The sequence below is a fragment of the Cyprinodon tularosa genome, unplaced genomic scaffold (genome assembly GCF_016077235.1).
Source record: "Cyprinodon tularosa strain WSP-4 unplaced genomic scaffold, ASM1607723v1 ctg1028, whole genome shotgun sequence".
Lineage (NCBI taxonomy): Eukaryota > Metazoa > Chordata > Actinopteri > Cyprinodontiformes > Cyprinodontidae > Cyprinodon > Cyprinodon tularosa.
In genome coordinates this window covers 1-144,179 of record NW_024037814.1, presented here as the reverse complement: position 1 = coordinate 144,179, position 144,179 = coordinate 1, and the positions used below count along the sequence as shown (strand labels likewise).

Sequence of the window (144,179 nt, the reverse complement as noted above, 5' to 3'; positions counted from 1 at the left end):
AGCACTAATTGCAATTTCCTTAACAAATCTCTGCCTAATAGATTAACTGGACAGTCTGGGCTTAACAAATCAGCTTCCACCGTGAATTTGTCTTCATCAGTGACCAATTGTTTTTCAGAAATGCGCCGAACCACCATTCTCCCATCAGCAGAGAATACAGTGATTTATTTTGATCCTGGTTTAATCTGAGGTATTGTATTTTTCACAACAGATTTATCGGCCCCGGTGTCACACAGGAATTTTACTTTTACCCCTTGAATGTTTAAATGCCAGTATGGTTTTTCTGATGTGTTTAAAAAAGAAAAGAAAATTTGCTGTAGGTCCAGGACCTCCACTGGGTCCACAATTAACTGCAATTTTTGCTGGTGCACATGACTGCTGGCATCAGTGCTGGTCATAACATTGGTGACGGGGAGGGTCACTCTGCGGGGGTCTGGACATTCTCGAGCAAAGTGGCCCTCCTTATCACAATTGTAGCACCTATTTTGCTTTCTACGTGACCCCTTGTTTTTCCCCTGTGACCACCGGCCTCTCCCTTGAGCCCAATTATGGTCCAAACTACACTTCACAGCTGTTTCTGTGTTTTAGCTTGCACAATCCACTTATTTAATCCCTCTAATTTTTTTTATTCCCTGTATGTACCTTGCATGACTAAAATAATTTTCTTGTGGGTTATTAATTTTTAATTTTTTTGGTTCCGAACGTAATAATTTTGGAGACCCTGCAGGCGCATTAAGGAAGGCTGTCAACTGGAACAATGCTGCAGTCACCGCTCTAGTGATATCCCCCCCACGCTTGTGCAGATTTAAGCTGTCTCCCTCTAAACTGTGTTTCATTATCTTTTGGACACACAAACAACTTAAAAGACCCACTAACATAACTTTAAGGGCAGAAACACATGTTGGGTTTTAATCCAGAGAAATGTGAGTTTAAAAGATTAAGAGGAAATAATCAACATAGAGACAGGGTTTTGTAATGACGTCAGCGTCTGCAGAAGCGGAGAGAAGGTGTTGGCTCCGAAACCAGCACCTTCTCACACAGATCCCTTCATGGCAAAGCCTTTTATTAACAGTTTACAACATCATAAGGCGGGCCTAAAACAGAAAACCCAGTAATGATTATCTGGGAGGATGCAGGTAATAAGATAGTGTGAATTGACCAACTGGCTGGATGGAAGTCACACAACCATGTGACTCTGCCTCATGACCTACTGGAGGTCATAAAAGTTTATGACCCTTCTGGTTGAATCACAGGATACAAATGTAGCATCTTCTTTCTTTCAATGTTTCATATGTCCACACAATAATTTTATAATTATCACTCTAACAACACATTACATTAAAACCGGACAAACACAACATTAGATCTATTTATTTAATTTTTAATAATAACATATCTACTTTGTGCATGTATTATATCAGCAACTTGCCATTTGGAGCTCATTTATTTATTTATATATTTATTTATTTATGTATTTATTTATATATATTTATTCATTTATCTATTTTTTCACTAGTGCTTGTTTTTAGCCAGCACATAACATTTCTACATTGATCTACTTCTACACACCATCTATTTCAAACTTTTACTTCCACTTCTACAAGTATTTTAAGTTACTTGGATCAATCTGACACAAACTTTTCATCCCCTTTATGATCTTCTCTATACTCTTTCCTGAACCCATCCTTTTTAATTATTTTACCTCCCTGGCTCACTTTAGTTCTATTATTTTATCATTTAGTTCTTCTTATTTTATCTTGGAATAGAGGCGTCCCTCGAACCCATTTTTTTTTTCAAACTATATATTCAAGTATTTATTTTTGGTTGGATCCTGCGCTTCTACAAACTTCTAATCGTAGATTTTAAATAACCCCTAAATTTATTTTGACCTTTTCCCATTTTAAAGAATTTAGTCCAGTACAAACACCTAGGGTATTCTAAGCACTGGATGTTTATTCAGCAGGACAGCACCCGAAAACTGTTGTGGTAATTTATGCTTCTACCTTTTCAGGTGAGAAATTCTTGCCTCTGCATCCACAAGAGTTGTGCTGTATTAACCCCTGCTGTTTTAGCATGAAACAACAGAACCTTAAAGGTTCGATTTTTTCCTGACACACTCTCACACAGTCACACACACCTATTCTAAGGCCTATTATATTTTTTATTTTAACCAACATAGACAAAAAACACCTATTGTGTACACTTTGGAGTCTCCAACTCCAGGCCCTTGCACGCACCAGATACCCAGATGCTGTATCTGTCAAATATCCCTGCTGCGGCAGCTGCAAACCTTACTATCTCGAGAACAACACAGTCTCACACTCTAACACACAGAATACCCAGATGCCATATCCGTCAAAAAAATTGGTCTCATCAAATAATCTTGCGACTACAGCTGTAACTTAAATGGTCCTAGACCAACTTTTGATCAAAAGCTTTAGGCCTACCCTTTGTCGTGTAGAATCAGTTCCTCTAGAGCCGTCACTAAGATGCCCAGGGCAGGGTTGGACCAAACTGGCCCCGTCCGGCGAAGGGAGGACGGCTGTCGACAGATTCTTGGCCTTGGTCCCACACGGTCCTGGACAATTGGATCTTGACTCCCGGCTTTCGGCACCAAAATGTCGGGTTCATAAATAGGTTTTTTCTTAAGAAGAACTGAAATACAGACTTATCGATACAATTCCTGCAGGAAGAAGAGACAGTTGAACCCCAGACTCAAACGTACTGTCTCCCACTGGACCTCCTCTGCAGAGCGTTTATTAACAGAACATGACGCATGGTAACAAACAGAGTATTGTTCTGACAGACTGCTCCATCAGAATGACAAGGCAGGATGGTCTCCTGACTGAATCATGAGACAGGAGTGGAGCATCCCCTCGCAAAAATGTTTAAGCACACATTAATTTTATAATCATCATTAAATAAACCTAGCAGAAACCTCCAACAGAACCAGGCTCAGTGTGAGGCCATCTGCTGAGGCCGACTGGGGTTCCAGAACACAGAAGCAGAGATACAAAAAGCAGCTGTAAAAGGCGGCCCCATCCAGGAAACACACAGCCAGGCAGACGAGCTCAGAGCCAGCTCCCATGTCAGAGGACAAAGAGAGCACATCCAGTTAGTCACAGTCAGAGAAACAGGACTACACTGGAAAACAGGCCAAACTCCAACATCTAGAAACAAAGGTGTTGATGGCAGCAGCACAGCTGATATTTCTCTCATGGATGAAAAAAAAGCAGAGAGAGTAGAACTAACAGATTCTGCAGAGTGGGAGAATAGAGATAGAATGAAGCAGAATGATGAAAAAGGGGTCCCTATGTCCTCCAGCAGTCTAAGCCTATAGCAGCAGAACTATAGAGATAGATCAGGATAACCTGAGCCACTCTAACTAGAAGCTTTATCAAAAAGGAAAGTTTTAAGCCTAGCCTTAAAAGTAGACAGGGTGTCTGCCTCACGGACTAAAACTGGTAGTTGGTTCCACAGGAGAGGAGCCTAATAGCTAAAAGATCTGCCTCCCATTCTACTTTTAGAAGTTCTAGGAACCACTAGTAAACCTGCAGATTGAGAGCGAAGCGCTCTGTTAGGAACATAAGGAACAATCAGATCTCTGATATTAGATGGAGCTTGGCCATTTAAGGCTTTATATGTGAGGATTTAACAGGAAGCCAATGAAGAGAAGCCAGGATAAGAGAGATATGATCTCTCTTTTTCATTTCCAGCCTTGAAGTAACAAATGCATGGACTAGTTTCTCAGCATCACCCCTGGACAGGAGATTTCTAATCTTTGCAATATTCCTCAGATGAAAGAGGGAAATGCTAGAAACCTCTTTGATCTGGGATTTAAATGACAGGTCCTGATCAAAAATAACACCAACATTTTTTACTTTATTATCTAAAATCATATATAGCATACAGCAGTAATAAAGTTATTGCTGCAAAAACATTGCAATACATTGATCCTGCTGAAAAGGCAGGATTTTTCTCTCTAGTTTCTTTGTACTTCTCTATGTCAAAGGCTGAGGAAGCATGAATTTTATCCATTCCTGGAGCCACACCTGACAATCTGAAACATTATGTAGACAAACCAGTCTAACCCTAAACCTCAGCAACTAACTTTGGTTGTAAATAGACTAATTGAAGCTCGACAGTCTAACATGGATTAATTTAACTTCTTTCCTCCAGTCTCTGAGGAATATTTGTTCAGTCGGAAAATCCTAAAAAAAAAAAAAATATATATATATATATATATATATATATATATATATATATATATATATATATATATATATATATATATATATATATATATATATTTATGAATTCAGATATATAAACTGATTAAATACATGAAGTTAAACAGCTATTTAAGAGGAAGAACATTTCATATCTGTTGTTTCTAATTACGATTGCAGATTATAGACATATCGGAGCAGGATCCAGCTCACAGTTCATTAGAAGTCACATGATAACAGGTTCCACCTGTTCCAGGGTGAAGACTAAAAGAAGAATTCAGACTCTTCCTCATTCTCTCTGAAGCTCAGTGCTGTAAATTTTTTCCCGACCATCATTGAAAGGTAAGATCTCTGCAGCAAAAAGCTGAAGTAATATAGATACTACAGACAGATAATTTAGAAAATATTAAACTGATAAAAAGGTAATGTTTCTGTGAGAAATCTGTTATTTTACAATTATTTTTGTTTCTTTATCCTCAAATGTTTGGACAGATAAAAAATGTAACAGTTTTTTTTAACAATTTGTCTAACAAATAAGGATATGAAAACAAAGCTAAAGTTTCTGAATATAACTGAGTCTAAACTGATAAGCCAATATTTCAGAAAAAAAAAGTCTCTTAGCATGAAACCAACCAGCCCTGTGGTCGACAGACTTAATGTAAAAACAATTCCTGCTTTAGAATTAACACTAACAATTTGAAAAAAGATTTTGTGAACTACACATGGTTCTGATATTCCGTCCTTCATGTACTGCGACAAATATTCACAGATTAAAATGTTAGCAGTGATTTCTAATCTATAGTAAAATAGATTAATCCAATGAGTTATAGTAAAGGACCAGAGGTCGGTAATGATTGGGAGTAAATAGTCAGAGCTCTGAGATGAGGCGTGTAATATGTTCTTATATTTGCTTTAGTGATTTTAAATCTACTGATAAATTACTTAGAGACTGCTGTGTCTGTTCTATGTTTGAATGTCATCTTGTGGAAAGTGAAAATTCATGTTTTTTTATCTGCTTTGACTCTGATTTCAGCTTGAGGCGTTACCATGGCAATATAGTGAGTATGACTGAAGTAAATGATTTTTTTTTAAATACAGAGAAATTTTGATATTGAATCCATATCTACAAAAATACTAAAGATGTAGAGGTCAAATCTACACTTTATGCCACTGAAGGTGACAGAATGAACACTGTGATTGATACTCATCTGATGAACTAAAGTCTGACTGCCAGCTGAACTTTTTATCCATTTATTAGGGTTTCAGCTATGCTATGTTATTAGGAGAACAGCTATGCAGTCTTTACTCTCTTCTGTGGGAACTCTAGTTCTAGTTATTTTTAAAAAATCTTGTTCTACATCTCTACTAAAAGGTGAAAGAGCCAGATTACACCGGGAGGGAAGAGTGACATAGAATCCTGACAGAGAAACAAGAGCATCTCAAATAAGAAATTACAAAAAAAAACAAAAAAAAAACACAAAAATGTGGAAAAACAGCATTACTGCAATTTAAAACACAATCAGGTTGAACAAATAGTAATAGTAGATTTTTATCATTAAAACCTTTCTAAACACTTGAAGGCCTATAATTACCGTGTGGCGGCAGAGCTAGAAATAGACTAATGGGCAAAGCTTTATCAGGGGTTTATACTTATAAACTGAAATATTTCTTCTCTAACCTGATAGATGACTCTTTTAAAATCGGGAAAATGTCTGACCTTCTACGAAAGAAATTAACAGAAAACCTTGTGTCATGTTAGCCTTGTTGTGAACACCTGCAATAGTGACCATTGTCACTACCAGACCTGTACTGGTAGCACAATCTTTACCATCAGCTCATTTGCACAACCAGATATACATCCTGGTCGCCATCCATTTTAATTAGTAAAAAATACCTAAATTGCATTTTTTTCCTCTTTAAAAATAGCAAGCGTACTAAACAATGTGTTAAAGGTTAATAATGTATTTCCTGAGAAAATAAATACATTAAAATTGTTGGTTTTTATCACTTGTCTGTACTGGAAATGGGATCCTATGCTACTTCTGGGGGCTAACTTTTTCAGCCTTGGATTTATATACATGGATATAAACAGTGTTGGGAAAGTTCTCTTTCTACGTGAAATAGTTCAAAGTTCAGTTCACACATTTTAAAATGAACTAGTTCAGTTCATAGTTCATACCGTAAAAATTCAAAAAATATCCACTGGACTTGGTTTTCAAGATTTGAAGACGTTTCGCCACCTGCCAGGAAGCTTTCTCAATTCAAATGTTTGGATCCGCAGTGAGTTTGAGTCTTATATAGACAACGCCTTGTATCGCTTGGAAACAAGCAATGGTAACCGATGAATGGGTCGTTAGTTCCATCGTTAGCCTGTAATATCTGAACCTGTCTATGATTCTAGGGGTCGGTCGTTAAAGGGGGGATTGCCATTAAGGGGGGGGGTTGTCTCCTGTAATACCATTCCGTAAAAATTCAAAAAATATCCACTGGACTTGGTTTTCAAGATTTGAAGACGTTTCGCCACCTCTCGAGGAAGCTTTCTCAATTCAAATAATAGTTCATAGTTCATAATTCCAAATTTTTAACTAAGTTCACAGTTAGAAAAAATGAACTTGTTCATAGTTGTTTTTTTTTTTCATATATTGCTCAATTACACCATAGCCTACTGTAGAACCACAGACAGCAATTATTTTATCAGTTGTAACTCTGAAACTGTGCGTCAGATTTCATCTTCATATCCAGTTTTGAATCCTTATCCAACCAGGGTTTACATTAGCATTGAGGGGACAGCATTTCCCCATTGTTGCTTTAATGCTTTGTTGCTGTCCATTCACTTCACACTAGTAGCAGCTGCAGCTTTCACCCCTACAGTATATTCTCAAAAACATCAGGAAAAAATGTGCTGCTTGAATGGTCTTTTTTATGAGGAATTATTAAAAGAAAAACAGGAAAGTAGTCTTTAAGGTGCAAATGTTTTTTTTTTTATTTTAATATTTTTTCCATTTGAAATTTCATTTCAATACATACTAAAAAGAAATCCTGGAATCCTGGAAAATTATACCAGGCAGGTTTAAGTGCGTATTTTTTCACTGAAAGCCGGCGGGCAAAGTTTGCAGAGAAATGTAAGATTGTTGCCATCATCCTCACCGACCACCTGGTCATAAACCTGTTTTAAGTGATCATACTGCTGCTTTGTCGCCTCCACGGTCGCCTCCATGCTGCTGTGGCTTCCACGCTGCACTTTGTTTTGATGACGCACGCGGCTGTAGGCTACGACACTGGTAGCTGGTGTTGCCAGATTGGGTGTTTTTCCCGCTACATATTAAGGCCTGTTTACGGTGTGATTTAGCCGGGGTTTCGCCTGGAGGACTCTATAGAAATCTGGCAACCTATTGAACGGAGCTGAACTGAGAGAGCGTGCCGTTCACAGACACCAGAATGAACGAGTTCACAATAACGTTCACCAGGCAATAATGCAGTACGTTCAGTTCACGTTCGCCCAAAATATGAACGAGTTCATGAACTTTCGTTCAATGAACGCGTTCAGGCACAACACTGGATATAAATGGATTTATATCCATGAATCTAGTCTTTTGAGTTTTGTTTTTTTATTCTTTCATATTAACCTTATGGTATAAAGTGTGTAATCTAAAAGAAACAACTGAAATAAAGATAAATATGGTTTTATTCATATTTTGCCAGACTACTCTGACCACGATGATGATGTCTGTTGTTGTGAAACTTTAATATACTTATTGCATATATTGTTAATGATATATTGTTTATGAACACACGCCCTACAGGCTGTGTGTTAGAATAATACTCAAATCATGGTCAAACTGTCATAAAGCTCAGAACAGAAGGACGCAGTAGTCAAGGCAGGACAGACAGTGGGATGATTCAAAGGGTTTATTAAAAAATACACAACCAGACCTGCAGTGGCAAAGCCCATCACTGCAAACTCTTGTGGGAAAAAGACAGGTAAGTGACCATGATAATCTGACAGAAAAGGATTATCTATGTGAGTCACTTAACTGGTTTGACAGGTCAGTCAACCTCCAAAGAACGCAGTAGGATCCAGCCGCAGGGCTGCCAATTAGATGCAGTTTGCTCCGCCAAGAGTGAACCAGATGCTGCAGTCCCAGAGGGAAATCATAAGTCTGAGCCAGGTCAGGGAAACGGATCAGAAAAGGAAGGCTTAGAGGTCCAGTGGTCCGAAGCCCGATCAGGGATTCCTTTTTTAACAGGAACAGGCTGGCCAAGGGTTCCAGGAGTCCATAGAGAGCTCAGGCAATGTTCAGATGGGAAAAGACAATGAGCCAAGACATAGTAGCATTTTTTTGTGATTTAAGAAAAGAAATAAATACTTTTAGTATCATGATTACATTATTTATGGCGACCTAGATGAATATCTGCTTGCACATGTGCAAATGAGCCGTAGGTATGGCTCATACTGAGTAGCTTTAAGTAACTTCACCATAAACTATACCATTTAAAAAACAACCGGGCTAGACGGACGCTGATGGCGTTTCTGAGCATCTGTGCTAGTTTGCTGTGGAAATCTACCAAATCAAATTGATTTAAAGTCCTTTAAAAACTAAAGAAGCACTACCATGAGTGTGATTAGTGATTCCTGCTATGTACATGGATACTAATGTAAGCTTACCTTAATATAGACAAACTTCCATCTATCCATTTTCTGTGATGCTTATTCCTGCTGATGTCACGAGGGGTGCTGGTGCCTATCTCCAGCTGTCTATTGGCAAGGAGCAGGGGTACACCCTGGACAGGTCACCAGTCTATCGCAAGGCAATATAAGCAAACTTCTACATTAAAATATTTGGAACCCTTTCCAATATTTATCTATTGACTCGCATTGTCATGATTTATTAACTTGTTTTAAAAGTAATGTTTAAACTTATTGAAGAACAATGCAGACAGCTAGATCATTGCAGTCCACCCCAGATGGATGTTTGAGGTTTACTCTGTCTTTGTCTTCTCTCACCGTGCATTGTTTGAAGCACCTGAGTAAACTTACCGATGTTAGGAAAACAATCACGGCATCTCTTTTGAAGGCACTGGGCTGTTTCAAATAAAAAACAATGAAAATGTGATTACAAAATAACATTTTAATTTAATTAGATTCAGTCCCAATTAAAATAAATGTAAACAGGTTATTTGTGTGATATAGGCCATTTGTCCTTGAAACAGAAAGGATCCAAGAACATAAACTTTAACACGATTTAATCAATGCCTAGCAGGGAAAAAGTAAATAATTTTAAAGCACTGCAGCTGATTTCATTATGGCATCAAAAAAATGAAGATAAGCCCTGAAAATGTGTTATGGTGGTTCTTATACCTCAGTGATATCAGAAAACTGTATTGGTGTCTATCTGATAGGGTGGGTCATTAGTCTGTGTCAAATCTCTAATCCTAATTCTTTCAGTTCAGTTAATTGATATAGCGCCTGCATTTCAAGGTACTTTACAGAGACAATTCAACCAGATCATACCATCAGACTGATTTAAAGTTTTTTTTTTTTTATCAAAGTCAAACCAGCTGATTGTATCAAGTCATTGAAACAAAAGCAATCCCTCACACCAAGCATGCTTGAGGCGACAGTGGAAAGTAATGGTCCCTTTTAACAGGAAGAAACCTGTAACAGAACCAGGCTCAGTGTGAAAGGCCATCTGCTGAGGCCGCTTGGAGTTCAAGCAGACAGAATAAGACATTGAAAAAGAAGCAGAGATACAAAAGGCAACTGCCATATGTCAGTACAAGGACCAAAGTATGAAGATGAGAATGTGTGGGACTACTCACATTTTGAACAAAGCCAATAATGTCTAAGATAGCATTAAAGGCTATCATCTTCCATGTCAACGTGGATGTTAAAATCGCCGACTATGATGACCCGTTCAGTATTAAAAATAAATAAGATAGGAACTCTGAAAACTTATCTAAAAATTCAGAGTAAAGTCCTGGTGGATGATACAAAGTTACAAAAAGAAGAGCTTTTGTTACCTTGTTGTTTGGATGAGGGAAACTAATGGTTAAATATTCAAAAGACTTGTAATTATTAACTAACTTGGCATTCTTATGCCTCCTTACTCCTCTTCCATTGTTGTAGAAGTGTTTCACTTGGTCATCATGCTTTGACGTTCAGTTGCATTGTTTACTATAAGAGTATCTTCACTGGTCTGCCAAAAAATCAGGCAGCTACAACTAAACACGGTGTTCTTGCTATTGTTCTCACTAACACTAGAAAAATGGACCCTGGTTTTAAAGTCCTGAAACCTAATTGGCTACCTGGACTCAAATAATTCTTTGAACAAAAACACAGAAAGAACACTTTGGTTACTCAGAGGGAAAAAAGATAATTCCACAGACGGCCACTGGGTTTTTGGCCAGGAGTTGTTTCATAATCAAAATCTCAATGCAAACTATTTTTAGACATTTCTGACATTCATTTCCAGGCGATTGTTTTAATTATAGTAAGAATTAAAAAAAAGCTAGCAAGGAAAACAAATATAGAGGGAGGGGTAACCTAGTTGTTATGCCCCCCCGGGTGCGGCAAGCTACTTACAGCTTTTGTGGATTTACATACAGAAACTATTTTCACCAGAATGTAGAAAAGGTTCAATAACAAACAAATATCATAATTACTATTATTTAAAGCACTTCTGGATATTTTTTAAACTTGATTCCTTGCCAATACAAAAAGTCTTTAAGAATTGGCTGCTTTATCAAATGACTAATTATGAATTTTTTTTTACCCCTTCGACAGCAATATGATGCCACCATTCAAATTTATGGCTGTCATCTCGAACAGCTCTCTGGTCAGCTCTGGACCTCCTGCTGTCCATCGGCTGAAAACGAGAACCAGCAGATTTGAAGCTTGGACCAGAGTCACTATTGGGGAGAAAAGGTGGAACAAACCCAATAAGACCATCCTTTTAGTAGGTGAGGCAGGAAAAGGAAACCCTTCTCTGATCAACGCTCTACTGAACTTTAGCATGGGAGTGGGATTTGGGGATGAAGTCTGGTTCCAGATTGTAGAGGAGGAGGAAGAGCAAAGTCAGTCAGAGAGTCAGAACTCAGATGTGGTCGTCTATCAGATCTTTGGGTTTGAAGATCAAACTCTGCCGTTCTCTCTGACCATCATCGATACTCCTGGATATGGAGACGACAGAGGGATCCTACATGATGATGAAGTCAGTCAGACGTTACTAAGCTTGTTTCAGTCAGAGGATGGAGTTCCTGACCTTCATGCAGTGGGTCTGGTGATGAAGGTGACTGATCATCTAGTCAGTGATCGACTGCAGTACATCTTTAATTCAGTGGTTTCTCTGTTTGGACCAGAAAACACCGTAGCTCTGATCACACACTCTGATGGAATGCCTCCACACGAGGTCCTTAAAGCTCTAGAGAAGGCAAACATTGAATGTTCGAAGGATAACAGTGGTGAGCCAAGTTAACTTTACGTTCAATAACCAACAGAAGATACAAAGAATTCCAAAAAATTGTTTTGGGTTGCAAACAGCATGGAGAATAGCGGAGACTGGTAGTCTTTCATTCGCAAGGTTTCTGAGAACCACCCAGCCTAAAAAACTGACCTCTACATTTGAAGTGTTGGTAGAAAGGGCCAGATTGGCAGCCTGTGTCCACAACCTGCAAGACAGAATCAGGTTCACCGAATTAAAACGAAGAGATATTCGTCTTATTTTGGAAGAGCTGAAGAAACACACAGAAGAAAGGAAAACTGAGCAGCTCACTGTTACAGTTCCTGAAGCCTTCAAAGACACAGAACCAATCAGAGCAGGACCATCTGCAGCCGTCTGCTGTGCTGTCTGTGAGGAGAACTGTCACTATCCCGGATGTAAAATGGGCTTAAGTCCAATACAGTGTGAAGTCATGAAAGATGGAAACTGTACTTCATGCACCAACAAGTGTCCCGCATCGTATCATGTCAAAGACAACCAGAAATATGTGATCAGAACCAGAAAAGTCCAACTCTCTGAAATAACAGTAGCACAAAAGCAAGAGCAGAATCAGGGAACGATTCAAAACTTGATGAAACTTTCTGAAAATCTTTCTAAACAAATGGACCAACTGTTAGTTGAGAAATTCCAGTTGCTGGACCAAGCCTACCAACACGTGGTCAGGCTGCATCAGATCAGATCAGTTCACTCTGGATCCACTCATGTTCTACTGGACTTCCTAATCAAGAAGATGAAGGAGAAAGGAGACCAAGAAAAACTGAAGAAACTGGAGGAGATGAGCAACAGGATGGATGACCGAACCAGAGCGGCGCTGATGGAAAAGTAAGTCCTGGTCCCAGAAAGTGTTTCCATGCGTTTGGTTGAATAAATGTTAATGTTCACATAGTTAAATCCAGACATTTGAAATCACATGAGGCTCATTTTAAAAGGGTGAATTTTCCCTTCCTGTAGTTTAAAGTAAACGTTGCCTGTCGTTCCGAAGTGTAAACTGTTTTATCAACCTCACAAACATAAGGATAGAGCTGTCTATAGTTTCAGGTGTATTATTAGAGAAAGCTGTTCTTGTATTATAATGTAAAAATAAAAGCATGATACAGAACAAGGCTTAGGGAACAGGTTCCATCCAAGCCTGACTAGTTTGTTCCGGTTTATTTGTGAACATGAATGGAGACTGGCTAACAGATTCAATGACAAGAGTTCCCAGTCAATCTTTCCGGCGGGATTTTCACCCAGTTCGCTAAATAATCTAGCCTGGGTCCCATTCCGAACTTAGTCACGCCCACAAGGTTTGAGGTCTGGAAGTACGGTCTGGCATTGCTCAATAGTAGCGCGAGTATTATCGCCCACTCTCTGGCGATCCAATCAAATTGTCAGGGCGGGCTTTATACGATGATGGACAGATGATCAACAGTAACGTAATCAACCACGTCACCAAAGCGCGCTTGGGTGACAACAACAATGGCTGCCGCTGGAGAGTTGAGGTGAGTAGATTCTGCTATTAGGTCTGTTCTAGAAGATATCGACAGCAAATTAATTTTAAAAGAGGAACAGAGAAACGCGATCAAGGCTCATCTTCTTATTCTAGGCGTGCAACTGCACGCTTTGATTTTTGTTGACAACAACTATGCGTCGCTTAACATACGTCACGCACTCCGTTGCTCTTATTGGTTGTAGGTCTATACAATTGAGTGCAGAGGCATTTTTTTTCCTGGTTCGTTCGAAACACGCCCCATAATCACAGCTCTATGGAGCAGCATCAGACTCATATTCTGACTAGAATTGAGTAGGACTACGTCAGGCTATAAATAATCTTCCAGTTTGCAGATTTTAATGCTCGTTACTTAAGCAGCATGTTTGTGATCTTTGTGTGAGGTGTACTCTGGAGTTAGATGAAATGAGGGGAGTTTCACTCTCCCCAGAGGTTTTCCGTCCGGTTTGGTGGTAGGTCTAGCAGGAAAATCTGACCCTGATACACAATTATATACATTCCAAAACAACATTTTTTAGCACTTGTATAAGTTTTATATAAATTATGAAATTTTGTAGCAATCTCTCAGACCCAATATAACACGGAGAGCTTCAACATGTGAAGTAGAGCCATGTTTACTTGGTCCAAAACCCAAATATTGTTGGAGTGCATACAATAAACAATAAAAACTGAGAATAAATATATAAAATACATCTGCTTAGCTTTGTTTGAGAGAGAACATAAATACATTACATAGATTGCACAAATCTTAAACTAATACAACTCTAAACACAACAAATACTGACCGTACAAAAACTAGCAAAAGTTTTTTCCAACTGTTCTTTCTCTGGTTAGTAATGTAACAGCTTGTTATGGACTAGACTACAACATATCTTATTGGCCATCAATTGTTGCAACACAAAATCAACACATGAATGTAGAATAGACAAGTTTATGAACAAAAATCATTCAGCTCCAAGTCCAACATAGTCCGGTTTAAAAGTCTTTACTAAAAAGACGACTTGATGTTTGCACATCTCTCAGTTTTGCCTGTTTAGCGCTTTTGTCGCTACTTCTAGCAACAATTTTGTACCCACCTAGTGCCTTTATTACCTAGCTGTAAATTTCACACCTTTTTCAGTGTTAATGGACACTTTGGGAATATAAAAGCACGGCACTCTGTCTTGTGAAAGACGATTATAAGTCTGCCTCTCTGTCTCATCATGCAGAGCAAGCTGCCTGCCCTGCAGCAGAGAGTAAACTCTAATCAAGGTTTCAAATGAAACGTGCCTATGCAAAGCTGCTGCTAATCCAGCCCTAGGTTGCAAAATTAATCATGAAAATTATTTTTAACTAACAGTTTTCTCACATAAAATAACAGCATTTTCAATCTACAGCCTGTCATGATTTTATCAAGAGCTCGGACCCACATGCAGAGAAATGAATACAGAGAGACAAGGGAAAAAACAGGTTTATTGAGGTTTGCAGACTCACGTTTCCAGAAAAGTGGTTGACTCTTTGACTCCTGTCGGTGTGGGGTGTTCCAGTGTTTGTCTCATTTGATGGAGGGTGGACAGGGTTAACCCAGAATGCGGTTGTTTGTAGGAGAACGGAGAAACCACTCAGCCACTCAGATCTCCTGCGGTACTTGAACGGACTGTTGTGCAGATGAATCCCCTGCTCAGTGTGAAACTCAAAGGTTTCCTCGGGGAAAAGTAGATCCAAACCTCCAGTTTGAATCCCCAGCTCAGTTTGAGGCTCAGTTGATCCTTCCAGGGAGAGAAGGTCCAAAACATCCAGTTTGCAGGATGACTTCCTGCCAAGAGGCAAAGACAAAAATAGCAAGATTAAAACTCAGGTTGATAAAAACTCAGTTTGACTAGAGTACCCAAAACTGGCAAACACTCTGGCGTCAAGGTAGTGGCAGTCAGCAGCTTAAGAGCGCTCCGTTAATGAGGTTACCCTTTGCAGGTGTGTGAGGAGGAGAATCAGAACCAGGTGCCACCTCGTGGAGGAAGGAAGACAAACACACAAAAACACAGACCACACAGACAGGAGTCCTAACACAGCCTCATTCTCTCCCCTTCTGCTCCTCCAGTCTCCGTGTGTCTTTGCACTGTTGCTACTTTCTTCTTCGTGTTTTTAATAGTGCGTTTATGTCACCCATTGTTATGGAGTGTGGAACTACGTAGCTGAAGTATATGTAATTTTCTTCATTTGTTTTTGTAAAATTAACTATAAAACTCTTCAAATCCCCTTGTTTCTCCCTTCCTGCTGTCCTATCTCTCTGCGCTGGTTTGACAGACAGCCGAAAAATAGAAAAAAAAAGATTGTAGGGATTCAGAATATCCTGTGGCCAAAATTATGTGATGACATCATCCAGTGCCTTCTGGCCTCTTTTACGACAGGCAATGGCAACTTTTCTTGCTGAAGAGTTGTTAAATTAAAACTACGTTTTAGTCACTTATAACAGCAAATATAGCAAAGCCGCTGTTTACAATTGAACACAGAAGCATCAGAAGCATCTGTGCACACTTTACTGGACGCGTTTCTGGAGAATCAAAGACGCACTTGAGGCGAGACTGACCTTAATGTGTGGAAGCGAAGCAGGAGGAGCTTTTTTGTTGCTCAGAATGCTTAATGCTACGTTTACACCAAATGCAGCAACAACAGCTAAAACGCGTCAGGTGCTTCATTTTTGATGCATTTTTCATAGATAACTTCAGTTATCTTCAGTTACACCAGTTACATAAAGCGGAAAAAAACAGTTGTTTTTTAAGATTAACCAATACTTATGAACAAATCTTGCCTGAAACACAATGTGAACAATAACAATCAGCTCAATTCCACAAATGCTCGGCGCTGCGTTCCACCATCTTGGATCCACACCCTCCTTCTGTCACCACAATAACACAACAAATTACTCCTCAATGTCCAAAATTATTATCATGGTTCATGCCCCAACAGTATTTTAAAATAAATCTAGAAAATAGTGGAGCTTTAGTCTGCTTTTTTCTTTACAAAAATCCAGGATTAAAACAGAAAAGGACATAATTTGAGAAGATTAAACCAGCTTCTAATCGAATATCATTAGGAAAAAAGGGACGTCCTTTTTTCAGTAAATAACAATAACCTGAGGAGCATCTGAACTTTTTCTCTGCAGGAGGAGATGCATCACATCAGACCACGAGGAGCTCATCTCAGACAGTTTCCCCATCCATCCAGGACCTCCTGCTGTCTACCAGCTGAGAGCAAAGAAAGAGAAGATCGGAACGGTGACAAGATTTAGTTTTGGTCAGAAAGATGCAACAAAGCCAAATAAAACAATCTTACTTGTAGGTGAAACAGGAGCAGGAAAGTCGACCCTGATCGATGTTCTGCTGAACTACAGCATGCAGGTGAAGTTTGAGGATGAAGTCTGGTTTCAGATCACTGGGCAGAAAGAGAGTCGCTCTGAAAGCCAAACGTCAGATGTGATCGTCTATCAGATCTACGAAGGTGACGCTCTGCCGTTCTCCCTGACCGTCATTGATACTCCGGGGTTTGGAAATAGCAGAGGTATCGAACATGATGTCACCATAAGAAAGAGGTTATTGGACCTGTTTCAGTCAAAGGATGAAATCCATGAGCTTCATGCTGTTGGTCTGGTGGTGAAGGCAAGTGAGAACCGACTAAGCGACCGTCTGACATACATCTATGACTCGGTGATGTCTCTCTTTGGAAAAGACTTGGAGAAAAAGATTGTAGCTCTGATCACACACTCAGATGGAACATCTCCTGAAAACGTCATTCAGGTCCTGGAAGCTACAAACACCAAATGTGCCAAAGATGAGCAGAAGCAGCCGCTCCACTTCCTGCTGGATTCTAAGCAAACCTCAGCGAGAGGCACAGCAGAGAGAGCAGCGGCTCTGAAATATTCCTGGGACTTATCCTGCAAACACACCGACCGTCTGATCCAGTTCCTAACAAGAGCCAAACCTCAGCCTCTGGCAATGACCAACGAGGTTCTGAATGAGCGGATCAAACTGACAGCCAGCATCCAGAACCTGCAGGACAGAATCCAGCTGATGGAGCAGAAACAGACAGAAATCAGACAGACTAAGGAAGCCCTGAAGGGCCATGAAGAAGAGATGAGGAGGAACATGGAGTTTACCATAGATGTAGATGAGGTCTATCAAGGTCAATATTATTTTGATGGTGGGATGTGGGGGGTGTTTTTTTACAACGCAGCTGTCTCCTGTTTATCGTGTGAGAGAACCTGTCACTATCCGTGCACCATGGCCTGGTCTCCTCACACCTGTGACGTCATGAAATACAGCCGCTGCAACGTTTGTAATTGTAATGTTTCATCTCATGTAAAGCAAGCGTGGAGATATGAGCGCAGAACCAGGAAAGTGCAGAAAACCCTGGAAGATGTGAAGAGGAGATATGAAACCAGCAAAGCAGAATTTATGAAGAAGTCGAGTCTTTTAGAAAGTCTTGAGAAGGAGAGCAGAACGCTGTCAGCAGAGAAGTTCCAGCTGATGGACGAAGCCTATTTCCATGTGGTCAGACTGGAGCAGATCGCCCTGCAAGACGACTCCCTTTCATCTCTGGTCCTCTTGGACTTCCTGACTGACCAGATAAGGGAGAAGAGCGACGCACGGAAGGTCCAGAAACTGCTGGAGATGAGCAGAAGAATGAAGGGAAGCAGGAGAAGATCTGGGCTGAAATACATGGCTGCTACTTTACCAGTTGGAGAAAAGAAGACGGAAACATTTTGGGTTCAATAAAAGGAGACAAAGAATCTAAAGTTTTTACTGTCCCTGAACACCTCACAGCTTCGCTGTTCCTCCTGCTGGACACCACAGATATAAAGGTGATCTAGTGACAGCAATGTTTTTAACAGAGTTAGACGTCTAGCATATAGAAGATCTCTGGGGAGGGGTTGACGTCTGGAAACATGTTGCAGCGTTTATTCTATTTAAACTGATTTAGTGTATCTGAACTAAAAGATAAAGGATTTATATGATTTTATTTTTCATTCTCAATGTTTAATCTTTTTTTTTTTACCCTAATCAATCATTAAGACAGACAATTTCTTTACTTAATAACTTTAAACATTGTTTTTTTTCTCCAATCTGATGCAGTTTTCTTCCAATAATAAAATCTGAACTTTATCATTTGGGCCAGAATGTCTTTGATTGACTTCATTAAACCATTATTTTAAGCAGGTGCAGAAACCTGAAGCCAGTCTTGGATCTCCTTATTCTGTTATCATCCATTGTCTCCAGACAGACGTTTAACCCGGTAGATTTAATATAAATCAAGCATCTCATGCAGGGCTCCAAACTTTCTGCTCTGCTCGGTTCATCTTAAAGGTGCAGACTGGATCAACACAGCAGAGTGGAAAAGGTGCAACAGAGGCTGAGTTTAAAAGATATTGATAAAGCAGGAGCATATTTATAATAACAGCCTGAATAAAAGGGGGGAAAACATTTATACATTACAATTTATTTAGATTTAGATGGTTTTATCTACTCAGTGGAGCAGTGGGTAGCACTGCAGCCTTGGAGCAAGAAGGTTCCAGGTTCAATTCCCAGCTCGAATCTTTTTGCATGGAGTTAGCATGTTCTCCCTGAGCATGCGTGGGTTCTCTCTGGGTACTCCGGCTTCCACCTAAAGTCCAAAAACATGACTGAGGTTAATTAGCTTCTCTAAATCAATAATAAATAAATAAAAAACACGGAGAAGCAGCATTTAGTTCCTATGCTCCACTTATCTGGAACAAACTTCCAGAAAACTGTAAAAGTGCGGAAAGCCTGAGTTCCTTTAAATCAAGACTAAAAACACATTTGTTTAGGATTGCCTTCCACTGTTCTAGTTAAACAGTTCAACAAAAACATGTTTTCTTTAATCCAACTGTTTTTAATATTCTTTTTTTTGTTTCTGCATTTTTTTTTTTTTTTTTTTTTTTTTTTCCTACCTGCTTTGATTCTGTTTTATCTTCCTGTATTTTAATCATGTAAAGCACTTTGCATTGTCTTTGTACTGAATTGTGCTATACAAAAAAATTTGCCTTGCCTTTGCCTAAATCCTCCTTAGGTGTGAATTAATGGTTGTTTATCCTGTTTGTCTCTGTGTTGCCCTGCGATGGACTGGAGACCTGTCCAGGGTCTCCAGTCCATCGCCCATTGACCAGCACCCATCGCCACCCCACTTGGGATAAGCGTGATGGAAGTTTAATGGATGGATTTATCTAATATATCATTAGACCCAGAATCATTCCAGTAGGATTTGCAAAACATAATTTCCATAAAATGAAAAATATCCTGGGATGATACATCATGATAAAAATAGATGAATAAATGGATCTAGGCTCACTGGTTGCTGTGATAAAGCAGGTATTTCAGAAGTTCATCCAGTTTCTCTTCAGGGTCCGAGCTATTCTTATTAAAAACATCACAGACCCTCATTGGAGCAGCTGATGACTCAAAGCTGCAGCGTCCCCTGTCTCCTCCAGCTCCTCCAGCTCAGCAGCTTTTTCTATGAAGAGTTTCTGCTGCTTAATTGATCAACTGTTTCTGGGTCAATACTTGTAGTTCCAGTCTTTAAGGTTTCAGACCTGTAGAGGGTGCACAGACCTCCAGTCCATCACAGGACAGAACAGAGACACAATCAGAGAGAAAAGCTGCGGCGGTGATGCTGCCCCAAAGCCTGCGGCTCTGTTTTTACAATTACAGCTGCAGGGGAAAGAAAAAGGGGTGGAGAAAAAAAAGGAGAGGCGGAAATGAACAAGTTATCAAAAATAAGAAGCAAACTAACAATTAGTAAATAATAAAGCCTAAAGGGTGGAAACACGAGCAGAAGAAACATAAGATGCAAAAATTAATGGCTCAAGACTTAGATTTACACTTAGGCAAATTTTATTTTCATTTTGTATACAAAGTGTCTACAAAATGAAATCTTGTTTTGACATGGTGCAAGAAAACGCATTAATATGGTCAGTTTGATGCAGAGACTAACGTGATTTAGAGTTTTCTCAACAGTTTAGCATTCTGATTGAGGTGGGGAAGAAGCTGTTGCAGAACCTGCTGGGATGAAATGTCTTTAATGGAGGGAAGAGGAGCCCCCATGATCCTCTCTGCTGTTCTCACCTTCTTCCAGTCTGAGGCGCTGCAGCCTCCACACCACACAGTGAGACAGCTGCTCAGAACGCTCTCTATGGTGCTTCTGGAGAAGGTGGGGAGGATGAGAATCAGTTAAGAGAAATCGGTTGGCTGATAAAATAGTTGAATTAGAAGATATATATGAGTTAATAAAAATAAAAAGCAAACTAAAATAATGAGAAAATTACATAAAGGTGAATAAAAATGTTTTAATTATATTTGGGTGGTCAAAAAATAAGGCAGAAAACTAAAGAGGTCAGGATAATAAAAACAGAAAGGAAAAACTGAGACTAACAAATATTCTTTGTTTAAATTAACTATGAGAATAAAAGTGCAAAGATAAAAATAGAGCAGTCAAAATAAAATATATATATAGAATGAGCTTAAAATAATGTATGTTCTTTTAAGTATATCTCTAGTTTTTTTTATTAGTTTGTTGCATTTAAGCACAGGCGTAACTTTCTGAAGGACTTGTGTGGAAATGTCCCCACCAATAATTTTAAAACATTTTGGCTCTTGACAATATGGTGGAAAATTATCTAAATTCGATTCTGTCGCTTTTGAAGGAGGTTAATCACTGATGTAGCTGAAAGGAGAAACATCCATCAATCAATCCACATTTTTCTGGATGAATGAATTAAACTGAAATTGTGTTTATATTAGGGAGGCATGATATATTGCTGTTGGCATCAGAATCGGCTGTTATTCATCCTTTCTTATACATTAATGTCTAACTACCCTAACTATGGAAAGCGTTTGTGTCGACTAACTGTAGGTCCATCAGCCCCCACCCTTAAAGTGTCCCCATCACCTTTCATCACAAAGTTACACCCTTGATTTAAAGGCTCATTTATTTACATTTCAAGCCATTATTTCAAGATTAATATTAATGAGTCATTTTTTATGGATCTTTAATTATGGCAGAATTGATCCTCCACAGTTTAATAGATCCTCAGCTCTGAGGCTGCAGCTGCTTAGTTTAGACTTTTTACTAAATATAGAGGATTCTTCCTGCTGAGCATTACATGTTTGGAGTCCAAGTAGTTCTGCTCTCTAATTGAAAATGTTTGCTGTTGGTTTTTGGCCAGAAAACAAAATCCTCCACAAATAAATAAATTTATTTTATAAACAAATAATAAAGTAATGTTAGTAAATCCACCACTAGAAATATGGGAGGGGTTTTATTGCTTCCTGTTTTCTGTCTGAGCATCCAACCAGAGCAAAGAGCATCTGGTCTCCATGGTAACGGCGGGTGGTGTGTGACGCAGAGCAGCGTCGGAGCGGAGCTGGAGACAAACTGGTTAAACTGGGAGAATTGGATCGAGACAGCCGGTAAGTCTGAGAGGCTGTTTTCAGGCAGCAAGTTTGTTGTTTTCGTTCTTTGTTTGTGTGTTTTTGTGTCCGCGCGGCGGCTGCTGCTTCCTGTTTTACTGTTTTTCAGGCTTCAGAGCAGGACTTCAAAATAAAAGCACAGAGCAAAGATGTGGGTTGAACCAAAGAGATTCGGTTCTAAATAGATTATTTTACTTCAGTCCCTAAAATCATCCACTGGTTCCTGAGTCCAACAGACATAACCTGCTTTCTACAGCAGATGAAGGATCAGCTTCTGGTTCTTTTCATTCAGTCCAAAGATTCTCTTTACCTGTAACTTTACCTGATCAGCATATGGGAGAGGAAAAGCTCACCCTGAAAGAACATAAGAATCCCTGCAAAACTAGGATCCAGATGGCTTTAAAGATGAGAGCGTCTGCATGAAAATATGAAGAATTAAAATAAAACATCATAGAAAGTTTATTGTTTGGAAAATTAAATGCTCATTTAAATGACCAGAACACAATAATGACTGAGTTGTGGTTGTTTTTAATCTGCTTAATTTACTGTCGTCCCTAGATATTCAGTATAAATAGCTGCAGCTGTCAGATTAATGTGAAAATGAATTTAATTAAATATTTTTAAAATTAATTTGTAAAAAAAAATAAATAAATAAATTTCTCCTGGAAACTAGAACAGATGCAGTCAGTTCCTTGTTTTCACCAGCAGGTGGAGCTGTTCTCTAAATATTGCAGATCAGCAGCGACTGCAGCTGCTGTCAATCAGGACTAAATGTTTCCGGAACCAGCAGATAAACTGGGTTCATGGGAGCTTTGGGTCTGAATCAGTTAAATCGGTAAAAATACCAACAGAAATTATAACTTTGATTCTTTTTTCAAAATATATCCCAAAAAAGTAAAAAAATAAATAAACTGGAAAAGCTTCCTGGATGATTAGCAAAACGTCTTCAAACTTAGAAACAAAGTCACTTTTTTGGTATGACTATGACCTGGATGAATCTTCACCAGCGTACTTGCAAAATATAAATTTTCTCCTGGTCAGAATTGTCATTAATTTTTGCTTCATGAACAACAAAAATAGTCTGATCCGATTTATTTTAAAGCTCTTTGTGATTCAGAGAACCACCATCAGAATCAGCTGTTCCTTTCACTCCTCCATTTATTCTGATTTAATGTTTAATTATTTCTGAAGCTCCAATCATTAGGATTGATGGTTAGAAGAAGATGATGGAACAGAACCAGAACCAGAACCACCTACATTTCTCTGGTTTTACTGCTGTAGGAAAAATTCTAATAATGATTAATTTATAACATCGAGTTGTTTAGTATCGGATCCCTCCATCAGCCTCAGATTAGTTCTGTCTCTTCCAGAACCTCCTTTCCTTCAGGTGGTCGTTCTGAAGTTCTGCTGTCAGAACCAACCAGCTGGTCGGTGTGTTTCAGGTCAGCCATGGCAGGAACATCGAGACACGACAGAGAGATGGCTGTGAAGGCCAAGAAGCAGCTGTCTGATTGTTCTGATCCGGTGGAGAGACTCCGGCTGCAGTGTCTGACCCGCGGCTCATCAGGGATCAAAGGTCTGGGCAGGTAAGCTCCGCCCACTGACCCATTCACTCACCTGGAAACTGACAACTTTTACCTGAAGATGACCTGAAGTACTCCAAAGGATCAGACGAGTATTCCCTGTAATACCTAGAGTGTATTTACTGGTACTTTACTAGCTGTAGTATCAAGAGTATATATACTAGTACTTTACTACCTGTAGTAATAATAATACCCGTGTATTCTGTAGTACCTGTGTATTCTGTAGTACCCGTGTATTGCATGGTTAGTCTCTCATAGCTCTGCTGACTCTCTGCTGCTGCAGGATGTTGTTGTTTTTTTCTTGCTGTTGCTGTTTGTGGTTTTCAGCCACTGAGTTCAGGTAGTACTATAGTACTCAGATCCTGTTGCTTATCAGGTCAGCATTTAACTGCAGAACCCTGTGGGTTCTAGTTACGGTATATGAAGCTTAAAGCAGCATCACAGATGAGAAGTAAAACCACAAACAGTAATAATGCCTCCATATCTTTACGTATGCATGATAGAAGAGGAGATAAAATAAAAAGCTCTTTATTACTTCCTGCTTTTAGAGGAAATGTTACTCTGGTACCTTTAGCTGGAACTCAGGGGGACATTTAACTGTTTCGGTGAACAAATCCCAAAAGTTCTGCATCCTGAAGGCCACCAGGAAGAGCCTGGTTCCTTCCAGCAGGGGGCGCTGTCCATGGTTGCTCGTCTTTTATGAGATGGTCAGCTCTCCTTAAACAGCATGATAATGGAGAGTCTGGTTAATGATTGGTTCTGGTAGAAGCTGATGTAACCCAGATGAAGTTCCTCCATCAGAACCATCTGGAGAACAAGCAGTTTTCTGTTGAACTGTCATCAGCTACCAGCTGAACAGGAGAAAATGATCCAGTATCTATGGAGGATCATCACATATGAGCAGTGGAGGTGAGCAGTGTTCTAGTGAGTAAAATGGTCCAAACACGGTTCTTGTTTTCTTCATCAGAACCTTTAAAATCATGGACGACAACGAGAACCGCCTCCTGGACTTCAAGGAGTTCCTGAAGGGTTTGAACGACTACGGTCTGCTGATCGAGAAGGACGAGGCCAGCGCCCTGTTCCAGCTCTTTGACCGGGACGGGAACGGAACCATCGACTTTGACGAGTTCCTCATCACTCTGAGGGTAAACTGGTACCAACCATAAATACAAATATACAAATATTGCTAAACTTAAAGAATTGATGTGATTCTTGTTTTATTGGTCTCCTGTTATTAGTTTTTAAACTTGGACCTTTGAGCCACATGTTCCAGACTGCTTGGTAAAACCCAGTTTCTGTTGCTGAACCTCAGAACCAACTGGTTCCCCTGGTTTAGTTCTAAAATGTCCAACAGAAACCTGTGTTGAGTTGATAATAGTTGAACTTTATTGATCTCATGTTGGAGAAAGTTAACCCTGCATTCAACCCATCCCGTTGGGGAGCAGTGGGCTGCCATTGTGCGGCGCCTGGGGAGCAGTGTGAGGTTAAGGTTCTTGCTCAGGGATCTTGAGTGGCAGTCTGTGGGAGTGGGACTAATTTGCTCCGCATATCCATCTGGAAACCTTCCGTTGAAGTAATTTTGGGAAGGGGCGAAAATACTGGTTAGCTGATTGGCCTATGTTGGTGATAGACGGGCCAAATAAACCAATCAGATCAACGAATCATATGACGTATTAACAGAGCGACGACGAAAACACAACCACAAGCCAGGCTACTCTTGCTGAAACCAGTGGGGAGAAGAGCAAAAACATCTTTTCCTCTGAGAAAAGCCTCCAGAGCAGTGTTTTGCTCTTCTTTCAGTGAAGAAATACTCTGTAATTCCGATAAAACTTGCTCGATAGCCACGCTAACGCTAGTTTCATCGGCTGAAGCCGCCATGTTCTTTCGACTGAACTGTCGCGCTTCTCAATGCGTCACATCTCAACCCGCCTCAAAGCCAACGCTGATTGGACGTTCGTTTGGTGAACGGCTCCAAACTTTCTTTAACGGAGAGTCTCCAGACTGATCTGCGAGTGAAACCTTGAAGCTGGCGAGATCAGGATGGTCTCACGAGGCTACTAGACCGCCACTCCCAAAGGCTCCTCCCTCTGTTTTCCACAGCCGCCAATGTCCAAAGCCAGGAAGGAGGTGGTCATGCAGGCGTTCCGGAAGCTGGACAGAACCGGAGACGGCGTGGTCACCGTGGACGACCTGAGGGGGGTTTACAACGCCAAGTACCACCCCAAATATCAGAACGGGGAGTGGACGGAGGAGCAGGTGTTCAGGACGTTCCTGGACAGCTTTGATTCACCCTACGACAAAGATGGAAAGGTACGAGACGTCCTCTTTGGATCCGAGATGTTCTGCTGGTTCTGATCGTCTTTAAATGGGTCTGTTTAACTTAGATCTATTTAAGCTTCAAAGTTTCCGGGTGAGAAAGTTCTACCATGTTTCTGTCTCAATTATTTCTCCTCCATCGACACCAGCGTCTACATTAGGAACCACCGGACCAGAACCACAGACAGCTAGTTTAGTTCTGAATCACTAAACTAACTGAGTTAGAAACTGTTGAAGGTTCTGTTTCAGTTCTAATAAACGACTTGACGCCGCCTGGATCGATTCATTCTGTCTTCTCACCTCTGCAGCTGCTTTCATCATCAGGTTCTCAGTCACTTCCTGCAATCATCCTCACGTCAAAGAGCCGTCGACTCCACAACTCAGCTGGTGCCTCAATTTGGTTCCATTATTTTTATCGAGCAAAAACAGACTTTGTAAATTAGAATTGGAAAAAAATTCTATCAAGAAATTAAACTTTGAAAAAGATTTAAATTAAAATAGGTTTTGTGAGAGGCTTTGCTGTTTTCTGAGATTTTTTTGTTTCAAATATAGTTCTTTTATATATTTTAAATGTATTTATTCTTAAAAATCCCATATTTTCAACAAAAATATTTTAAAATAAATTTTTTTAATCCAATTTTTTCTTCAGATTTATTATTTGTTGTTTTTTAAAGTATCTATTTATTTAGATTGTTTTTTCAAAATTATGTTTTTCAGATTTCATTCTCTTCACTTTAAATTCAATCCTAAAGCTTTCTCTTGACCAATAAAAATGTCGCTAACGTCCAGCGGACCAATAGAAATGCATCTTCACTCCGTACTCCAGACAAAAGCCCGCCCCCAGAAATGAAAAAACCGTCATCTGGAAAACGCAATTCGAAAAGAATGCAGTTTATGAAATTGAACCTCTTTAAAAACTCCAAATATAAAATCTGTTAATCGAATTTTGAGAAAATAAAATTAAAAATGATAAATTATGAAAAAAGGCATTTCAAAAAGAAAATTAAAATAAACAAAATCCAAGGAAACAACACAGTTAATCGCTAAACCTTTTATTGATTTAATATTTAATTATAGTTTAATTTCTGGATTGCAGTTTCCTGTATTTTAGTTAACAAAATGTTTTCAATATTTTCATTTTTTTTATTTACATTAAACCGTTTCTTTGCTTGGAACAATAATGTAACAAAATTCACTCCATATAAGGTCATCTTCCTCTGGAGGGACTAATGTGCTGAAAAGAACCAATCAGAGTCCAGAAACGAATCTAGGAGAGAATCCATGGAGAAGCTCCAGATTAGGGTGATGGCGAGGAGTTCCTCCCCAAACAAAGATAATTCAAGTATCTGAGGAGATCTCCAGGAGCTGCTCTGTCATCAGACAGCAGCTCTGATTGGCTGAGAGCTCAGTGAAGTGGGAAGGGTTAGGATTTCATTGGTTACTGAGAAGCTTGCAGGACATTTTTAATATCTGCAATAAAAACATAAATGCTGCTCTATGTTTATAGTGAGATTTGTTTCAGGAAAAAGGGGAAATATTTGATTGGTTGAATGAAAATCGTTTTAGATCTGCTTGGGGTGTGAATAGTTTTAGGTATTTCTGGTGGAATTGGGTTGTAAGAGTTAATGTTACTGAGCAGGAAATAAAAAAAGGCCAGAATGAGGAAAAAACAGGAACCTTTTGAAGGGTTTAAGCCTGATGTTGTTTTCCAGAAGTGACCCAATCTAGACGGAAAATCTCTATGCTTCTTTAATAAACTGCAGCTGATAGAAGCTCGCATGTTGAAGGTTTCTTGTTTGTTTTGCAGGTTTTATTTAAAGGATAAAATCCAGTCTGAAGGTCGGCATGTAAAACAGGACAGACAGAAAATCAGGAATAAATCTGTGACCAAAAACAAATCAATAAAAATCATTGATTCAGTTTTAGATTTTAATTTAGTTTGTTGGTTTATTTCTACACAGCAGAAGACAGAAACCTCTCAGATATTAATTGTCTCCTGTGTTTCCTGTCATCAGTCACGTTGACTCAGATCAAAAATTATAACCAGATGCCGTTTCAGCAACAGGTCCGATATTGATGGTAGATTTTAGAAACCAGAACCTACGTTAGTATGCCAGTAAGATCTGAGTCACCATGAGCAGTACCGCATGGACGGGTCCTCAGACCAGGGAGGACAATCTCTCCTCAGATGGTCCAGTTCTAGCTCTGAGAACATCTGATAGAACCTGGTTCTGGTTCTGATGGCCCACTGTAAGATGTCATTTCCTGAACCAACAGGTGACCAAGGAGGAGTTTGTCAACTACTACAGTGGCGTCAGCGCCTCCATCGACAGCGACGCCTACTTCATCCTGATGATGAGGAACGCCTGGAAGCTCTGACAGCGACCTTGATGCCAGCGGACCGGAACCAGCTCAGAACCACCTGATGATCAGAGGCTATCCTCTGGATCTGAAGCTCTGCTGGAACTTCTAGCTGCTGATTTCTATAGAAACCACGAGACCTTCAGTTGATAGATTAACTTTATTGTGCATAAACAGGTAAAATGGTTAAATAAAGGTTTGAACAGGATGTACAGAACTTTAATAGAACTTTATACAAACGGAGCAGAACCAAGCAGCCGCAGCTCAAGCGTACATTCTAGTCTGGTTGATCCTGAGGTTTTGGTCGGGTCCGATTTTACAGCAGCAGCATTGTGTGTTTTGAGTTTCCATGACGGCAATCCGACCACAATCAGAACAGGTAACCATAGCAACAGAAAGTCCCCCAGCAGGTTACTCAGCGCATTCAGATGTGAGGCGTTTCAGCGCTGCAGGACAAACGAGACTCTGCAGCAGCAGGAGGTTCGGTTCTGAGAGTCCAAGTGCAGACGGGTTCGGATCAGAGCAGCTTTTAAAGAACATCTTCTGGTTCCAGAACCGGAACCAGAAGAAAAACCAAGAGGAGATCTGACATGAAGACAGACCCAGAAGGTTCAGGAGGAAGAAAAAGGGCCAAGGTTTAAACCAACATGCTGGTTTCCATGGAAACAGCAACATTTACAGATTTGGTGAACTTTACCGACCAACAGCAGGATGGAACCAGTTTCATTCTGGACTCCTGGAGATGAACGGAACCGGATCTTCTGGTCAGCTAAACCCAGAAAGTCCTATTTGCAGAGTTCTCCATAGACTTCTACAAGAAGATTCTGGTAGGATCAGGACTTTCTCTGGTCCTGGTTCCTTAGATAAATGTTCTAGAAAGTTTATTTTCAGAGATCCATTTGGACTTTCTGGTCTCAGTTCCCCCACTGCCTGATGGGATCATTGGACACTGATTTGACGGGTCAGTTAGGAGGTTCTAAACTTCTGGTTCCTCTGGTTTGGTTGGAGGTTCTAGACAGATAAAGTCTAGAAGTTGTAGTGAGAAGGAAACATGGTTCCTTCTGTGTTCCTGCTGACTGATTCTGGTGATCGGACCTGATGTTTGGGTTCTGAGGCTGTTGTTTAGATAGCAGAACATATCAGAACCCGGTGATTCTTGGGTCGTTTTCTCTGGATGAACTTTTTATTTTTAACATTTTACTGACTTCAGAGGAACCTTTGACGTTCTTTTCAAAGGTTCCTCTGAATGTTTTTAGGGTCCGTTTCTGTGTGTACAGAACTTCATGAAAGTTCTCCAGAACTAAAGGAGACTTTCAAATATCTTTCTGGTTCCAATGACATAAAAGGAACCTTCTGGTTCTGTCTTTGGTTCTTTAATGTCACTGAGGTTCTTCAGCATCCATGTTCACCAGGTTTGAACCCAGAAAGTTCAGCAGAACCTTCCTGTCTGGAATCAGCATCATGGAGAGTCCAAAGAAAAGCAGAACCTTCTACATCCTCCTAGATGTTCAACGTCCAGAACCATCAGGAGGGGTTCTACTCCATGTCAGTAAGAGGGTCCTCAAAGAAGGTGTAGATATAAAAACACATATTTAACATGTCAGTAGGTCCGGGTCAGCAGCCAGAACTAATCCGACCCATTCAGGTTCAGATCAAATAAAAAGAAAATCAATTAATGTATTGACAGAAGGTCCAGAAGGAGTCTGAGGAAATGCTCAGCTCTGATTGGCCAGTTTCAAACATGTGACCTTTTCTTTGATCTGCAGAATCCTGTTAGTGTGAAAAAAAAAAAATAACCAAGAAGGAAGGATGGTTGTTCTCAGGTTCATGGGTTTGGGAACGCTACATGGTTCTCCAGTTTGAACGGACCAAAGGGGTCCAGTCAGAGAGCAGCTCGGGGGGGAAGTTCAGCAGAATATCGTGAGAGGAACATCAGACATGAAGAACATTAGACATTATGAAGAACGTCAGAAATGATGAAGAACGTCAGAAATGATGAAGAACATCAGACATAAAGAACATTAGACATTATAAAGAACATTAGACATTATGAAGAATGTCAGAAATGATGAAGAACATCAGACATGAAGAACATTAGACATTATGAAGAACGTCAGACATTATGAAGAACGTCAGACATTATGAAGAACGTCAGACATTATGAAGAACGTCAGACATTATAAAGAACATTAGACATTATGAAGAACGTCAGAAATGATGAAGAACATCAGACATGAAGAACATTAGACATTATGAAGAACGTCAGACATTATGAAGAACGTCAGACATTATGAAGAACGTCAGACATTATGAAGAACGTCAGACATTATGAAGAACGTCAGAAATGATGAAGAACTTTAGAAATTATGAAGAACGTCAGACATTATGAAGACCATCAGACATTATGAAGAATGTCAGACATTATGAAGAACGTCAGACATTATGAAGACCATCAGACATTATGAAGAACGTCAGACATTAAAAAGAACATTAGACATTATGAAGAACGTCAGACATTATGAAGAATGTCAGACATTATGAAGAACGTCAGACATTATGAAGAACATTAGACATTATGAAGAATGTCAAACATTATGAAGAACGTCAGACATTATGAAGAACGTCAGACATTATGAAGAACGTCAGACATTATGAAGAACGTCAGACATTATGAAGAATGTCAGACATTATGAAGAACGTCAGAAATGATGAAGAACTTTAGAAATTATGAAGAACGTCAGACATTATGAAGACCATCAGACATTATGAAGAACGTCAGACATTATAAAGAACATTAGACATTATGAAGAACGTCAGACATTATAAAGAACATTAGACATTATGAAGAACGTCAGACATTATGAAGAATGTCAGACATTATGAAGAACGTCAGACATTATGAAGAATGTCAAACATTATGAAGAACGTCAGACATTATGAAGAACGTCAGACATTATGAAGAACGTCAGACATTATGAAGAACGTCACACATTATGAAGAACGTCAGACATTATGAAGAATGTCAGACATTATGAAGAACGTCAGACATTATGAAGAACGTCAGACATTATGAAGAACGTCAGACATTATGAAGAACGTCAGAAATGATAAAGAACATCAGACATTATGAAGAATGTCAGACATTATGAAGAATGTCAGACATTATGAAGAACGTCAGACATTATGAAGAACATTAGACATTATGAAGAATGTCAAACATTATGAAGAACGTCAGACATTATGAAGAACGTCAGACATTATGAAGAACGTCAGACATTATGAAGAACGTCAGACATTATGAAGAACGTCAGACATTATGAAGAACGTCAGAAATGATGAAGAACTTTAGAAATTATGAAGAACGTCAGACATTATGAAGACCATCAGACATTATGAAGAACTTTAGAAATTATGAAGAACGTCAGACATTATGAAGACCATCAGACATTATGAAGACCATCAGACATTAAAAAGAACATTAGACATTATGAAGAACGTCAGACATTATGAAGAACTTTAGAAATTATGAAGACCATCAGACATTATGAAGACCATCAGACATTATGAAGAACGTCAGACATTAAAAAGAACATTAGACATTATGAAGAACGTCAGACATTATGAAGAATGTCAGACATTATGAAGAACGTCAGACATTATGAAGAACATTAGACATTATGAAGAACATTAGAAATTATGAAGACCATCAGACATTATGAAGACCATCAGACATTATGAAGAACGTCAGACATTAAAAAGAACATTAGACATTATGAAGAACGTCAGACATTATGAAGAATGTCAGACATTATGAAGAACGTCAGACATTATGAAGAACATTAGACATTATGAAGAATGTCAAACATTATGAAGAACGTCAGACATTATGAAGAACGTCAGACATTATGAAGAACGTCAGACATTATGAAGAACGTCAGACATTATGAAGAATGTCAGACATTATGAAGAACGTCAGAAATGATGAAGAACTTTAGAAATTATGAAGAACGTCAGACATTATGAAGACCATCAGACATTATGAAGAACGTCAGACATTATAAAGAACATTAGACATTATGAAGAACGTCAGACATTATAAAGAACATTAGACATTATGAAGAACGTCAGACATTATGAAGAATGTCAGACATTATGAAGAACGTCAGACATTATGAAGAATGTCAAACATTATGAAGAACGTCAGACATTATGAAGAACGTCAGACATTATGAAGAACGTCAGACATTATGAAGAACGTCACACATTATGAAGAACGTCAGACATTATGAAGAATGTCAGACATTATGAAGAACGTCAGACATTATGAAGAACGTCAGACATTATGAAGAACGTCAGACATTATGAAGAACGTCAGAAATGATAAAGAACATCAGACATTATGAAGAATGTCAGACATTATGAAGAATGTCAGACATTATGAAGAACGTCAGACATTATGAAGAACATTAGACATTATGAAGAATGTCAAACATTATGAAGAACGTCAGACATTATGAAGAACGTCAGACATTATGAAGAACGTCAGACATTATGAAGAACGTCAGACATTATGAAGAACGTCAGACATTATGAAGAATGTCAGACATTATGAAGAACGTCAGACATTATGAAGAACGTCAGACATTATGAAGAACGTCAGAAATGATAAAGAACATCAGACATTATGAAGAATGTCAGACACTGAGGAGCAAATCATCAGATCCAGATAAATGAACAGGCCTGTTGGAAGCTCCTGGGTTAATGAACGTCTGGACATTTCTCTCTCTGATCTTCTCACGTTCCTTAAATCCATGGACCAAGAACTGGTTTTCTTAATGCTTCCAAACATGAAAACCACTGTGGAAGATCTAGGCTGGCGGATTAAAGCTCAAACATAGGGGGGGGGGGGGGGTGAAGGTTAGATATTCTGCGAGGTTCAGGGAACAGCCATCATTAAGTTACAGCTGGTGGTGTTTGGAGGAAGGTCAGAAGAACTTCCTTCTACCAGCTGCTCAGATGTTTCAGTTGGAACAGCTCCCACAAGTTTGATCAGTTCAGTTGCTCCAGCGGTTCTTCTCCTACTTGATCTGATAGAAGCTGGACATGGTGACGTAGGCCTCCTCCGGCTGCTTCAGTCCGTCAGGCTGAAGGTTCCCAGCCTGGTCTTCTTGCTGCGGGACGTTGACGGGGGACGTGCTGTCCCTCGGGAGGCTGTCCTCGCCATCCGAGGAGCTCCTGCTGAGGAGGGCTGAGATCTCCAGCTCCTCGGTGCTGATGCTGGTGGTGCTCCTGCAGTCGGAGCTCTGGGCTGAGCTGGACGGGGACCCACCAGCAGCAGCGGGACCAAGCGACGGCTCTGCCTCCTCAGAAGGGGCCTCCTCCTGCGGGTAGACCTTCAGGGAACTGAAGACCTCAGGGTTCAGGTTCAGCAGCAGGCCCTGGTGAAACATCAGGACATGGTTAGGTGTTCCATAGTTCTCTTCCTTGTGGAGGACCTGATGGTTCCAAGAACTCACTTTGTTGGGTTTGCAGATCTGAATCAGAGTCTGTTTGGGGTGCGGGACGCTTGGCCACATGTAGGTGAAGATTCTTAGGAGGAAACAAAGAAAATTAGTAAGAAAATTGATCCATAACATATGAGACAGAGAACCATGATGCCATACTTGTTCCTCCAGAAGATGATGATCAAGGACAGCAGCACCACGGAGCTGAAGCTCACTACCAGTATGTTCACGGTCGTCTGCCACTGCGGTTCTCCTAAAGGACAGAAGATCATCATCAGTTCCCCTTCAGACTTTGATCAAAACATCTGCTGGACGTTTGGACCAGTTATCTCACCAGGGATCTCGAAGGTGTACACCTCGCTCCATTCGCTCCAGGTTCCCTTCCACCCCCTATTAGGGATCGCTCGCACTCTCACCTCATACTCAGAGTTCTGGCGGAGGTGCTGCATGTCAATAGGCAGGAAGTTCTGGGACGAGATGTTTTGGGTCTGCAGAAAAGAATCCTCTGGAGTTCAGTCATCTACAAACATCTTCAAACTTTTCAACATTGTTCTGATTGAAGTGAAAATTGTGCGACAGTACAATGTTGCTGCCTTTAGTCCACAGGTTGAACTGGAAGAGCTGGTTTTCCAAAGTCAGGTAGTCATTGCTGTAGGGGATCTGCATGAAAACCACGGCCCGGCGGAGCTGCGGCTCAAGGGTCACATTCCAAACCTTCGGACTGAGTGGCTTCACTAAAACAAACAAAAACAACATCCAGATAGTTTATCTATCTTCCCCACCTCTAGTTCAGGTCCAACAATTTTAATTAACTTTATAGTAGCAGCAATTCAAAATGGCCCTTCCCAGTTAAAAGCCAGCTGAATGGCAACAAATCCCCTCCAACTTCCAGCCACCGGCCTTTTCCTGGGCATAGTTTTTAACTGTGACTCCCTCCTTTCACTGATTTACAGGGTCTGACCAGGAGATGATGCTTCTCTTTGGATCTTAATGTCCACAAATCATGACAGAAAGAATATTTTAGATGTTTAAAAGGGAATTGTAGGGGACTAGCCAAGGATCAGCCAGAGAGCCATGAAGGAACTACTACTGTATGTGACCGGCTAACTCTAAACTTTAGCAAACCTGGAGTGATAGATAAGAGATCCATGGGTTTAAGCTCTCCTATCAATTAAAATATGAGAACTTTCTAGAACTTTCTCTGTCTGCAGGTCTACTGGGATTTGAACATCTACAGATTAGAACATCTTGTTTATGAAACATCTCCAGGAAAGTAAGGTTGACTTGAGAAACAGGTCTTATTGGGTTGATCTCCTGCATCGTAAATTATAGTTTGATCAACGCTGATATTTCCAGTGGTGACACTAGTAATTAAAAAGCCCGACCTGATATTTCAAACATATTAAAACTTTCTTTTTGGTCAAAACTCTGAGAGAAAATTGTTATTTTATACTTGAACAAACACAACTTTCACGAAACCTAACAATCTGGTTTCAAAACCCGTCACGCTATGGAGTCGGCACTGCTGAGGGTTTTTAATGACCTTCTTTAAACTTCTGCTCACTGTGGTATTTTAATGTTGGATCTAACTGCTGCCAACTCGACTCGCCTGGAGAGCTTGGTGGGCATCTGTTCTGTTGCTCTGGAGCGGTTCCTGTCATTAGTAGCGCCTCTTTCATGTGGCGTACCTCAAGGCCCCATACTCGCCCCTTTCTCTTTTCTCTCTCTTCACTTCCTCTAGACACATTTCTTTGTAATATGGTGATGACTTTCATTTCTATGCCAATGATAGTCAGATTTATTTTCAACTGAAACAGGAAAGCATGATTCTAGCACTTGCTTTCTGAAATGAAAGCACGGAGTTGGTTGAAGTTTTTCCCGTTTTTTTTTGGCAAAATCAGTGTTTATTTATTGGACCAGGCGATTAATAGCTGATTAATAGATTAATAGATAATCCCCCCCCGGGCAATCAATGATGTCTAGAAGATACAGCCCTTAAATTACATATAACCTTCTGTAAATTAAGTTTTAAGTTGAAAAAGAAAGTTAACAAGTCAAGAAAAAAAAAAGTTAATTGAAAAGTTAAAAAATAAAGTTCAAAAGTTAATAAGCCTACTTAAAAATTATATTTAGGTTTATAAAATAAAAAAGTAAGTGCCAGTATCAGCATTAATGCCTCTGGGTTTATGTTGTACCTAAAAAAATGTGTTTCTTTCACTCTCGGAGTGTTTTTCATGAATTTCTTATAGAAGCACTTTTGTTATTTTTCTTAATATATTTGGGCAAGTTCTTGTTATTACATTGAAATTCATTTTTGCCATCATAATATCCATATTTTTTTTAATTGCTAAAAAGGTCTTCTCCTGGATTCCAATAACACTATTGGCACTGAGTAGCCTATAAAGGATGAACTAACACAATGGAACGTATCACTTCTCTATCTCCGTATTGCTTTCTAGTAGATTTCTAAATTGATTTTAAAGTTCTTTTATTCGTTTTAAAGTGTTTACATGGTCTTTCCCTCAGCGTCTGTCCAACCTGATGTTAATGTCTGCTCCCTGACGCTCCCACATGTCAGCAGATCAGTTATTGCTGGTTTTTCTGAAACCAAGGAGGAAGTTGCAAAGCGAGCGAAAGTTTTCAGTCGCTGTAAATCAGACAGGCTGTGACTCATTCACTGTTTTTAAATATCCTTCTTTAAGAATGACTTTATTTTATTTTTACCATTATTGTCGGCGTACAGCCCTTTGGTCAATGGTGTTGTTTTTAAAGTGCTTTATAAATAAAGTTGTGTTGGAGGTCGGTCCTTAGGTCTTCAGGTTCAAAGAGCTTTTTCTGCTTTTAGAACGGCTAAATAAAACTCCTTTAGAGCAGATTATGCTACCTATCTTTGTCTCATAGGATGCCTTAGAATTCTTTGCCAAAAGGTTTTTGATTTTTTTTTTTTTTACATTTTGAAATACATAAAAAAATACAGAGAACTGAATGATAGATTTTCCTCTACAAGATCTTGATGTCTGAGAAATTAATTTCAATTTCCAACCTCCGGACTAAATAAAGAATTTCTGCCAAAGCTTTTAGGAGCCCCTGAGCCACAAAACTCTGCTCTATTTAATTATTTTATCTCTTCTGACCTGCTTCTCTGTCCCACAGCATGATTCTGCCACCACCATGGCTGACCTGGTGGAGATGCTGCATTCAGGGCCAACAGAGCGTTTTGTATTATATTTAAAGGTATCGGAGTGAAGGGGTTTTTATAGATTCCAATGTGTTGGTCTGAGACAGAAAGTCCAAAAAAGAGCCTAAAGTCTGTGAGGCAGCATGAGCTCCATCACCTGCCACCATGGGGGCCTCTGGGTTATATTTACCTATATCCCGCAGTTTGACTATGGCTGAAACCGTGCCCCCTCCCTTCCTCTTCACGGTCACGTTCACAGACGAAGTGGGAAGCAGTTGTTGTGATGTCACCGTGTCTCCTTTAGCATGGAAGCAACGCCACTTTTTGCCATACCCATAAACTTCTAGGCTGAACAGAGGAGAGAAGTTTGTCAACAGCTGAAGCCAGAAGCTGCAGGTAGGTGTTCACCTGGAGCTGAGATGTTTACCATACGCTCATCTTATGGATGCTTTCTGCCTCCGGTTCCTCGTCTTCCTCATCGCTGCTGCGCCTCAGTAGCTGGCAGGTCAGACTGTTGTTTGTGATGCTGATGTGGGAGACGCAGCTGAGCTGAAGTTCTGTGAGAAAACAGGTTTGATCACGTTGAAGAACAGATGCAGCAGATCTGGGATCAAATAAAGTCCCGATTCATAAATTATACGTTTAGATTTCATTTTCACAGATTAGCTCTTTGATCCACATTTTACTCATCTTTGCCCTCAGATATTTAAACCTGTGGGTGTTTATAAGCAACCCAGCAACTTCCTGTGGCTTCAGCTTCTCAGATCATCATGTTCTAGATTAATTGAAAGCAGAATTTTTTACAACATTTTGTAACCTTCTAGAGTTTGAATTATATTATTGATAATAATAATTATTATTATTAATACTACACTGCAAAAAATGTAAATCTAAGTAAGTCAATTTTTCATAAAACAAGTGCATTTCTTCTTGAATTAGGCAGGTAAGTAAGACTCTTGGCCAATGGAATTAGACAATTTATATTTAAAATAAGAAAAAAAAGACTATAGTCTCTTACTTCAAGCGCAAAATATCTAATTTATCTTTTTTTAAGGGTAAAAATGTTCATTCCATTGGCAGATCATCTTATTTTCCTACTCAAATTTAAGGGTAAATACACTTGTTTAAAGACATTTTTACTAATTTTCAGAACGTTTTTGCAGTGTACACACTGATTACACTGGAAAAAAGTCATTTTTTTTCTTAAAATAAGTGCATTTGTTCTTGGATTGAGGAGGTAAAAGAGACATTTTGCAAATTTAACAAGACTATTTACACTTAAAATAAGAAAACACAATTGCATCGTCTTATTTCAAGTGCATATTATCTAATTAACTTACTTTAAGAGTAAAAATACTAATTCCATTGGCAAGCCATCTCATTTACCTACTGAAATTAAGGATTAATACACTTAATTTAAGGAATTTTTCCTTATTGCTAGATCGTTTTTCTAGTGTAAAAGCAAATATTACTAAGTAAGTACGAGTAAGTACGTTTTTTGTGTATTTCCACTTGATTTGAGAACTTAAGTAAGACGATTTATTATTAAAACAAGATTATTTACATTTAAAAAAGGCAAAATAAAACTTCATTATCAAACACTGAAATGTATTTATCTTATTTTAAAAACTTAAATAATCATCACATCTCATTTATCTGCTGAAAATAAAGTAAAAATGCTTGTTTTAAGGCATTATTTACTGATTTTAAGACATGCCTTTGCATTGTAGTAGTATTACACTTGAAAAAACGATCTAGAAATAAGTAAAACATTATAAAATTAAGTGTATTTACCCTTAATTTGAGTAGGTAAATGAGTAATTTTACTCTTAAAATAAGATAATTAGATAATATGCACTTGAAATAAGACAATGCAATTGTGTTTTCTTATTTTAAGTGTAAATTGTCTTGTTCCATTGGCAATATGTCTCTTTTACCTGCTCAATTCAAGAACAAATGCACTTATTTTAAGAAACAATAACTTATCTAGATTTAGATTTTTTGCAGTGTATTAGTTAATATTATTGCCGCATCATTTCTCTCTGCTTCTGATCAAACATTCAGCCTCTGAAGGATCCAACCTGTTCATCATCCTTCTAACATTAGCTTGATCCGGCGGCACCAAGTTTGCAGCCTCTTCCTACCTTTATTGTCAGTTATTGTCATGGGCGGTTCTAGACAGGGGCCAATGGGGGCCAGTGCCCCTGTAGATCAAGTCCTGGCCCCTGTTATGGCCCCTGTACTGAAGACATAATACTCAAAGAAATTCTAATGACGATATGGGCTGATATGGGCTTTACAAATTCTGTTTTATTAACTGTTTAAAACATAGCATAAGTGGTATTGAGGTAGGATTCCAGTTTTTTTTTATCTGCTAAATGTTTTTTTTTTTCCAAAACAAATGTAAAAAAAAAAAAAATGTTCTACTTTTTACAGCTAATTTTAACAGTTTTTCTTAAATTCTAATTCAAATTTTATAGAAAACTGTAATTTCAACTTAAATTAAGTAAAAAAAAAAAAGTAAAATTCCTAAATTCTGAATATATATTGACCTATTAAGACATTTAGAATTTTAATGAAACCTAACTGAAAAGAAATTTTATTCCATGCAGCTATCTTAATTTATTTGAATCCCTTGGCCTGTTTTTTGTTTTTTTTCATTCTTTTCTGTGCCCCCATGAAAACACGCTGGCCCCTACTGGCCCCCCTGGTACATTTGGTCTAGATCCGCCACTGGTTATTGTCACAAGTACAGAGCAACACTAGAAAAAATCGACATCTAGATAAGTCATTTTTTCTTAAAATAAGTGCATTTGTTCTTGGATGATCGAACGGGTAAAAGAGACATTTTGCCAATGGACCGAGATAATTTAGACTTATAATAAGAAAACAAAATTGGTTTGTCTTATTTCAAGTACATAATATCTAATTATCTTATTTTAAGAGTAAAAATACTAATTCCGTTGGCAAACTACCTCATTTACCTACTCAAATCAAAGGTAAAAACACTTAATTTAAGAAATTTTTACTTATTTCTAGATTGTTTTTCCAGTGAACTAAATGAACTCTGCTTTTAACCCATCCCCTTGCACTGGAAAAACAATCTAAAAAACAAGTAAAATTTTCTTAAATTAAATGTATTTACCCTTAATTTGAGTAGATAAATGAGATAGGATAGTTTGCCAATAGAATGACTATTTTTACTCCTTTATCTGCTGAAAATAAAGGCAAAATACTTGTTTTAAGGTATTATTTACTGATTTTAAGACATGCCTTTGCATTGTAGTAGTATTACACTGCAAAAACGATCTAGAAATAAGTAAAAAAATTCTTAAATTAAGTGTATTCACCCTTAATTTGAGTAGGTAAATGAGTAATTTTACTCTTAAAAAAAGATAATTAGGTAATATGCACTTTATATAACACCATGCAATTGTGTTTTCTTATTTTTAATGTAATTTTTCTTGTTCCATTGGCAAAATGTCTCTTTTACCTCCTCAATCCAAGAAAAAATGCACTTATTTTAAGAAACAATGACTTAGTAAGATTTAAATTTTTCCAGTGTGGGGAGCAGTGGGCTGCCATTATGCAGCGACCGGGGAGCAGAATTCATTTCTTTCTTCATCTAAATTGTTGAAATTTAATTCAAATGAAATAAAAATCCAGTTCTGATCCTTTTATCAAGCTGCAGCCTAAAAGGAGAGTTTAGTCTGTGTTGGGCTGTAATATGAAAGTTCTGGTTTTATGGGTCGATGCCCCCTGTGGCTGCAGCGCCGCGGCTCATTGGTTGTGGTCTGATGTGTTGATTCCTCCTACGCTGTTTTCTTTCTGACGGCTCGACTCTGCAGCACAGCCTTTATGTCTGAACTGAAGGATTCAGAAACGCGTCTGGAACCAAAGCGTCTAAATCCCTGAAGGTTTGGTCCTGCAGCTGGCAGCTCTGCTCATGTCGGCCACCGCTCTCTGGATGGACGTTCTGACTCAGGTTTGAAGCAGAAATGTTGGGCATCAGCACAGAACAACACGTCGCTGAGAGGAAACGGTGATATCATCTCTACAGGAACAAAGCTCCTGACTGAAGCAGGACCTTTCACACCCCCAAGAGCGCGACTCGAGGTGACACCCGATAAAATCTCAACAAAAACCCCTTTGAACATCATTTCATCAGCAGCCTGAAGCTGCTGCTGTGTTACTTTTCTCCACAGGAGGATCTAAACTCATCAGGTCCTTCTAATTATATCAGATCAGCAGCATTATTGTTTGATTTCTCAGTAGTTTAGATAAAAAGGATTCAGCCCAGCTGCGGTTCAGGCGCCCTCACCTATGTCTGAGTCTCCGTCTCCACTCTGAGCTTGACTCCCACAGGCCTGCAGCAGCAGCAGCAGCAGCACGGTGGCCCTCCAGCCTGGCAGCATCTTCTCAGCAGATCTCCATCCAGCTGCAGACAAACTCACCTGTTCTCTGCTCGCTCACAACTAAGCTGCTGCAACAGCTGAGAGCTGCTGTTTTCAGAGGAGGAGGAGGTGGAGGGGGAGGAGTGGCCGCCCTGCAGAGGAAGCAGGGAGGTGTTGTTGGGTTCACTGAGGTTTTTTTTTTTGCTCACAGGATGTTTGTGGATCTGAAAACATCTCGATAAGCAGAAAGAAGACAAATCGGACGGCAGATTATAGCTTTTGTTTCTGAGATGTTTTAAAGCAGCATCAGTCAGAGTCAGGCGACAGGCTGCTGCAGCTCTGATCATCAGCAGCTGGTGGATCATCAGGGGAAGTTCTGTTTGCTGCAGGTAGAAACCAGAAGCTGCTTCTGGTTGTGCAGCTCTTGTTTGGCTGAAACCAGAAACACTGAGGAAGCGAAGCTCAAACATTACAGCTTTCTGCGGATAAATTTAACACGGCTACCAAAGCTTTCTGCTGTCTGTTCACGTATCTGTAATTTAACTTCCTCCTTTCACAAAACACACGTTACACCAGAAGCTGGGTCCTTCTTTAATGACTGCAGCAGGTGTTTGAAAAGACAAGGCCAAGTCAGAGAGACATCAGCTGCTGGTTCTGCCCATCGCCCTGGGAAACGTCATCAGGTCAAACATCTGAACATGGAGGACAGCATCCCGTCCAGGATGGGACGTCCCGGCAGATTCAGAGCAGGAAGAACAGAGGAAGGATCAGAAACCACAAAAAACTCCAACTATCACCAGGCTTCAATTAAAGGAAAAATCTGCTTACATTCAGAATCTAAACTTCTGAAAGTTCTTTAAATGTGAAACTATTCAACATATTCTCATTATCAGTTCGTATGAAATCCTACGAAAAGTTATGCACAGTATTTCGTACGTTTTGGACGTTTTTCCTCGAAAAAACAGATCAGTGCACATGCGCACTAGGTTGCTTGCTGTTTTGTATCTTAGGGTTAGGGTTAATTGTATGTTAAATTCTATGTTATTGAATGGTGCGTAAGATGTGCATGCTCAAGGATATCTTGTCTCGAGGCAAGACGTAAAAATACGACGAAATACGACGAAAAAAACATCCAAAACGTACGAAATTATGGTGCATAACTGATAATGAGAATACACTGAATGATTCCATCCTGTTCAATAAATGATCAGTGTTTTTAATTCAGAGTAATTTTCATGTGAATGTGCTTTACTGGAGGCATCCATGTTTGTCAAAGAACACTACTGCCACCTACTGGTTAGTGACGTCACGGTGCGGTATCGGCTGTTGATCAAGTCCCAGTGCTGTATCTGGTGTTTGTCACAACGCGCTATTATCCAAGTCATCTTGAAAACATTCTTCTTCCAAATGTTGGCTACATATTACGGGTTTTTTCTCTGGCCAGAAGTTCGATGGCAAATCCTCCCTCTTCAAGTTGGCGATCCAACGACCAACCCGTCCGTGGAGGATCAGGAATCAGAAAGGTGGAATAACTCTTTATTTCCACTTTTACCCGATGTATTCCAGCATCCAGCTGCCATGCACGTGGGCATTGTCAGTTTCACTATAGCTCTGGTGAATTTCAATGGTGAAGTCCTCTGGAAATCTTCAATAATTGTTGTTGATTGCAGATGTGTCTAGTAGTTCCCATTGATTTAGCTTGGAAAGCGGGGAGAATGGCGCTAGGCTTACCGTGCCGTGACGTCACTGCTGGAAGATGGCAGGAGGGAGGGGTTACTATATTTGGGCAAAGATGGCCGCTCCCAGACTCAGTGATCACAACGAAAATTAGTTTTTGTTTTTTGCTGATTAACGCTAAAATCAGTAAATCACAGCAAATGTATTAGTTTTAGGTATAAATAATGATCCATTGATTATTCCTTGGGAATTGGTCCCACCTTACCTGATCAGATCAGAAGACCCAGAGAAAACAAAGAGTAGATGGTTGTCGGTTCAAATCTCTTTATTATTCTGTCATAAATACTGATTTGGATTCACACTGCAAAAAATCTAAATCTAGATAAGTCATTGTTTCTTAAAATAAGTGCATTTGTTCTTGAATTGAGGAGGTAAAAGAGACATTTTGCCAATTGAACAAGACAATTTACACATAAATAAGAAAACACAATTGCATTGTCTTATTTCAAGTGCATATTATCTAATTATCTTATTTTAAGAGTAAAATTACTCATTCGATTGGCAAACTACCTCACTTACCTACTGAAATTAAGGGTGAATACACTTAATTTAAGAATTTTTTACTTATTTCTAGATTGTTTTTGCAGTGCAGAACCTAAACGAGTCCCACAGCAGGCAGTCTGGGAGCGCAGCATATGTGAAGATGAAGATGAAGACGATCCCAGTGGCTTCCGGAATCGGTGATCGGGACGAAAATTATTCTTTTTTATTTATTGATTAACGCTACACTGGAAAAAATCCAAATCTAGATAAAAAAAATTTTCTTAAAATAATTTTAATAAGAAAACACAATTGCATTGTCTTATTTAAGTGTATATTATCTAATAATCTTATTTTAAGAGTAGAAATACTCATCCTATTGGCAAACTATCTAACTTACCAAATCAAATTAAGGGTAAATACACTTAATTTAGGAAATTTTAACTTATTTTCTAGATTGTTTTTCCAGAGTAAATTCATGAAATCACTGCAAATGTATTGATTTTAGGTATAGATAATGACCCATTGATCATTCTTTGCAGACCAGATCCTTCTTTAACAGGTTAAAGGTCATGACCCTGAAGCAGTCAGGTGGTTTGAAAAGGTTAAAAGTTTCCTCTAAAACAAAACAGGTATGTATGAAGAACGAGACTTCTGCGACAAAGTCCTCCAGACGAAGTAAAGAAGATCGACCATGATGGACAGAAACATGTTTGGAGCAAAACAGCAGATCAGCATAAAACAGCAGTAGAGCACAGTGGTGGAAGGGTGATGATGTGTGGTTGTTTTTGATTCCCCAGGTGCACCATGACCTCCTCTAAAATGTTCCAGAACCAACCATCTAACACCCAAAGAGGCAGAACTGTGATGGTAGAAACTGAGCCCAGAAGGTTCAACTTAAAGTTTATTCTGATTAGATTTAGTTTGTTGTGCCTCAGACATAAAAAGACTTTCAGATAGATGTGAATTCACACCAAGAATAGCAGAAATCCTCCTGCGGTCCCTGATGTGATAAAATAACTGAGACCACACTGTTGTATTTAAAGAAAACTTTATCTTCTACAACCATCTGCGAGCAGAACCATGCTGAGTCTGTGAGCGCAGGAACCGGGCTCCGAGTCTAACCCTAAAACCACTTCCTGTCTGCTCAAGTGATCTGGTTTGTCTTCTGAAATGAGGCCAGCGTGTACACACTGATCTTATTTACTACCAGCCACAAATATATCGTGTCAGCCGGCGAAAACAGGGCGTCAGACACCTGCTGCATGGTCACATGACCTCTGAGCACCTGCCGATGAAGCCTGTGGCTTCTTCTTCTCTCTGACAGCTTGGAACTCCATCTTCCCGCTGGACGCTGTCCCTCTGGGTTTAGGAGGAGAACCTTTATGTTTCTGTCTCCGTCTGTCGCCTCTTCACCATCAGCTTTTCTCCACTCCGCATGTTGTTTCACGTCAGCCTGCGGCCTCGGCGTGGTTAGCTCTGTTTCCTCTGCTCAGCCCCTGTAACAGCACATAAACGCTCTTAGTGCTTCATGGGGTGCAGCAGGGCATGCTGGGAGAGAAATGCTGCAACAGCAGCTTTGTGCAGGAGCTGCAAGAAGACCAAAGGTGGAGGTGAGCAGAGTTTGATGCTGGATGTTGTTCTGTGGTGGTTTCAGCTCATTCTTTTCAACTCAGTTTATTTCTATAGCGTCAAATTCACAACACGTTATCTCAAGGTTCACCAGATCATACAGTTAGATTGGTTCAACGTTTTCTATCTAAGGAAAACCAGCTGATTGCATCGACTCATTGACTCTTCAGCAATCCCTCACACTAAGCGTGCTTGTAGCGACAGTGGAGAGGAAAAACTCCCTTTGAACAGGAAGAAACCTGGGGAGTGGCGACCTAGTGGTTAGGGCGTAGAGCTTGGATTCCTGAGGTTATGTGTTCGAGCCCCACTCCCACAGACTGCAACTCTGGGTCTCTGAGCAAGACCCTTAACCCCCAATTGCCTCCAGGAGGTTAATTTCTCCAATGTGAGATTAATAAAGTTTAATTATTATTATTATTATTGCATCTCCAGCAATACCAGAACCAGGCTCAGTGGAGACAGAAGCAGACATAGAAAAAATAACATAGATACAAAAGGCAACTGTCAACCAGCTCCACAGGCGGCCCCGTCCAGGAAACACACAGCCAGGCAGACGAGCTCCGAGCCAGCTCCCATGTCAGAGGATGAAGAGAGCACATCCAGTTAGTCACAGTCAGAGAAACAGGACTACACTGGAAAACAGGCCAAGCTCCAACATCTAGAAACAAAGGTGTTGATGGCAGCAGCACAGCTGATATTTCTCTCCAGGATGGAGTCACAGCCAAACAGGAACAGACCAGATGAAGCTACTATGAGAAAAAGCAGAGAGAGCAGAACGTTAGAGATTGAACTAACAGATTCTGCAGAGTGGGAGAATAGAGATAGAATGAAGCAGAATGATGAAAAAGGGTCCCTATGTCCTCCAGCAGTCTAAGCCTATAGCAGCATAACTATAGAGATAGCTCAGGATAACCTGAGCCACTCTAACACTCCTAACACCGTGACTCCAGTGTATGTCCAGCTCCTCTATTCTCCAGCAGCAAGTTCTGCTCCTCAGTCTGTTTTTTTCCTCACCTTTCTTTCTCTATATTTTAGCTTTTTTACCAAATCATACAGTTTTATAGCAGCAGCCAATCAGAATAAATGCTTACAGGTAAGTTACCTTAATATGAATCAGATGAAGCCATAAAGTTTGCAGCATGGAGTGAAAACAGAAGAAAAATATTAAAAGAGTTTATTTCTGGCCCATATGTAATGATCTGGACCAAACTGCCACACGTAATCAGTATTTTTCCCTCTTAAGTGAAAAACCAGGCCTAATTTATTTCATGTGACGAACCTGCAGCTGCTTCCAGGAGCTTAAGTCATGTTTGTAGGTTAGATGACTTTCCACCTGCTTCATGGCACCGTTTCCTCACAGAACAACCCAAAGAAAAAGGGGTTAGAGATAAGCCATAAATGGGTCCCATATGGGCCGCGGTTATTATTAGCATCATGAATTCATGATCTGTGATCATATTAGAGCAGCTGGAGCTTCAGAACAATCAGAAAACAATAAAAAATGTTCTAATGAGACTAATTTCTGCAAAAATCTACCAGAGCAGGTAGGAAATCTAAAAATATGGAAACATTGAAAATTAGAGCGTGTTCTCATATTTATGGCACGTTTCCGAGAAATTTGAATAATTTGACTCAAAGTCCCATCAACCTTAAAGGAAAAGTCGCTCATATTCAGAATTCAAACTTCTGAAAGTTCTTTAAATCTGAAATGATTCCATCCTGTTCAATAAATGATCCGTGTTTTTAATTCAGAGTAATTTTCATGTGAATGTGCTTTACTGGATGCATCCATGTTTGTCAAAGAACACTACTGCCACCTACTGGTCTGTGACGTCACGGTGCGGTATCGGCTGTTGATCAAGTCCCAGTGCTGTATCTGGTGTTTGTCACAACGCGCTATTATCCAAGTCATCTTGAAAACATTCTTCTTCCAAATGTTGGCTACATATTACGGGTTTTTTCTCTGGCCGGAAGTTCGATGGCAAATCCTCCCTCTTCAAGTTGGCGATCCAACGACCAACCCGTCCGTGGAGGATCAGGAATCAGAAAGGTGGAATAACTCTTTTTTTTCACTTTTACCCGATGTATTCCAGCATCCAGCTGCCATGCACGTGGGCATTGTCAGTTTCACTATAGCTCTGGTGAATTTCAATGGTGAAGTCCTCTGGAAATCTTCAATAATTGTTGTTGATTGCAGATGTGTCTAGTAGTTCCCATTGATTTAGCTTGGAAAGCGGGGAGAATGGCGCTAGGCTAACCGCACCGTGACGTCACTGCTGGAAGATGGCAGGAGGGAGGGGCTACTATATTTGGGCAAAAATGGCCGCTCCCAGACTCAGTGATCGCAACGAAAATTATTGTTTTTTTTTTACTGATTAACGCTCAATTCATTAAATCACCACAAACGTATTAGTTTTTGGTATAAATAATGATCCATCGATTATTTCTTGCTCACCGGAGGCAGAACCCCTCGACCCAAATCTGATATTTATCGGGAATCGGTCCCACCTTACCTGATCGGATCAGAAGAACCAGGGAAAACAAGAGTAGATGGTTGTCGGTTCAAATCTCTTTATTATTATTCTGTCATTAATACTGATTTGGTTTCAGAACCTATACGAGTCCCACGGCGGCCAGTCTGGGAGCGCAGCATATGTGATAGAAACTATTATGGGATGGAGATCCAGAACTGGAGATAAAGACGATCCCAGTGGCTTCCGGAATGGGTGATCGTGATGAAAATTATTTCGAATTTTAATGCTAAATTCATGAAACAACTGCAAATGTATTAATTTTAGGTACAGATAATGACCCATTGCTCATTCTCTGCTGACTGGACTCTCCTTTAACAGGTTAAAGGTCATGACCCTGAACCAGTCAGGCGGTTTGTCACTGCAAAAGTTTTAGTTTTAGGTATAAATAATGATCCATTGATAACTGGCAGGCTGCTTATTTGATCCCCGGCTTTCAAACACCTTTGGTAAAACTCTTCACCTTCACTGCCTATTGATGGTCAGAGGGCCTGGCGGCCTTTATGTGCGGCCGCTTGCTTCTCTCAGCGCGCCCCATGGCAGCTGTGGCTACAATGTAGCTCACCACCATCAGTGTGCTAATTACTGAAGGTAGCTCTAGATTCCTCTGACTGAAAAGATGCTACATAAATGGGTAATTCTCTCTTTTACAGCACAGCAATAACCATTTAATAACAAGGTAATAACATAGTAAGTTACGCTTTATTACTAGATAACAAGTAACACTTTATGGAGAATTTTGGTAAGTGCTTTGCTTCAAGTTTTAGGCAGACAAGGTAAAGTCAGACTTTAAAATTTCAAACAGTTATTACCAGGTAACTCATTCATTTCACTGACAGCAGTAAATCAATGTGCTATCATCTAGTGAAATGCAGTCTATTACTTGCAGGGCTGGATGTTAACCATCGCCCGATCGCCCGGGGAAAGTAGTTTTTATTGTCGGGAGAGTACAAAGTGCAATGATCGCAATAAAAAATTATTTATCACTCAAAATTACTTTAAAATCACCGACATTCGCTGAAAACGACCCACAAGCGTTGCCGGCGCCATCTTTGTTGTTTTGTACACATTCTCGCACGATTTTAAAAAGCCACGTCATTTTTCCGCTAGATGGTGTGATTCAGCTCTTGGGGATAGAATTCCGTAGAGCAGCAGCTGGATGATGAATTTAATCTATACTATAATACACGCTAGATTAAAAATGATTAATCAGGGATTAGGAAAATAATAATAATAATTGTATGCGCACGGTGTAAATATTTCCATCATATGGCAGTCTTCTGTACAGTGGTCATACATTAAAAAATGTTTGGAGTGTTGCATTTAAATGTTATAGAGCTAAACTGTCACGTCTTGGTTGGTGATTGTGGACCCAAATGCAGAGGCAGGGAGGCAGAGGTGAGTTCTTGCAGATTTAATCAAAGGAAACAGTTTAACAAAGGCAGGAATCCAAAAATCCAACTAAAAATGTAAAGCAAACCAGAACCATGAAGACATCAGGGGAAACCAAACACAACACTAGAAAAACGATCTAGAAAAAAGTAAAATTTTCTTAAATTAAATGTATTTACCCTTAATTTCAGTAGGTAAATGAGGTCGTTTGCCAATAGAATGACTATTTTTACTCCTAAAATAAGATAATTAGATAATATGCACTTGATATAAGACCATGCAATTGTGTTTTCTTATTTTTAAATGTAAATTGTCTTGTTCCATTGGCAAAATGTCTCTTTTACCTCCTCAAACCAAGAAAAAATGCACTTATTTTAAGAAAAAATGACTTAGTAAGATTTTTTTCCAGTGAAGGAGTCAGGGAGAGATGAGGTATGAAGAAAACAACATGAGAATGTCATGATCTGGCCTGTTTGCTCTCTCTTAATTAGTCATTCCTTTCACCTGTCGTCTTTCCCTCCCTGCCTCATTATAGTTTATTCCTCTCACCTGTTTCCTCTGGTTTATATTCAGTTCAGCCTGAGCATTCAGGGCCAGATCATTGCTTGTCTTTCTGTTAGTCTTTCTGTTCAATTTTTATTTGGTTCATGTCCTGGATCCTAGCAGCCAGTGGAAAGAGGGTTTTAGTTTTTGTCTCGTCTCCTGATCGTCCACTGTTCCTCCCCTGCTGAGTCCTCTGGGTTTTTGGCTCATTATGTGGGGAGGTTCAGTTTTTATCAAAGTAAGCCTGGCTCCAGGGAGGAGACCAGTTTAAAGTCCTGCTTCAAGTTCCGGTTCCTACGTCCTGTCTCGGCTACCATCTTCCACTGAGCCTGCCTGTCTGCACCTGATCCTGTCTGCTCCTGTGCGTGACCAACTGGTCATGCTTCTGGTCCCAGTAAGACTCTGAACCCTCCTGGGAGCCTGTGGATGCCTGGAAGTCTGGATCCTGCCACCTGTTCCTGTTGCTGTCTGTTCTGGATCCCTCACCAGGACCGGCTTCCAGCATGACCTCTGGGACTGCAGCACTGGGGACACTCGTGGTCCGGACTGTTAAACCAGGTAAGTGACCAACCCAGATAATCATATATTAGTTTATCGTGGTCACTTACCTGTGTTTCCTCCCCTAGAGTGTCGGAGATTGAGCGGTGACCCGCCCCCCCGCCTGCAGTGTCCGCGAGCCACAGCTCCGCTTTCGTTTTTGTTTTATTTAATAAACGTTTGAACTTTCCTACCGACTGTCTCTCCTTGAATACTGGGTCCATCTGTTCCCGTTTCCTGACAGAGAAGCTAGCAACGACAAGGAACCAACAAGGAGTGACAGCAGAGGGAGAATATATGTAGCTGACTGAGACAAAGGCAGGGCTAACGAGCTGATAAGGAGCAGGTGTGAGAGGAGACAACGAGGGAGCAAAGGGGAAAGGAACACACACACAAGAGGGCAACAGAGGAAAACAGAAAAACCTGAGAACTAACATAAATCTAGAAACTACAATAAGATAGGAATTAAACCAATAAAACAAGGAGCAAAGTAAACCATGACATAACCAAAACCATGACATAAACATGTTAAATTGGTTAATAAAAATCACCAAAAATCCTTAACGTCAACCCCTGACTTGGCATATAAAAGAAAACCAAACCTACAGCTAGCCAACCTTCCTAACTAAACTCTTATTAATATGTAACTTAAGTTCAGTTTTATAAAGCTTTAGTTACCTGATTATAACTAATGATTTATTTATTATTTATTGCATGCACTGCAAAAACAATCTAGAAATAAGTAAAAATTTCTTAAATTAAGTGTCACCCTTAATTTGAGTAGGTAAATGAGATAGTTTGCCAATAGAATGAGTAATTTTACTTTTAAAATAAGATAATTAGATAATATGCACTTGAAATAAGACAATGAAATAGTGTTTTCTTATATTAAGCGTAAATTGTCTTGTTCCATTGGCAAAATGTTTCTTTTACCTCCTCAATTCAAGAACAAATGCACCTATTTTAGAAAAAATGACTTATAAAGATTTAGATTTTCTGTAGTGTGCAGGTAGTTACTTTAAAATTATATACTTTAATTTTTGGGTAATTACCAAATAAAGTTGTTCTTGTTACCAAGTAATATATGCTATGTTATTAACATGTTATTAAATTGTTATTGGTTACTGTAGAATAAAGCTTTACCCATAAAAACATCCGTTCTTTTTTATTCTCTGTTCTTCTTTGGCATTTATGCAAATGAATTTTATTTTTCTTTTACTTCTACTGTTCAGCACTGTAAAAAAACTGTAAAAAATTAAATAAGCAGTCTGTCCTCATTAAGGTAAATTTATATATTTCTTATTCTTATTTACTGCTGTGTAATTCCTCTGATTTAACCGTAATTTTTTAAAGCAAAAAATTGGTTTTTAAATTTGAGAAGATTTTTCAGTGACGAATGAAGGTAGAAAAATCTCGGAGTTGCCATGGAAACGGGTCAGGACGCCCGGGCTGGTTCCGGGCTACCGTAGAACCCTGCCTGTTCTGTGAAGCGCGCCTGCAGCTCGTTCTGACTGCGGTTCCTGCTGAAGAGAGTCAGTGGGAGGAACGGGGCCGCTGGCTGAGAGGTTGGCGGGGCGACGAGATCTTAAATGCACGTGGGCGGTTGCTGTGGTTACCAAGCTGCTTTCAGTGTTCAGGAAACAAAGTGGAGAAAATCTTGGGATCAGAGGGGGAAAGTATTTCAGTGGAGCCTGCAGGCCCCCGGCTCTGTAGGTCAGGGAGGCAGAGGAGCTTCTAGAAGCTCTTTCTCCACTGAACCAAACCCAGTTTGATGGAACTCTGCTGCTTCTGCTGCAGCTTCCCTAGGATGAGAAGCTCACCGCCGCCCCCGTCAAACCACACGGCTGAGGTTCCTATCTCCGCTCAGCATCGAAAAACATCTTCAGCTGCGGTTTCATGTGTTTGGTTGCCTCCCTCTCAGGTTCTGATGGGAATCTGATGGGCCACCTGTTCACAGAGAAGAAGTTCTTCTGGATCATCCTGGGAGCAGAGAGAGATCATCCGCCTCCTCTAAACCCGAGCAGCTCTCAGCTCCGAGGGAAAGAAGAAATCTGAGCCTGGATGTTTAATGTTTTTAAAGCTCTTCAGGAAGATTTCCCTCTTTGTTCCTAAGAAGACACGCCCACATAAAAAGTGGGAAAGCTTCACATAACATGATTTTGATGACATTGCAAAATACGATCTAAATAAATCAGTGAAAATGTCTTCAAATTGCCTTTAATTTGATGATCTTCCAATGGAAGGAGGATTTTTGCCCTTTAAAATACGAAAATTACATATTCTGCTCTTAAATAACACAATAGAGTTGTTTTTTTCCTCTTATTTAATCAGAAATCATCTTTTACCATAGGCATATGGCTTTCAACCTGCTCAAATGGGAGTTTTTCCTCTCCACTGTCGCTACAAGCATGCTTACTGTGAGGGATTGCTGAAGAGTCAATGAGTCGATGCAATCAGCTGGTTTTCCTTAGATAGAAAACTTTGAATCAATCTGACTGGATGGTCTGGTGAACTGGAAAGTGCCTTAAAAAATGAATGAATCAAATAAGGGATAAAATACTTATTTCAACAAAAATGGGCAAAATTAGCATAAAACTCAGAAGTGAGAAGAATGCAGAGGGAAAAAAGTTATCTAGAAATTAGTAAAGTTTTCTCAAATTATGTGTATTTCCCCTTAATTCAGTAAATTAATAAGATGATCTGCCAATGGAATAAGTATTTTTACTGCTAAAATAAGATAAAATGCTTTTGAAATAAGACAATGCAACTGTTTTTTCTTATTTTAAATGTAAATTCTGTTGCTCCGTTTGTAAAGTGTCTCACTTACCTCCTCAATTTAAGGAAAAAATTATTTATTTTAAGATATAATGACTCCTGATGCCTCCCTGAGGTCCGCAGGCTCACCTGTCCTCTCCCCCTCAACCCCAGCGTGGCTCCGCCCCCTCCCAGCAGGAGGCATCAGCAGTTCGCTCTCTGTGGTTGCAGCCACGGCTCAAATAAAAAGTGACGCATCAACCGACACAAACTCACAGCTGCAGAGAAAACATTTGAGTGGGGAGTTAAATGCAGGTCCTCTGCAGGCCGCAGTTTCGTGTTTCGGTTTCTACATCCCAGACACTTTGCCTGTTTCTGTTTCTCAGGTTACTGTTGATCGAAACATTCCTGCTTCGTTGATTCACTATGATTCATTTTCTTCCAGATAAACGAAAGAATGAGGAAAAACAAGAAACAGCTAAAAAAACAACCTGGACGTCAAACCGTCTCATATGGAGGAAGCTGCTTATTTTAATCATCTTTTTTTCACCTTCTGCCTTTAGAAAATACATCAGCAAGTTCTTAAACATCTACTATGTCCAAGTAAAAAAACAATAAATAAAGGAGCTTGTAGCTTTAGTTCAGGTTGGAATATTTTAGTTGATCTGTGATTGAACACCTACCTACAGCTGAACACACATGGTGACGTTTGCAGACGACGCCACGGTGGTGGGCCTCATCAGAGACGACAACGACCTGGACTACAGAGAGGAGGTGGAGCAGCTGGTGGAGCAGAGATAACAGCCTGATCCTGAAGGTGGAGAAGACCAAGGAGATCATGGTGGACTTCAGGAAGAACCGGCCTAACCACGCTCCACTGCTCATCAACAGCTCAGCTGTAGAGGTGGTCAGCATCACAGACACCCTCACCTGGACTGGAAACACCACCTCACTGGTCCAAAGGGCCCCCATCACCTTCTCCAGAAGCACCATAGAGAGCGTTCTGACCAGCTGTCTCACTGTGTGGTGTGGAGGCTGCAGCGCCTCAGACTGGAAGAAGGTGAGAACAGCAGAGAGGATCATGGGGGCTCCTCTGCCCTCCATTAAAGACATTTCATCCCAGCGCTGCGTGTCCCAAGCTGTGACATCATCAATGCAGGTCCAGCAGATTCTGCAACAGCTTCTTCCCCACCGCCATCAGACCGCTCACTGAGGTGTTTTAAAGTCTAATTTTTCATACGAAACTAAAGGGATAAACACAAATCTGACGTCTGTTCTAGTTAAACAGCTCAACTGAAACATTAGTTTAACTTTTTTATCTTCCAAATGTTTTTCATGTTCTTTTTTCTGCAATTTTTATTTATTTTTTTCCCTACTTGCTTTGATTCTGTTTTATTTTCGTATATTTTAATCATGTAAAGCACTTTGCATTGTCTTTGTACTGAATTGTGCTATATAAATGAATTTCCCTTGCCTTGCAAATCTGACGTGTTGCCAGGCGTATTGACTATAGGTATGCTGGTCTGCAGAGATGGCAAAAGTACTCACTTTCCGTACTTGAGTAAAAGTACAGATACTTGAGTTAAAAAATACTCTGGTAAAAGTGGAAGTACTGATTAAACTTCTTTACTCAAGTAAAAGTAACAAAGTACAGGCTTGTAAATTTACTTAAAGTATAAAAGTAGAAGTAGAAACCACTTTTTTCATGCCGTTGCCTACATTTTAAATGGATGTCTGCCAATAGGACTAGATCTCCGTTGTGTTCATTTGCAATCATCTCGTCGTCCATGCTACTATGCTAACGCCACCGCCACCAAGCTGCAATGATTTGCCGCCAATGAATACCGCCGAATCTGTCCATTCATCTTGTAGCGGTGCGTCAAATGCAACGTAGATTCCCATCCAATTAGATTGAATTTGGTATTGATGACGTGAAAAATAATAACGGTAACTCCATTGAAATGATTCAAAACTAAAGTAACGAGCCAATTTTTTAAAATGTAAGGAGTAGAAAGTACAGATATTTGTGTAAAAATGTAAGGAGTAGAAGTAAAAAGTCGCCATAAAAATGAGTAGTAAAGTAAAGTAAAAATATCAGAAAAATCCACTTGAGTACAGTAACGAAGTATTTGTACTTCCTTACTCTGCTGGTCTGACAGAACACTGCCAAGCCCTCGCCCCCCCAACCCCCCCCCCCCCCCCCCCCCACATTCCACACTCCTTCAGGAAATGGATTCTTATAATCTTATATGTGGCAGAAATGCAGGTTGTACCTTAAATATAGAAATGATCTTGTTTTTCATCTGGGTTCCTCAACTCAGTTATACTTTAACTTTGCACTGCAAAAACTGAGCCAAAATAAGTAGGAAATCCTTGAATCATCTTATTTTATTAATTATTTCTGTCCTGTTAAATAAAAAAAATACACTTATTCCCAGAAAAACCGACTCATTTTCTGCACTTTGAACTTTATAAAGTATTTGTGATTTCCAGACTTTCTCCTTGTAACTCTGGCCCACTCTCCCCACTGGTTGGAGAATAAGCTGGCATGATGACTGGTTGAGGGTTGCTTAAATAGAGGCTGAAGCAGGTGGATCAGATGAAAGGCAATGAAAACTGGGCGGAGCTAGTCGGGTGAACTAAATGATTAACCAAGGCAGTCATCAGCGCCAAGATCATAACGGCCGCACTCAACCATCCCCACATGCCATCCCTTTTATACTGAATATGTAAAATGTCTGCTATATATCAATAATGATGGGATAATACTGCCCTTTCCTACCATGACTATGAAGCTGATCTCAGTGGGAAATTAGTCTCCAACTATGTAGGGGCAGTGCTAGCCATGCTAACTATGTAGGGGCAGTGCTAGCCATGCTAACTCTGTAGGGGCAGTGCTAGCCATGCTAACTCTGTAGGGGCAGTGATAGCCATGCTAACTCTGTAGGGGCAGTGCTAGCCATGCTAACTATGTAGGGGCAGTGCTAGCCATGCTAACTCTGTAGGGGCAGTGATAGCCATGCTAACTATGTAGGGGCAGTGCTAGCCATGCTAACTCTGTAGGGGCAGTGCTAGCCATGCTAACTATGTAGGGGCAGTGCTAGCCATGCTAACTCTGTAGGGGCAGTGCTAGCCATGCTAACTATGTAGGGGCAGTGCTAGCCATGCTAACTATGTAGGGGCAGTGCTAGCCATGCTAACTCTGTAGGGGCAGTGATAGCCATGCTAACTCTGTAGGGGCAGTGATAGCCATGCTAACTCTGTAGGGGCAGTGATAGCCATGCTAACTATGTAGGGGCAGTGATAGCCATGCTAACTATGTAGGGGCAGTGAAGGCCATGCTAACTATGTAGGGGCAGTGATAGCCATGCTAACTATGTAGGGGCAGTGCTAGCCATGCTAACTCTGTAGGGGCAGTGATAGCCATGCTAACTCTGTAGGGGCAGTGCTAGCCATGCTAACTCTGTAGGGGCAGTGATAGCCATGCTAACTCTGTAGGGGCAGTGCTAGCCATGCTAACTATGTAGGGGCAGTGCTAGCCATGCTAACTCTGTAGGGGCAGTGCTAGCCATGCTAACTCTGTAGGGGCAGTGATAGCCATGCTAACTATGTAGGGGCAGTGATAGCCATGCTAACTATGTAGGGGCAGTGCTAGCCATGCTAACTCTGTAGGGGCAGTGCTAGCCATGCTAACTCTGTAGGGGCAGTGATAGCCATGCTAACTATGTAGGGGCAGTGCTAGCCATGCTAACTATGTAGGGGCAGTGCTAGCCATGCTAACTCTGTAGGGGCAGTGATAGCCATGCTAACTCTGTAGGGGCAGTGCTAGCCATGCTAACTATGTAGGGGCAGTGCTAGCCATGCTAACTCTGTAGGGGCAGTGATAGCCATGCTAACTCTGTAGGGGCAGTAATAGCCATGCTAACTATGTAGAGGCAGTGATAGCCATGCTAACTATTTAGGGGCAGTGATAGCCATGCTAACTATGTAGAGGTAGTGATAGCAATGATAACTCTGTAGGGGTAGTGATAGCAATGCTAACTCTGTAGGAGCAGTGATAGCTATGCTAACTATGTAGGGGCAGTGATAGCCATGCTAACTCTGTAGTGGCAGTGATAGCCATGCTAACTATGTAGGAGCAGTGATAGCCATGCTAACTCTGTAGTGGCAGTGATAGCCATGCTAACTATGTAGGAGCAGTGATAGCCATTCTAACTATGTAGGGGCAGTGATAGCCATGCTAACTCTGTAGTGGCAGTGATAGCCATGCTAACTATGTAGGAGCAGTGATAGCCATGCTAACTGTGTAGGAGCAGTGACAGCCATGCTAACTATGTAGTGGCAGTGATAGCCATGTTAACTATGTAGGAGCAGTGATAGCCATGCTAACTGTGTAGGAGCAGTGATAGCCATGCTAACTATGTAGGGGCAGTGACAGCCATGCTAACTGTGTAGGGGTAGTGATAGCTATGCTAACTATGTAGGGGCAGTGATAGCCATGCTAACTCTGTAGGGGCAATGATAGCCATGCTAACTATGTAGGGGCAGTGATAGCCATGCTAACTATGTAGGAGCAGTGATAGCCATGCTAACTGTGTAGGAGCAGTGACAGCCATGCTAACTATGTAGTGGCAGTGCTAGCCATGCTAACTATGTAGGAGCAGTGATAGCCATGCTAACTGTGTAGGAGCAGTGATAGCCATGCTAACTATGTAGGGGCAGTGATAGCCATGCTAACTATGTAGGGGCAGTGACAGCCATGCTAACTGTGTAGGGGCAGTGATAGCTATGCTAACTATGTAGGGGCAGTGATAGCCATGCTAACTATGTAGGGGCAGTGACAGCCATGCTAACTGTGTAGGGGCAGTGATAGCCATGCTAACTGTGTAGGAGCAGTGACAGCCATGCTAACTATGTAGTGGCAGTGCTAGCCATGCTAACTATGTAGGAGCAGTGATAGCCATGCTAACTGTGTAGGAGCAGTGACAGCCATGCTAACTATGTAGGAGCAGTGATAGCCATGCTAACTGTGTAGGAGCAGTGACAGCCATGCTAACTATGTAGTGGCAGTGCTAGCCATGCTAACTATGTAGGAGCAGTGATAGCCATGCTAACTGTGTAGGAGCAGTGATAGCCATGCTAACTATGTAGGGGCAGTGATAGCCATGCTAACTCTGTAGGGGCAGTGACAGCCATGCTAACTGTGTAGGGGCAGTGATAGCTATGCTAACTATGTAGGGGCAGTGATAGCCATGCTAACTATGTAGGGGCAGTGACAGCCATGCTAACTGTGTAGGGGCAGTGATAGCTATGCTAACTATGTAGGGGCAGTGATAGCCATGCCAGGCCAGGGACTGACAGCAGTTCTACTGTAAGGTGTCTTGGTCAGGGTCAGTGACCGGCGTACCTGATTTGTAACAACCAGACCATGCATAGTGCTTTACAGTAGGAGTCATTCAAAATTTCCCCACTTTTCTTGATGGGTCTTTGGCTATTCCCCTTTTAATAATCTAAAACATTCTTTCTGTCATGATTTGTCGACATTAAGATCTAAAGAGAAGCATCATCTCCTGGTCAGAGCCTGTAATTCAGTGAAAGGGTGGAGTCAGAGTAATAAAATATGCAGGAGGGGTTCACTGCAGTGGCTGGAAGTTGGAGGGGATCTTGCTGCCGTTCGGCTGGCTTTTGACTGGGAAGGACCATTTTGAATGACTGCTACTGTAGGTTAGACTACATTAACTAGGCTATGGATGCTTCCAAAAAAGTCCAAAATCAACCCTCTGGACTTTGTTTCCAAGTTTGAAGACGTTTAACTTCCCATCCAGGAAGCTTTTTCAATTCAAAATCTCAGAATTAGCATCGAGTTAGAAGCTTATTATATAGTAGCGCATAAACATCCAAATTGAACCAGAAGAAAAAACTATTTCTTAGGCTACAGTATAAAACCTGGAACCTGAACCCTATTTCTGACCTTTCTAATTGAAAAAGCTTCCTGGATTATAAGTGAAAAGTCTTCAAACTCGGAAACAAAGTCCACTGGATTGTTTTTTTTTTACTTTTTTGGATTGACTGTGACCTGGATGACTGAGGATCTTCGCCAGCATACCGTTATGTATGCTTCCAAAAAAATAAAATCTACTATCCTCCTTTATTTTTTAAAAAGTAGACTACAGATGATAGGTTAAAAAATGTCTACCATGAAGAGATGTTCATAACTTCTATAGTTGCTGCATTAATACCGCAGAATATTGCATTAATTAAGTGAACTAGCAACTAATCAGCGTTTTTTAACCACCATGATGTAATTTTTGAGAGAAATGATTCATCGTCTGACTGGAACATCAGAAGTTTTTTTTATTTTAGTGTGAATGATGATTAAAAAAGTGTTTTAATGAGGAAGAAATCTAAATCTTAACAGAAATCTTCAGAGCTCCATGCGGAGGAAGGTGAAATAAAAGCAGCTTTTGGTGTCGTTTTTCTCTGTGAACTTTTTTATTTTCAGCTGTTTTTGAGGCGGATGATGCTCAGACTCCAGTTGAACAGCTTGTTTTCCTGTAGACTGATTTTGTAAGTCTGTTTGAGCCGAGCGGAGGTGAGAGCGTCTGCAGGCTTCCTTCCCAGAGGCCCAGCGGGCTGCAGGCCTTGCAGGCCGTATAGGAGCAGGCTGAGGCTGCAGGATGTCCCTCACACGCCTATATGAACATGCATACATAGAGATGAGCTCTATTTCTGTCTTTACACCTACACCCATACATGAAACCACAGGGTAAAATCTCCTGGTGCTGAATTTGAGTGAAGCCACACCAAACCAAGGGAGCGTTTGAAGCAGGTTCTACAGCAGCCACATGAATGCTGCTCCTCCTCCTCCTCGTCTTCATCGGGCCGGCTGCAGGCTTCTAACATGCTGCTGATTTTCTGAAGAAAGGTGATGCACGCCGTGCAAGCGGGGTTTGACTTGTTGAGAAATGACTCGTCACCACATCCTCTTCCTTGACTCAGAGTTTAGCTCCATCCTCTGACAACAGCAGGCCGCTCCACCGCCAGATGTCGGTGCGCAGATGTTCCTGCAGGAGCTGCAGCTTTGGTTTCAGGAGGACACAGAGACACCAGTGGCCTGGAGGTGACCATGGGGAACTTTCTGTTGCTGCAGCAGAAACCGACAATCAGGCAGAGATGGAGACAGGGGCCCCCTGCTGGGGGGACACATGATGCACACAGAGACATGTTGTGTCACACTGTCCTGGTGGGGACTTTCCATTGTCCTCCACTCATTTTTATGGCCTAAACCTAACCCACACCCCAAGAAGAGAACGTCTCCACATAGGGACCGGTCGTTGGCCCTCATAAGTACCTTTAAATCCCCCAAATTAAGCCCTTTATATATTATAATTGTACTGTACAATAAAATCTGTTCTTTTTATTTTTATACTCTATTCTAAGGTGCACATTGTGTGACCACTTCTGCTTTAACCTTTAGCTGCTGTAACGCCACAATTTCCCCATTGTGGGACAATAACGGGGTTTTCTATTCTATTCTACTCTAGCTAGCTTACTGGCACAATCTGAAGCCGTTCTATGGGACTGATAACTGGTAATAACGACCATTTATTAGGACGATGACATCTGAAGTGACTGGAAAGCCCCTCAGTATCTACTGTGTAAATTAAGACTGAATCAAACTGAAACCCATGTGATGATGCACAGGTCCTTTCTGTTAGGAAAGTTTTTATTCTTTATCCTCACCTGCAGCCAGATGACATAAATCACCTCAATGAAATGCATTGATCCACTACATGTCAAGAAATAAACCATTATGTTATTGATGTTATTGTGGCCATGTCGTGGCTATGGCAACCTGTTTTTATATGTATTATTTTTACTGAACTTTTTTTTTCCTAAAATCTGATAAATCTTTTTTTTCTTGTCAAAATAACCTCTTCAAACAAACTGAATTTCTTCACATCTAGAATAAACAATCTGGATTTCTATAAATTAATATTCCTACTATTACTGGTCAGCATTTGTATTAAATGTACCTCAGATATCATAAACACATTTTCAGTCAAGCTGATAAATGTCAGAACGGCCACTTAAAATGTGTAAACATGTTTAGATATATAGGCTAAAACGCAATTCTTAACAGTGCAGTTTAGATTTATTTTCTCAATTTCAGTTTCTGCTGGAAAATTTAATTCTGAAAATACATTATTACAGTTTTGACTAGGAAAATACAGTAATTTTGATTAGGAAGAATCTTATTTTAACGATCTAAAAATGGAACAACAGAGAGGAGCGTGCTTTTAATAAATGTCAAAAATGTTCATAGCGGACTTACGCATAGTCAAGCAAAAATCTTCATTTTCCGTCGTCATGTAATTTTGTCTTTTAAACACATTCTCATTTTTTTTTTTCATTTCTGCGTTCAAATCTCTAGTTACATCGGTCTCCGCCAAGTGACGTCAATTGTTTACCTCGGGCGCGGTACACTACGCCTCTTCCACCAAAAATGGCGTCTTAGCAACAAATGTCACGTGACTGGCGGAGACCGATTTTCCTAAATCCGCCCCTGTTTTCAGGCTTATGTTAACTGTAATGACTTATCTTGGACAGGCTGCTATGTAAACGGGCCTTTAGTCCTTCGTTTAGCTATGCGGCGGTTGTTTACACTACGCATTTTCCACCTAAAATGGCGTCTTAGCAACAAATGTCACGTGACTGGCGGAGACCGATTGGCATGAAACAAGAACTTCCTGTTGCCTGTTGTCATGGTTACTCATCGAATCGGTGCTCCACTGATAATGGCTTTTCATACTTGTTACGCACGGGCTTAACTCTGAGCGGTTCTAGTTAAAATTGATCGAACTAATTGATAACCGTTGTGAAACTAAACACTCAGAGTTCCTGACTTTAGGCTAGACCAATTTAGAGTTTAAGATTTGAATCTGAGTTTGTTTAACCTGCTTTGTCAACATGAGAGCAATGCGATTTTCTTAACTAATGACGTAGTGAGAATGTTCTAGTGCCGTACCTAATAAACGGCCCCATGGGGTCCCATGGCAAACAATTATTCTGTTTTGCTGTTTCAGTTTTATCTATACTAATTTGTATATTAATATAGTAACAAAATAATTTTTAAATCAATGAATATTTAATCATGTAGAAATAATTACATTAAAAACATTATGGGGTCAGATTGACACATAGATCAGGAAGAACCAGAGTAAACCAGCATGATGGTGATGATAGAGCACTGGTACACAGATGGAAAACCATTCAGAATATTTGACCTAATTTATTCACTTTTCCCTCTAAAAGCGAGATTCATCCCAGGTATTCGGGTACTTCTGAGGACGGCCTGCAGCCTCCCTCCGACTGCTGCGTCTGCAGAGCAGAACGTTTCCAAACTAAAGAACAACCTGAGATCTTCAGACAGGAAGTGATTATTGGGGTCAGCGTTATCCATCAGGTCTTTATAAGTGATGTCATCAGTGACGTTCAAAAAGGAAAAGACGTGGGAGAACGTAGTTTATGTTTTCAAATAGAGTTTTTACATTTAGTTATAGACATTCAAATGGTTTTAGGAGCTAATTATCCAACTGTACATTTAGTTTCATTTTCTATCTGGTTTCAGGTAACTGAAAAAGTTAACATCAGCATATTATGCTGGTGAACATTCCCACTCATCCAGGTCAGAGTCATTCCAAAAAAGTTTTAAAAAATCAATCCACTGGACCTTGTTTCCAACTTTGAAGACGTTTCTCTTCCCATCCAGGAAGCTTTTTCTATTCAAAATGTCAGGGTGGACCTGTTCGTTCGTTTTCTAAAAAAAAAACAGTTTGTTGGGCTTCTGTATAAAGAACTCAAAGCTATTTCTGACATTTTGAATTAAAAAAGCTTCCTGTTCTGCAATGAGCCTTAAACTCTGAATGGAACATTTCTGGGATATTGGAGCGTTTTAAAAAAGGGTTTCATTAGTCATTAACCACTTTACCCTGCAGCTTAGGTTGACATACTTTTAGAAAACTAATATTAATATGCACAGTTGCGTATTTAAAAATGAATTGTAAATAGTAAAAACTTTAAAAAATATAAGTTTTAATCTTAAATGTAAAATGTGTTTTAGTGGAAGTTTGTTGTCATCATTTCTCTTATTCTCTTAGCAATTCTTAGGGAGTGTTGGCCAAAAACCCTTAACCCCACGCTGCTCTCCGAGCGCCGCACAATGGCAGCCCACTGCTCCCAGAGGGGATGGGTTAAATGCAGAGTTAATTTCTCCAATGTGAGATAAAGTTCAATTATTATTATTGTCTGTCAGCCAATACTCCAATCAAATTTCTAAAAGTAGAATGGGAGGCAGATCTTTTAGTTATCAGGCTCCTCTCCTGTGGAACCAACAACCAGTTTTAGTCCGTGAGGCAGACACCCTGTCTACTTTTAAGGCTAGGCTTAAAACTTTCCTTTTTGATAAAGCTTCTAGTTAGAGTGGCTCAGGTTATCCTGATCTACAGGTGCTGGTCATAAAATTAGAATATCATGAAAAAGTAGATTGATTTCAGTAATTCCATTTAAAAAGTGAAACTTGTATATTATATTCATACATTACATACAAACTCATATATTTCAGATGTTTATTTTGTTTAATTTTGATGATTACAAATGACAACAAATGAAAATCTCAAATTCATCATATCAGAAAATTAGAATATTACTGAAGACCAATAAAAACAAAGGATTTATAGAAATGTTGGCCAACTGAAAAGTATGAACATGAAAAGTATGAGCATGTACAGCACTCAGTATTTAGTTGGGCCTCCTTTGGCCTGTATTACTGCAGCAATGCGGCGTGGCATGGAGTCGATCAGTCTGTGGCACTGCTCAGGTGTTATGATAGCCCAGGTTGCTCTAATAGTGGCTTTTAGCTCTTCTGAATTGTTGGGTCTGGTGTATTGCATCTTCTTCTTCACAATACCCCATAGATTTTCTATGGGGTTAAGGTCAGGAGAGTTTGCTGGCCAATTAAGAACAGGGATACCATGGTCCTTCAACCAGGTACTGGTAGCTTTGGCACTGTGTGCAGGTGCCAAGTCCTGTTGGAAAATGAAATCTGCATCTCCAAAAAGTTGGTCAGCTGCAGGAAGCATGAAGTGCTCTACAACTTCCTGGTATGTGGCTGGGTTGACCCTGGACCTCAGAAAACACAATGGACCAACACCAGCAGATGACATGGCACCCCAAACCATCACTGACTGTGGAAACTTTACACTGGACTTCAAGCAACGTGGATGAAGTGCCTCTCTTCTTTTCCTCCAGACTCTGGGACCTTGATTTCCAAAGGAAATGCAAAATTTACTTTCATCAGAGAACATGACTTTGGACCACTCACCAGCAGTCCAGTCCTGTTTCTCTTTAGCCCAGGCAAGACGCTTCTGACGCTGTCTGTGGTTCAAGAGTGGCTTGACACAAGGAATGCGACAGCAGAAACCCATGTCTTTCATACGTCTGTGTGTGGTGGTTCTTGAAGCACTCACTCCAGCTGCAGTCCACTCTTTGTGAATCTCCCCCACATTTTTGAAGGGGTTTTGTTTCACAATCCTCTCCAGGGTGCGGTTATCTCTCTTGCTTGTACACTTTTTTCGACCACATCTTTTCCTTCCCTTCGCCTCTCTATTAATGTGCTTGGACACTGAGCTCTGTGAACAGCCAGCCTCTTTAGCGATGACCTTTTGTGTCTTGCCCTCCTTGTGCAAGGTGTCGATGGTCGTCTTTTGGACAACTGTCAAGTCAGCAGTCTTCCCCATGATTGTGTAGCCTATAGAACTAGACTGAAAGACCATTTAAAGGCTTTTGCAGGTGGTTTGAGTTAATTAGCTGATTAGAGTGTGGCACCAGGGGCCATCAATTTTGAACCTTTTCACAATATTCTAATTTTCTGATATGATGAATTTGAGATTTTCATTTGTTGTCATTTGTAATCATCAAAATTAAACAAAATAAACATCTGAAATATATGAGTTTGTATGTAATGTATGAATATAATATACAAGTTTCACTTTTTAAATGGAATTACTGAAATCAATCTACTTTTTCATGATATTCTAATTTTATGACCAGCACCTGTATCTCTATAGTTCTGCTGCTATAGGCTTAGACTGCTGGAGGACATAGGGACCCCTTTTTCATCATTCTGCTTCATTCTATCTCTATTCTCCCACTCTGCAGAATCTGTTAGTTCAATCTCTAACTTTATCCCCTCTCTGTATTTTATCTTTTGACACGGTAACTAAGATTATTTGCTTAACTCTTTCTTTTTTAGGGTTGTGAAAAGTTTGAGAAACTGACCCTCTACAAGGACCTTTAACTAGCTGAACTTCAATTAGAGTTTGGTTCATATTTATGGTAATGAGTAGTTTATATATACACGTTACCATGGATACCAGTGACAGTCAATGAGAGGAAAGACTTGATCTTAACCTGTCAATAATTCAGAATCCTTGAACCAAAATGGACTTTTAGCTTTTGGGCTTAAAGAAATGAACATTGATGGATCTGCATCACTCTGTGGGTCAGAATAAAACTTCAGCTTCTCTCATCGGTTCTATCTGAGCTTTAATTTCACTACACCGATTGTTATTGTTCACGGATAGAAGCCGCTCTGATGATCCACGGGTTCTGCTGAGGAAACTGGGCGGCACCTGAGCGACAGGTAAACCACAGACGGTCTCCCACAGCGGGTTACAGCTGCTCCAACTGCCTGCAGGCTGCTGTGGGAATCATCTGGGTTCCTGGTTCACAGAGCTGGGCCAACAGACGGCGTGCTGAGGGTCCAGCTGCTGCGTCTGAGCGGCTCTCAGGTGGTTGGCTGATGTCTGAGTGGAGGAGGAGGAGCTCCACAGGTTTCAAAGGCAGAAAACAAAACAGTTTCCTCTTCATCACAGAAGAAAAAGATGGGGAAAAAAACCATTAAACTAACACTGCATCAAAAAAAAAACTAAAACTAGAAGTTATTAAAATAATCGAGCAGGAATTGATAATGTAAGAAAAAAAAAAACTTAAAATTGAAAAACTGTAAAGAAAAGGAAACAATCACGAATAACTGACAGTAACTTAAATCTAAGAACGAGCATCAAGACCTCAGAAACATTTTCTAACTTTGATCCTGCAGCTCTGAAAATAAACTAAAACATAAACTTTGATGCTAAAGAGCTCTAAGATGTAAAAGCATAATTTTGACTCTTTTCCCTTTTTTAACCATTTAATAATTAAAGGTCTATGGCGCCCGAGGCAGAAAGGTCCATAAAAGTCCACAAAAAACGTGTCAATATTCCTCCATACTGCTCGTCCAATGTATTCCAAGTGTCCTGAGTGGGTAGCGTCCAGAATTTACTCGAAACGAAGTCATTTAGAATGTTTTTAGAGCATAAACAGTAGTGTATAGGATTTCCTAAAAGCGCGTTCACGACGCTACGGAAGCCGGCAGACCAAACCAGATGAAAGTGCGCATTCAGCGTCTGCTCTGCCGATAATGCAAGCGTAGAAGAAGAAATGTGCCGTTTACCTGTGCAAAGAAAGAAACAACGAAAGAAAAATGTCTGAGGACTTCAGTGTTGAGGAAGAGCATGAGTTCTTTGCCGAGCTGAATGCGCACTTTCATCTGGTTTGGTCTGCCGGTTTCCGTAGACTCGTGAACGCGCTTTCAGGAAATCCTATACACTACTGTTTAGGCTCTAAAAACATTCTAAATGACTTCGTTTCGAGTAAATTCTGGATGCTACCCACTCAGGACACTTGGAATACATTGGACGAGCAGTATGGAGGAATATTGACACGTTTTTTGTGGACTTTTATGGACCTTTCTGCCTCGGGCGCCATAGACCTCCATTATTTGAATGTCAGCAGACAGCAAGAAGCCTCCCAGATCTCCAGATGCATTTGAGATATCAAAAAAGTACTCCAGAGTGTTGTTCAGCATGGGGGTGAGTAGAAAATGAAGGCTAATCATGTTTTGGGTGTACTATTCCTTTAAATCACCGCAAACGTTTTAGTTTTAGGTATAAATAATGATCCATTGATTATTCCTTGCTGAGGCAGAACCTCTGGACCCAAATCCGATATTTATCGGGAACCGTTCCCACCTTACCTGATCGGATCGCAAGACCCAGAGAAAACGGTAGATGGTTGTCGGTTCAAATTTCTTTATTATTCTGTAATAAATCCAGATTTGGCTTCAGAACCTAAACGAGTCCGACGGCGGGCAGTCTGGGAGGACAGTATATGTGACAGAAACTATTATGGGATGGAGATCCAGAACTGGAGACGATCCCAGTGATTCCAGGAAGAAATCAGTTTCCTATAAATCAGATTTATCTGCTAAAAACAAACCAAACTTCTTTTCTGAACCATCTCCTCTAAGAACTTCAGGAAAAAACTCTAAGACCTTTTTTACACAGAAAAATATTAAAGCTCTGACAGAGAAATCTTTTTTTTTTCAGAACCGCATGAGCGCTCGGACCTGGAGAAGACGCAGCCGCTGCTCAGGCTCATAGGAACCAACACTTGATTTAAATATTTTATACATCAGCAATGCCACAAAGAGCAGAAATCACACAGGAAGAAAGCCAGAGACTGTCAAAATAAAAGCTGAAGATAAAAGCCGTCAGACGGAGAAAGACGGGGAGTTTTAAAATAAATTCTTGGTCTTGATTACGGAGAACCTAGAGCTCTGATTGGTTAAAAGGTTCCTGCTGTCACTACCGGTTCTGATCCACGTGGTTCTGCTTTAAAAAAACTCAGCGATCCAACGTCTGTCCAGCTGCTCCTCCTCTCCCGGTTCCGACTCCGGTCTGCAGCTCATCGCCGACCTTCACCCTCCTCTTCCTCTAGCCTCAGACATTAACCGCTCTAAGCTAATGGAGGATCAGATGCAGCGATGTTCTGGATGCTGAGGAACATCTGGGAGGAAAGGAAGGAAGGAAGCGACGGTTTGGGTCAAGTCAGTCTGTGGAGCTCCGGGAAACGTCACACCCTGATGAGGAAGTCCAGGCCGAGCGAGGCGGGGATGTGCATGGTCTCCAGGTTCAGAGCAGAGGGGGCGTAGGGGAAGAGGACGGGGAAAGTGTGCTTGGTGTCCATCAGGAGCTGGGGAGGGTCGTTCCTCTCCTGGAGGTTACTCTGCAGAAACACAGCAGGAGGAGAAAAGTCAGACGGCGCTGCAATCTGCAGAGCTGCCACTAGAGGGCAGAACTCACGTTCAGCTAATGCAGCCACTTTTGGCATTTAATCACATTTAGTTACGTTAGCACAATAGTTTTATGTCCTGCCCTGCTAACACAAAAACATTTTGTAAATGCGGAAAACGGTGGGATAAAAAAAAAAAAAGAAAATTAGGTAAACAAGAATACAATTTTAACGTTGCGATATCAAAATTGTAACTAAATAAATTAGTAAAATCTTGAAATAAAGTCCTGTCATTATGAGATTGAAGTAAAAGTTTGAGAGATCTTAACAATACAGAAATAAAGTTAAAACACTGTGAAAATAAAGATGTAACATTTTGAAAAAAGTTATATTATCAGATCAGAGTCACGACAATATGAGAATAAAATTATAATATCAGTAAATTAATTGAAATAACATTTCAAATATAATATTGTACGGCGAGCATCTTTTTGTAGCGCGGTTAAAGAAGTCGCCTATTTTAATGTCAACTCTGCGGAGAAAGATCAGTTTTACCACTGAGGTCAAACTAACTATTAAAACTACTTTTTGACTAAAATATAAACAGCTTGATTCTCGTTTTTAAAATAAAAGTCTTAGTTTTAAGTCTCAGTCGTTGCTCCAGAAAAGTTCAAAACAATCCACTGGACTTTGTTTCCAAGTTTGAAGACATTTCGCTTCCCATCCAGGAAGCTTTTGAATGAATGAATGAATGAATTATTACTTTAGGGATGCACGATATAATCGGCCCCCTATCGGTATCGGCCTTAGAACTGAATATGGGACATCGGCCACCCCACCGATATTTAACCCGATATTTGATCAGCTTCTGAGTTTCTAAAGTCTAATAAAAATACAACTTCTTCTTCTTCCTCAAAAACTTCTTTTTTACAGACTTAAAAACTTCTAAAGACGAGGGAAAAAATATTGATCCATTAAAATATCCCAATATCTTCATATGCTGATATATTGCCATTTAAAAACACCATATCAATCTCTTTTACTAATGAAATATTGCTATACGTCATCGTTATGCTACGAAATCCCCCGAAAATTCACCAAATGTTGCCATATTTTTATATGTTGATATATTGACGCGGTATCGATCTATTTTACTAACAAAATATCACAAGAATTTGCAAAATATCACGAGAGTTTGTAACAGAACGATGAAATTTCACCAGATTTTGAAAGTAAAATAGATCGATACCGCGTTTTTAAAAATCTATTTGATATCAGCATATGAAAATATATTAGAGTATATTATTTTTCAAAGTGTCAGAAATGGATAACAAAACTGCTATTTTCAATGACTACTTATTTTTGTCCAGCTTTAACATCGGTATCGATATCGGTTATCGGCTACATGAGTTTTAAAATATCGGCATATCGGATATCGGCCAAAATCCCAATATCCTGCATCCCTAGTTTACTTTATTTCGGTTTAAAAAAATTAAACAAAATAATTTTTTTTTATAAAAGAATCCATCAGACAGCAAAAAAAGGAACAGGCTGAAGCCATCATAACATTAATTCACAATAAAACATTGGTAATAATACATAATTACAAAACACAAACTGAGAAATCAAACTCAAACTTAACGTTATTTCCAACATTTTGAATTGAAAAAGCTTCCTGGATGGGAAGCGAAACGTCTTCAAACTTGGAAACAAAGTCCAGTGGATTGTTTATTAACTTTTTTGAACGACTATTCAGTCGTATCTTTAAAACATCCATCTAAAGACGACAGAAACTTAAATAGAAAAACATGGCGTCTGACTTTATTGGAGAAGTTAGAAGAGCTGGACCAGGTTCTGAACCCGGTTCAGGTTCTGACTCCTAGGACTGCAGGATGAGTAAAACTGGAGGTAAACCATCCACACTGATCAGATGTTTCCTTCTGTGTTGGTCTGGAGATCAGATCCTGTCTGGCAGCAGAGATCCAGGCTGGTTCTGTGCAGACCTGGTCCCAGCAGGACCTTCAGGAGATCAGAGACGTTGAGAGAAAACGGATCAGAACCCAGCTGGACCTGCAGGTTAGATGGTCCTCTGCTCAGTGAACGGATCTTCAGCAGGTTCCTTCAGCTGCTCCTTCCATCCATTTCGGCTCCGTCCCTCAAGCAGAACCTGAGTGGTCTGCCTCCTGAGGAGCCAACAGTTGACTGGGCCGGTGGATCCTCATGGGTCGGTTCCAGTTAAGCCCTCTGAAGCATCTTCAGAACTTCAGATCTTCATCTGAGTTCTTCTAAGACCCTAAACCATCTCCATCAGCCTGTAGTTCTTCTGTTTTCCAGAAGTTTCTATTGGAGTTGGTTCCTCCTAAACTCTGAGGTTCCTGCTTCACCTGGACCGGACCTGGGTGTTCAAGTGGAACCGGTGAGGGACTGACCTGAATGTTCCTGATGAAGGACACGGTGACGCGCTCCTCAAACTCATTCAGAGGCGTGTAGAGGTTCAGGATCTTCACGATCTGCAAAAGTCAAACAGGAAGAGATGAAAACCTGCTTCTGGGTTCAGGTTCTCAGGCGGTTCCATTCAGGGCTGAAAAACATTGTTACTACTGAGAAAAACTGGACCCATGTGTTTCTTTAGGACTAAATCAGATTTTTTTTTCCTTCTCCTCCATAATGGCTCCGCCCCTTTCTGCCTCTCTGACAACGTAAGCATCTGAACTGCTAAACAAAAACCTGTTGGTGTCGTCCCACTGGAAACCAGAAGGTTCTGCCTTATGCCGAATCCAAGCAGTTATTTCACAGTTTAAGTTTAGATGTAAAATAAACATTAGGTTCTGCTGAAGGCCTGCAGAGGAAACTGTGACCCAAACGGTCCGGTTCTGTCCTTCTCTTCAGGTTCATAAAGAACCCAAATCTTCAGAGGTTCAGGTTCTGACATTAATTAAAGGTTTTACTTTAATAGAATCAGCTGAGGCCAGAGCGTGGAGCTGTCCATGGTTCTGTTCTTAGTCCTAATTTTATGTTTTATCTTATTTTAACTCAGATTAAATCTGCTTTATTCAGGCGTTCAGTCCAGTTCTGATAAAAAGACAAAGAGACAAAAAATAAAACAATTTTATGTTTCATTTTTTCCTATTTCACTTCAATTATTTTCAGAATTTATTTTTTTGTTTTCTTTCGCTTCTGGCACTTAACCCTTATAGTATGTTAAAAAAAAATAACACTACTGGTCATTATGCTGCCGCAGTGCATGCTGGGACAGCTGTCAGTCTGGAGGACTGACAAGTCTGCTCTGATGCATGCTGGGTAAAGAGGGAGGGGCCAGAACAACATCCGGGGACTTCATTCTGGGTCTTCTGTTCTTGTGAATTGGAACAGTTGAGGTTGATGACGTTTCACAAGCACATGAGAACGCACAAGTAAATGATTAAGCCTTTTTTACTTTCCTATTACGTGTATTTGAATTTTAATTAAATTATTTTGAGGCCTAATCATCACAAATTCATGGAAGTTACGTTGTCATGGCGATGTCCAGAAAGCTAGGGCGTGGCATCACGCTCCCGGCAGCAGACTAGTAAATGAATAGGGCTGGATATTTTCGCCAAAGTCCTGAATTGATTCGATTTTGATTAATAAAGTTCTAAATCGATTAATTTCGATTCAATCTGTTTTTACAATAATTAAAGTGGTTCAACTGTGTTTCAAAATACTCGTCTTTTGTTTTTTCCTCCCACATTAAACACAAAGTGCAAACTTGTAAATCAGACAGTTTAAACCTCAGATGTGACCAAAACTGTCTCATAAGTGCAAACTTGTTTGAGAAAAGTGAAAAAGTGAAGCCTCACTCGAGCAAGCGGACGTGACACAGCAGACATTCATGAGCTGCATTATCTTCACTGCAAAAACCATATTTGCAGCGTTTTCTGTAACAACTGCAGGGTGTAGTTGAAGACATAATGTCTTCAGTCAGCCTATTGGCTATATTTGCAGCCGTCTTGCTTGAGGTAAGCTTGGGTGCATCTTTCCTGTTCATTTGAATGTGAACGTCACGCGCGTCACTATAAAATGAATCGATCTCATTCGAGACCTGGACATCGATTTTGCAAAAACGTAAAGGAATCGATTCAAAATCGATTAAATCGATTTTTTTTTTACCCAGCCCTGTAAATGAACATAGTTTAATGACAGAAACCAGGAGAAAATATGGAACAGAAACACATCTAGATTCATCCGCTAATGAGAGACTTTATCTCCACGACCTCAGAGCTCACCTGAACATTTGGACACCTGTAACCATGCAGGGCGCCCGGCCTGTAGCTCAAAGTTAGAGCATGGCGCCGCCGCGCACTTTCATATCGAATCGGGCAGTTTAACGTAACCATAGTATTTTAGATTGTTATTTTGATCTTAGGTTCTCTGTGTAATGGAGAACTGTTAAATTACATTTAAATGGAATAATAATTTCATTATTTCCTTGTGGTTTGGTAAAAGGATTTTGGAGCTAATAGAGTCACGTGTGACAATAACAAAGTGACTAAGGTTGATGCCATCTAACCAAATCTATGTTGTTATAGTGTGATTGTGAAGTTTAAATAATAGTGCATATTTTCATCTCAGAACTGATGCTGTCTGTGTTACTATGGAGGATAAAAAGTGCCAAAATTAAATAAATAAATACAGCATTAAATAAATAATTAAATGTGTAATTCATTAAATAAATAAGGAATTAAATATATAAATGTGTCATTAATTTAACAAAATACGTCTTCATTTTATTAAAAAAATATATATAATTATTTCTATCCACTGCGACACAGGACCATGAAATAAATGCACACTGAAATAATTATATTTTTTAATAAAATGAAGACGTATTTTATTAAATTAATGACACATTTATATATTTAATTCCTTATTTATTTAATGAATTACACATTTAATTGTTTATCGCTGTATTTATTTATTTAATTTTGGCACTTTTTATCCTCCATATATGACAGAGCCAATCTATTTACTTATTGAATTGTATTTTAAATGGGCCTATAGGCTCATGGGTCTTCTGTCCAGTTTCTACAGTACTTCCAGCAGCTCTGCATGTTGTGATGCTGTACTGACCTGTTGCACGGTGAGCGCGGTGCACAGTGAGCAGATGGCCTCAGCGTCCTGGGAAGTCTTCTTCTTGACCTGCAGCAGTTGAGCCGCCTGGATGATGGGCTCCAGCGTGGCAGAAGCTTTGCTCTGGAACAGGTTGTTCGCTCGCAGCCACTCCTCCAGCTGACTGGTGTTATACCTGCAGACACAGACAGGGGGCAGCCGTCAGATGCTTCTCTCTTCACTTAGGTTCTATCAGTGTTCCACCAGTTGGACCAGAACCTCCAGGGTTCGTCCATCCAACCTAAACCCTCAGAGCTCTGTGAATGTCTCATCATGAACAGGTTCTGTTTCTAAAGGATCCAGACGGGTCAGAGCTACAGAGCGGCTCCGGTCCGGTACCTGAGCTGCATGCCGGCGCTCCAGGAGCAGACGTCTTTGCGCAGCAGCAGGTTGTTGAGGGTGACGGCGTTGATGCAGTGGAAGAGCTGCCGGAACACCTGGCCCACGATCTCCGGGTCCAGACCCTGGTCCCTCATGATGCTGTTGAACTGGCTGAGCTGCCGGATCAGACCCTGCAGGGTGTAGGTGGTCGGCCCGTCCGCGTCCGTGTCCATGCTGGACGAGCGGTTCCGGTAGCCCATGGGCTTGACTCCTGCCAGGCTGGGGATGCTCTCGCTCTCCAACATGGCCGACACTAAGAGACATGGGGGGGTGGGGTTAGTTTGAACCTTTAGATACAGAAAGAGTTCTGTCTGTTAAACTCTGAGTGCAAAACCGATCACATGGGTTCAGATAGAAAACAAACTGAAAACAAAAGGACCGACGCTAAACTGGACGCTAAACTGGACTCCTGATGCTACGTTCACATCAAACACGACTTCAGCAGCAAAAAAGGTTCCGCTGCTTCATTTCTGATGCTCGTCAACATTTAGGTCAGACGTCCAGGAAAGTGAGTCCAGATGCTTCTGCTGCTCCTGTGTTCAATGCCAGAGAGCAGCTTTGCTATATTAGCTGTGATCAGCGGGTAAAAAGTAGTTAGAATTTATGTTGAAGTGAGAAAGTCCTCCTGAAAACATGGTCTGTGCAGTCAGTTCATCCAGATTATACGGAAGAGGATTAGGGCCACAGACAAAAAAAACAAAAAGTTAACTGATTTTTTAATTTTATTTCAGTATAGTATGGGGAAAAAAGTCAGAATTCTAACTTTTTTCTCAGAATTCTGACTTTTTTCTCAGAGTTCTGACTTTAATCTCAGAACTCCGTCTTTTAATCTCAGAATTCTGACTTTTAATCTCAGAATTCTGACTTTTAATCTCAGAATTCTGACTTTTAATCTCAGAATTCCGACTTTTAATCTCAGAATTCCGACTTTTAATCTCAGAATTCCGACTTTTAATCTCAGACTTCCGACTTTTAATCTCAGACTTCCGACTTTTAATCTCAGAATTCCGACTTTTAATCTCAGAATTCCGACTTTTAATCTCAGAATTCCGACTTTAATCTCAGAATTCTGACTTTAATCTCAGAATTCCGACTTTTAATCTCAGAATTCTGACTTTTAATCTCAGAATTCTGACTTTAATCTCAGAATTCCGACTTTAATCTCAGAATTCTGACTAATCTCAGAATTCTGACTTTAATCTCAGAATTCCGACTTTAATCTCAGAATTCCGACTTTTAATCTCAGAATTCTGACTTTTAATCTCAGAATTCTGATTTTTAATCTCAGAATTCTGACTTTAATCTCAGAATTCCGACTTTAATCTCAGAATCCTGACTTTAATCTCAGAATTCCGACTTTTAATCTCAGAATTCTGACTTTAATCTCAGAATTCCGACTTTAATCTCAGAATTCTGACTTTTTCTCAGAATTCTGACTTTTTCTCAGAATTCTGACTTTTTTCTCAGAATTCCGACTTTAATCTCAGAATTCTGACGTTAATCTCAGAATTCCGACGTTAATCTCAGAATTCTGACTTTAATCTCAGAATTGTGGATCTTAATGTAGATGGGCACCATGAAGGAAGAGATATGGAGCACTCAGCTTCACTGACAAAGATGTGAGTTGTTTGAGAGGGCCACTGACACATTGGTGGAAAATGACGGAATTAGGCAACTTTTTACGTGCCCGAGGGGTCCCCTCATTAATGGAGGAGCAGAAGGTCATTAAAACAAGAGAGCTAGTCTCTAAAACAGACATGGCTATGGCTTGATGCTAACACGATTGTTAGCTGTCAGAATTCTGAGATTAAAGTCAGAATTCTGACTTTTTTCCCAAACTAAACTGAAATAAAATTTAAAAATCAGTTAACCTGTTTTTTTTTTTTTTTTTTTTTTTCCCAGTGGCTCTAATCCTCTTCCGTAAGATTACCATCCTGCCTTCAAAGATTATTTCTCTGTGGGAGCCGCTCAGACCCCCACATACCGGCGCTGCGCTGTCACTGGGAATCCCCAGCAGCAGCTGCCTCAGGCCCGCTCGCCTCTTGGGGGTTTTCCCCTCCTGTTGGTGGCGGCTGGAAGTAGATGTTAGCGTTATTTAAGGTCTGTGCTACAAACTGAACATGTTATCCCGCAGGTTTCTACATTTGAAGTTAATTTAGGCGTTAATAAACTGTTTCAGAGGAGTGATCATAGCGCTCTGCATCAGCAGTGCTGCGTCTGACTCCCTGCCAGCTCCCAGATCAGCTTCTCTCATTGGTTGATGCGGTGCGTTCAGCAGCAAAAATAAAATTTTTCTCCAGGATCTGCTGCTTGTGAATTTTTTGAACCTATTAGCAATGCTTCTGGGGAAAAATTAGGGCGTACCAAAGTCTCACATCCAAAAAACAGAGCGCACGATCTCTAATATTTATAGTAAAGAGCGTACGATGTACGCCGGTACGCACTGCTAGCTAAAAGTCGGCATTTAAAGAACGCTGAGAGGAACCATCAGAACACTTCAAGTTTGCTGAGAATCAGATAAAGAGCCAGAGGTTTTCCTAGGTTTGTACAGCATACAGTAAATCAGTGCTTCCCCTCCCCCACCTGTTGCTGCAGGTGCCTCCTAGCCTTGGTTTTCCTCCTCATGGTTTTTTTTTATTTTTTGGGGCTGCTGTACAAGTTATTGACCCTCAGGAGGAAAATTACTGATACTTAGTGACTCGGCGGTCGGTATTATTTGCGGTGAAACTTAGCTAGCTTCAGCTTCTCTGAGTTAGCTCAGGCTAGCATGGCGCTCTTTAAGGCTGGGCAATTAATTGCGTGTGCAATTCAAATCTTAGAGGTTCTCAATTTTAGTCACAATACATTTAACAAGACACTTAATTTCTCCCTTAGGTGACAGTAATACGATTAAAGTGGGCATGCTGTCGCACAGAAGGGAACAGAGAGCTGCAGCTAGCATCTAGATCTATGCTTTATAGTAGAAGAAAGAACTTTTTCATAATAATGTTACAGCAAAGTCCTGCAGAGCTGGATTCTGAAGATGCTAAGAAGTTCATGAGGCGCAGCTTCAGCTGCTCTAGACCTTTGGATGCGCCTTGATGCGCGTAAATCATTGACTTTGCATGTAAAGCGGCTGCTTCTGCTGCCCAAAGCGTGTCTGGTGTGAACAGCTCCCTCAACAACCAGTTTGTTCCTTTTTATCTTTCAGATCTTCTGTTTTTCCTCTGCATGACGTTCAGTTCTGGACCCAGTCCTAATATTATCCACTTTATTTATAAAACCCAGAAAAATCATCTACATGCCGATGACATCTAGCTACTGTTTTTAAATAGTTTAAATATTGTGTTTCAGCAGATTGATTGGGATCACGAGGTTCTGAGGGATGTTATGATCATGAACCGTCGGACCACAGAGACTCCACATCGCCCCCTGCTGGTCTCCCCTCATCAGCATCTGATTAAATGAAGGTAAACCTGATCTGGACTCAGGATGATCTGGTTCTGGTCAGAACCACCCAGATCCAGATGTTTTGATGGAGAACAGGAGGAGAAGAGCTGGACTCACCGATCATGGGCTGGATGATGCCCTCGGCCACCTTGATGAGCTGCTGGTAGATCTGGATGGAGAGGTCGCTCAGGACCTGCCGGTACTCGGCCAGGTCGAAGTTCTTCAGGCAGTGCTCGTTCTGTTTGGGCGTGTTCTGCGTCATGAAGGCCTGAGGAAGAGGAGCAGAGAGGAGCTCAGAGAGGGGTGGGGGGAGGCAGATGTTCCAGATGTTCCTCAGGCGGCGGAGCTCACCTCCTCCCCGCTGTACTGCTTCAGGCAGTGCAGCAGCCGGCTGCTGTTGGCCAACCAGAAGGACATCATCTCAAAGTCGTCGTTGTTTCTCTGCGGAACCATCAGAACATCGTTAGTGTGTGCTGACAGTAGCTCTTTCCAGCCAGCAGGTGGTGCTGTTTTCATGTTAAGTTTGTTATTGAACAGTAGATTTGAGTTTAGAAACACGTGGATCCTCCGTTATCCTGTTTTATTGTTTATAGAAAGCCCTGCTTAAAAGTATTTTGTGTTATTTTATTAATTCTGACACAAGACTGATGTTTTTTACACAGTATTAAGTATTTTTGCCCGCACTATTTTAATGATTTGACTACTGTTGGATTCTAAATCATGATTTTTTTAATCTTTATTTGTAGTTTCACTCTTTAGGCATTGAAAGCAACGTCAATCAAAGGGAGCTACGCCTGTCAATCGTCTATAAGAATAACAGGCCTCAGCCTTCGTTAGACGGGAGGCGGGGGGGAGCAGAACGCACCTTCAGGACCTTCTTGATGGCGTTGATGGTGGAGGTGAGCAGAGACTCCACCTTCTGGTCGTCGTTGACGTAGTCGGCGTGGCGGATGCACATGAAGAGGATGTAGGCGGGCAGGCAGGGGACGGTGGCCGCCACCGAGCTGGGCCGGATGTCTGGGGACGAAAAAACTGAAGGTCAGAAGATCCTCCGGTTCGGCTTTTAGCTCTACAAACGGGTCCAGTTCCCACTGCGAGGCGGTTCTGAAACCTCACTGGATCCTGGTTGGAGTCGGAAGCAGGAAGTCCAGTCAGGGTCTCACCTGTGATGAGCGTCTTGATGAGCAGCACCTCGTCCTCCTTCATGTACTCCAGCATCCCCTCAAAGTCCTTCTCCTTCCTCTGCAGGGTCACCTGCCGGGTCAGCTCCCCCTTGCTGCTGCCGCTCTGAGCCGCAGCCTGAGCTGCTGGAACAGAACCAGAACCAGGAACTACGTCAGGATCTGAAATCATCTACTGATCCACCAGAACGGGTGAAGAACCGACATGCGGCTCGGTTCCAGGTCCGGGTGAGGACGTCTGGACGTCCAAGAGAACCTAAACGGTCATCAGACCCAAAGAGACCCAGAGGAAAAAAGGTTCTGGTTCGGAGGAACCTCCTACCTGCCAGCTCCTGGACCTTCTTCATGTAGATCCTCAGCTGCTTCTTTAGCTTCCTCTCGTTCTTCTCCAGTTTCTCCACCAGCTCCTTGAGGTCCTACGGGTGGACAGAGTGTTCAGGATGAGGAAGGTGACACAGGAAGCGGTTCTGGAGTTCCAGCAGGTCCGAGTTCCTCACCAGGTTATCGTTGGTGAGCCGAGTGATCTCCTGCTGGACGCTGTACTCCACCTTGGCCTCCGGGGACAGAGACGAGGTGTAGTTGAGGAGCTCCTGCTTTTTCTCGATGTCGTCCTTCAGCAGCTCGATCTGGGTGTGCAGAGCCTCCAGCTCGTCCCGGTGCTGCCGGGTCTGGGTCTGCAGCTGGGCCTCCAGGAGCCTGGAGGAGAACAGAGGCCGGTTATACCCGGAGAAACAGTCGGTCAGGACCAGCTCGGGTTCTGGTTTCATCCCAGACATCAGAACCGGACCCAGAGGTTCTTCACACCACGCAGATCTCTACTCTACGGAGCACACAGAGACCTGGCTACTTGTTTCAGACCCTGGTAGGCCAGACCCAGCTCCCCGTCCTCGTTCAGCAGACACCAGTCCTGCAGGTTACTGGTGTCCAGCAGCAGCAGCGGGGGGGGGGGACAGACACAGGAGAGCAGAGCAGAGTGAGGACACAAGCAGAAGCACAGATGCTAACATGCAGTTAATGCAGCAACAAACTCAGACATGTTAGAAAAGAACCAAGCAGAGCCGATCGGATCAGAACATTTAACCAACGGGGCTCCTGATGTGTTACACCAGCATTCCCATAATCAAAACCAGTTTATCCCTTTAGTTTTGTATGGAAAAAAAACGTCACACTCACTAAACGGGCGTGTTTCCCTTTAGTCACGTACAAAAAGCTATTTTTTAATGTTTTTGAAGCGTATGGCGATCTGTTTTTTGGGACATGACTAAAGGGATAAAAAATCAAAATCTAGAGAATTCATGTTTTCTTAAAATAAGTGCATTTGTTATTGAATTGAGGAGATTAGAGACGTTTCGCCAATGATTTAAAATAAGAAACAACAATTGCATTGTCTTATTTCAAGTGCATATTATCTAATTATCTTATTTTAGGAGTAAAAATAGTCATTCTATTGACAAACGACCTCATTTACCTACTGAAATGAAGGGTAAATACATTTAATTTAAGAAAATTTTACTTATTTCTAGATCGTTTTTCCAGTGTTGTGTTTGGTTTCCCCTGATGTCTTCATGGTTCTGGTTTGCTTTACATTTTTAGTTGGATTTTTGGATTCCTGCGTTTGTTAAACTGTTTCCTTTGATTAAATCTGCAAGAACTCACCTCTGCCTCCCTGCCTCTGCATTTGGGTCCACAATCACCAACCAACACGTGACAGTTTAGCTCTATAACATTCTGCTCAAATCAAGGGTAAATACAATTCATCAAAGAATATTTTACTCATTTCTAGATAATTTTTAGTAACTTCTGCGTAACTTATCAAGAAGTTCTCTCCAACGCATATCAGCGTATCTGACGTGTTCCAGACGAGTGCTGAACGTGTTTCTACCTTCCAGCTACTGTATAATGGCGTTTTGGCAGCGTTTTGGTATAAAGGGGGTTCACAGGAGGAAAGCGTCAGTTCTCCTCCAGACTTCATCCCCATCATAGGGTGAGCCAGAAGGTGAGTGATGGATCCTCCCTGCGTTCACGCCCAAGGTCAGCGACCTTCCTAGCAGACATGATCCTGTCGTTGGACATAAGCTCTGTATTAATTCTAAATTCTCTATCTATGTGCCTAAAATTGAAAAAATACATAGAAAGTTCAGCGTATGCCAGCGTTTTAGGGTATTCTGGGACGTCAGGCATACGCTGCCTAATTTGGCAAGGTGTGACAGGGCCCTAAAGGAATGAAAATAAAGATGGTAAATAATAAAAGTAGATCTCTTAACACTGAGGTTATTTACTCCTATTAAGGCATCCAGACCGTTTTTATTAAGCAGAGAAGAAAAACAAGCAGGACTGAGCAGCGGACAGGAGAAGACAGACGGAGACAAAAGCTGCTGTAACCAAGGTGATATTATGAGCCATTAGCACCTCCTTCCATCACTCTGACCTTTAGCATCAAGGATCAGATCATTAGTTTCTGCTGCCTGGAATATATCAGCAAAGGTTCTTGGTCTCCAGCAGGACATGGACTTACTTCTTGGACTCACACAGTCCATGGTACGCTTTGAGGGCCTCCTCTTTGTCCATTGGCTCTTTGCTGTTGTTCAGTCCTCCATCAACCTCACTTTCCTGTGAGGGAGCAGAAGATCGGTTACAGAACATGAAAACGACATTTAAGTCCTTCCTTCCTGAGCTGCAGCTTCGGAAAAACAGGTTCCTTCATCAGCTTTCAGAAATAATTAATGAACCTTTCAGGAAGAAGTAAGAACATCCACAGCTAAACATGAAACCCGAAGATAAACTGATATATGTCACTGAAAACATATTTTTTCCTTTTTCTTTAAAGGTTAATGTTCAGCATAAACTTCTACGCAGATGATGATCCCATTTATCTAAAGTTTCAGGTAACGCTGTCTTTTACAGTACATCAATAACCAGGTAATAACATAGCAAGTTACACTATATTATTAGCTAACAAGAAACACTTTAGGGAGAATTTTGGTAGCCATCCTGATCCTGATCACTCGCAGATCAGTCTGGAGACTCTCCGTCAAGGAAAATTTGGAGCCGTTCACCAAACGAACGTCCAATCAGCGTTGGCTTTGAGGCGGGTTGAGGTGTGACGCAACGAGAAGCGCGACAGTTCGGTCTTAAGAACATGGCGGCTTCAGCCGATGAAACTAGCGTTAGCGTGGCTATCGAGCGAGTTTTATCGGAATTACAGAGTATTTCTTCACTGAAAGAAGAGCAAAACACTGCTCTGGAGGCTTTTCTCAGAGGAAAAGATGTTTTTGCTCTTCTCCCGACTGGTTTCGGCAAGAGTTTGATCTATCAATTGGCTCCTCTTCGTCGTCGCTCTGTTAGTACGTCATATGCTTCGTTGATCTGATTGGTTTATTTGGCCCGTCTATCACCAACATAGTCCAATCAGCTAACCAGTATTTTCGCCCCTTCCCAAAATTACTTCAACGGAAGGTTTCCAGATGGATAGGCGGAGCAAATCCATCTGACGGAGTCAGGTTAGAATTTTGGTGCCGTTCCTTAAATTTTTGGTAGACAGGGTAAAGTCAGCTAGCTTAACGTAGTCCGACTCAATTCTAGTCAGAATGAGTCTGATGCTGCTCCATAGAGCTGTGATTATGGGGCGTGTTTCGAACGAACCAGGAAAAAAAATGCCTCTGCACTCAACTGGATAGACCTACAACCAATAAGAGCAACGGAGTGCGTGACGTATGTTAAGCGACGCATAGTTGTTGTCAACAAAAATCAAAGCGTGCAGTTGCACGCCTAGAATAAGAAGATTAGCATGAACGATTTTTGCAAGTGTTGGAAAAAAATTAATTTGCTGTCGATATCTTCTAGAACAGACCTAATAGCAGAATCTACTCACCTCAACTCTCCAGCGGCAGCCATTGTTGTTGTCGCCCAAGCGCGCTTTGGTCACGTGGTTGATTACGTTACTGTTGATCATCTGTCCATCATCGTATAAAGCCCGCCCTGACAATTTGATTGTCCCGCCAGATATTGTGCGAGCATACTCGCGCTACTATTGAGCAATGCCAGACCGAACTTCCCGACCTCAAACGTTGTGGGCGGGACTAAGTTTGGAATGGCACCCAGGCTAAAAGTCAGCCTTCTTAGATGTCAAACCGTTATTTACGGGTAAATAAGTAATTTCACCGACATAAATAATGTGTTATTATCTAGTAAAATGCAGTTTAATACTTGGCATATAACCGTAAACCAAACCTAGAATAAAGCAAACCAATCTTCTTAACTAAACTCTTATTTATATGTAACATTAGTTCAGTTTTATAACGCTTTATTTACCTGATGATAAGTTACTTTTACTTTGTAAGCCGTTGGTAGGCGATGGCCAATAATAGAAACTGTTATGTGGTAACTTTATGGTAATAACCCACCAAAAGTATCGGTTGTTACATAGTAACATACAACTCTAATAATTACCTGCATAGCTTAATTTTGGGGTAAATACCAAATAAAGTTTTTCCTATTACCAAGTAATATAGTGCGACTTGCTATGTTATTACTTGGTTATTGATGTACTGTAAAAGAAAGCCTTGCCAAGTTTTGTAGAAGCAGTTTTTTTGCCTTATATATTCTTACACGTGGCCCTATACTTACTTAGCAACAAAACAGTACATGCTGAAGGTCAAGTATGAGTCTTAGCAATAATACAGTCCCTAATGCCTTTTTCGTACGCAATTAGATGATATATTAAGAGGTTTTGGCATAAACAGAGAACATCTGTATAAACACTCCGAGTTTTAAAGCAACCGCTGGCGTCGGCCAGCACACGTGAATTCCAGTAATCTTTCGACATGATATTCCTGTGCTTTGCAGTTACGTAATGCGATGTTGAGACTATAAAACAACTGAGAAGTCATGAGAGTTTCGGGGGAATAACTGAAATGTGACGATGCAGTGCTGAATGTATGAAGGGTTTCAGACGGCTGTATGAATTCGGTTTTGTAATTAAATGTTTCCCCCCCTCCAGATGATAAAATGGTGTGAATCGTGGCCTTCTTTCTGTCATAAGGGAATTCTACCAATGAGCTTTCATAGTTTCAACCTTTCAACCTTAAATCCGATCTTCCGGGTCTGGTTTTCAGCGTCAGTATAAAGACTCACGATGCGTTCGCTCTGCTCCTGCAGCTGGACGTTGCTCACGATCTGCGTCCTCAGGATAAGGACCTCTTCCTTACGGGCGTCGAGCTCCTCGTTGGCTGCCCTCAGCTGACTGAGCAGCAGGTTGTAGCTGTCCTGCAGCTCATTGGACGAGCTGTCCTGCGATGCTCGCTCAGAGATGGTCTTCCTCAGGTCGTTCAGGTCGTTCTTTAGCTTCTTGTTTTCCGATTCCAGCTCCTGTCTCTGTTGAGGAACGCAGCTTCTGTTACCATCAAAACCTGAACTGCTTTTCCTGCTTTCATTAGAAATATGTCTACATTATTGGTGTCTTATAAACATCTAATAAAAACAAAACATCTTCACTATGTTAACGAGAGCCTATTGCCTTATAACAGGGAACTGGTTTCAGCGTTCACACCAGGACCTCTGCAGTTTTTGCTTCTGGTTCTGTTCCAGCGGCTCAGGCTGTTTTAGAAGAGCTACGGGAACTGTATACTCCAGCAGCAGTGTGTCAGTTAGCTTGTCGCAGGTATATTTTTGATTTATGTCCCATATTGAGGCGTGGTCTGCGCAATGTTATTCCACGCCACAACGCTGGAGGGATAATCATGAACTAGCTAGGATTGTGGGTGTCCGTGTGTCGGTTTGACGAGCTTGTTTGCCGTCTACAACCCCTGACCCAACGCCGGACGACACACAGTTCACCCGTGAGTGTTCCCCAAAGGCTGGCCGTGGCGCTGAGTCTTTTGGCTTCGGGTGCAAACCAACAGACCGTCGCACAGAGCTACAAACTAGCATCCTGTACGGTGTCTGGGATAGTGTCCGAGGTGTGCCTGGCGTTGTGGAGGGCACTGTTTCTGCCATTAGGAACCAATCAGGAAATACGCATAATGTAGAGCGGATGTAGATTTGACCAATCAGAGGCCTCCTGTCTGCGGTCACCTACAATTTGGAGGCATATCCAGGGTTCTCACAGCATAAGGCAAGTAAAATTCAAGACTTCTAAAGACTTTTTAATGCCACTTGAAATAAAAATTTAAGACCATATTCACAAGAAACACAAGAAAAACTATTTTTCTTTGTATGGTTTTTTGAGTATGTTTAAATTGGTGATAAGTGGAGGCGTTGCAGAGACAAGGGTGGAACTAAACTGAGAAATACCGGCTGTTTCTCTGCAACTCCATTTTGACGCTTTGTGTTTCGTGCTTCGCATGTGCGACTCCACTGCCTTAATTCCCATCGTTCTGAGCTTGAATGACTTCTTGCATAAATCCACTGAGCCTCATGTATGTTCCCTGGTTTTAGCCATGGAGGAAACTCTTGGCTGGAGACAATTTTCGTTACGTTTACACTTGCTCATATTTTCCAGACAAAAAGTTAATGGTGCATCTCCCAAATGTCCCGGCAGCAACAACGCTTTATTGGTTCCGCTATCGGGACGGAAACAATAATGGCCAGCCGTTACTTTATTTTTTTTTTTAATTGTCAATTTTAACATTTTATTTAGATTACAAAAATAAATCGTAATAAAAATAATCCTATTTATGATGTTTTAAAAATTAAGACCTACAAAAGACTGATTTAAGACATTTTAATACCAATTAAGGCCTTTTAAGACTTTTTAAGGACCTGCGGGCAGCGGCGTAGGAAGCGGGGGGGACGGGGGGGACATGTCCCCCCCAATATAAAAGCCAGGTGGATATGTCCCCCCCAAAAATTGTACCGCAAAATATTAGATTTTGACATTTTTTTAACTAGCGTGCTTTTATTTTGAAGGCGCAGCATAGCGTTACGTCACTGTACTCCCCCTCCCCTCTCTTAACTGCTGAGTGTTTGAGCACTCAGTCAGCAGGGAGGGAAACGGCGACACAGAAATCAGAAACTTGTGAAAGAGGTATAATAGTCTGTCGGGATGCTGCTATGAATATTGCCCATTTATAACGTTTTGTTTTTAGTTCACTTTCATATATAGAAACTGAATCTTTTTGGTTTAGTCATCTTAGTCTTGTAGGAAGAGGATTAGGGCCACTGAAAAAAAAAAAGTTAACTGATTTTTACATTTTTTTTTTAGTTTAACATGGGGAAAAAAGTCAGAATTCTGACTTTTCTCAGAATTCTGACTTTTTTCTTCTGACTTTTTTCTCAGAATTCTGACTTTAATCTCAGAATTCTCACTTTTTTCTCAGAAATCTGACAGATGATTAATATTTCTAATCAATTTACAGTGTTTTTATTTTTTTTCGGGGGGTACTTATACAGATACATAAAAACAAGTAGGTCTAACTAAAAAATAACCAGAATATATGTTTAGAGTAAAGATTGACTAGTGTTTACACAAGCACACAATTTCAAATCTGCTGAGCTTGCTGTGCAAGAAAATTTTAAATATACGTATAAAGAAATATAACAGGAAGTACTGCTAAAACATAAACTAAATGTTAAATAATGTAGATATTGGTTTAAAAAATTCTTCAGATTTGGAAATTTGGAAGGAATACATAATTTTGAAATTAATCAACAAATCTGGTAAAAAAAAACAACAAAAAGAAATAAAAAATAAAAGTTGCACTTTTTTACTTGAGGAATTTGTTGAATAACTTCATAATTATGAGTTTAACTAGTTGGAGGTAATGCTACACTTCTCTGCTTCCTGTCCTGCTCATAAAAGGTAAACATTATAAACCCACCATCCATTTTCTACATTATTTGGAAAACACAACACAAATGTAATATAACAAAAGTATGTTTAAAAACAAACATGTTAGCATCCAGCCATAGCCATGTCTGTTTTAGAGACTAGCTCTCTTCTGCTCCTCTATTAATGAGGGGACCCCTCAGGCACGTAAAAAGTTGCCTAATTCCGTCATTTTCCACCAATGTGTCACTGGCCACCTCAAACAACTCACATCTTTGTCAGTGAAGCTGAGTGCTCCACATCTCTGCCTTCATGGTGCCCATCTACATTAAGATCCAAAATTCTGAGATTAAAGTCAGAATTCTGACCTTTTTCCCGTATTAAACTGAAATGAAATTTAAAAATCACTTAACTTTTTTTTTTTTTTCAGTGGCCCTAATCCTCTTCCGTAGTCTTGGGCTGATCACTCATCCAATATTTAACTGCTAACTTTCTCTAGACGTTTGCTACGCTAGCCAAAATGTTTTTTTTTTTTTATATATATCTCATTTCAGTACAATGCCACCACCAACTAAAAGGCTGAAACAGCAGTAGGACTTACTCAGATTTTTTTTTAAAGAGAAACGTCAGTGTGAGTAACAGTCACCTAACACAACTTGTGTTGAAATTAGCCCGATCTGGGCGTGCGTTTAACGAGGATTTTTTTATTTTTTGCGTGGTTTTGATTCGCCGAAATGGACAGATGTTATACCTGCCGCGCTCCTGATCGTTAGTTAAAACCACAGGGAGAATTAATTTTAATTCTTAGCAGCGGCAGTCGCATTGGTCGTGCAGCAGTCCACTGCACAACCACTAATTAACCAACTAATTAACTTCTGCACCTTTATTTCCTCAAATAAACTGCTGGCTCCTCTTTTTAGACGATAAACAGATTAACACAACATTGACAACTCTGTAGTTTTCTCTGTTCTGTACTGCAAACTGGAATTAAAGGCGCCATTTCTACCAAAGGTCTTGACAGACTGGCCACCTGTCTAGGGTGTATCCCGCACCAGCACCTCCCGACCCCACTAAGGAACAGGGTGTACAGAAAATGGAAGGATGGATGGATTTCTACCAAAGGTTGATAATGCGTTTTTGAACCAGATGCTTCAAAGCGCCCTGTCCATAATTCTTCAACACACTGTCAGCTCCCTCTGTCAGTCAACCTATATAAATTCATTTTTGACCATTATTGCAAGTTTGACAAAATAAAACATATCAAATTTTGCACATGTGTGGCTTAGTGAATTGTTTTTAATCAAACTGAAATATTTGATTTTCTAGTGTGATGCAGACACTAAATATGCTAAGGGTTGAAGCCCTTGAAAGACATCTCCCTTTGCTTAATAAAAGACTCCAGTCATTTTGTTTGGTGATATGCTCACATCTTATGAACAAATGCATTATGTAAATTTTAAATGCATTATTTTTGCAAGACACATTTATAAAGGAATAAAGTAAAAGATTAAATAGCCTTTTTTTAAGTAGCATACTTAAGATATGTTTCTGTTGAATACGAATCTCAGATTTCCGACATGTGTCCCCCCCAATAGTAAACATATTCCTACGCCCTTGCCTGCGGGAACCCTGATATCTGCGTTAACTGCAACACACGCAGACGACCTGGTCTCTGAGCATAAGCCAGGCTTTACGGTTTACTATAAAACAGAAGTTTTGATGTTCTAAAGTCAAACCGGACTGAATAAAGACAGAAGACGTTCCTCTGAGGTACCTTCAGGTTGTTGTAGGCCAGATCTGCAGTTTCCACGTCAGAAGTTGGGCTCTTGGCCTCAGAACCCTTTGAGGAAAAAAGATGTTAATTATTCTGACTCTGGTTTCCTGCAGACCGTCGTTTAGAAGCTCGTCCTGGCCTTAAGGATACTGACCTTACGCTTGGCGATCTCCTCCATCTTGTCCAGGTTGACCTGCAGCCTCTTCCTCTCCGTCTCCAGCTCTCTGACTCGTTTCTGCAGCTTCATGAACAGACTGATGTCCATCGCCGCCTTCTCCACCCCCATCTCCTGAAAACCAGCAGAACCGCACAGAAATGAGGCAATGAGCCCACCTTTAAACAGGAAGGATAAGCTCCGCCCCCCTGACTCACGTCCACCAGCTGGATGGAGTCCTCGGTGTCTCCCACCTCGGAGGTGGAGACAGACGGGTAGTTGGAGTCGGACTCCAGGCTGATCTGGTCAGACGTGGTCCTGCGGTGGCCGGGGTGGAACTGGAGGATCACAGACAGAAGGACACGATGAAGATGGAGCAACAGCTAAACTTCAGCAAGAACTACTGAGATAAAGACTCAAAAAGCTGTTAATAGATGGTGCTGCAGGTAGAACATCTGAAGAACAAAGTTCTGTAACATCAGAACCAGTTGGTCTCTGCTTGGACATCAAACTGTTGGTTCCTTTTGTGTTTATCAAAGGTTCTGTACGGTTCAGGAAACCCGGATCCTCCAGAGGAACCCCTGCTTTCTCATCAGATTCTGCTGGCAGCCTGGAGGCTCCAGGTCTGACCTGGGGTCAGTCTCACCTTGCTCAGGGACACCTCCTCCTTCAGGTTCTCATATCTCATTTCCAGCCTGGAGAACTCTTTCAGGAGGTTCTGGTAGCGTTCTCGCTCCTGGTCCAGCTCCGTCTCCAGGGACGAGCTGCTCAGGTCCTCTGAAGAACAAACAAAGCGCTCATGAGGAGAACCTGGACCTGGAACTCCAGAGGAGGAGACGGTTCTGGTTTTACCTGCAGAGTTCTTGGCCTGCTGCTGGATCCGTCGGTTCATTTCCTCCTTCTCAGTCTTCAGCAGGGAGTTCTCCCTCTCCAGCTCCTCCACCCGCTGAGGATCAAACACATCATTACCACCACAGAGTTCCACACCAGAACCTTCTGCCCCAGATGCTTCAGGTGTGCTCTCACCTGAGTGAGGCTCAGCTTCTCACTGCCGTGCTCCTCCTCCATTTTCTTCCTCTGGGTGTGCGCCTCCTGCAGCTCCTCCCTCAGCTTCTCCACCTCCTCCTGTAGTGACATCACCTTGCCTCCGTCGGGCTGCTGGTTCCGGACCAACTCCAGCTCCTTCTGCAGCTTAGTGACCTCTGAGCCCAGGGAGGCGTTCACCGTCAGCAGCTGCTCGTTCTGCGTCTTCAGCTCCTTGGACTGAAAGGGACACGGTGTCGGTCGGGTGCCTCTGCGGACCCCAGGGGCCGGCTGTGTCGTAAAGTACCTGCTCGTCCATCTTCCTCGTCAGCTGGACGATCTTGTTCTCCATCCCTGTGTTGAGCTTCTTCAGATGCTGTGCGGAGCGCGCTTCGATCTTCCGCTGCTTCAGGAGCCGCTTGGCCTGCATCCTTCTGAAGCCGCACTGGATGACGATGGCGGCGTTGCGCGCCCGCAGGAACTTCTTCCTCTGCAGCCAGCCGCGGACGTGCTTCTGGATGATCATGGCCTTGTGGTGCAGCAGGAACTGCAATGGAACCAGCATTCAGTGACCAAACAGCAGCAACGTCTGAGTTATTACAGTAGGAAGAAAAGATTCCCGTCAAAATAAAAGTCCTACATATATCCTATTGGGGGGAAAATGATGTAAACGGTATTAATTTCTCCTTCAAAATAAGAGCTTCAGACTCACATTAGATGAGAGGAAGGTATAGTTTAGAAGGGGGATGCATTTCAAAGTAAAAGCATTAATTAAATCCCAGGATTAGGCTCTAAAAAAGTTGATATTTTACAGAATAAAAGCCTCAAGATCTCATAGTTTAGACCAGGCGTTCCCAAATATTGCACTCTGTATTTATTCATAAATATAAAGCAACTTTTAAATATATGCACCTTTTAAAACAACATTTAATTACTTAAGAAAGGGCTGCAACTATTATTTTACCAATGTTTTAACCTAACGATTATTTTTTCTATTAATCAATTCGTAAATGGATAGTAATTATTCAGAATTTCCTCATGAAAAATTCTGGGATGAGCAAACCGCTTTAATCTTAATTGCAAAATATTTATCTTTAACGTTTTTGGCATAATTACAACTAATCATTCTGCTAATGGCATGTTTAACATATGTCTGTAAATCTTCTAATGATTAATTGATTACTAAATTAATTGTATTATTTCAATAATTAAAGAATTGTGATCAATTCAGCAAACTGTTTTCTGCTCAAATTTTATTTACATTTAATATTTTAGTAATAAAATACATAAATAATTATTTTTTGATCTTTTCTGCCCTCCATATATGTCATGGATCACAGCTTAACCCCCCTTTGGGAATCCCTGGTTTATAGCAATGCACTGCAAAAACAATCTAGAAATAAGTAGATTTCTTAAATTAAGTGTATTTACCAATGGAAAGAGTATTTTTACTCTTTAAATAAGATGATTAGATAAAATGCACTTGAAAGAAGACAATGAAATAGTTTGTTCTTATTTTAAATGTAAATTGTCTTGTTCTATTGGCAAATTGTCTCACTTACCTCCTCAATCCAAGAAAGAATTCACTTATTTTAAGACAAAATAACTTAATAAGCCTCTGTGTCTCTAAACTAGCCTTTTCAGAATAAAGCTCAGATACTTTCCAAAATAAAAGGTTCCGTTTTCACAAAGCAGGTTCTAGATTTTTAATGAGCCAGAACCGGACCAGAACTTTTCACTGAGGTGTTCTGCACTGAGCACCATGTTTCATTAATGTTTTATTTAATTTTATTCTAGACTAACGCTAACTGAGCTGAATCTGCTGGTTCTATTCTAATATGTTTGGTTCTGATCCGGTCCACTGAGGTCTAACTTCATGTGAGGGTAGAAGGCTGGATGGGGAGAAGCTTTCAGCCTTTAGGTATAAAGGTTTATCTGTGTGGCTGAGCTGCAACAGAAATCATTTCCCACTGGAAGTTCTGACTCAGAAAACAAAGCGATCCTTTGTTGCTCCACATCAGCCTCGGTGTTTATTTCAGCTCTGCAGTACAGCTGAGCTGCCAGCAGAGGGCGTTCACACTGTAGCACCACTGATCTCTATTTATTTATTCACTGGATTGCTGATAGCCTAAAAAAGTGAAGCCACCGGCCTCCATGCTGGTACTCCCCATTCCCACAGAGATGCGCAGTCAAAATGGCTACATGTGTACATTTGGCTGCAGAAACCAGTTTTCTGGCTGCAGGAAAACGTTCCACAGGTAATTTGAAATAACCAATAAATCCATCTATACGCTGATTTTTCCTATAGTAAACTTAGCAGCGTAACATTCTCTCGGACTGACTCACAGTTATTGACTGAGTTAGCAATTTACATTTTGTCTAACGTTAGAAAATAGAAAGTAGAGTAAATAGAAAGTAATTTCCTGTGAAATATCAATGTCGTAATTCTTTATTAGGTGGACGATGCCGTTGTTTTTGTAGTGTTTTATTTCTCATTTGAAAAAGTCATGAGCTGAAATATTTTGCATGTTATATTGACGGAAAAAACTATATAATTTGACCCCCGTACATACATTTAAATACATATATATGGGGGAAAATACTGTAACATTAATAGACATGTACTTGTAATTCAGTCTTTATGTAAAATCTTAAATTATATGTAAGACACCAAAAACAATCCATGTTTATTACATGTATATGGAAGTAAATCTGTGTCGCTGGGATTTGAATTAAAAATGTCTCTGAAATTTAAATGTATGTTTTTAGTTACTGGTTTCAGTGTTAAAATATATTCAAAACACATTTTTGGCCTAAAAAAAAATTCATTGTCGTTATTTCTACACAGTTGAAATTTCATTAGTTATTTTCTCTTCAAGCTAAAAATTCACATTACTATTTCAAAGTGATTACATTTTCAATACTTAATTTTCAGTGTTAAAAAAATCTGCATATAAAATAATTCAACCTTTCAAAATTCAAACTCAATATTTTCCGTCTTAAATTCGGCGTCTAAATTCAGAGTAAAAAGGGCAGGGTTACTTCAGGTCACAGACATTAGCGATGGATTGTGGCGTCCAACACCCAGCCAATCCCATTACGGTTTCTTAGTCACGTGACGCGACGCTTGTGGCGCTCATACTGAAGGAAAACCAGCATGACGGAGCCAGTCATGCTAGCTAACGCTAACTCAACGGTGAGTTTATTACTTTCATTTTTAATTTTTTTAGGTCAAAAATGTGTTCTGAATATATTTTAACACTAAAACATTTACCTTTCAGTGGCATTTTTAATTCAAATCCTAGCGACAAAGATTTACTTCCATACATGTAGATCATCAATTTAGCCCTTTTGGTACATCTGTATTATTATGCTCCATTAACACATTAATTTTATTGTGATGGTTTTATATAATATAAAACTTCATAATGACTCTGCAATGTGACGTCTATTTTTTTATTCTAAGTTAAAATAATCTACTGATGCTATAAAACAGCTAGTCTGTGTCAAAGTGATGAATTTATCTTTATTTTAAAAGTCTTAACCCCCACGGAAAATGAGAACATCATGGTTATTTGATGCGTTAGCGCACAGATTGTTTACATTGCGACCGGTCTAAATAGGGAGTACCAATATGGCGGCTTGTAGCTTAACTTCCACCCTGTACTACCAACGGGCGCTCAGCAACCAGGGAATAAATAGAGATCGGTGTGCAGCAGCAGCAGGGCTCCCCTCAGAGCAGAACCTCTGGAGGAAAACCCAGAAGAACCGGGTCAATAAGGCTTCCAGTGGAACCGATCCAAAGCGGACCTGAGCAGAACACTCGTCTGTACCTGAAGCTAAACTGAACAGAACTGAACCAGGTTCTGGTTCCACGCTGCCCACTTGGTCACCAGGACCTCAGACCAGAATCCAGTAAAGCCTCTAAACGTGCTGCTGGCTGATGGAGACCCCGGGTCCGGCTGCGGTTCTGGTTCCGTACCTCCCAGTAGATCCTGCGGGTGAACATCCCTCTGGTGTAGGCCTGGATGGTCATGGCGGCCCGTCGGATCCTCAGGAACTTCCTCCTCTCTCGGACCATGCGGTACTGTTTCTGACAGATTAGGGCGGCCCGGTTCTGACGCAGGAACTCCGCATACCTGCAGGAGGAGGACGGGTTAAAGCCCAGAACCTATTGGGCTGGATCAGAACCGGAGCAGGACGCCTCACCTGCGGGCCAGGTATCCCCGGCCGTATCTCTGCAGCTCCAGGGCGGCTCTGCGGATCTTCCGGTACCGGATCCTCTGCAGCCAGCCTCGGACCGTCTTCTGGATCTTGATGCAGGCCGAGCGGAACTTGTCGGTCCGGAGCTTCTCCAGGTAGGCCACCTGACCGGCCCGGAAGAAGATCTTCGTCTTTCCAAACTGGAACATGTCCGGTTCCTGTGGGAGAACACAGACAGGCGGACACTGACTGGGTCGGTACCGAACGGGTCAGCACTATGGCTCGGCATCATCCTACAGCTTTGGGTCTCTGACACAGAACCCACCAGAACCGAAGGCTGTAAATAACCTAAATGTGACGGATGGTTCTGGTACTGCTCCCGGTCTGCGGTCCGGTTACTGCGGTTCTGATGGAGGTTTATTAGTTTAGATAATTCTGATCAGAATCAAACAGAACCGGTTCTGTTCAAGAACACCTGGTCTTGCATAAATCCATGGTACGGTTCTCATCCAATTGGATCGGATGTAGATCTGGACCTTACAGAGAACCAGAACAGACCCAAAGAGTTCTTGGTTCTGATCCAACGTTCAGTATCTAGATTAAATGGTCCGATTCCTCCTACCGAGGCGGGATGGAGGAACGGGTCGGTACCAGGCAGTACTAAGGTCCGGTTCTAGAAGCTATTTGGACCTGGATGAACGGCGCCGTGTTTGGAGCTGGATCGGGTCGGATCCCTCCGTCTCTGAACCGGATTAATCCAACCAGAACTTCTGGAACGCTGCTGTCTGGAGAACCTTTAGAGGACCCGGTCCAGACTGGCTGTTAGAACTGGATCAGAACCAGATTCTTACCTTTATCAGCGTCTCCAGCAGGTTCTTGCAAACCTGTTTCTTATCGGCGGAGCTGAGGTCCGACTTCCTCATCAGAACCCGGTACCTGCTGAAGAAGTCCGGGTAGGTCCACCTGGCACAGACAGAACCGTTATCCACCCGCCTGGCGCCGGGTTCTGTGGCCCAGCAGAACCGGAATCATCCAGAACGATCTGATCGGTTCCTCACCTGGACGGATACCCGGCGGCGCTGATCCGGATCGTCTCCAGAACTCCGCAGGCTCGGAGCTGCTGGACGGCCCGCCGCGAGTCGAACCTGCAGAGACACAGAGACGTTAGAACAGAGTCCAGAACCGGGTCGGATCGGGTCAGAACACGGAGCTTCACCTTGTCTTCTTGTGGGACATGGTGAGAGATTCTGCAGCAGCGCAGACGGACTGCTGAGGACGGCCCGACCCGAAACATGTGACCCTGATTAGATTTACGCTGACACACGCTCAGAACACATTCCTGCACAAATGCTGGTCTGCTGCAGAGCAGAACCGGGCCAGAACCACTAGACCGGACCAGAACCAAAGATTGGACCAGAACTACTAGACCGGACCAGAACCAAAGATTGGAACAGAACCACTAGACCGGACCAGAACCACAGACTGGACCAGAACCACTAGAACAGGCCAGATCCCACAAGACTGGACCAGAACCAAAGATTGGACCAGAACCACTAGACCGGACCAGAACCAAAGATTGGACCAGAACTACTAGACCGGACCAGAACCAAAGATTGGAACAGAACCACTAGACCGGACCAGAACCACAGACTGGACCAGAACCACTAGAACAGGCCAGATCCCACAAGACTGGACCAGAACCAAAGATTGGACCAGAACCACTAGACCGGACCAGAACCAAAGATTGGACCAGAACTACTAGACCGGACCAGAACCACAGACTGGACCAGAACCAAAGATTGGACCAGAACCACTAGACCGGACCAGAACCAAAGATTGGACCAGAACCAAAGATTGGACCAGAACCAAAGATTGGACCAGAACCACTAGACCGGACCAGAACCACAGACCGGACCAGAACCAAAGATTGGACCAGAACCACTAGACCGGACCAGAACCACAGACTGGACCAGAACCAAAGATTGGACCAGAACTACTAGACCGGACCAGAACCACAGACTGGACCAGAACCACTAGACCGGACCAGAACCACTAGACCGGACCAGAACCACTAGACCGGACCAGAACCACAGACCGGACCAGAACCAAAGATTGGACCAGAACCACTAGACCGGACCAGAACCACAGACTGGACCAGAACCACTAGAACAGGCCAGATCCCACAAGACTTGACCAGAACCAAAGATTGGACCAGAACCACTTGACCGGACCAGAACCACAGACTGGACCAGAACCACTAGAACAGGCCAGATCCCACAAGACTGGACCAGAACCACTAGACCGGACCAGAACCACAGACTGGACCAGAACCACTAGAACAGGCCAGATCCCACAAGACTGGACCAGAACCACTAGACCGGACCAGAACCACAGACTGGACCAGAACCACTAGAACAGGCCAGAACCAAAGATTGGACCAGAACCACTAGACCGGACCAGAACCAAAGATTGGACCAGAACCACTAGACCGGACCAGAACCAAAGATTGGACCAGAACTACTAGACCGGACCAGAACCAAAGATTGGACCAGAACTACTAGACCGGACCAGAACCACAGACTGGACCAGAACCACTAGAACAGGCCAGATCCCACAAGACTGGACCAGAACCAAAGATTGGACCAGAACCACTAGACCGGACCAGAACCACAGACTGGACCAGAACCACTAGAACAGGCCAGATCCCACAAGACTGGACCAGAACCACTAGACCGGACCAGAACCACAGACTGGACCAGAACCACTAGAACAGGCCAGATCCCACTAGACTGGACCAGAACCAAAGATTGGACCAGAACCACTAGACCGGACCAGAACCACAGACTGGACCAGAACCACTAGAACAGGCCAGATCCCACTAGACTGGACCAGAACCAAAGATTGGACCAGAACCACTAGACCGGACCAGAACCACAGACTGGACCAGAACCACTAGACCGGACCAGAACCACAGACTGGACCAGAACCACTAGACTGGACCAGAACCACACAGACTGGACCAGAACCACTAGACTGGACCAGAACCACACAGACTGGACCAGAACCACTAGACCGGGCCAGAACCACACAGACAGGACCAGAACCACAAGACCGGACCAGAACCACACAGACTGGACCAGAACCACACAGACTGGACCAGAACCACACAGACTGGACCAGAACCACTAGACTGGACCAGAACCACACAGACTGGACCAGAACCACACAGACTGGACCAGAACCACTAGACCGGGCCAGAACCACTAGACCGGGCCAGAACCACACAGACCGGGCCAGAACCACACAGACCGGGCCAGAACCACAGACCGGGCCAGAACCACAGACCGGGCCAGAACCTAACAGACCGGGCCAGAACCACTAGACCGGGCCAGAACCACAAGACCGGACCAGAACCCCAGACTAGACCAGAACCACACAGACAGGACCAGAACCACACAGACAGGACCAGAACCACAGACCGGGCCAGAACCACACAGACCGGGCCAGAACCACAAGACCGGACCAGAACCCCAGGCTAGACCAGAACCACTAGACCGGGCCAGAACCACAGACTGGACCAAAACCACACAGACCGGACCAGAACAACACAGACCGGACCAGAACCACAGACTGGACCAGAACCACAGACTGGACCAGAACCACTAGACCGGACCAGAACCACGCAGTTCTGATCCGTCTGTGGTCCAGCAGCGGTTCTGGACTTGGTTCTGAACATTTCTCAGAGAGATTAAGTCGATCCGACGCCCAGAGAATCTCTGGGTCCAGCATCAGAACCGGTACCAAGACCCTTTACAAGCTTTCACATCCACAGAGTTCTTCTGAGGTGAACCGGGTTCTGTTCAGACCCAGATGAAGGCAGGAACCCAAACCAGCAGCTGGTGCCGATTATCTGGACTTCCTGGTGTTTGTTCTCTGATCAGATCTTCAATCTGTTTCAGTTTTAGTTTATCAAACTGAATCTGAGATCAAAGCTAATTCTGTGGATTATTAATCTGCTTTTCAAACATTCGACTCAGAGCAACAATCCTCCAGTGACGTTAAACGATCATCTCCTGGTTCCTCGAATCCTGGTTCATATTCTGGTACCGATTATTTGGACTCATTTTATTTATTTATTCAATTCGTTGAGCCTTTATCACTTTTTATTCATGAAAAATGACAACAAATGTTCCTTAGTTCTACATTTAAATAATAACCAAAGCTTTGTTAACAAATTCACCTAGACATTACCGATAGAAAGCCGATAGAGGGATCAGCAAGGCTTCAAACTTTGCTGATAAGTCAGCAAACAGCCGATATGAGAAGAATAAATGCTAAAAAAACCTCGGAAACATCAACCGGCCGGTGATCCTTTTGTCTTTGCTGCTTATTATATTAATCAAAACAAAATCAAAGGCGTTTTTAATCTGATCTAAATTGTCAAACTTGATTTGATCATTTCTTTATCATTTCTTTAGAATTTTTATTCTTTATTTCTATTGGGTCTGAATTTATGGAGGACCAAGTCTGCCATATTTAAAAATAAATACAGAAATGAATAAATGCTCAATAAATAAATAAGCACACAATAAATGTTTCCACCAATAATACAATAAACAAATAAATGTAAGTAGAAATTAAATTATACAGTGAGACATAAATGTATATAACTCTTTTAATTAGCTTCTTTATTTATTTGCCTTTGTAATATTTACCTTATTGATTCTTTTGTCCTTTATAATCTTCAACTTTATTTTTTAATCACATTTATTTGTTTATTGTATTTTTTGTGGCAATTAATTGTATGCTTATTTATTTATTGAGTATTTATTCATTTCTGTATTTATTTTTAAATATGGCAGAGTTGATCCTCCATATAATTCTCCTCCAGTCCAGAGAAGATGAATGAAACCAGAATCTAGCTAACGCTGCCAGACTGTCACTGGTTCTAATCCAGAACCAGGGTCCCGGTGTTCCGTCAGCTCAGTTTACCGCGTGAGCCCAGCGTAACTTTAGTAACACGCATGCGTGAATGATCGTTATTATTAGCGGTTATCAGTTCCATAGAATGGCTTCAGATTGTGCCAGTAGGCTCAGTAGGCTGTTAGCATCGAGTTAAGCCTAATCCTTACCTTAAAGTCATTCATTTTCCCCTGCAGAATTAATATATTTATGTGTAATCTGAAAATAATTTCAGTATTTCTTCATGTGCTGTAAAAATAATTATAAATATTAAAATGATGAGCATGTTGCTCATACTAAACAAACTACAACAAATAAATCTCATATCCTGTCAACTGGGGTGTAGAATCCTCATGAAAAAAACAGTCTCATTGGAATCTGCCTTTCTTTTAACATCGAATTTTAAACACTGAATTTTTTTAACATCGAATTTTAAACACTGAATTTTTTTAACACCGAATTTTAAACACTGATTTTTTTTTAACACCGACTTTTAAACACTGAATTTTTTTAACACCGGATTTTAAACACTACATTTTTTTTAACACTGAATTTTTTTAACACCGAATTTTAAACACTGAATTTTTTTAACACTGAATTTTAAACACTGAATTTTTTTAACACTGAATTTTTTAACACAGAATTTTAAACAATGAATTTTTTTAACACCGGATTTTAAACACTAAATTTTTTTAACACTGAATTTTTTAACACCGGAATTTAAACAATGAATTTTTTAACACTGAATTTTTTAACACAGAATTTTAAACAATGAATTTTTTTAACACCGGATTTTAAACACTAAATTTTTTAACACTAAATTTTTTAACACCGAAATTTAAACAATGAATTTTTTAACACTGAATTTTTTAACAACGAATTTTAAACACTGAATTTTTTAACAACGAATTTTAAACACTGCATTTTTTTAGACATTGAATCCCTTACACTCTATTTTTATCTAGCAAAAGAAAAATTCAGCTGCAAAAAATTCAGCGGCAAAAACGTTAACCTTTTGGTGAACTCAAGCCAAAGCAATCTACACTCGATAGAGTCGAGCAGCTTCTAGCCAATGAAATGAGCTCATTTGGTCACGTAACAACGGCTGCGCTCAGCACTGTTCCAGCTGAATAAGGAATTTTTTTTTGTTAAATAGAATTAGAAAACGTCAGTTAGCTACTAACAGACAGCTAGTAGAGTTTTTCCTCTTATCAGATTGGGTGAAAAAACTGAGCCGATCACAGCGAGTGCAGCACCCCTGTCTGCCAAGGCTCTTGGTTTGATCCGGAAGAAGCGGCCGGCGGCAAACTGGCCACTGGCCAAAATGAAGAAGAAAAAAAGTTTGCCGCCGGCCGAATTTCATTGGCTAGAAGCTGCTCGACTCTATCGAGTGTAGATTGCCTTGGCTTGAGTTCACCAAAAGGTCAACACATTTGCGGCTGAATTTTTTTAGCTAAATTTTTTGCAACTGAATTTTTCGTAGCTGAATTTTTTCAGGTGAATTTTCACACGATAAAAAATGAGGGTAAGGAATTCAATTCAAATTCGGTGTTTAAAAAGTTCAGTGTTTAAAATTTGGTGTTAAAAAAAAAAAAAAAAAAAGAGAGACTTTTTTTCTTCCATAAATCCTCTACCTATAAATATTGAACTGTCTGTGAAAAAATCCTGATCATTCTTTAATAAGATTCTCGCCAAACGGACACACAATGGTTTTTTTAAAGCTAATATTTGTTGTTTTATGTGTATTACTGAGGCTATGCTGGCCTGACGCCGTATGCTGAGCTGACAGGTTCTGGAGGATCCCGGTTCTGTAAAGGAGACAAACTCACGAGAAGGCCTCCTTGAAGTCGTTGGGTTTGATGCAGCGGACGTAGTGAGGCGTTGTGGCGTTCAGAGTGTCCATTAGGAGATGCAGCGACGAGCGGAACTGAAATAGAAACAAAGTTCAGAACCAGACTCGGAAAAGTCCGAGGAAAGTTTCTGTAGAACCAAACCCACCTGATGTCCCACAGTCTTTCTGTGCTCCTTGTTGGGAACCTTGGGGACGGTTTTCAGGGAGCGGACGTTGACCTTGGAGGATTTGGAGGAGGGAAGGTCATCCTTCTCTTGGAACAGGTCAGCAACCAGTTGGAACTGGAAGGAAACAGGTGGAACATGGGTTTAAACTGGGCTCAGGTCATTCAAACTGGTTCTGGTTCTGGTTCCCACCTGGCTGGCCTTCAGGATGTTGATCTGCTCCTCATAGACGGTGTCTCTGTTCTTCTCCAGGAAACCTTCACACTGATACTCCACCTGCAGGATCCAACCAATCAGGACAAAGATGAGGGGAGGAAAAACCTGCGAACCTCTGAGTTCCGGACGGAACTTTGTTACGTTACTATTGCAAAGAAAATGTTCTGTAAACGGAAATTAGACAAAAATGCAATATAGAAATGAAACTTTAAAAAAAGAAGGTTGGGGAGAAACAGTGTTTGCTCAGAAACAAATAATACATTTGCTAAATAAAAATATGAAGAAAAAAACAGTTCAAATAGTTTCTAAAAAGTCAAATATAAAAAAGTTCAAATTTTATTTGAAAAGGATAACATAAAAATATAAATTATGAAACTGAAAATAAATAAAACATGAATTTAAAACAACAACAAAAAAGGCATGAGAAAACAGCAATGCTTTAAACCCTTTTTAATGAGTAAAAAGTTGTTTAAAGTTTCTTTTCTGGATTGCATTTTTTATGGACACCCTGTCTACTTTTAAGGCTAGGCTTAAAACTTTCTTTTTTGATAAAGCTTCTAGTTAGAGTGGCTCAGGTTATCCTGAGCTATCTCTATAGTTCTGCTGCTATAGGCTTAGACTGCTGGAGGACATAGGGACCCCTTTTTCATCATTCTGCTTCATTCTATCTCTATTCTCCCACTCTGCAGAATCTGTTAGTTCAATCTCTAACGTTCTGCTCTCTCTGCTTTTTCTCATAGTAGCTTCATCTGGTCTGTTCCTGTTTGGCTGTGACTCCATCCTGGAGAGAAATATCAGCTGTGATGCTGCCATCAACACCTTTGTTTCTAGATGTTGGAGCTTGGCCTGTTTTCCAGTGTAGTCCTGTTTCTCTGCTCACACTGAGCCTGGTTCTGCTGGAGGTTTCTTCCTGTTCAAAGGGAGTTTTTCCTCTCCACTGTCGCTACAAGCATGCTTAGTGTGAGGGATTGCTGTAGAGTCAATGAGTCGATGCAATCAGCTGGTTTTCCTTAGATAGAAAACTTTGAATCAATTTGATTGGATGATCTGGTGAACTGGAAAGTGACCTGAGATGACATGATGTAAATTGGTGCTATAGAAATAAACTGAATAGAATTGAATGTTTTTGGAAGAAAATTCACTGCCTGCAGGCCTCAGTCATGCTGCCCTCTGCTGGACGCTTCTCATAATGAATGTTTGGCTCAAAAAGGACAATATTTCTGTTGCTCATTTCAGAAACAGAAACTCATCAGTTATAAAGATTCATTCAGAAACATTTTTATGATTATGACTCAGATCAATATAACCCAGAACCAGTCTCCCAGAAAAAGTTTAATACTGGGCCCCCATGGTGCCCCAGCCTATCAGGTCATTAACCTGCTGCTGCAACCTGCAGATGTTCTGATGGTGAATTCAAACAGTTTGTTTGGTCTGGACTGTCATTTAATTTTCATTTGATTCGGTTTGCATTCAAATTGTCCTTTTTGCAAGTGGACCACAGCGAAACCACAATCGTGACGATCACGGCTCCTATTGGTCAGAAATGACGACAGCAGGACACACCTCTGTTTTGCATACTTACATAAAAGTATTCAGTCAGTCACTGACTGTGTAATTTGTCCTAGTTAGAAACAAGTGAGGTCAGTGATATTCATCCTCAACTATGGGAGGAAAAAAGAACATTTAAAACAATGTTTTTTGTAAATGAGAGTGAAAATTAAATTATTTTTTGTTCCACAGCTGTAACTCCTTCTCTAGGAAGCTCTACTGTCCTTCTTTATTACTGGAACCTGTGTGAGCTGCTTATCTGTATACATTCCACCCGTTCACAGCCTCTAATAGTCAGACTCCAAACTCAACCAAGGCCAGGACCAAAGATCTGCTGAAGGACACCAGGAGAGAAAATGATCACAAGAACAGTGAGCAGAAACCAAAGAACTACAGAGAGACCTGATGAATGAGCTGAAAGAAGGAACCAGAGGAACAAAGGCTGCCATCAGTGACACACTATGACCAGAGGGGCTCACATCCTGCTGAGGTCAGAACATGTGGAGTCTGACTGAAGTTTGACAGAGAGCAGATTTATGATCCAGAAGAGGATTTGGAGAACGTCATCTGTTCAGACGGAACCAGATCAGAATGTTCTGGAACAAACTGAACTCATCGCGTTTGGAGGAAGAAGAATGTTCAGACTGATCCTGTGAAGCACGGGGGTGGAAGCATCATGCTTTGGCTGTTTTTCTACAGAGGAGACAGAAGGACTGATCTGTGTTAAAGGTAGAATGAAGGTTTTTAACCCTGTAATGCCAAATGTATCATATTTGATACATACGGTTTCTGAAATGTTTCGCATCCGACACCTTTTGCATAATTTAATGGTAAAAATTAGGGATGCACGATATAATCGGCCCCCTATCGGCATCGGCCTGAAAACTGAATATCGGACATCGGCCACCCCACCGATATTTAACCCGATATTTGATCAGCTTCTGAGTTTCTAAAGAAAAAAAAAAAAATACTACTTCTTCTTCCTCAAAAACTTCTTTTTTAGAGACTTAAAAGCTTCTAAAGACGAGGGAAAAAATATCGATACATTAAAATATCCCAATATCTTCATATGCTGATATATTGCCATTTAACAACACCATATCAATCTCTTTTACTAATGAAATATTGCTATATGTCATCGTTATGCTACGAAATCCCCCGAAAATCCACGAAATGTTGCCATATTTTTATATGTTGATATATTGACGCGGTATCGATCTATTTTACTAACAAAATCTCACAAGAATTTGCAAAATATCACGAGAGTTTGTAACAGAACGATGAAATTTCACCAGATTTTGAAAGTAAAATAGATCGATACCGCGTTTTTTTAAAAGTCTATTTGATATCAGCATATGAAAATATATTTGAGTATATTATTTTTCAAAGTGTCAGAAATGGATAACAAAACTGCTATTTTCAATGACTACTTATTTTTGTCCAGCTTTAACATCGGTATCGATATCGGTTATCGGCTACATGAGTTTTAAAATATCGGCATATCGGATATCGGCCAAAATCCCAATATCGTGCATCCCTAGTAAAAAAAAAATCCTATTGTACACAGTCAGATATACCTGATAACAGCCAGTAGAAGACTACACAAAAAATAATCTTGACTTATCGCATAGTAATAAATTATTAATATCAAAATATATTTCTGTTTTTTCTTTTTACATATTTTGTTAAAAGGCCAAAAAAGGATTTCAAACCCCCCCAAAAAAAAGTAATTTTCTGTTTTGTTTTATTCTTGGATCGAGCTTTAAAGGGTTAAGAACAAACCTTCCATCCATCAGTGAGAACTTTGAAGAAGGGAGGTAGCTGGGTCTTCCAGCACATTAATGTTCCAAACATGCTGCTCAGAAAACAAAGGAGCCGTTTGGATTGATAAAGATAGAGAGGATGACCCAAAGCTCATTTCTAGAGATTATTCACAGAAGGTTAGTGGAAGGAAAAAGTGTGACAGCTGTGGCCTGGAGAAGATATTTAGGAACAAAGCATAACTGGAAATGGACTGAGACTGGAGTTGGAACATCCAGAACCATTAACCAGAAACTGAACCTTTGCACAGGCTACAAGCCTCTAACCCGAGGAAAACCAGAACCAGGCTGTTTGCTTAAAAGTCCAAAGTCCTTTTAGATGAAGATCAAGGTTCCAAAGTTTGGAAGAAGAGTGGAGAAGAACAGAAGCAGAAACTTCTTGTTCAGGTTTTACCGTTTTCTGAAGTCCAAAGACGTCTCCTGGTTCCTTCAACCGGACCTGGAACCGGCCCACACTGCCAGGTAATAAAAGCTGGTCCAGTAACCATGGCGATATTGGGCCCTTTGGCCAGCAAACTGGGCCAACCAGAACCCCACAGAGAACCAACCAACCCAGATGACCTGAAGGTAACCATCAGAACCAGACGCTGAAGGAGTCCAGACCCGGTTCTGGTTTTAATTTTCTGGACCCAGAATCAGGCTGAAAATGAGTTTTAGATTCTGAAGTCAGGAACTTTTCCACTGATATTTCACTCAGAACCTCTTTGTTCTGACCCGATCCATTCTGCGGTTCTGAGCTCTGATCTTCCCTCCCAGCACCCGGTTCTGCTCACCTTGTCGGCGAAGTGGATGATGATGAAGGACGTGTTGGACATTCTGGGTTTCTGGAAGTGTGCGCTGCCAGAGTGCTGCTTGTAGAGCTTCTGGGCCCAGTTCTGATCCGTTCCCTTTGGAACCTGAAGAACAGAACCCAGTTAGACGTGACGGAGAGACCGGGTCTGATAGAATCACTTCCTGGTCCCTCATTGGAAACAATCAGGTCGGTTCAGAACCTTCAGAACCCAGGCTGAACCTCTCTTTGTCCATCAGCCTGTATCTGAATCTGGTTCTGTTGCAACAAAAGGTCCAAAGAAGTTCTAGTTCTAAAGAACAAGAGGCTAAAGCATGACCTGGTGAGGCACAGGAACCAGAACCAACAGAACTCTTCTTCTTTATTCCGTTTTAGGTCCGTCTAGTCACCGGGTGACAGGAGGTCCAGAACCTTACCTTGCACTCCTCGTCCAGCAGGTCCAGGATGCCAAGCCTGGCCTCGATCAGGTCGATGCAGGGCTGGTTGTCGTAGAAGTCGATGAGGGTCCAGGGGATCTGCTCCTTCATGTACTCCTCCTGCTCCAGCTTGAAGACGTGCTGCAGAAACGGAGCGAAGGGACGGTTAGAGACAGCGCCAATGCCCGGGGGCGGCCCGGTTCTGCAGGACTCACAGAGTTGAACTGCTGTTGGAGCTTCTCGTTGGCGTAGTTGATGCAGAACTGCTCGAAGCTGTTGACCTCGAAGGTCTCGAAGCCGTAGATGTCCAGGACGCCGATGAAGGAGTGCTGCTTGGAGGACGTCTGCAGCGCCTTGTTGATGTGCTCCACGATCCAGTCGAAGAGGCGGGCATAGATGTGCTTGGCCAGAGCGTCACGCGCATTGTTCGCCTGTTTGCACGACATGGTCTTCACATAGGTCTCCGAGGCGGTGGCCAGCTTCCTGTGGCACAGCCAGTGGTCCATCTGCTTCAGCTCCACGCCCAGAAGTCTGCAGAAGTGCTCCAGGTGGACGTCGTTCCTCTGCGGAACAAACGGGCCGGGGTCAGAGAGCGGACAGAAAGCCAGACGGCCGCCGATGGGCTGGCAGACTTACACCGACGTGGCAGGACTCTCCGTCACGCTCAGAGATGATCTCCACATTCCCCAGGTGAAGGATGGAGGCCAAGATCTTAAAGATGCCGCTCTGATTGCTCTCCTTTATACCTGGTAACACAACAAAAGGGTTCTATGCCTGTTCCTTTACTTTCCAGCGGCAGGTTCCTCACAGAAGGTGAGGAAATGTTTTACCCAGTAGGGTGAAGGCCTCTCTGGTCCGTTTAAGGTCCTCAGCATCATTTACTCCTTCAATGAAGATGTTCTCCCCTAAAGAGGTATAGGTGAAGTCCTCTGCACTCGCTGAGGGAGAAGAAACAAATGAAATCAGCAGCTGGAAGCGTCTGAGGACCTGATCAGACGGTCAGAGGTGGACTCACTGAGGCCGAGCTCCTTAAACTCGGGTAAAGTGGCCGAGGCGCACAGCTGGTAGAAGATGTGATAGTTCCGCTCTTCTTCTGCCTGAAAGCAGACGGCAAACCTTCAGCTCAGAGCGGAGGGGTGGCGAGCAGCAGGGGGCGCTGCAGAGAGCGGAGCTCACCTGGAAGACGACGCGGGACTTCTCCAGCAGGTAGGTCCTCATGTTGGCTCCGATGATGTGGTAATGCCTGCTGAACACGATCTGGATGTACTTCCCAAAGCGGCTGCTGTTGTCGTTCCTGGTGGTCTTGGCGTTCCCAATGGCCTGAGGAGAAAGTTTGCTTCAGATGTTTCCCTTTTGTTTCAACTCAGAGGTAGAAACATCTTAAAAACTCCAGACTAAACAAGCTAACGCCATGGAGCCTCTGAACCAACGGAAAAACTGACCTCCATGATTGGATTTGAGGCCAGGACCTTCTCCTCAACGTTGGCGTCGCTGGAGGAGCCGCCCACCGTGGCAAAGTACCTCATGGCATACTTGGCCGAAACCGTCTTTCCTGCTCCGGATTCTCCGCTAACGATGATCGACTGATTCTTCTCGTCTCTAAAAATAAAAAAAGCCAAATGGGTCATGTGACTTCAGATTGTTTAAATCTAAACCTTTGGTTTAGTCAAAGCAAGAAAGAGTTTTCATCTATTCTCTGAGATGCTTTAAAGGCAGGGTTACATTTCTTCCAGTCTTCCCGTCCCGTCAGGAATCGGAAAGGTGAACTAAGTCATTTTTTTTCATGTATTCCAACATCCAGCTGCCATGCACGTGGGCATTGTCAGTTTCACTATAGCTCTGGTGAATTTCAATGGTGAAGTCCTCTGGAAATCTTCAATAATTGTTGTTGATTGCAGATGTGTCTAGTAGTTCCCATTGATTTTGCTTGTAAAGTGGGGAGAATGTAGCCTCGTGAGACCATCCTGATCTCGCGAGCTTTCAAGGTTTCACTCGCAGATCAGTCTGGAGACTCTCCGTTAAATTTGGAGCCGTTCACCAAACGAACGTCCAATCAGTGTTGGCTTTGAGGCGGGTTGAGGTGTGACGCAACGAGAAGCGCGACAGTTCAGTCTAAAGAACATGGCGGCTTCAGCCGATGAAACTAGCGTTAGCGTGGCTATCGAGCAGGTTTTATGGGAATTACAGAGTATTTCTTCACTGAAAGAAGAGCAAAACACTGCTCTGGAGGCTTTTCTCAGAGGAAAAGATGTTTTTGCTCTTCTCCCGACTGGTTTCAGCAAGAGTTTGATCGATCAATTGGCTCCTCTTCATCGTCGCTCTGTTAGTACGTCATATGCTTCGTTGATCTGATTGGTTTATTTGGCCCGTCTATCACCAACATAGGCCAATCAGCTAACCAGTATTTTCGCCCCTTCCCAAAATTACTTCAACGGAAGGTTTCCAGATGGATATGCGGAGCAAATCCATCTGGCGGAGTCAGGTTAGGGAGAATGGCGCTAGGCTTACCGCACCGTGACGTCACTGCCGGAAGATGGCAGGAGGGAGGGGTTACTATATTTAGGCAAATATGGCCGCTCCTAGACTCAGTGATGGCAATGAAAATTGCTTTTATTTTTTTACTGATTAATGCTAAATTCATTAAATCACTGCAAACATGTTAGTTTTAGGTATTCAGGTTATCCTGAGCTATCTCTATAGTTCTGCTGCTATAAGCTTAGACTGCTGGAGGACATAGGGACCCCTTTTTCATCCTTCTGCTTCATTCTATCTCTATTCTCCCACTCTGCAGAATCTGTTAGTTCAATCTCTAACGTTCTGCTCTCTCTGCTTTTTCTCATAGTAGCTTCATCTGGTCTGTTCCTGTTTGGCTGTGACTCCATCCTGGAGAGAAATATCAGCTGTGCTGCTGCCATCAACACCTTTGTTTCTAGATGTTGGAGCTTGGCCTGTTTTCCAGTGTAGTCCTGTTTCTCTGCTCACACTGATCCTGGTTCTGCTGAAGGTTTCTTCCTGTTCAAAGGGAGTTTTTCCTCTCCACTGTCGCTACAAGCATGCTTAGTGTGAGGGATTGCTGAGGAGCCAGTGAGTCGATGCAATCAACTGTTTCCCTAGAAATGAGTGAACTTCGGATCTGAGCTCCTGTTTCCAGAAAGCAGCCAGCCTCAGGTTTACCTGGCCATCTGTTTGTACGCCTCCTCGGCCACGGCGAAGATGTGAGGGTCCATGTCTCCCATGTTCTGACCGCTGTAGGCGGTGATCACCTCCTCTCCATAGATCTGCAGCTGTTCGTACGGGTTGATGGCCACCAGGACGATACCTGCAAACCAGAGGCATTAGAGGCGGGACATTATGGGTGATTTCAAATGGATGTGACAATGATGGTGGAGCTTCAGCGACGTGTGATCAGAGAGCAGCAAGTAAATGATTGATAACTGATGCATTGAGGTAAACCAGCTATTAAAACACAACAAAGTGTTTGTTCCAATTTGATTCCAAAATCAAAAAAGGATCAAAACATGTCAAAGTGGTCAGTAGGTGTGTGGGTCTGAGCGGGACTGACCACAGTAGGTGTAGATGTTGTTGGACTCCAGGAACCGGACCCTCAGGTTGTGCAGCACGGCGGGTTCATGAAGGTAACTGAGCGCCGTCAGGTCGTTCTCTCCCACCAGGATGTCGGGGTTCCTCAGGAACGGCAGCGCGTTGGATTTCGGACCCACCTGGTACTCCAGGGGCTGAGCCAGAACACAGAACACGGTCAGAACCGACGGCATGACTTCAGAGCGCCTTAACCGAGAACCAGGACTAAATCTAGAGAAATATTTTCAGTAAACTGACAGTAAAGGCTGGAGAAGTGATTTATTTCCTGTCGGATCAGAGCAGGTCCGTTACAGCTGAAAATCAACGAGTCATAAAACAATAAAACGCTTCTTCCTTCATTGTTTTAGAGTCTGCAGTTTTGTTATCAGGTGAAAACCATAAAAGCAGCAGAAGGATTGTTGGACTGTGAGATTCAGGTTGGTGAGCAGCGACGTTAAAGAAACTGTTTAATGAAGCAGATCTGAATCAGGTTTAAATCTGTTTACATTCAACATTAAGCTAACCTTAGATCATAAATCAAACGCATGACGTCACCAAGTCAGGTTGACTTTGAACGCTCAGCTCAGATTTGAATACATTTAGAGTCTGAGATTCTGTACGTCCATAAAAGGAAAGCGGCTTCAGATGCAGAGCGGCCAATCAGGAAGCCCCGTCAGCTCTGGAATCCTCAACAATTAACGACCCATAGAGGTCTGGGTGGCGCCTGATTCCACACCGCGTGGTGAGACGATCCAAGAATGGTCATCAGGAGAAACAATCTAAAGGCTACATCTGAGCTAAATATATAAATATACATATTTAAAAAGCTTAAATATGAGACAGTCTTTTTTATCTCTGCTCCTTTTTTTCTATCTGAACAGAAAGCTAAAAAAGGAAGAAGTCGTCCAAATATTGACATCATCTCATATGCCGATGATACTCTGATCTTTATGGAGATTGATAATTAATCCTTTATGGAAGTATTCTTACTCTTAGTGTAAAGTAACCATAAATCAAACCTCATCTCAAACAGACCGATCACAAATCAGACTGATAACCATCAGCGATGAGCGCTAAGTAGCAGCAGTAACCGATAACAGTAAAGAGGTGTGAGGATGAATGTTCCGATCCACTGACCGTTCCATCCTCCAGCTGCAGGTGGAGGACCGGTTCTCCCTCTTTGTAGTCTTTGGTGATCTCAGCCGCTTTCCACACGTCATCCTGGTCCGGGATCCAGACCCGCGTGAACTAAAAAAAAGCAGAACCACACAAACATCAGGATCTAGACAGAAACTGGCTGCTGGAATAAGATCTGAAACTGGAACCAGGAAGTGAAACTGCAGCGTTTTAGTCTAGGTACATGGTTCCTATAGAAACAAAGGCAAAAAAAATGTTAGGAGTCACACCTGAGCTGCGGGTCAGGACAAACTGGTCAGGAGCTGCTAACTGGTATCAACTGGGTTTAAACAGGCTTTTATCTAGGAGTATTTCATAGGGTGCTTCACATCCAGGTGTGGAGGGTCTGGGGGTATCCTTCCCCCAGAAATTTTTTAAATTTAGACTCTAAAACGCTATTTCCTGTATTTTGAGGTGGAATGTATCTAACTTTCTGTCATTGTTCCAACACTACTCTTGTCCTTATTATGAAAATTCATAAGGAAGGTATAAAATCATTTTTAGCAACAAGATTATGTTCAAAAGTTAATTCAAACAATCAGAAAGTCTAGTGCTACGTTCACACCATGATTTTAGCACCAAAAAAGCTTCTGCTGCTTCATTTCTGATGCTTGTCCACATTAAGGTCAGCTGTCCAGTAAAGTGAGTCCAGATGCTTCTGCTGCTTCTGTGTTCAATGCCAGAGAGCAGCTTTGCTATATTAGCTGTGATCAGCGGGTAAAAAGTAGTTTGAATCTATGTTGAAGTGAGAAAGTCCTCCTGAAAACATGGTCTGTGCAGTCAGTTCATCAACATGGCTATCACTGCCCCTACACAGTTAGCATGGCTATCACTGCCCCTACACAGTTAGCATAGCTATCACTGCCCCTACAGAGTTAGCATAGCTATCACTGCCCCTACAGTTAGCATGGCTATCACTGTCCCTACATAGTTAGCATGGCGATCACTGCCCCTACACAGTTAGCATGGCTATCACTGCCCCTACAGTTAGCATAGCTATCACTATCCCTACACAGTTAGCATAGCTATCACTGTCCCTACACAGTTAGCATAGCTATCACTGTCCCTACATAGTTAGCATGGCTATCACTGTCCCTACACAGTTAGCATAGCTATCACTGTCCCTACAGTTAGCATGGCTATCACTGCCCCTACACAGTTAGCATGGCTATCACTGCCCCTACACAGTTAGCATGGCTATCACTGCCCCTACACAGTTAGCATGGCTATCACTGCCCCTACAGTTAGCATAGCTATCACTATCCCTACACAGTTAGCATAGCTATCACTGTCCCTACACAGTTAGCATAGCTATCACTGTCCCTACATAGTTAGCATGGCTATCACTGTCCCTACACAGTTAGCATAGCTATCACTGTCCCTACAGTTAGCATGGCTATCACTGCCCCTACACAGTTAGCATGGCTATCACTGCCCCTACACAGTTAGCATGGCTATCACTGCCCCTACATAGTTAGCATGGCTATCACTGCCCCTACAGAGTTAGCATAGCTATCACTGTCCCTACACAGTTAGCATAGCTATCACTGTCCCTACACAGTTAGCATAGCTATCACTGTCCCTACATAGTTAGCATGGCTATCACTGTCCCTATACAGTTAGCATAGCTATCACTGTCCCTACACAGTTAGCATAGCTATCACTGTCCCTACACAGTTAGCATGGCTATCACTGTCCCTACACAGTTAGCATGGCTATCACTGCCCCTACATAGTTAGCATGGCTATCACTGTCCCTATACAGTTAGCATAGCTATCACTGTCCCTACACAGTTAGCATAGCTATCACTGTCCCTACATAGTTAGCATGGCTATCACTGCCCCTACATAGTTAGCATGGCTATCACTGTCCCTACAGAGTTAGCATAGCTATCACTGTCCCTACAGAGTTAGCATAGCTATCACTGTCCCTACATAGTTAGCATGGCTATCACTGTCCCTACACAGTTAGCATGGCTATCACTGCCCTTACGTAGTTAGCATGGCTATCACTGTCCCTATACAGTTAGCATAGCTATCACTGTCCCTACACAGTTAGCATAGCTATCACTGTCCCTACACAGTTAGCATGGCTATCACTGTCCCTACACAGTTAGCATGGCTATCACTGTCCCTACATAGTTAGCATGGCTATCACTGCCCCTACATAGTTAGCATGGCTATCACTGCCACTACATAGTTAGCATGGCTATCACTGTCCCTACATAGTTAGCATGGCTATCACTGTCCCTACATAGTTAGCATGGCTATCACCGCCCCCTACAGAGTACTGAATATCACCATATATTTCAATATTTTTCCTGCTATTAAAATTAAATGTATTGATAAAAAAGCAACGTCTGTATATGTTCATCAGATGATATTGACTGTTCAGATATTTGGGTATCCATGTTGCTTGGGGTTTAAGTCAGTCAAGTCTTCCACTGCGACCGCCTCAACTTCAGGTATAGCGCTGCACCGCACAGCAAAATGGCTCCACAGCGCCATCTGCCAGAGTGGTGGTGCACAGGTAGCCAATTTTCCCCCAGTATTAGGTAAAAATGTTTTGCTTTAAAAAAAATAGATACTAAGAACTAAAAGATCGACATTATCAGGCAGCCAAAAATCACGATATATTGCAGAAAGGATTTTTTTCCACACCCCTTATCTCAAATTGTTCATCTTTTCACAGACAGTTCTGATCCAGTCTAAACATGAATCGTTTCATGGATCAGTGGGTCAGCGCTGGCATCCTAAACCAACGGGTCAGAACCAGCATCTTTCTGGCGTTCCAGCAGCCGGATCAGAACCTCAGGATGATCATGAAGCAGCGTGTCCTGATCCGGGTCGGCTGATAAAGAGCCAGAGCTCCGTCTATCAGAACAATCTTGGTTTCCAGCTGAGGCTTGATGAGTTCCTGCAGCAGATCAAAGTCCTCATTAGCGGCTAATCGGCTATGAAGATGTGATGAAGATGATGGAGGAAGATGGGAGCTCAGAGGAGGAAGCAGCACCGAACCAGAACTTTTGGCGCATACTCGGTTCATCAGCTCCAACTGAAGCTCGGATCATCCATCAACAGAACCCACTGAGAATTAGAACGCAGGCGTTTAAGGTCCAGTCCTCCGTTCAGAACCGGTTCTGAGTCTGTGAAAAAGTGAAACGGGCCAAAAGGATTCAGGTGGGTTTTTTTTTTTTTTCTCTGTGAGCCGCTGATGGAGGACAGGTAGAGTTCTCGGCTCTGACCCGGTTTGAATCGGAGCTGCAGTCTCAGCTTTGGTTCCGGGTCATTAACCTTCTCTGAATCCCACCAACCCGTTTGGATCCGGGATCCAGAAACATATCCAGAACTCTTTGATTCAAAACCATCCACCCGACTTCAGAATCAGAACCATATAAACATCCCAATGAAGGCATGTTTGTTAGAAAACCAAGCCAGAACACAGCCTGGGTTCTGGCCCAGTTAGGGTCCAGATCTGAGGACAACAGCACAGAAACTGGGAATACTGAGAGATCCTGGAACCATCAGAACCAGAAACAGTTTGATCTGATCACCGCTGCAAACCGGATCAGTAGCAGAACCAGGATGATCCAGAAGCAGGAGAACCTCCAGAACCTTCTGAAGACAGAGGAAGTGACATCACCGTCTGCTCCCTCTCTCTCTCCATGTAAATGTGCTGCAGCTAATTTCCCTGAACTTTACATGCAGTCGAGTCACCTGGAGTCACATGACCTCCACCGGCGCTGAGCTGCAGGTTGAGGGTTTGATTCCCTGCTGCTCAGCCGGAGTCTAAAGGCAGAACCACAGACTGCAGCTCCTCTCTCTGCTCTCCCTCAGAGCAGCTGTAAAGATCCGGGGACCCGGCTGTGGTTCTGCTGGTTCTGGCTCCTCCCACGGCGGGACGGTTCAGCTCAGCAGGAATTGGACCAGCTCTGTGTTCCGCGGCGGTGCTGGGTCATGCTGTGGTTCAGCCAATCAGAGGAGGCCTGGGGGACAATGTGAAGCCTGTTTATCTGGGACACAGAGACGCACGGAGCAGCCAATGGCTGAGCAGCGTGCCGCCGCCTGGAGGAGAGGCTCCCGCTAATGAGGAAACACACACTGACACACAAAGCTGGGGAGGCTGGATGTTAAACATTCCAGTTTCAGTAAGTCTGATTACAGAACATTAAGCCTGACTCAACTCGTTCTGCTTCGTCATATTCAGGATATTTTGGTGTCAGAGCTTCAGTTGATTCAGCAAACACTGGCAGCCATTGAAGATGGCCCTAACCAGCCGAATGGCAGCAAAATTCCCTCCAACTTCCAGCCACTGGAGCTACCTCCTGCATATTTTTTTACTCTTACTCCAACCTTTCACTGAATTACAGGGTCTGACCAGGAGATGATGCAACTCTTAAGATCTTAATGTCCACAAATCATGACTGAAATAATATTTTAGTACAAAGATTGATGTTTAAAAAATAATTGTAGGGGACCAGCCAAGGGCCCATCAAGGAAAGTGGTGCCATTTTGAATGTCTACTACTGTCATAAGAAGACCTGATCAATGGAGCACAGAAAAACCCAATCCAACGCGGAAATATATATATATATATATAAATATTTTTTTTTCTCATTTGTGAAAATATATTTTAAAACTTAAAACTTTCCTTTTTGATAAAGCTTCTAGTTAGAGTGGCTCAGGTTATCCTGAGCTATCTCTATAGTTCTGCTGCTATAGGCTTAGACTGCTGGAGGACATAGGGACCCCTATTTCATCATTCTATCTCTATTCTCCCACTCTGCAGAATCTGTTAGTTCAATCTCTAACGTTCTGCTCTCTCTGCTTTTTCTCATAGTAGCTTCATCTGGTCTGTTCCTGTTTGGCTGTGACTCCATCCTGGAGAGAAATATCAGCTGTGCTGCTGCCATCAACACCTTTGTTTCTAGATGTTGGAGATCGGCCTGTTTTTCCAGTGTAGTCCTGTTTCTCCGCTCACACTGAGCCTGGTTCTGCTGGAGGTTTCTTCCTGTTCAAAGGGAGTTTTTCCTCTCCACTGTCGCTACAAGCATGCTTAGTGTGAGGGATTGCTGAAGAGTCAATGAGTCGATGCAATCAGCTGGTTTTCCTTAGATAGAAAACTTTGAATCAAACCTTGAGATGACATGATGTGAATTGGAGCTATAAAAATAAACTGATTTCAATTAAACCAGAAACTGTATTTATTCAACAAATATGATTAATATATAAGATGTTAAACCTTTGATCCTGCCTTAAAATGAAAGGAAAAAAACAGACATGCAGCTGAAATGAAGATATTTATGAGAGCAGCTGTAGATCTGTACATGAAACGTGGAAAATATGACGGAATAAAATCGTTAATTCAGTGAAGGAGCGGTGAATGGGATTATTATTACAGCCGGAAACCTGAAAATCAATGAACCTGTTTATCTTGTAATTTGGGTCCAATTGTCTCATATCAACTCTAAACGTGTCCCTGGAGATGCTATGTAACAGAACAAAAAGTATTTTTGGATCAGAAGGTTCTGTTCCTCCCAGATTACGGATCCACCTGTAATCAGAACCATCAGAACGCATCATGGTCTCTCCTTTCCTCTGCAGGTTCTGGCAGTTTGTGGGGGAATCGGTTCCTGCTGCGCTGGAGCAGGTTGTTCTGCAGGTTCTGACTGAAACCCGACCCTGCAGGTCCGATCCGTCGGGTTAGCTTAGCATTCAGGTTTCCCTTCAGGCTCTTCCCACTCAGGAAATGTTTCCCTGAGAGCAGCTGAAAGGAAGCCTCCTCATGTTTCCACAGAGAGCTGCACAGGTGAGGCTCCGCCCCCTGCTGCGTCACCACGGTGACATCATGGGCCTCAGGGCACACTCTGGGTGTGTCGCACAGGAAGCGGCCGCCTGTCGAGGAACTTTGATCGCAGCTGCCGGGAGGAGAAGCCAAAGTTCAGGGACAGGCACGCCTGAGGACAGGTGACCCCATTCAGCCCGGCGCCGCAGACCCGAAGAGGCCTCAGCTCGGGTTCTGCAGACATCAGAACCTCCTCCTGATCCTTAGCTGGACCGTACAGAACCGGGCCTACATGCGCATCAGTTCGACACCTGCAGGGACCAACCAGTTTGACCTGAGGGTGCTGACATCATTGCAGGCGGGGGTTCTGTTGTTCTGATCCAAATCTCCATGGAAACAGTAAAATATAATCAACGTATAAAAAAAAATAAATTGGACCTTTCTGGGTTTGGCTCTGGATGAGTTCTGGCTGCTAGAAGCAAACTGCTCTTTCAGCTGCGACCCAAACGTTCCACCAGAAAGGCAACACGACGTCTGAAGCAGAACCAGAACCGACTGCCTGAGCAGAACCGGGCCCCAGAGGAAGGCGACTGATGGAGAACTGGAGTGCGATCCGATAGAGGAAGGCAGTAAAACGTCCAAATAATGACAGGACCCGGAGATGTTCTGTTCTCTTCTTTAAAAGCATAAAAGGATCACTTTCTGTCAATAAATGGTCACTTCCTGTCTGTAACACCAACAGCTGACTGAACCACAAACATTGGACAGATCCAGTCTGGACCTTTTATATCTGAACTACAGGAGCCCCAAGGGTCCAGGTCCTGGATCAGATCTAGGTCCAAACCCGGCATGAAGCTCTCAGGTTAACATCCAGACATGAAGACAAAGAACCAAGACGTTCTGGGTCAGTCTGCAGAACCTGAGAGCTTCTGATGAAGTTCTGAGTTCGGTTCCTCCTGAGAGGAAACCAGAAGCTGAGATGGATCCATTTCTACAGAAAACAACAGAACCTGAAAACGACCCGAGTCAGAACCAAACAGAACCGTACGCGCGCTCGCGCTCTGGAGGCCTCTGATTGGTCGCAGCCCCAGTCTGCCTGTCCTGGACGCGGCAGCTGAGGCGCTGAAGGAACCCATGTTCTGAAAACTGATCCCTGCAGCTAAAACTGAAAAAAATAAAGAAGTTTGGATTTCTGCCTGAAGGTCATTCGGCTGATTTCTTGTCCTGATTCGGACCCGGTCCGTCTGAGGGCGGATCAGGCGCCGAGCTGAGGAGATGAACCTCCATCTTCTCTGATCTCATTACTGATGGCCTCCACATTAATCCACACCTTATCAGATCCGAACCGGACGAGCATCAGAGAAGCTGCTGCCCAGACGCCGGGCAGAGCAGATGGAGCAGCAGAACCCCGGATTATCCGGGGGTCTGGGGGGCGAGGATTAGGGAGACAAACCGCCGTCTGAAGCAGCATCCAATCAGGATGAGGCTCAGTAACTGATCTGAGATCAGAAGGAGCCTCCATCCATAATGACTGAGCAAACAATGAGCTTCATAACCAGTAAAATCATCTGAGTGAAGCTGCAGCTCCTGCTAAAGACGTTTAAAGGTTTCAGCCAATCAATCAACTCCAACTTCTGTCCTGATGAACGTTAGGAAGAGAAATAAAACGTCCCAGAAGTTAAAAAACGATGTGAGATCAGAATCCAAGCCTTTAGGAATAGAATCCTCCTCTGATTTCCTCCTGGTTAAAAAACAAACAGCGTCTCAGTTCATTTCCATACAGATGACATGAGGTCATCAGAGTAATAAATGAGTTCCTGTAGAAATCAGAGTTTCCAGCTGCAGGTTCAGTCCTGACTCACAACCATGTGATGAATCATCATCATTCGCATCGTTTCTGCAGAACCAGATGGATCCTCCAGCATCGGGATCGTCGTTTCTGCTCCCACACACAGAATCAACCAGTTATCAGCAGCTGACCTTCAGCCTCATTCAAAACTCCATTCAGAAATAGCTGAATTTTAACTGAAGCGGACACAGGTTCTGTCTAAAGAGGTCAGCTGTGTCAGACCAAAGTCAGCCGAACCTCTGAGACCCTCGCCTTTAATTCGTCCACCATGTTGACCTCCCATCTCAGCAGTTTTTAGTTTTAACGCTTCCATCTACATTGTCTTTAAAACTCAGTTTCCATGTATGGTTAATGCAACTATTCCTTATTTGTGCTAATTAATTATGTTGTTGATAAATATCCTTTTGCTAAAATGCCATCAGAACGCTGATAATATTAAGTGTGTCTCAGCCCCCCCCCTTCAGTGTCCACCATATTGGATCAGTCCATTTGCTGCACATGTTCAGAAAGGTCCAAACAGACAGCAGCAAACCATTTGAAAACAAACCATGCAAAGAGCAGTGTTGCCAACTTAGCGCTTTAGTCGCTATATTTAGCCACTTTTCAGACCCCTCTAGCACTTTGATTTCTAAAAAGCTCCTAGCGCCAAATCTAGAGACTTTTTTCTGCTACTGGAGACTTTGGAGACAACATCTAAAAGCAGCGAACTCTGCTCTCCAGAGCCAGTAGATTGGTAACCCCGCCTCCTGCTCTCCTCTATCTTGTCTGCTGTCATGATTCATGCAGCTATTATTTCATCCAAATGAAAAATGGAGAACAGATAAGCAGATCATGGCTTGTCTACAGTGAAAAGAAGGACTGGGTTATTTACTTTGGCCTTTTTGGAAACACAGGAAGGAGCAATCAGCTAAGTGAGCTTAGTGCTTGGAAAAAATCTTTCATTCCTTTAGAGACAGCATGAAAAGTCAGCTGAGTACAAAACATAGAGAGGAAAACAAGAAGAAAAGGGACAAGAAGAGAGGGACACAACCTAGAACAAGTTAACTGATTTTTAAATATTTCAGTTTAATATGAGAAAAAAAGTCAGACTTCTGAGTTTTTCTCATAATTGTAGATCTTAATGTAGATGGGCACCATGAAGGATGTGGAGCTCTCAGCTTCACTGACAAAGATGTGAGTTATTTGGGAGGAACAGGAACACATTGGTGGAAAATTACGCAATTAGGCGACTTTTTCCGTCCCTGGTGATGATATTTGATTAATGGAAGAGCTGAAAGTGATTAAAACAAGAGAGCTAATCTAGAAAACAGACACGGCTACGGCTTGATGCAAACTTGTTTGTTAGCTGTCAGAATTCTGAGATTGAAGTCATAATTCTGACTTTTTTCCCCACATTAAACTGAAATAATATTTAAAAATCAGTTAACTTCTTTTTATTTTTTTTCCATAGTTTTATCCGTTTTCTTCTCAGAGGGCCCCCTGCCTGTCTTTGCCTAGGGCCCCAAATTTCCTAAATCCGCCCCTGTATGTAAATGTTAACCTGTTGGACCCCCCCCCCCCCCCCCCACACACACACACACACACACTTATCAGACTCAGGCAGCAGCAACAGGTGGATCACAGCTTCAGCTTCAAAATCCACCTGAATCAAAACCAGGTTCGGACCGGCGGACCGGAGCGGACCCGGTTCCAGCAGCAGCTCTCCCTCTGATTGGGTCGGGAGTTGTGGTTGGCAGGTGTGGGTCAGGTAACCGGGACTCACCTTGGTGAACAGCTCGTTCACAGACATTCTTCCTCTCTGTCCCTCAGTCCGTCTACAGCCGCCCTCTGATCCCCATCAGGACTCCACCTCGGTCCGGTTCGGTCCCGGTCTCTCAGGTTCCGGTTCTGGAAGCAGCACCAACAGGTGTCCGCCGGAGTTTCGGCTCCCTTTGGGATCAGTTTAGTTCCTGGAGGCGGGCAGGTGCTCCCTGCTGCTCTCACAGTCGGTACCGCCTCCCTCTCCGGGTCCAGCTAACTTCTCCCGGCCAGCTGAACATGAACCGAGCCGCCAGTAGAACCAGTAGCGGCAGCAGGTGGTGAAACAGAACCGTCCGGACTGGTTCTTCCTGACCGCCGTGTTTCCTGCCAGCCGCTCTCTGATTGGCTGCTTCCTGGATCCCGGCCAGGTTTCAACTGGATGCGCGCGCGCGATTAAGCACCTGCGCGGAACCGCACACGGGCACGCGCAGAGACATGGAAGCGGTTCAAGCTGAGGCTCGGGGACCCGCAGAGGGTCGCAGGATGGTTCTGATGGGTCAGAGCCTTAAAGGAGCAGATAGAAGCTGCTGCTCCTCAGCTTCATTACATCTGATCCCAGAACCACCACAGCAGAAGAATACAGACACTTTATAGCAGAGTAACCAATTAAAAACCAGAATAAAGTCAGAATAAAGAAAATTATTAACCGCTAAAGGTCCGGAGACGTTTTTTATTATAATCTCTTTAAACAGAATTTAACACTGAAATAAAATGAAAAATAAATAAATAAAATGCATCTATGTCATACATTGCATTTTTAAATAAAAAAAAAAAAAAAAATAGAAAATTTTCCCATTTGAAAATCTAAAGTGTTTTTTGAAGTAGAGAACAACAATCGTTCAGTTTGGTTTATAGACAATTTCCTGATTCCCATATTTTCTCAAACCCCTGAACTGATGGTTTGTTCTTTTCTTTCTTTTTTCTGTCTTAATGTTGGCAGTGGGCTTTAGGCTGCCCTGCGAGGCTTTAAACCTGGGTTTAACCGGAGACTAAGCCATTCTCAAGCACATATCAAGGAGCTCATTTTGAGCCTGGATCCAGATTTATTGTTGATTCTGTTCATGGTGGAGAATCCTGCTTCACAGCAGCAGGTTGAGCCAAACATCCTCTAAATGTGCAGGGTCATCTTTGAGCACGCCATTTCACTTTTCTTTCACCAGTTCACCGCAGTTCTTCCAGCAGTCCACACTTTCTCTGCTCTCTTTTTCTCATGGTCTTCTCCTTCTTTCCCATCGCCCGGCTTGCCACAGGTTTGCCTGCTGGGTCTAAAAGTAGCAGCAGCAGCAACCCAGACTGACAGCTCATTGGCTCATTTGGATCACGTGCAGCCTGGAGCTGGACGCTCCCCAGGGCTTTACCGTACAATTCAATTTCAATTCAGTTTTTTCCTATGGCGCCAATTCACATCATGTCATCTCAAGGCACTTTCAACCAGATCATCCAGTCAGATTGATTCAAAGTTTTCTATCTAAGGAAAACCAGCTGATTGCATCGACTCATTGACTCTTCAGCAATCCCTCACACTAAGCATGCTTGTAGCGACAGTGGAGAGGAAAAACTCCCTTTGAACAGGAAGAAACCTTCAGCAGAACCAGGCTCATACAAACAGGAGAAGAGGCGCAAATGAAATTAGACACTATATCGGAAAACATGCGGTAATTTATAAATATATTAAATCAGATGGGTCTGGATCCGGACCGCGGTCCTCTAATCCACAACCTCTGCTATATACTAAAATAATTGAAACAATTATAACAGTAATTAAAAACAAAATGGTTATTAAGCATTTAAATCTCAAGATTTAAATTAGTAAAGCATAAAGTATTTTTTCTTGTCATTGATAAAACTTTTAAAAGATTGTTAATTTAGTCCAAAAAAGCAGAAAAAAAAACACTCCTGCTGGTTATAATGCAAATGAAACAAACCATCTGCCCCTCCACAACACATGCACTCTAGAAAGGCTTTTACTTTGAAATAATTTACTGGCTTGATAAAGAATAAAACCAAAACCTGTATCATGTTTATAGACTGTTTATTAAATATATACAGATTAATTGCAGACATTTAAGGGGCTCTAACATAAAAGAGAATATGAGAATCATTTTTAGAGAGAATCACATCACTGTATTTAAGGCATGTTTTTCCTTTCCGAACATTGAATTTATTATTCTATGTAGAAAAAATCTAAGTGAGACAGTTTCATCAAAAGGATCAGTTATACAGTTGTGACTGACACTTTTTTTGAGTGAACTTAACATCACTATTTTGTTTTGGTACCATTAGGTCTTTTTACTTTTTTTATTTATTTTTTTATTTTTTTTACTTTGTCACAATTGTTTGTTATGTAACAAAAAGCTTCACCGGGAGCAGAGGTGTCGGAGGACACTGATCCCTAGAAAGGAAATGACTGAAGCGTTCGATTGAAGAGGATTCGGCAGGAAGTTAATTGAAACTTAAAAAGCTGGTTTAAAAATTCTGGTAAAAAATGAATAAATAAGGAAAAAAAAAAACTTTGCAGAAATGTTTAAATATTTTCTCAAATGTAAGAATAAAAAATTAAAACGAAACATGAGAATGATGAGGGGTTAGAGAGACACCCTGACAGTAAGGGAACCTGGCATTGAGGGACGAGGGGCGGAGCTAGTGGGTGGCCAATCAGGGGATTTGTTGTTCCAATGTGAACAAAACTCCTGTGTTCGTATCGCCAGCTGCGTCCTCCGAACGCCAGATTGGTCAGGCCTGTTCGGACTGGGAGACTCATCATGCGGCCGATAAATGCGTCCTTCTTTCTGCCCGTTTTGAAGGACGGGTCCGCTGTAGCCTCTGTAGCCTTGGGTATCCCATGATTCATTGCAAGTCCAAGCAAGCTGGCTGCTCCGTGCTGAGAGGAAAAATGCAAATGGCGCCGGACAGTGGGGAATATTGGAAATGCAATTTAATATAATGCAAAGATGTGAATAGTTCCATCTAAAAGGATTGAAAATAGTTGTTTTTAGGCCTGTCACAATAACAAATTTCGCTGAACGATTAATTGTCTCAAAAATTATTGCGATAAACAATAATTTTGTTTGAAGACCTTTTTTACACTGATTTAATGGAAATGACGTAATGCCACATGCGATTTCCTGCCAAAGATAAACACACTTTATTTTCAACAGAACACTTAACATTGGAACTAGTTAACAAAATAAAACGAGAAATAAAAATCAAATGGACTCTCAGTCTCTGTTAACTAAAAATACAGTTGAATAAAAACTAAACACGAGATAAAACCAAATCATCTCGGTCATTTGGTTTGAATCCGAAATACTCCCACACTGCGGCTGTTGCATTTGGCTTTGAAACCAGTTCCATTTCGAGTAGAAATCTGATATCTGGGAAGACGGTCCTGCAGCTGAAGCTCCTCAGAAATGTTATTAGCACCCAGAACAGTAGTGAGAAGTTCAGCATCCATTCTTTATCTGCTTTGTGTGTCATCTGCTACGGTTGCTAGGCGACAGAGCATACACTGACAGTCAGAAAAGGCTGGACCTGTTTGAATCTATAGCTGAACTCTTCTAGTTTCCTTATTTTCATGCCGTCAGAAGGACCCAGTCCAGGTAGACCGGGTCCTTCTGAGGACTCAGCGTCTGAAATCCAACGCAGCAATACACCGCCTTGTGAAACAGCAGTTCCACTCTACACCACAGGGTGGCAGCAGTGATACTCTCAGGGGTTCCTAAACTTTTCCGCGCTGTGCCCCGTGTTACTATCCGATCTCTACCGTCAGCACGACCCGTACCTGCAGCTCATTTGCATAACCAGATATACATCCAGGTCACCCTCAATTGTAAAAAAGAACTAAATAAAAATGTTCCCTCCCTGAAAACAGTAAAAATACTAATAAATGCATTTAAATCCTTTCTGTTTTATGACTAATCTCTGCCCGATAGGTAAAGGAAATGGGACCCTACGCTACTTCCTGGAGCTAACTTTTTCAGCTTTAAATTTAAACATAAATCTAGTCTTTTTGAGTTTTATCTTTTCCTTTTGTTTTTACATTATGGTATATAGTGAGTAATCTAAAGGAAGAAGCAACTAAAATGCAGATAAACATGGTTTAACCATGAGTGTGATGACATCATAGAAGCAGTTTAACAGAAAAAATGTAAAAAGCATCAAATTTTCTGAGAAAAATCATAATTTTTTTTTAAAACAGGATAGAAATAAGTAATTTTAGTACCATAATTACATTATTTATTGACACCTGGATGTATATCTGGGTTTGCAGGACAAATCAACAAAAATGTAAAAATGTTTTCTTAATTTAATCCCTGTTAATTTTTTTGACATAAAACATTAGCTAATCTTTTCAAAACTATATTGTTTACACTGATAAAGAATGTTTCAACTGCTAATGAGAACAGAACAAAGCAAATTAAACATCTGAAGTATGTGTGCAGTGGAGGGGCGTGGCCTAATGTCTGTCAGCACCAATCTCATTGTTTACTTGTAGACGTGCTCTAGGTTTTATCTTGAGAATCTTAACAGGTGAAAAATACTTACAAAGGCATGTTACTACAGACGGGAGAAGGAATTCCAGTTCCCTGTCAGCCAGCTTCAAAGTTCAATTTTACATCCTTTGGTTTTTCATGTTAATATATTCATTACATTTATTTATATGTAATAATAATGGTCAGAAAATATTATATTGCATTATAAAGAACTAAATGAACATCTGTGTTGGATAATGCCCCCCAAATGCATCAAGCTGGTGCTGAACTGGACAGCTCCTTCAGTGACAGACTGCTGCTCCTTAAATGCACCAGGGAGCGTTATCACAGATCCTTTCTCCCAGCAGCTGGAAGACTCTAGAACCACCACTGTTCCCAATAACCTCAACCAGTTCTTCCATTCATGCTGATTTTGAACAGTTTCTACCTTAGTCAGCTAAATAACCTGCTGCTGTCATTCTGCACATCTCTGATGTTGCTGCTATTTTCAAACATCCATTACTGGAAAAATGTCCATAGCTGGATATTGGTTATTTATTCTCCAGATGCAGTTTTTATATTGTTAAAACACTTTACAGTTTTGTATTTTATTGTTTATCTTTTAATTCTTCCCTATTATGTTATTTTTATAAAATTTTCTAAGGTCCATATTTGTTTGAAACTTTTTTTCTATGATTGTTTTTGCTGCAGTAAACACCAGAATTTTCCCATTGTGGTACAATAAAGGGATCTTCTATTCTATTCTATTCTATTCTATTCTATTCTATTCTATTCTTCCACTGAAATCAGTTTTCAGCCACCCATCAGAGCACATTGGCCCCTGCTGTACCATCTATGGAGTCGTGTTGTGCTCCATTATTGTTGCAAAAAATGTAAATAGAAATAAAAAAATGCAATTTAGACATGAAATAAATGAAAAACTTTGCTGTTTTCTCAGAATTTATTTTTCCAAATATATATTTTTTCCCAATTTCTTTTTATGTTTTTTTTTTCTTTCAAATGTTATTTTGTTCAGCGTTAGTCTAACAAATTGCATTCTTTTCAAACTGCGTTTTATGGATCAACTTCTTCGCTCCGACCATGAATGTGTTGTTGCTAAAGTCCAGGAGACTCATAGAAAAGTGTCTTTGCTTCTCCCTCCAGAGAAAATGTTGAAAAAAATTGCAATTTGTCAAACATCCAATAAAAAAAAGAAAAATTAAATATGAAGCAATTTAAAAAAGTTAAAAAATAACTTTTTTCAACTAAAAACACATATTTAAAAAAAAAAAAATCAGAGGAAAGAAAGTTCCTTTTTTTTTATTTAGAAATTTTCCACAGTTTAATTTCTCAGTTGCATATTTTTCAAATCTCCATTTACAAAAAGTGTTCTTTGCAACAATAATGGAACTAAGTTCACTCCGTAGATCATTTCTTGTTTCTGTGAGGAACACTGGAGGTGTGTGTGTGTGTGTAGGAGGGCAGGCATGAGCGAGGGCCCTGTCAGCAACAGGAAGCCACCGTGAATAATTCTCACGACTCCTCAGCAGCTCCGACTCCTCTGCATCAGTTTGTGGTTAATTTAACAATTAGAGTCAAAAGAAGGAATGCGGCGGAACCGGAGCTATTGTGGGAGAAAACGGTGAAGATAAACAGTGCAGACAGACGGGTTCAGATCTCCAACCTTTCTCTTTTCAATCATTTCCAGGTCAGAAAACTTTATTTAAATTCAGCTTCAATTCAGTTTATTTCTGTAGCGCCAATTAACAACACGTCATCTTAAGGAACTTTCCAGTTCACCAGGTCATCCAATCAAAGTTTTCTATCTAAGGAAAACCAGCTGATTGCATCGACTCATTGACTCTTCAGCAATCCCTCACACTAAGCATGCTTGTAGCGACAGTGGAGAGGAAAAACTCCCTTTGAACAGGAAGAAACCTCCAGCAGAACCAGGCTCAGTGTGAGCGGCCATCTGCTGAGGCCCACTGGGGTTCAAGGAGACAGAAGCAGACATAGAAAAAGAAGCATAGATACAAAAGGCAACTGTCAACCAGCTCCACAGGCGGCCCCGTCCAGGAAACACACAGCCAGGCAGTGAAGTGATCCCAACTGGACCAGACATTAAGGCTGCAGCAGCTTAAACAGAGTCTGATGGGAACTGAAGGCCAGAACCCATCAGTGATGCAGTAGAACAAGTCTGAGCTCATGAACCCAGATCCATCACAGATGGAACCACAGGAACCCTAAATCTCACAGACCCAGTTCCACCGCCTGAAGGTCTGACCTGGATGAACCTGTTTGGTCGTCCAAATATAGATCTATGAATCCTAGTGAGAGTTCTCACTCTGCTGATCCTCATAAAAACAACAAAAAAAAGACTTTCCAACACGTCAGCAGAAAACAATCTGGTCCCAATCAAACCATCAGACTGCTTCCAGTTGGATTCTGGGAAATGTAGGCGCCAGTTTTCCAGTTTTAGCTTTGCTCAAACTTTGTCATTGAAGAAAAAAACCTTCTGCTCTGATTGTCACAGAAACACCACAGATTATTCATCTCGCAGGAAATTTGATGTTTTCTTCCAAATCCATAACCAGAACCAGAACCAGAACCAGAACATCTGAACAACTCTGAAGCTGTCCAGTCAGACTAGAAGCAGCAGGAAGTTAAATGTTGGACCTGCTCAGGCGACCCGGTTCTTATCTGACAGCTTGTGTAATGAGATGATAAGTGAACTTTGACCCCCCCCTCCCGGCCTGCAGCTCCTTACCTGACAGTAGGGGTTATAATCAGAGGCCATCCTGCCGGCCCACCAGAACCTCCTCAGTGCTGCATTCAGGCGTCTGCCGGGTTCAGTCCCAGACCTGTCTGAGCTCAGCTATTATTCTTACGCCAGCTAATGGGTCCACTCCCAAACCACTCCTGCTGCAGGTATGAGCCGTCTACCCGCCGCCCCGCCCACACCTGCCTCTGTCAGGCCTCACAGACGAGCCTCTGCTGTCCGTCCATAGAACCGGGGACACATCCTGTTGACTTTGATGCTCCAAAATGAAACCCAGCTCTGGTACTTATTGCCTGGATCAGTCTGCAACGAGGTGAAGGATGTTAAACCTTTAACCTAAAAGCAAAAACAGGCGGAACAGAAAACAATCTAATAAGCTTTGATTAAACTGTAATAAAATACTCTTTTTTTTAAACAAATCAGTGTTTTGTGAAAATGGTGGCTGTCAGCTGGACTCTGTGGTTCTGTAGCTTCCTCACCTCAAGAAACGATTCAGGCTATCAGAGGTTCTGATGTGAGATCGGTCCAAACTCTGGAAGCACAGAACATTTTCTTCACCACAGCATCTGTGTCCAGAACCAGAACTCATTCAGCAGCAGCTTCAGGTATCATATATGTGGCCAAACTGGAGGACAGTCTGACCACTGAAAGAAACCAGTCAGAGGGTTCTGATGTGGGAGCTGATTGGTCGTTTCCTAAACCTTCAGGAAACGTGAGCGAAAGCAGAGCAGCGGATGGATCATAGGGGAACAGAGGGCAGCGATAGTCTGGGGAGGTTGGGTACTTAATCAAACCACTGCTTTTTTTATTTTAGTTTAGTTTTTATGGCACTACTGGCTCGTTTTATGTGCATAAGGCTGACAGGAAAGGGGGTAGAGACATGCGGCAAAGGACCACAGGTCGGATTCGAACCCGGGTCGTCCGCATCGTTAAAGGTGTTCAGTCAAATTATCTTCTTGTAAAGAAACAAATAATTTAATCCTGATAAAATAGGCTTATATCCACTCAGCATCTACCTTCATAGTGTTTAGATAATCCTTTTTCAGCCTAAATAGAATTCCAGCACCGATGTTCTGTCAGATCAGCATAACTATAGTCAATAAGATTTGTGTTTATCCCTTTAGTTTTGTATGAAAAATAGATTTTAAACAACTTCAATGGGCATTTATCCTTTTAGTCATGTACAAAAAAAACAAACAATTGAAGATTGCTTAAAAAAACACCAAAAATTAAGTCATTAAATAGATTTTTTGTACATAACTAAAGGGATACACGCCCGTTTAAGTAGCTTAAAGTTTATTTGTCATACAAAAATAAAGGTAAAAACTAAAGGGATACACGGGTATTGACTATGGGTTTGTTCATCAGACAGAACACTGGGCATAATGGGAGTCGCGGCCTAGTGGTTACGGCATAGAGCTCGGAATCCTGAGGTTCTGAGTTCCAGCCCCACTCCAACAGACTGCCACTCTGGGTCTCTGAGCAAAGAACCTTAAAGGAATAGTACACCCAAAACATGATTAGCCTTCATTTTCTACTCACCCCCATGCTGAACAACACTCTGGAGTACTTTTTTGATATCTCAAATGCATCTGGAGATCTGGGAGGCTTCTTGCTGTCTGCTGACATTCAAATAATGGAGGTCTATGGTGCCCGAGGCAGAAAGGTCCATAAAAGTCCACAAAAAACGTGTCAATATTCCTCCATACTGCTCGTCCAATGTATTCCAAGTGTCCTGAGTGGGTAGCATCCAGAATTTACTCGAAACAAAGTCATTTAGAATGTTTTTAGAGCATAAACAGTAGTGTATAGGATTTCCTAAAAGCGCGTTCACGAGTCTACGGAAACCGCGGCAGACCAAACCAGATGAAAGTGCGCATTCAGCGTCTGCTCTGCGGACTTCAGTGTTGAGGAAGAGCATGAGTTCTTTGCCGAGCTGAATGCGCACTTTCATCTGGTTTGGTCTGCCGCGGTTTCCGTAGACTCGTGAACGCGCTTTTAGGAAATCCTATACACTACTGTTTATGCTCTAAAAACATTCTAAATGACTTCGTTTCGAGTAAATTATGGACGCTACCCACTCAGGACACTTGGAATACATTGGACGAGCAGTATGGAGGAATATTGACACGTTTTTTGTGGACTTTTATGGACCTTTCTGCCTCGGGCGCCATAGACCTCCATTATTTGAATGTCAGCAGACAGCAAGAAGCCTCCCAGATCTCCAGATGCATTTGAGATATCAAAAAAGTACTCCAGAGTGTTGTTCAGCATGGGGGTGAGTAGAAAATTAAGGCTAATCATGTTTTGGGTGTACTTTAAGTCTCTAGATTTGGCGCTAGGAGCTTTTTAGAAATCAAAGTGCTAGAGGGGTCTGAAAAGTGGCTAAATATAGCGACTAAAGCGCTAAGTTGGCAACACTGCTCTTTGCATGGTTTGTTTTCAGATGGTTTGCTGCTGTCTGTTTGGACCTTTCTGAACATATGCAGCAAATGGACTGATCCAATATGGTGGATACTGAAGGGGGGGGCTGAGACACACTTAATATTATCAGCGTTCTGATGGCATTTTAGCCAAAGGATTTTTATCAAAAACACAATTAATGTGCACAAATAAGGAATAGTATTAACCACATATGCAGACAGTCCTAGACGACTGCCTAGTATATCTTAAAGACAATTACAAAGTCAGTCTATTATCACCTTAAGAATATATCAAGGGTTAAAGAACTTATGTGTCAACAGGACTTGGAAACAGGACTTCAGTAGACTTGACTACTGTAACCGGGTCTTTACAGGTCTCCAAAAAAAAAAATCAGGCAGCTGCAGCTGATTCAGAATGCTGCTGCTGGAGTCCTCACTAAGACCAAGAGACTGGATCACATCACTCCAGTTCTGAAGTCCTTACACTGGCTTCCTGTGTCTCAAAGAATTGATTTCAAAGAACTTTTCCTAGTTTATAAATCACTAAACGGTTTAGGGCCTAAACACATTTCTGACCCCCCAGACCTCTAAGGTCATCTGGGACAGGTCTCCTTTCTGTTCCCAGGGTCAGAACTAAACAGGGGGAAGCAGCTTTCAGTTTCTACGGTCCTCACATCTGGAATAAACTCCCAGAAACCTGCAGGTCCGCTGCTACTCTCAGTTCTTTTAAATCAATGCTGAAGACCTTTTCTTTTTGATGTTGCCTTTCTCTAAATGGCGTTCATTTCTTTACTGTTTAATCTCTTATACTGCACTGTGATTTTTATTCTTGTGTTTTATTCTGTTTTTATTTTTAACTCTTTCTTCTGTGTTTTATTTATTTTTTTAACAGATTTTATGTAAAGCACTTTGAATTGCCCTGTTGCTGAAATGTGCTATACAAATAAAGCTGCCTTGCCTCGCCTAATGGTACTTTCATCCACTACATGTTCCGAATAGGGCTGAAACAATTCCGTTTAATCGTGATTAAACAATTACTGAAATATCCGTCAACTAATTTAGTAGGCAGCAGGCTACTTCCATGTTTACCCCCTGCTCACACGCTCAGTATTGTAACTCTGTTTTTATTGTAAATTTACAAGGACTAGGATATATATAAGGACTTTATCTACAAACAAACTGAGCAAAAACAAAATATAAAATGCATAAATAACAAGTCATACAACAGCGGGTTGAAAACTCTGTTTGCAACCAGACAGCTAATGGCAGATTGATATAAAGAATGTTTTATGCTGCTTTAATGAAAGCAGCTCAGTGTTTTAACACTAAATTATGCTTTTGGTCTTCATCCAGTTTTTAATCCAGCAATGATTCTCTACTTTCTGCAGATCTCACACTGTTAACTGAGTTTATATCCAGGTTCTGTTGCAGCAGCAGCAGTCCGGCCCGTTTGGACCCAGTTCAGAACAGTTAGAACCTTTTTGAGTCCACTGTTGTTGTTATTGTGTCTCCAGGTGAGCTGACATGGTTGTGAAACTTTCCCTGGAAAAGTTTCCCAACACAAGGATCGACAGCCGGACCGTTCATACAGAGCTGTGAATGAATCAGTCAAACCTTCTCACGTCACTGTGGTTGGATCCACCCGCTGCCACAGACACAGGAGGCAGATCCACCCACTTCCACAGACACAGGACGGTCCATGAAGCCAGCCTTCACCCTTACTGCTGCTTCTTCTTTAGATGTTTCCTCAGGATTCTGTGATTCATTTCAAGATTTCATTCCTGTCCAATCAGACCAAAGGTTTCCTCTAAAGAGAAGCAACATCAGAGCCTCACCGCATGCAGGAAACTGAAGCGATGAATCGGGAAATGTTTTCTGGATAACAGAGATTTTTTTTCTCCTTCTGAGAAATCCCAGTGCCACCAGAGCAGAGCTTCCTCCATAATGGCAGCAGGAGAGCTTCACCAGAGAAGAAGTCCCTTTGATCCAGGGAACCATGTTCATTATCAGGTGCATCATCGCCACCAACTGGAGAGGAGTGGAACAGTTTCTCAAATTTTGTTCACATTTTAAAAGTTCAGACACAGACATATTTGATGACATTTTTTAAACCATATTTACGACTCATGATTCAATTCCATTTATTTATGTAGCGCCAATTCACAACACGTCATTTCAAGTCACTTTACAGAGACAATTCAACCAAATCATCCAGTCAGATTGACTCAAAGTTCTCTATCTAAGGAAAACCAGCTGATTGCAGCGACTCATTGACTCAAAGGCAATCCCTCCAACTAAGCATGACAGAAGCAGACATAGAAAAAGAGGAATAGTTACAAAAATCAGCTGTAAAAGGCGGCCCCGTCCAGGAAACACACAGCCAGGCAGACGAGCTCCGAGCCAGCTCCCATGTCAGAGGATGAAGAGAGCACATCCAGTTAGTCCCAGTCAGAGAAACAGGACTACACTGGAAAACAGGCCAAGCTCCAACATCTAGAAACAAAGGTGTTGATGGCAACAGCACAGCTGATATTTCTCTCCAGGATATAAAAGCAGAGAGAGTAGAACTAACAGATTCTGCAGAGTGGGAGAATAGAGATAGAATGAAGCGGAATGATGAAAAAGGGATCCCTATGTCCTCCAGCAGTCTAAGCCTATAGCAGCATAACTATAGAGAAATATGTTTGTTTGTTGTTTTATTCCCGCTCTGGCTATAAACTGACCAATCAGGCTGGTTCTGGATGTTTGGGCCTCTACATGTGCCCGCAGATGTGTTGAGGCGTCCATGACGCAAACACCAGCCATAAGAGGAGAACAAAGATGATGTTTGCTGGTTCCAGACCACATCAAACCGGCTCTATCAGTGATGATGATGTGATGAAGAGTTCTGTTGAACAGGTTTCTATCAGCTGATCTGACGTCACCACCCTTTCACTGTAAAAGTCTCATGCTTTGTGGATCTCCTCTGTCAGCTGAAGTGTTATCATGCAGCTCACCTGTCTGAGCTGCTGACTCACCTGTGCGGGTCTCCCTCAGGCTACAGACCCAATCAGTCAGAGTAAAGGTTATTATGAAGAAACTGCAGAAATGATCCCAGAGCAGCCAGCCTGTCTGGATCTGAAACAGCTCTGCTCTTTTAAAGCAACCAGCGACATCTAGTGGTCATGGAGGATAGGCGTCTGCAAACATCTGCGACCTTTGAAAACTAACAGATCATTTTACAAAATATGGAAAGAAAATTCATCTTCAGAAGTTTTTTTTCAATTATTACAGCATAAGAATATTAACTAGCATGTCTTTAATTTAAAATGTTTTGTTATATTTCCGTTTCATTACAAACTTTGTCACCGTTCTTGATAAAACTAAAACAAACCATGAAATATCTTAAATGCATGTCCACAGTTAAAGGGCTCCAGGTTCAGTTTAGACTCACAATATTAGAGCAAAACATAAAAACATCTTTTGTTACTCAGCCATCCTGAGATAGAGGGAGCATTAAATTATTATTATTAGGTTATAGTTGGGTTTAACCATAATTAAAAACCAGAGGTTTTAAATAAGAAAGCCCAAATACTTTGTTTCCTTACTTAAGTAAAAATATTGGCATCTGTACTTTACTGGAGGAATTATTTTTCTGCTCTACTGCTTTTTTTCCAATTATCTTTACTTTCTACTCCCCTAACATTTAGTTAGTTTTGTTTCATTTAAGTTAGTTTTCTTTATGGGCTGTTGGTTTAAAACATAGTTTGTTCTCTTACTAAAGTAGAAATATTGGCATCTATACTTTACTGGAGGAATTACTTTTCTGCTCTACTGCTTTTTTTTCCAATTATCTCTACTTTGTACTCCTTACATTTAGTTAGTTGTTTTTTTTTCTCATTTAAGTTCATTTTCTTTATGAGCTGTTGGTTTAAAAAACAAAACCATCCAAATTATTTGTTTCATCCTGACAATTAATTTCTCTGTGGTTGGACTCGGTGCTGCCCCAACTTGTTGCTCACCATATAGCAAAATAAATCGTTTTTCAAGATGATGCAAAGTTAAATGTTACCATTAGTTATAAAACTAAGAAAATGAACTCTAAGGAAGTTATCATCCAGAATTGTAGAAAAATTTTCATTTAATAGGGTAGAGCAGTAAAGATTCTGTCCTTAACAGTTTTTCTTCAATTACTTTTACTTTTATACTTTAGGTTGTTTTAAAAATGCTACTTTTACACTTTTACTGGAGTAAAAAGCTGAAGTTGATTCTAAACCTTCTATAAAAGCGTTTTTAAAGAGTACGATTTATATAGGAGGAATAAACATGAATACTTTTGACACCTTTGTTAAAGATATATTTTGTCAAAGAAAAATAAATATTTTCCTGAGAGCCTCTGGCGCCCCCTGGTGGCCCGGACCGGGAGTCTGCGGCTGATCAAACCTGAATGGAGGTAAATAAAGCTCCATCCGGACCAGCTGAGGGAAAAATCACCAGAACTTCTTCTCTGTAGACCTTTTATTTAAGGTTTTAATTCTATTAACAGATGTAAATTAAAAAAAGGGTAGTGAAATTAAAATTTCTCTAAAATACTAGTCACCATAAATAAATATTTATTTTTAGAACACTGTTTTTTCATTATTTTGGATCTCTCCATAGGGATATGTTATAAACATAAAGAGACCTTGAGTCTCAAACAGAAGCTCCGTCAAACACACGTATAACTTCAAATGATCTGTTTAACATTTAATCCTAAATGATTAAAATCCTCTGATAGGTTCACCAATCCTCCATCTGCCTCATGGCCGCCTCTCTATCTGCATGAAGACGAATCATTTAGATCTTTATGAATCAGAACTACAGACTCTCATCATAGAAATCTCCTCCAGATGTGAATCTGCGTTGGACGGCGTCTTTAAAGGAAAAGTCCAGTCAGCAAGGAATAATCAATGGATCATTATTTATACCTAAAACTAATATGTTTGCTGTGATTTAATGAATTTAGCGTTATCCAGTAGAAAAATTAAAACTATTTTTGGTGACATCACTGAGTCTGGGAGCGCCTCACTAGTGGCAGCCTAGTGTTTAGGGCATAGAGCTTGGAATCCAGAGGTTCCCTTAACCCCACACTGCTCCCTGGGTGCCGCATGATGGCAGCCTACTGCTCCCTAAGAGGATGGGTTAAATGCAGAGTTCATCTTGTTGCTCTGTACTTGTGACGGTGTAATGAAAATAAAAACTGGAAAAAACTTGCAGGTTTACTGATTTTCTCCTGAGCTCCTACCAGCTCCAGATTTAAAACACGCTGTAGATCTGAACCTGGAAGAACTGAGCGGGACTCAGAGTGGACTTATATAAGGTTTTATTACAGGTCTGTTCTGCAGATTCAGTTATTAGGTAAAACTTGGAGATCCTCATTTCATCTCTGCTGACCTCAGCCGTCTGAAAGGATGGCAGCTGCCATCCATTTTGTCCAGGAGGCTGTTTCTCTTGTCTCTGTAGAGCTGCTCCCGGATCAGTTCATGCTGATGCTCTCTGAGGGTCTCAGCCTGCTGCTCGCTGCGAAGACGCTCCTGATGCTGCATCTGAGCTTGCAGGTCTGCCTCATACGCGGCTGCTGCCTGCCTGCGCCTGTGCAGAGAGGGCGGAGTTACAAAGAGAAAGAAACTGACTGACTGAAAACATTGAGGCCGTTTCTCAATCTTTGTACTTGTGAGTTCTCATGTCCTCGTTAAACATCATCATCCTCAGCCCTAGAACTGTTCCAAATCACAAAAACAGCAGACCAATGACGGGCAAAGTCCCTGTTCCCGCAGCTCCCTTTTTACCCAGCATGCATCAGAACAGACTTGTCAATTCTCCAGACTGACAGCTGTCCCAGCATGCACTGCAGCAGCAGCAGCTTCTAGGTGAGCACTCCAGGGCCAACATTAGCCCGTCTGCAACAGCCAGGGCTAACGTTAGCCCTTCTGCAACAGTCAGGGCCAACGTTAGCCCGTCTGCTACAGCCCGGGCTAACATAAGCCCGTCTGCAACAGCCAGGGCTAACGTTAGCCCTTCTGCAACAGCCAGGGCTAACGTTAGCCCTTCTGCAACAGTCAGGGCCAACGTTAGCCCGTCTGCTACAGCCCGGGCTAACATAAGCCCGTCTGCTACAGCCAGGGCCAACATTAGCCCGTCTGCAGCAGCCAGGGCTAACGTTAGCCCTTCTGCAACAGCCAGGGCTAACGTTAGCCCTTCTGCAACAGCCAGGGCTAACGTTAGCCCTTCTGCAACAGTCAGGGCCAACGTTAGCCCGTCTGCTACAGCCCGGGCTAACATAAGCCCGTCTGCTACAGCCCGGGCTAACATAAGCCCGTCTGCTACAGCCCGGGCTAACATAAGCCCGTCTGCAGCAGCTCTCTCTCGCCATAGCCCCGTGTGAAAAACCGCTGGCTCTGAGGGCAAATTTTTTGTTTTATTTGGCAAAATGTCATTTTTATCTGTGCGAGTGTGTGGTGATGTCATCAGTACGCTCCTGTTCCAATTGACCCAGATGCTGCATGCTCCCATTCTTCCTGTCAAGACTTTCCTGTGTTCTTCTCTGGAACATACTTGGCGAGGACACGAGTCTGTACACGCGTTCAAATTGAATTGAGAAACAGCCTGATTTTAATTCAACATCAGGTCTTTACTGACAACCTTTCAGCATTTCATCCAGTAAAAACATGTCTGCTTCATTTTGTTGGTGTTCCTCAGGGTTGTGTGTTCAGTCCTCTTGTTTTTAATAATGCTGAGCCCTTTGGCTGCAGCAATACCATGAAGTTTAGCAACAGTCAGTAAACCACTAATGGGATCCATCTGTAGGAGGATTGCTTCCTGATCTACATCCCGACGGACAGGAAGTAGCGTGTAAAGCTGGAATAACCGACCTCTGATTCCAGGACCATCAGCAACGGTTCACCTTAAGACTGAGCTCTTTTCTTTCTGCTACACCAGCAGCTGCACTTCCAGTCATCAGTCCATCAAACGTCTGATGTTCTCAGAGGACAGCTCCCTCATTGGCCCATTGATCGTCCGATGAGCTGGAGCAGCAAGAAAAGTCTGGAGAACATCCTGTGGACTTCCTGTTCCTAATTATTTTTATCGATTCTATTCTTTTCTATTTTATTGTAAGCAATTAAAATCTGCTTTGATTTTATTTGTTTTAATTCAGTATTATTCTATTGTATTCATTTCTTTTCTATTCCACTGTACTTTATTTAAGTCAGGTTGATGATCTCAACTCATGCAGTTTTTTAATGTTTTATTTTTGGGGGCGGATGAAGCTCCATGTGTCTCATTTAAAGTGTTGGACTGAATATTGTTCTCTGATTAGAACCAACATGGCCGTTACCTTCTTCTCTCCTCCTCCTGCTGCAGGCTGGCCTCCTGTGCCTCTCTCTCCATCTCCTCCTTCTCCTTCTCCAGCTGCTCCTGTTTCTGCAGGTTTGCATCCACTGTAGAGAAGAGAGAAGGAAATATGAAGGAAGCATCATGGAGGAATGTTCTGCAGTGATGCAGTGAAGGTGTCTTACGTTTGCTCTGGATCTGCAGGCGGCGCGCCTCCATCACCTCCTCCATCTGCCGCTCTCTGGCCTCTCTCTGCAGCCGGCTCTGCTCCTCCCGTTTCATCCAGATCTCCTTCAGCTTCTCCTCCTGCAGCAGCTCCGTCTCCTGCTCCTCTCTCCTCTGCCTCTCCAGCTCCTCAGACAGGTACTTCAGGTACTGCTTCTGCTCCTCCTGCAGCTCCGCCTGAACACAAACCGGGCGTCAGCGGACCGGAGCGGAACCGTCTGCAGATGTTCTCCAGATGTTCGGGTTACCTTCCTCTGAGCTGACTCCTGCCTCTGTTCAGTCTCCTCCTTCTGGATCGGCTGCAGGATCTTCAAGTCCAGCTGCAGCTCCTCCTGCTGCTCCTGCGCCAGGCGCTTCATTTTGAGCCTCAGGTCTCGGTCCAGCTGCCGGCGCCGGTTCTGCTGCTGCTGCAGCTTCAGCTGCCGCTGCCGCTCCTCCTGGAGGAGCCTCGTCTGCTCCTGCTGCAGCTGGACGATAACGCAGGACGGAGGTCAGTTTAAATAGAAACACGGGAGGAGCGTGAAGCGGCGGGTCTTACCAGAAGTCGTTGCTTCTCCTCCCTCAGCTCCTTCTCCTGCTGCCTCCTCTGTTCTGCAGCCTTCATCTGCTCCCTCAGCTCCTGCAGCTGCTCCTCGTCTTTCTGCTGTCGCTGTCGGACTCTCAAGCTCTCCTGTTCTCCCTTGGCCTGGTAGTCGGCCTCCCACAGCTCGTCGAACAGCCGCTGCTCCTCCTGCAGCCACCGCCGCTCCTCCTGTTGCCTCCTCACCAGAGCTGCATTATCCTGACACAACTCCTGCTTGAGGCGCCGGCTCCGGATGCTGCGCAGCTCCTCGCATCGCTCCCTGGAGGCGGAGCAGAAAACCAACATGAAGAACCTGGGGAGCCTTTAGGCTGAGTGGACCCAGATGTCCTCTGGGTAAAAGAGTCGGCAGTGAGTCCATCAACAGAACAATCATCCTTGAAAAAGTTCTACCTGACCTACAGAACAGGGTCCATTCTAAGAAGCCCAGAACCGCTTCAATAACTAAAGGTTGGACCCAGTAGGATGAGCAGTTCTGTCTGATAAGACCAGAACAGAATTAGTTCTGATAGACGCTGCAGGTTCTAAACTCCAGAACCAAGCTGGACTTCCTCAAAATGGATCCATCTGATGATGAAAGTATCAGGACCATTAGCAGGTAGAGAACGGGCCTGCTGAAGGTTTGACAGCGTCGCCAGATTATGTCTACAGCAGCGGGTCTCAAAGTGGGGGGTTTGGTTCCTCCCATTGGTCACAAGGTTCTAACCTGACTCCGCCAGATGGATTTGCTCCGCATATCCATCTGGAAACCTTCCGTTGAAGTAATTTTGGGAAGGGGCGAAAATACTGGTTAGCTGATTAGCCTATGTTGGTGATAGACGGGCCAAATAAACCAATCAGATCAACGAAGCATATGACGTACTAACAGAGCGACGACGAAGAGGAGCCAATTGATAGATCAAACTCTTGCTGAAACCAGTCGGGAGAAGAGCAAAAACATCTTTTCCTCTGAGAAAAGCCTCCAGAGCAGTGTTTTGCTCTTCTTTCAGTGAAGAAATACTCTGTAATTCCCATAAAACTTGCTTGATAGCCACGCTAACGCTAGTTTCATCGGCTGAAGCCGCCATGTTCTTTAGACTGAACTGTTGCGCCTCAAAGCCAACGCTGATTGGACGTTCGTTTGGTGAACGGCTCCAAAAATTTTTTAACGGAGAGTCTCCAGACTGATCTGCGAGTGAAACATTGAAAGCTCGCGAGATCAGGATGGTCTCACGAGGCTAACAAGCTACAGGGGTGGAAAATAATAAAATATATTTACTTGATTACTGTATTTTAATTAAAGGAAAAGTCTCTTCAGCAAGGAATAATCAATGATCATTATTTATCCTAAAACTAATACGTTCGCAGTGAAATTAAACAGTAACAAAATAATAATTTTCATTGCGATCACTGAGTCTGGGAGCGGCCATCTTTGCCCAAATATAGTAGCCCCTCCCTCCTGCCATCTTCCAGCAGTGACGTCACGGTGCGGTAAGCCTAGCGCCATTCTCCCCGCTTTACAAGCTAAATCAATGGGAACTACTAGACACATCTGCAATCAACAACAATTATTGAAGATTTCCAGAAGACTTCACCATTGAAATTCACCAGAGCTATAGTGAAACTGACAATGCCCACGTGCATGGCAGCTGGATGCTGGAATACATCGGGTAAAAGTGGAAATAAAGAGTTATTCCACCTTTCTGATTCCTGATCCTCCACGGACGGGTTGGTCGTTGGATCGCCAACTTGAAGAGGGAGGATTTGCCATCGAACTTCTGGCCATTTCATATTTAAAGTACTTTTAGAAGTTTGAATTCTGAATATCGCCTAGGCAACTTATTGCCAAGGGCCCCAAGTTCTTGGGGGCCTCATAAAACTATTTTTTCTGCTACTGGAGACTTTGGAGACAACATCTAAAAGCAGCGAACTCTGCTCTCCAGAGCGAGTAGATTGGTAACCCCGCCTCCTGCTCTCCTCTATCTTGTCTGCTGTCATGATTCATGCAGCTATTATTTCATCCAAATGAAAAATGGAGAACAGATAAGCAGATCATGGCTTGTCTACAGTGAAAAGAAGGACTGGGTTATTTACTTTGGCCTTTTTGGAAACACAGGAAGGAGCAATCAGCTAAGTGAGCTTAGTGCTTGGAGAAAATCTTTCATTCCTTTAGAGACAGCATGAAAAGTCAGCTGAGTACAAAACATAGAGAGGAAAACAAGAAGAAAAGGGACAAGAAGAGAGGGACACAACCTAGAACAGATAATGGATGTCTATTCTATTAACATTTCTCTATCTGGAGAATGGGGCTGTTTGATGTGTTGTCTTCTCTATTCAGGGGCCCCCTGCCTGTCTTTGCCTAGGGCCCCACATTTCCTAAATCCGCCCCTGCTTCCACTAATGTTTGCAGACTAAGGGACTATCCGCTGCGTCTGAAATTACCGCTTTTGGGGAAGGGAAACCTTTGGCAGCTATCAGAACCATCAGGTCAGGGGCCTTCAGATAACGGGCCTTTGGAAGAGAGAACTCTCTAGAACTCTTTGATGGTCCCGGTCCGCTGCTGCTTTTAGAGAATAACTCCTGACTGATGAGAGGAACGACTTGATTCTGTGGGATTTTCTGGGTTCTTACTGGAACAACTGGTCCAGTTTCTCAGAAACCAGCTGCTGTCTCTCGCTCTCTCTCTTCTCCTTCAGGGCCTTCGCTTCCTCCCTCATCCTCGCATGTCTCTCCTCCGTCGTCTCCTTGGTCTCCTCCAGCTCCTGCAGGAGCTGCTTCTCCTCATTGTCCAGCAGCTGCCTGAGCCTGAGGGACACACAGCAGAGGATGCATCATGGACCGAACCAGCTGAACAGCACCGGTTCCTGTGGAGTAACCAAGATCTGAGACCTCCGTCTCCTCTCGCTGATGTCGGCCTCATGATGCTGCAGCTCCGCCTGGACCCGCCTCCCCACGGCGCCTCTGATGAAGCGACGCTCGGAGCTCTGCAGCCATGAGGCTTTCATGTCACAGTTCTGAAGGTCTCTGCATAACTCCAGAACCTGGCCTCTGGTCTCCTGCTGTCTCCGTCTCTTCTGGATCAGGTGGCGTGTAGACTGGAATGAAGGTTGCCTGGCTATCTGAGAAAGAGAGAGACGATCCAGGAGAATAAAGATGGATGGATGGATGGATGGATGGATGGATGGATGGATGGATGGATGGATGGATGATGGATGGATGGATGGATGGATGGATGGATGATGGATGATGGATGGATGGATGGATGGATGGATGGATGGATGGATGGATGGATGGATGATGGATGGATGGATGGATGGATGGATGGATGATGGATGATGGATGGATGGATGGATGGATGGATGGATGGATGGATGGATGGATGGATGGATGATGGATGATGGATGGATGGATGGATGTTGGATGGATGTTGGATGGATGATGGATGGATGGATGGATGGATGGATGGATGTTGGATGGATGTTGGATGGATGATGGATGGATGGATGGATGGATGGATGGATGGATGTTGGATGGATGATGGATGGATGGATGATGGATGGATGGATGGATGGATGGATGGATGATGGATGGATGGATGGATTTTGGATGGATGATGGATGATGGATGGTGGATGGATGGATGGATTTTGGATGGATGATGGATGATGGATGATGGATGGATGGATGATGGATGGATGGATGGATTTTGGATGGATGATGGATGATGGATGGTGGATGGATGGATGGATTTTGGATGGATGATGGATGATGGATGATGGATGGATGGATGGATGGATGGATGGATGGATGGATGATGGATGGATGGATGGATGGATGGATGGATGGATGATGGATGGATGGATGGATGATGGATGGATGGATGGATGGATGGATGGATGGATGGATGGATGATGGATGGATGGATGGATTTTGGATGGATGATGGATGATGGATGGATGGATGGATGGATGATGGATGATGGATGGATGGATGGATGGATGATGGATGGATGGATGGATGGATGATGGATGGATGGATGATGGATGGATGGATGGATGGATGGATGGATGGATGGATGGATGATGGATGGATGGATGATGGATGATGGATGGATGGATGGATGTTGGATGGATGTTGGATGGATGATGGATGGATGGATGGATGGATGGATGGATGGATGGATGTTGGATGGATGTTGGATGGATGATGGATGGATGGATGATGGATGGATGGATGGATGATGGATGATGGATGGATGGATGGATGTTGGATGGATGTTGGATGGATGATGGATGGATGGATGGATGGATGGATGTTGGATGGATGTTGGATGGATGATGGATGGATGGATGATGGATGATGGATGGATGGATGGATGGATGGATGGATTTTGGATGGATGATGGATGATGGATGGATGGATGGATGGATGGATGGATGGATGGATGGATGATGGATGGATGGATGGATGGATGATGGATGGATGGATGGATGGATGGATGATGGATGGATGGATGGATGGATGGATGGATGGATGGATGGATGGATGGATGGATGGATGGATGGATGGATGATGGATGAATGGATGGATGGATGATGGATGGATGGATGATGGATGGATGGATGGATGGATGGATGGATGGATGGATGGATGGATTTTGGATGGATGATGGATGATGGATGGATGGATGGATGGATGGATGATGGATGGATGGATGGATGGATGGATGGATGGATGGATGGATGATGGATGGATGGATGGATGGATGGATGGATGGATGGATGGATGATGGATGGATGGATGGATGGATGGATGGATGATGGATGGATGGATGGATGGATGGATGGATGGATGGATGGATGGATGATGGATGATGGATGGATGGATGGATGTTGGATGGATGTTGGATGGATGATGGATGGATGGATGGATGGATGGATGGATGTTGGATGGATGTTGGATGGATGATGGATGGATGGATGGATGGATGGATGGATGGATGTTGGATGGATGATGGATGGATGGATGATGGATGGATGGATGGATGGATGGATGGATGGATGATGGATGGATGGATGGATTTTGGATGGATGATGGATGATGGATGGATGGATGGATGGATGGATGGATGGATGGATGGATGGATGATGGATGGATGGATGGATGGATGGATGGATGGATGGATGATGGATGGATGGATGGATGATGATGGATGGATGGATGGATGGATGGATGGATGGATGGATGATGGATGGATGGATGGATTTTGGATGGATGATGGATGATGGATGGATGGATGGATGGATGATGGATGATGGATGGATGGATGGATGGATGATGGATGGATGGATGGATGGATGATGGATGGATGGATGATGGATGGATGGATGGATGGATGGATGGATGATGGATGGATGGATGATGGATGATGGATGGATGGATGGATGTTGGATGGATGTTGGATGGATGATGGATGGATGGATGGATGGATGGATGGATGGATGTTGGATGGATGTTGGATGGATGATGGATGGATGGATGATGGATGGATGGATGGATGATGGGATGGATGGATGGATGGATGTTGGATGGATGTTGGATGGATGATGGATGGATGGATGGATGGATGGATGGATGGATGTTGGATGGATGTTGGATGGATGATGGATGGGTGGATGATGGATGATGGATGGATGGATGGATGGATGGATGGATGGATTTTGGATGGATGATGGATGGATGGATGGATGGATGGATGGATGGATGGATGGATGGATGGATGGATGGATGGATGGATGGATGGATGGATGATGGATGGATGATGGATGGATGGATGGATGATGGATGATGGATGGATAAACTAGGGTTTTATGATAATTGCTGTTAACATCGGTTTCAGCTCTTTCTAAGTAATGCACTAAAATGTATCTGTTTCTAAACTGTCTATAAACATAAATATTTTTCAACAAAAGGAAAACATTAAATAAATATATATATGGGCTCGCTTTTGGACCATCCAGGATCGTAACTGTATCTGTATCAGCCGCCATCTTGGTGCTCCCAGCACCCAGAGAGGACAGAAGAAGGTTTCTCACCACAGCCACTGAATGCGGCGTCGGGCCTGGAATCTCCCGACATCTCGGCCTCCTCCTCCCGCTGAGCAGCATCTCCGCAGCTTCTCTTCTCTCTGGCTTTAACTCTCAGTCCCAACTCAACCGTTCCCACAACGGACCGAGCTCCGGTTACCATGGTTACGGTAAAACAAGAGCGAGCTGACGTCAGACGCTCGGAGGCACAAGACGTCATTAAACTGAAATAAACAACAGAGCTGATATTTTTCAAATGATCAGATCAAGCTGTGCAGTAATGGAAGTTTACCATATTTACCATATTTAAATATAAAAATAGAAATAAATAAATGCCCAATAAATAAATAAATAAACATACAATTAATTGCCCCCAAAATATAATAAACAAATAAATGTAGGTAAAAATTTAATTATACACAGACGCATAGCCTAAATGTATTTATCTGTTTTAACTAGTTTCTTTATTTATTTGCCTTTGCAATAATGACCTTATTTATTTATTCTGAACAGCAAACTGCTTAAACATCAGGCTGTCATATATGGAGGACCAACTCTGCCATATTTAAAAATAAATACAGAAATACAGGTGCTGGTCATAAAATTAGAATATCATGAAAAAGTAGATTGATTTCAGTAATTCCATTTAAAAAGTGAAACTTGTATATTATATTCATACATTACATACAAACTCATATATTTCAGATGTTTATTTTGTTTAATTTTGATGATTACAAATGACAACAAATGAAAATCTCAAATTCATCATATCAGAAAATTAGAATATTACTGAAGACCAATAAAAACAAAGGATTTATAGAAATGTTGGCCAACTGAAAAGTATGAACATGAAAAGTATGAGCATGTACAGCACTCAGTATTTAGTTGGGCCTCCTTTGGCCTGTATTACTGCAGCAATGCGGCGTGGCATGGAGTCGATCAGTCTGTGGCACTGCTCAGGTGTTATGATAGCCCAGGTTGCTCTAATAGTTGCTTTTAGCTCTTCTGAATTGTTGGGTCTGGTGTATTGCATCTTCTTCTTCACAATACCCCATAGATTTTCTATGGGGTTAAGGTCAGGAGAGTTTGCTGGCCAATTAAGAAAAAGGGATACCATGGTCCTTCAACCAGGTACTGGTAGCTTTGGGACTGTGTGCAGGTGCAAGTCCCTGTTTGGAAAATGAAATCTGCATCTCCAAAAAGTTTGGTCAGCTGCAGGAAGCATGAAGTGCTCTAAAAACTTCCTGGTATGTGGCTGCGTTTTTGACCCCTGGACCTCAGAAAACACAATGGACCAACAAACCCGCAGATGACATGGCAACCCCAAACCATCACTGACTGTGGAAACTTTACACTGGACTTCAAACAACGTGGGTGAAGTGCCTCTCTTCTTTTCCTCCAGACTCTGGGACCTTTTATTTCCAAAGGAAATGCAAAATTTTTCTTTCATCAGAGAACATGACTTTGGACCACTCCCAGA

General features: G+C 41.9%; 6 protein-coding genes across 10 annotated transcripts in view; 3 read left to right on the top strand and 3 right to left on the bottom strand.

Annotated features, from left to right (window-relative positions):
• The window catches only part of LOC119780498, a 21,555-nt gene extending 9,851 nt beyond the window's left edge, over window positions 1–11,704 (top strand). The window contains exon 3 of the mRNA XM_038280569.1: window positions 11,059–11,704. Coding sequence (XP_038136497.1) covers window positions 11,059–11,704 — 646 coding nt within the window. The remainder of the gene's footprint in view (window positions 1–11,058) is intronic.
• On the top strand, window positions 4,522–18,798 carry LOC119780491. The gene is made up of 3 exons (XM_038280556.1): window positions 4,522–4,571; window positions 11,014–12,550; window positions 16,360–18,798. Exons 2-3 carry the CDS (start codon window positions 12,111–12,113, stop codon window positions 17,966–17,968), a joined length of 2,049 nt encoding a protein of 682 aa, XP_038136484.1. The 5' UTR covers window positions 4,522–4,571; window positions 11,014–12,110; the 3' UTR covers window positions 17,969–18,798.
• A 2,775-nt stretch (window positions 18,799–21,573) lies between these two features.
• capslb (calcyphosine-like b) lies at window positions 21,574–28,144 on the top strand. Its single transcript, XM_038280547.1, has 5 exons — window positions 21,574–21,676; window positions 23,119–23,262; window positions 24,227–24,404; window positions 25,360–25,569; window positions 27,853–28,144. Exons 2-5 carry the CDS (start codon window positions 23,126–23,128, stop codon window positions 27,952–27,954), a joined length of 627 nt encoding a protein of 208 aa, XP_038136475.1. The 5' UTR covers window positions 21,574–21,676; window positions 23,119–23,125; the 3' UTR covers window positions 27,955–28,144.
• A 3,798-nt stretch (window positions 28,145–31,942) lies between these two features.
• On the bottom strand, window positions 31,943–41,090 carry il7r (interleukin 7 receptor). Its single transcript, XM_038280540.1, has 8 exons — window positions 40,940–41,090; window positions 37,046–37,175; window positions 36,809–36,966; window positions 34,023–34,174; window positions 33,775–33,928; window positions 33,600–33,693; window positions 33,453–33,525; window positions 31,943–33,374 (listed from the first exon to the last, which is right to left on the bottom strand). Exons 1-8 carry the CDS (start codon window positions 41,031–41,033, stop codon window positions 33,015–33,017), a joined length of 1,215 nt encoding a protein of 404 aa, XP_038136468.1. The 5' UTR covers window positions 41,034–41,090; the 3' UTR covers window positions 31,943–33,014.
• Window positions 41,091–67,633: 26,543 nt separating this feature from the next.
• Window positions 67,634–126,182, bottom strand: myo5b (myosin VB). Of its 5 annotated transcripts, none has more exons than XM_038280503.1 (39): window positions 126,046–126,182; window positions 109,335–109,445; window positions 108,181–108,352; window positions 107,793–107,937; window positions 106,061–106,217; window positions 105,795–105,938; window positions 105,634–105,715; window positions 105,449–105,556; window positions 105,255–105,364; window positions 104,834–105,181; window positions 104,619–104,759; window positions 104,186–104,308; window positions 100,021–100,104; window positions 99,811–99,945; window positions 99,642–99,739; window positions 93,909–93,995; window positions 93,702–93,813; window positions 92,857–93,068; window positions 92,630–92,786; window positions 88,955–89,194; window positions 88,651–88,887; window positions 88,477–88,570; window positions 88,271–88,401; window positions 87,843–87,962; window positions 87,625–87,759; window positions 87,471–87,536; window positions 83,065–83,304; window positions 80,447–80,541; window positions 78,771–78,848; window positions 78,429–78,627; window positions 78,254–78,347; window positions 77,914–78,057; window positions 77,616–77,767; window positions 77,102–77,191; window positions 76,868–77,018; window positions 73,280–73,574; window positions 72,902–73,076; window positions 70,222–70,302; window positions 67,634–67,786 (listed from the first exon to the last, which is right to left on the bottom strand). In XM_038280503.1, exons 1-39 carry the CDS (start codon window positions 126,073–126,075, stop codon window positions 67,634–67,636), a joined length of 5,526 nt encoding a protein of 1,841 aa, XP_038136431.1. In that variant the 5' UTR covers window positions 126,076–126,182. The 5 variants fall into 5 exon arrangements, with proteins under 5 accessions (XP_038136431.1, XP_038136448.1, XP_038136439.1 ...); XM_038280520.1 differs by having other exon boundaries at window positions 77,914–78,054; XM_038280511.1 differs by lacking the exon at window positions 126,046–126,182 and adding an exon at window positions 118,769–118,795.
• A 7,622-nt stretch (window positions 126,183–133,804) lies between these two features.
• Window positions 133,805–142,870, bottom strand: cfap53 (cilia and flagella associated protein 53). The gene is made up of 8 exons (XM_038280493.1): window positions 142,709–142,870; window positions 139,504–139,733; window positions 139,246–139,419; window positions 136,594–136,897; window positions 136,304–136,522; window positions 136,016–136,232; window positions 135,835–135,937; window positions 133,805–134,090 (listed from the first exon to the last, which is right to left on the bottom strand). Exons 1-8 carry the CDS (start codon window positions 142,778–142,780, stop codon window positions 133,874–133,876), a joined length of 1,536 nt encoding a protein of 511 aa, XP_038136421.1. The 5' UTR covers window positions 142,781–142,870; the 3' UTR covers window positions 133,805–133,873.
• Between the last annotated feature and the right edge of the window lie 1,309 nt (window positions 142,871–144,179).

What these genes read in the sequence shown, in the direction of transcription:
- LOC119780491 (XM_038280556.1), top strand. Translation starts at nt 12,111, where the DNA reads ATGGGCTTAAGTCCAATACAGTGTGAAGTCATGAAAGATGGAAACTGT. An exon ending in AGAGCGGCGCTGATGGAAAA is followed by an intron (nt 12,551 to 16,359) that starts GTAAGTCCTGGT and finishes TTTTCTCTGCAG; the next exon opens with GAGGAGATGCATCACATCAG.
- capslb (XM_038280547.1), top strand. Translation starts at nt 23,126, where the DNA reads ATGGCAGGAACATCGAGACACGACAGAGAGATGGCTGTGAAGGCCAAG. An exon ending in AGTTCCTCATCACTCTGAGG is followed by an intron (nt 24,405 to 25,359) that starts GTAAACTGGTAC and finishes TGTTTTCCACAG; the next exon opens with CCGCCAATGTCCAAAGCCAG. An exon ending in CCTACGACAAAGATGGAAAG is followed by an intron (nt 25,570 to 27,852) that starts GTACGAGACGTC and finishes CTGAACCAACAG; the next exon opens with GTGACCAAGGAGGAGTTTGT.
- il7r (XM_038280540.1), bottom strand. Translation starts at nt 41,033, where the DNA reads ATGCTGCCAGGCTGGAGGGCCACCGTGCTGCTGCTGCTGCTGCTGCAG. An exon ending in ATCCATAAGATGAGCGTATG is followed by an intron (nt 36,967 to 37,045) that starts GTAAACATCTCA and finishes TCCTCTGTTCAG; the next exon opens with CCTAGAAGTTTATGGGTATG. An exon ending in ATCATCTTCTGGAGGAACAA is followed by an intron (nt 33,526 to 33,599) that starts GTATGGCATCAT and finishes TTTCCTCCTAAG; the next exon opens with AATCTTCACCTACATGTGGC.
- myo5b (XM_038280503.1), bottom strand. Translation starts at nt 126,075, where the DNA reads ATGGCCTCTGATTATAACCCCTACTGTCAG. An exon ending in CAACATCTACACCTACTGTG is followed by an intron (nt 107,938 to 108,180) that starts GTCAGTCCCGCT and finishes TCTGGTTTGCAG; the next exon opens with GTATCGTCCTGGTGGCCATC. An exon ending in TGCTGGAGACGCTGATAAAG is followed by an intron (nt 93,069 to 93,701) that starts GTAAGAATCTGG and finishes GTTCTCCCACAG; the next exon opens with GAACCGGACATGTTCCAGTT.
- cfap53 (XM_038280493.1), bottom strand. Translation starts at nt 142,780, where the DNA reads ATGCTGCTCAGCGGGAGGAGGAGGCCGAGATGTCGGGAGATTCCAGGC. An exon ending in ATCAGCGAGAGGAGACGGAG is followed by an intron (nt 139,420 to 139,503) that starts GTCTCAGATCTT and finishes TGTGTCCCTCAG; the next exon opens with GCTCAGGCAGCTGCTGGACA. An exon ending in AGGAGTCAGCTCAGAGGAAG is followed by an intron (nt 136,233 to 136,303) that starts GTAACCCGAACA and finishes GTTTGTGTTCAG; the next exon opens with GCGGAGCTGCAGGAGGAGCA.